The sequence below is a fragment of the Labrus bergylta genome, chromosome 9, assembly GCF_963930695.1.
Source record: "Labrus bergylta chromosome 9, fLabBer1.1, whole genome shotgun sequence".
In the NCBI taxonomy this organism is placed as follows: Eukaryota; Metazoa; Chordata; class Actinopteri; order Labriformes; family Labridae; genus Labrus; species Labrus bergylta.
In genome coordinates this window covers 25,996,207-26,140,385 of record NC_089203.1, presented here as the reverse complement: position 1 = coordinate 26,140,385, position 144,179 = coordinate 25,996,207, and the positions used below count along the sequence as shown (strand labels likewise).

Below are 144,179 nucleotides of genomic sequence, written 5' to 3'. Positions count from 1 at the left end.
TGAAAGCTCATATATGCTCAGACTAAGCAAAGATCAGCAGACTAAGAAGAGAATATGGTCCAAGACTCGATAGATTTATGAAAAAATTACAAATAAACTGCTTCTTATTGAGGATGCTTTAAACAATCCTTCATATGCTAAGTTTAGTCACTTTACAATAACTTCATAATCACAAGGCATACAGGTATGTGTAATCACACCTGAAATATTTAAACAGGTTGATGAAATTAAAGCTGTCTTTAGATGGCGGGCAAAGCACTGAATAAACAAACCTTTCTCTTATGAAGACATTTAAGACACGTGTTGACGGAGGACAGCAAACACTGAGGGGGCGGGGCTTCAAATGAGCACTAATAATGCTGCTGTGCATGTCAACACAGAAACTCTGCGGGTGCCAATCATTCGCAAATGAGCGTGCACACACACACACACATATAATTATCATCTTGATGTTTATGGATAGGTTTCATCATGTATCAATTGTGTCAGTTCATCAACTAATCAGTTTATCTGCGTCGGTCACAAAATATACCAACTTTACATCGTTATGTGATTGCGTCCTCCTGGAACGCCCTGCTGTGTCAGAGTGAAGGTTTAATAGTGAAAGATAAATAAAGGTTAGAAAGTCCCTGCTACGTCAACAGAAAGGCTTAACTCTGCCAGATACAGTAAGATAAGGTCTTTTTTTGGTCCTTCCAGCAAAAAGGGAAACTGTGGTTTCTGTTCTTCATATTCCACTGATATGAAACAGTACATCAACATCAAGACATTTATAGACATAATACAACTTGATACTGAAATATTATAGAAACTTAAAGCTTAAAAGAATCTTAAAAGCAACTATGAAGTGGTAGAAATACACTCTCTATACTCATTGAAAACAATTGAAAAACGACGCTGGCGCTAAGAAAAAAAAAAAAACACTAGGTAGACACGGGGCCTGAGTCTGCATAACACATCCATTTGAAACTGGATGCCAAAGAAAGGATTTTACAAATAGAAACACATTGTTTCTGCCAAGAAAGTTCACATTTCAGGGGCAACACAAAACATTTTACACCAAAAATAAACAACTTGTGCAGTAGCTGCAGATGTACAAAAACAAAGAGTGATGGAAGGAAACAGGCGAGAGCACACAGTGGAGCAGAGAGCTGAATGTTGAAACATGCAGAGAAACACCAAGCAGCTTTTCCAGTCTGAGGTCATGAGAGGGTGAGTGGCACCGCAGAGCTGCAACACAACAAACACACTATAATCACTGCAAGTAAGAACAACACTTCTTGCCCTACTTTATAATGTGGCATGACAGAGATGATACAGATAAGAGATAAAAACAACATAAACAAGAATTAGAGGAACAAAACAGGCAGACCAAATGGGGGAAAGAAAGCAGTGTTTTAAACCAGAATGAACTGTGAAGATGTTAGATATGGTTGAGGGGCCGAACCATCTACAATTTAATTATGTCTAAGTTTGCAATGCAATCACATTTTAAATCAGATCAGATAACTCTTGTGTCATGTTAGTGTCTCTCCCTCTAGTTGGCCATGGCCCGTTCAGTCGGTAGTGACAGTTACATTTGCATATTAGAATGATTGTAACCCAGCAGATACAGCTGCAGCACATTTCTGTCGTGTTTAGTTCAAGTTCATAAAAAAGTCCATTTGAACCTCTGTCCTTTCGTTTTTTACAATATATAACCCCCTTTTGCAAACTACATCTCTTACCTCCAGCAAGTATTTTTACATTCAGTTGACAAGCCTGAATAACTGCTGTTTTTAACCAGTAGGAATGTTAAGTTAAATCCTTAATGTATAAATCTCTTCTTATTCTTATATTTTTTTAAATATATTTTAAGTGCTTATTTACTATGTATCTATTCTTATATTGTTTTATTTGCTCTGATAACCTGCTGCTGTAACACCACAATTTCCCAGTTTGGGATCAATAAAGTCATTCTATTCTATTCTATTTTTTGTTGTGGTTTACACAGCTGTGACATTTGAACATGTATTCCATCCATCCATCCATTTTCTGCCGCTTTATCGGAGGTCGGGGTCGCGCTTCCAGCAGGTGCAGTAAGTCAACCCAGACTTCCCTCTCCCCAGCAATGTTTTTCTGCTGAGGCGTTCCAAGGCTAGTCGGGATCTATAATCCCTCCAGCAAAACTCTGGGTCAACCCCTGGGTCACCTCCTGCCCAGAAAACCTCCAAAGGGAGGCGTCCAGGAGGCCTCCTGATCAGAAACCCTAACCACCTCAACTGGCTCCTTTCTCGATGTGAAGGATAGCCGCTCTACTACACAAAATCCCCAGATATTTTACATGACCAATGTTCGATGGACGTGAGCTCTATTACCTTTACAATGGAGTTGCTGTGGAGTGTAACGGCCGGCAGGGATTTAACATAATTTTTTTCTTTCATCGATGATTTGAAAAACAACATATTTGCACCTTTTGAATAGTACATTTCTAGACTGAAAATTTGCTGAATAAGGATTTTTATTGAGTCTAGTGTTGTGTTGGATCAGTGATGGCCGCCTGCAGATACAGCAGTTTGTGAACTAAAAAATCTCTGAGGGTAGACAAATGAAAAGTGTTCAAGTGAAACCTGAGGCTGAAGAAAGGTGCACTGTAAGACGACTGAACAGTAACCTCTGCTCACAGCCCCTGCAGGCATATGATTACACACACACACACACGCACACACACAAAGCAGGGGCAGAGATACGGGTGTTTTTTTTTCTGTCCTGCTCACCTGCAGGTGTTCCTGGACTTCAGTGAGCGTCTGAACGCCTGATTCAACCGCCAAATTACTGCTGCCCTTAGAGACCGCTCGCTCAGGGTCTCTGGGACCACACAGCTTTGTTTACCACATTCCTCTGGCAGCTAGGGCGAGTTTGATTGACAACTGTGGCCAGTGAGTCACAGGGACAGGCCTGGTCTCACCCCCGCCAACCCCCCCCCCCGCCCCCCCACAACCAATTACCCCCAGCATACAGCCGCCCTCACAAAGAAAACTTCTGAGGGTGGTAAGATAATCCAACAACTCCAGCATTTCATCCTCCTCACTCCTCCTTCACTCTTCTTCCTTCTTCCTGCATTCTCTCTTCTCCTTTTCCATGCATACTTTCCTCCCATGCTCTCCTCTCCTATCCTCTGATCTCGTCTCCTCCCCTCTCCTCATGCGTCCATCTGCTTCTCTGCTCCATCCTCCCTTTCCTCGTCTCTTCTCCCTTCTCCCTTTTCCTTCTTCCTCTGATCCCACACTGCTCTCATCTTTTGCTTTCCATTTTTCTTTCCTTTCACCCATTGATCCATCCTTACATTCCTACTCCTTTACTCTCATCCTTAAATTCCCCTCATTTCCTCTCCTATGTTGGACTCCTATCCTTACCTCCTCTCCTCCTCATTCTCATGTCTCTTTGTCTTCCTTTTATCTTCTCTCACCCTTTAGTCACCTCTCCCTTTGTACCTTTCTGTCCTCATTGCCACCTTATTTGGGACTCCCTCCCTCCTATCTCTTATCCTTTTTGCTGTCTTCATTCATTTCTCGACTCCATCCCATCGCTGCGATCAGTGACGAGGTGACAAGGACACAAAATGTCCTCATCTTTGTGTGTTTCACATACCGTGTTCATGTCAAACATTCCTCCTCTGAACAGCGATTATCCTCACATAGCGAAACCTTGAGAAGGACGTTCGAGAACATCCAGTTCCCGAGTTATAAAATGTGTTGTTTTTCTTGACTTACTGAATGGTTGAAAAATAATTTCCTCTTTAACACAGAACAGGAAGAGGAGGAGGAGGAGGAGGTGGAGGTGTTAGGAGGAGGAAGAAGAGGGGAGGGGGAAGAGGGGGAAGAGGAGGAAGAGGAGAAAGAGGAGGAGGAGGAAATTGTACTTACCACTACAATTTGCTTCATCTTGAAAGTTAAACCCCTGAATGCAGCTCGCCAGAGCACAAATATGGAGGGTTGTTTTTTTGTTTTTTTTAGAGTTACACACAAACAAAGAAAGGTAGGCGAGGACCGGCATGTCAGCTCCACTTAGTCATCGCTCATCTGTCCACAACCATCATCATCCTGGGGGAGGTGGAGGTGGTAAAGGGGGTTGGCTGGTTGATGCAGGTGACTCGTCTTCCCACATGGTCCCTCGAGTCTCTGACACAGTGTGAAGACTTGGGGGGGGGGGGGGGGAGATCAAACACAAAGCCCCTGCTCATCATCGAGGCCTCTGTTCTCTACAATCTGATCGTATTTTTGTGTAAACAGCCTGAAAGAGTCTCCTTTAATTATATGTTTAAAAAAAAAACAGGAGATTAGTGCGCTGACAGATTCCTCAATGGAGCTAATTGTGAGTCATTTTACTGAGCAGCAGAGTTGAAAATGACTGCTGGCATGTGGCCCAAATGTGTCCATTAAAGACAGCTTTGAACCAGTCTTACTAATGAAGGAGGAATCCAGCAGTAATGTCAGGAAAATAACACTCAAACAATGATCCACATTCAGTTACAAAAAAAAATGTGGTTATGGCTTGCAGTTGATTTAAACACCACTTTAGGACATTATTTTATCAATGAAGCTTATTGTTTGCCCAACTGGGGATGCTAAAAGTTTATTGGATTAGAGAGGTGTTAGTCATAAAGGTTTTAGAGCTTGCCCTGAAGTCTTGTAGATTTGAGCCACTGTACAGGCCTTGAGGAAGTACAGGTAATCACAGTACGTAAGAAAAAAAAAACATATTTTTCAGGTGATTTCAGCACACATTTTCACATCCTCTCCCTCTACAACCATCTGTTCCTTTCTAATTATTCTGGCCTGGAGTCTGCACACTTAAGCACTTTTTTGTACAGCTGACACACAAGTTAGCATCTCTATCACTGCAAAGTTACTAATAGACCATATTCCAGCTGTGGCCATCTTCCTGTGACGTCACGCTAAGAGCTGGAGGCTCAAATGTATCCTGTCTTACTGTTATCATGTCTCAGGTTTAAAGGCTTTATATGCGATTTTTCATACTTAAATGTAGCAGAAATGAAGTATATCCTCTGTGAGTAATGACTGTCTACAATGGGTGTAACACCTAAGTGGACCCGTTGACCCGACGGCTGACTCCTCCCCTCGTGTATAAAAGTTGTTTAATTGAGGCACTAGAGAAAAGAAGAATAACATACTGTACTCACTGCTTAACTGTGTTTCTAGATCACGCTCATTTCAGGTAAATTTACATGCAGTGTGAAGATACGAGCATAATAAAGATCGCTAGCATTAGCATGCTAACACAACAATGCAGCCCGAGTTGTTTTGGTTTCACGCTGGTGCTCAAGGGCGACATCTGCTGGATCAAAAAAATCACATATAAAGCCTTTAAACATTGAAAGATCTGGAGAGACATTGGGCAACATTACAAAGAACAGATGGAGGCTGTGGCTCAGCTAGTGGAGTCGGCCGTCTCTCAACCTGAAGGTCAATGGTTCAATCCCCAACTCCTGCAGAGACATGTCCAATGTCTCCTTGGGCAAGACATGTAACCCCAAGTTGCTAGCTTTATTGCTGGCGTATAGATGGGCACTGTAAGAGGATGGCATAGCATAGCAACCTCTGTAATCAGTGTGTGAATGTGTAGGTGTGACCTGCTGTGTAAAAGCACTTTGAGTAGTCTACAAGCTCAAGTCCATTTACCGTTTACAAAATTAAAGCATACTAAATAACCAATTAGCTATCTTACATTAGCATTTAGCCGCTTCATAGTGAACATTTACGTACACTATATTCTAGATATTAACGCTCATCTAGAACACATTTATATAATCCTCAGGTAAAACTCATTGGAAGTTTGCACACACAACATAACATGAACTGTGTAGCTCGTGTGTTTGGCTTTAAATCAAAGCGTTTCTGAATGCTGATTTTCCACTTTACAGAGGTTTGAAATTGCATGAATCGGAGGTTGACAGGCCTGTCATAAAGCGTCCTAAAATGTTTTGAGTACACAGAAAGAAAAAGGTTTCTGAGCTGCAAAACATTTTATTCAAAAATTTTCAGAGCATTTCAATTGAGTTTCTCGTCTTCATGGAGTCTGACATGACGTATTATTTGTTTTTTTTTTCAGTAAATTGACTTATAATGGTGTGAACAGCTGCAATCATTCCACGTTTCCCAATTTTGTTTCCATCTTTTTGTCACGTTTTGTAATGGATTGAGCAATTTTTCTGTCTGAGGCACAGGAGGATATGACATCCCCATTCTTAATCCAGCGTTTAAAGCTCTGATTGGTCTTTGATTGATTCTTACTCCAGCTGAGCAAACAGCTGTCACCGTGCCAAAATCCAGACTTATTTTTTATCTCTGAAAAATCTCTGCGATGTGAGTAGTGATTCATATGTCTGGAGCCAGGCTACTTTATCTTTTCAAAGTCATTTTTGAATTGTTGATAATGTTGAATTTGTTCCGAGCACACTGCTTAGCAACCAATCCACGATGAAGTGAACTCTGCAGCAATCTTTTTGAACCATCGCATTAAACATCTTTTAACTCCACCGTAATATATAACAGTACAAGACAGATAAAACTGCTGGAAAACAAAGTATTTATGTTTCATAACCGACCTTATGCAGCCATCTGTGTCAACAATTATAGGCTAATGCATTTGTGCCATTTCAAAGTTATACTTACAGTCTGAACTTCTGATTGCTTTTAAAAAAAAACGTAAATGAATACAGACGCTGTCCTGATCGGTTCAAGGAGCACTTTTCAAACATAACCAAATTCACGAGCATACACCAGCAAAAGAAAAGGGGTCTTGTAACGTGTTCAACACAAAAGGTCTGCATAAAAACAAGAAATAACAGAAATATATATTGCACTTTTTGCAGTCATTGCATATTTAGTGCACTGAGACCGTCTCAGTCATAGATCATTTGCAGCGTTGACATCACAAACTCGAGTCCATCGTAAGAAGCTTGATAAACGGCCTGAGTTTGTGTGCAGGAAAAACACCAGACATTCTGACACAGCAGACATCAGGGCCGATATGATAAACACAGCATTTTCCTTCAGACCACTTCTTTTTTTTTTTTTGGTGTGCAATCTCAACAGCGACAGAGTGGAACCACAGAGCAATATCCAGTCTGATGAAAGCTGCAATACAGTGTGAGCTCGGCCAGTTTGAGGGGGGGGAATGTGTTTCACTTCCTGGCACACTCTGAAGAGTCATTTAGGCAGAAGGGAGCCACATGTAAGACCAGAAATAAGATCTTGGAAAGGCTGTAAGAATGTCAGCATCAGAACCAGGACTCAGTACAGGATTTTTTTTTCACTTAAACGTCATTTCCTAGATGTACTTTTATGGAGAAGCACTTTAAGGACATTGAGAATTATATGACAGAAACTAAAACGATTCGACACACTACACTTTATTGTCCTCTAGGGGAAATTTCTTGTTGACTGCAGTGCTGCACACATACAGCTGCCTCTTCAGGAGAATCAATAAATTAATTAAAAATAGAAACAAAGCAACAATCCATATGTACGATGGAGGATTAGGGCCGTGTTAAAAATGTTTGTTTTTTTTTAATTACGAGAATAAAGTCGTAAATATTTTAGATTAAACTCATAAATGTACGAGTTCGAGACCAGCCTGCGCAAAAAGGATGAAAGTAGAAAGTAGATGATGTGCCAAAAGCATGTGTAGTTTCGTATCTGCATAAGTAAAGCCCCAACACAACTATTTGTGTCTGTTATCGGTCTGCCTTGTTAAAGTGTCTCATGTGCAGAGACAGTTTGTGTCCTGTTCATCATTTTACAGATAAACAAGTTGAAGTGAAAACTTCTCTTGAACTAACTGTTTTTACCGACTACACAAGGAAGTAGCCAATTTTCTTATTAGTGAAACGTTTAGGACAAGATGCTCCATGTTTGTCATTTGAGAACAGGATGCTGCTGCTCTTCTGATATAGACTAAAATAACGACTTTATTCTTTAAAGACTTTAAGAGTTCTACTATCATCATTTTCGTGCAGGCTGGCCTCGAACTTGTTATATTACGAGATTAAACTCAATCTCACACTACAAACTGCAGACATTGTCTATCACCTGAATTGCACAAAATCTGCTTTAAAAACAGGAATACCGTGATTCTTTGACAACAACCAGTTGGTACCCGTGCACCAGTAAAGCATTTAGGACCAGTTTAAAACTGGCTGCTTCATGTGCTGTTAGAAAATAAAAATGTAATATGAGATAAAGACTCAGCCCCTCTGCACCAGATCACACAGATACTGTATGAGCAATGCATGCGATGGAGGAGATATCGTGGGTTAAGTGTTTGCACGGTGATACCTAATACTGCTTTGGAGAGGGGACATTTATCCCCAGGAATGCACAAGCGATAAAACTGGATTTATGACCAGCTTTGTGTGCTGGGGGGGCACTCTAAGGCACACATTGTTGAAATGTAATTTACGTTCATTGTTAAAACATGTAACACAAGTACAGCATTTCACATATTGTTCCAGGCTTGTAGACAAATGAACTATACTGTTTGAATAACTCATACGTTGGAAGGCTTGTGTGGGAAAGGATTTCTCTGTTGGACATCTGTACAGGCTTTTCTCATCCATTCAATATGTCTTGAACATAATGAAATGCATCTGTTGTGATGTCAAAGATGGGGAAAAAGAAATGAGAGATAAAATGGAAGACATTCAACTGGACTTACATCGAGACCTGAAGGACAAATTAGTTTGTCTTCAGACCAGTGAATGTTAAATGCAAGTCTATTTCATGCCTTAAAATGCATTTTCATTTTCAAATTTCTTATGAAGACTCAAAAAAATGATCTGGACATGGTCCATAAAGACCTGGTAATACCAGGCTTACTTGGCTCCAATCGTCCATTAATGTTGCCCCTTAATGAAAAGAAAATAAGGTGTGAAAACAAGAGAGAAATGAGAGGTCTTAAGTTTTAATTGAACAAACTGCCAAATAAAAGGGTAAGGGTTAGGGTTAACCTTTAAGAAAAGGACTAAATTATGCTCCTGGTTGGATAATTAAAAAAAAAGGGATTTCTCATAACATTTAGACTAGGGAGCTGGCTAATAGTATCCAAGAGAAAAAAACCCTCCGTCCTCATTACTTGTCGGTGTCAACGCAATCAACAGGAATAAAAATAGGAAAAAGGCATTAGGAACAAACAGTGCGACACGATCAGCCCCAAGTGTCTGCAGACGACGTGACGCATCACCCTGCAGGAGCTCAGACTCCAACTGGTCGCTCATTTCCTCATGGAGAGGCAGGATTTCCCAGCATGCATCAGCCATTGCACGCCCTTTATTCCCATTATTATAGGATTTTATAGCCGGCCCACACTCAAGTTTCTTGTATTTTACTGGTGTTTGTTTTCGCAAATTTTTACAATTCATGCACATTTAAATCAAATGGACCTTTAGGTTAACGTGCAACATTTGAAAGTTATTAAAGTGCTACATATTTGATTTAGGCCTGGCTGATGTTGGTTACAGAACATCTAGTTAGTCAGGGACCTACCACAAGATGGTTCAAGTTCACCTACAAATAACAAAACGCCCCTAGTGGACAGAGTGAGCTACAGCATTAAAAACAAAACTGACAGAAGAACATTTTTTAAAAGCAATAAATAACACAAGTATAAATACAACCAAGAGGAATAAATACAGCATAACTAAATGATTAACTCTGCTTCTAAACCAGCTAATCACATGCAGGGGTTGTTATAGTAATAAACCACATTAAGGACCATTAATTAAAGTGTGTCTGGAGCTTGAAATGAAGCATACTTGGCACATGAAAAAATCCTGCAGTAAAAATAGAAGCACCCCTCTTAATATTGTATTAAGAGGGGTGCTTTTCCTCAGAGTTGTATGAAAGGAGACGTCTGTTTGAGTCATTTAGTTAAGATCAGACAAGATTGTTCAGCTGCATAAAACAACTCATGTAGCCTCGCTGGTTGGAGCAGATTTTATTCTTAGCTGATAAAGAGATTAACTTTGCAAGCATTAGAATTCCCTGTTAAGTGTGTCTGGGGGTTTGTCACAATGCCGACAAACACAAACTAAAACTGCAGAGGACACAGAGAGAGACATATGCACGGGGGGGACACTTACAAAGCAGGCTTTTTATTACCCACAACCCCACTGTCTCCAAGGGAGCACATATTTAATTACAGACGTGATGAGGAAGACATGAGGGAGTTCAAATGCAGCGAATCTGTCATCCTCCCGCCCCGAGTGGAAATCGCACTCTCACCACACAGCATGCTGTACAGATTAGCTCGAGGTCGGAAATTACAGAACATCTTCCAACCTCAGAGGAACTCTCTGCAGGAGTAAGCCAACTTTCAGGACGAGCTTCCTGCTGTCTAACGAAGTTCTTCAATCTGTTTCAAGATGGCTAAACAGACCCATACTGATTCTAGCAAATCATACGGGAGCTGGACTTTATTTTCCTCATACCAGGCTGGGCTAATGCGATGTTATAAATAGATTTTATCCTGATTCAACTATTTTTTCTGAGCAGTAGCTCAAGGCCTGGGTATGAATGTGTCTTTTTTTTACTCATACTTGAAAAGTGTATCCCTGGGCACTTCACAGGCTGCGGTACATTTGATACCAGTGTAACTCAAGAAATGCCTACAATGTTAAATTTTTGCTTAATGGGGTGCCTCAGGGATCTGTCCTCACCCTTGTGCTTTTTCCCTTTCTATCTAGGATATGTGATCTCTGAATCAAGGGACACAAATCATGGGATCCCCTCTCCTTTGTGGGAGGTATACAGCATGAACTCGCCCCTCAGTCAGCACATTTTAACACAGCTTTTCTTTTTCATAATCTTTCATGGATGAACATAACACTTTCAAAGCTATTATTTTCTGCCTTGACAAACATGAAATCTATCCCCTGGTAATAATAGGACTGCAGGAGGCGTTTTTAAGAGGTGGCTCAATGTACAGTAAAAGATTTACACACTCCTCCTCAGACAGCTTCAGGCTTTTATCTGTGTGTGATACACAGCTCTCTCATGGCCACCGAGGATAGCATACTTGACTGTACAGAGCGGTATGCTTCACATCTGAGTAAATAGATAAGAACTGAATAATCTCAGCCTCATGAGGCTTTTGTTTCACAATATAAACCTGATCAAATGGTGAAGAAGAGTTCAGATCTGTAAGCTATAATGCAGCTGTTTTTTTCCAATCAAAAAATGAAGAAATAGTCATATGTGATAGTGGTTTGTTATTGTGGCTTTTCCGATGAGATGGTAAATTATCAATGTTGTGGTAAATTCTGCTCCCAAGTGGAACAAAAAAAATGAATAGATAAATATTGCTGTTAAAGTTCTTTAATTCTAGATAAAGAAAAAAAAAACATTAAAAAAAACCTTGAAAAGAAAAACAAGATTTGTTTATAAATAACTAGTAAGGTAACCTTGTGTTATGTAAAATGAGTGACTCATACTCACATAGCAGTGTTTTTTTCCTCTAAGACTTATGTTTATAAGCATCCAAAATAAAATGTCAGATAAAGAAGTCAGATCAGATTTATATGTAAAGCAACCCATGAAAACCAAGAAAGTTTAAGAAGTATGATAAGTGACATGAGCTGTTTTCACACATGCTCTCCTAAAAATGTCGAGAACATTTCAAGCAGGCTACCCCTTGTTCACAAATACAACTACAAGACGGAACATTTTTATAGTTCATTTAAATACTTGTAATTACTGCCGCAAGGTAGTTGGACGACAAAGTGCGCGGCGACAACATGCAGCAGAAAAACCCTTGTACTTTTTTCACACATGAATAACACACTGACTGTTAAAAGGAAGTAGGGTGCAAATTTCACCAGAAATTGTAACTTAACCAAACACAGGACAAAATCAGCATCCAGGTTTAGGAACCATTTGTCCCTAAGGAGGCACCAAAATCAATGTTTCCTCTCAGGAGCTTTAAACAGTGTTAAAAACGTTCTGAACAGCTTGAACATCGTACACATAAGAGGCAAAATGCCCTATGAGTAGCAAGCTTCATGTCATCAAATGAGATCAAATCTGTATGAGTAAAGTCCAAGAACAACAAAGATTTGTTCAAATTCAGTTCTTCAGTAAGTTTACTTTGTTACTCTTTACAACAAAGTAACAGCAGGAAGAGGTTACACACCCATAACCATTATCCTACATTAGCCTCTACAATGAAGCCCAATTCATGTAGTGTTGCCTTTAAATGCAGAAATTGCTTCTGTTCTATTTAGAGAACATCATTTCCTCAGTGAAATACTTTTGAGAAAGCAGTTTGAATGAGCCACTGTTTTATCCCACACCAAGGCAAAAGCATTGATTTTTCACTCGGCACGCAGCAATGCAATAGTCCTGAGGATGTTTCAAATATGAACTCATCCGAGAGGGCAATCAGGCCAGACTTGAGTGAATTACCGCAAGAGTTTTCAACAAGTACTTAACCCAAGATGCCATCAGTCTGACAACAAACGCAGTGTGCCGTTCAAGTCTCCTATTAGCCTGTGTCATTAAACCAACATCATAAACCCTCCTAAGTACAGTTTCCCGCGACTGGAATATTTTCATGGCTTTAGGAAATGGTGCCCCTGCCGATGTGGTACATTATACCTTCATTTCAGTTTTTTGCCAAGTCATTACCTTTATTTGTGATGAGGGAGCCAGTTGATGATGTGAGGTACATCTTTAACACCTTTGAAAAAGTAGAAGGAGGAACTCAAGGCTATAAAGGGGAAACTTTTTTCCATTTGCATATCTGAATATTCAAATTTAGTTAGAATAAGGGCTCACACAAAAAGAGTATTGTGATATATTAAAGTCGATACAACAGGGATGAAAAAAAGAATTAACTATTGGCGCTTACCACAGAAAAGAGAAGTTGTATTTAAACCAACCTTCATGGTGGACCCCAGCAATCAGTGTGAGAAGAGATTAAACATATGAGTCCAGGTCTATAATGTTAGGTTTCACACAGGGCACAGGGGTTATGGCTTTATGAGGGTAGAAATGATGAATTTTTTTTGCTATGGCTTTTCGCAGCCACCAGATTTCAACCCAGTGAACTCCAGAGGACGGTAAAGTTAGACAAAGAAAAGTAAAGCTTTTTAAAGACTGGTGTTGGGGCAGCAGTAGCTCAGTCTGTATGGGACTTGGGTTGGAAACTGGAGGGTCGCCGGTTCAAGTCCTATTGCAGACCAAATGTGGAGAGGTGCCAGTTCACTTCCTGAGCACTGCTGAGGTGCCCTTGAGCAAGACCCCGAACCCCACCCACCATGAAAGGAGCACTTGCCCCCTCACGATGACATCTCTCCATTAGTGCATGTCCAGAGGATCCTGTTTGATCCTGCATGTGTGTGTAACATGTTCAACAACATGAGTGTAAAATTGAATATTAATAAATTATATCTTCTTCTAATCCCTCGAACAGATTTCTACACACTTGCAAACTAAAGCCAGGGTACATTGACAACACTTTACTGTAGATCTTTTCCTTTATAGTTTGTCTCTTTTTAGAGTTTCAGATTTTTGTCACAACATTTTTTTTTGTATTTTGGCAGTATGAAATCAACTGCTGAGGAAACAAGACGTTGCATGTAACCTATGTGGACCAATCACAGATCCTTTGGTTCCTAGAGAATAAGACTCTAAAATGTATTTAGCTGCCATTGACCTAATCTCTATTTGCAGATACATAAAAAATCTGAATCTGCAGATGCAGGACCAGGAACGTTATTGGTTTTGTAATTGTAGTCCGATTATAATCATCTACAGGTTGGAAAACACTCCATGATGTGGAGAGCAAAAAGGGGCGGAACGCCACATAATTATGCATCCCTTTACCACGGGCAGTAATCTAACAATTATATATTTTTTAATTAAAGCTCTTGTGAGGAGTCTTTAGCTGGTTATGAAAAGGACTGAAATGAATACTTGTAACTCCTTATGACTATACAAAATCAAATGAGACCATGAGCGACAAGATTGATTATTTCTATATTGTTATTATTAATGCCTAAAACCACTGACAGGGGGTGGGGGGGAGTCAGATGACATCAAACTACCTGGACAGCCTTTGTTCACATTCTGAACGAGTGGTACGTTTGACAATTCAAACAGAGCAGGATGAGAATGTTTAAAAAAAAAAGACAAAATCAGTTAAGAGGTTTGTCCACAGGGAGGCGCCAAATTCACGCAAACTATTAATTTATAATCAATGTCTTTGTTGTTTTTGTCATCTACTCGTTTTAAGTATACTCTCCATCCTTGTAAATGCTTCCTCTCAACAGTTTTTCTAGAATAAATAAATGAAACCAAAAGTTCCTCACAGGAGCTTTAATGTTAATAAACAGACATCAGTGCAAAGTGCAGCTATCAATCTGTGCTCTGGTCTCTAAATTCAAACTGCACCTGCTTCTCAATTTGCAGCTCGTGGTTATAAGGAAGACTCGGCTGCAAGTGCTTTGAAGCTGATCGCAGGCTGCACAGGAAGACCCTTAGAAGTTAGCAGTTGCTCTCTCTCAGAGGTTAGAGCACTGCAAGATCATAGCCGATGGGTTCTGAGATTGTCATCGCCTTGATGCTACACTTGCTAGGCTTGCATGCTGTAACCCACTTCATGCACAACTTTTCAATGTGCTGGGTCAGATGTGACTTTCTATTCCAGGTGCAAATGGCATGTCATGCTTCTGTCAGTTTTCCCCTCAAACATTAATACTGTGAGAAAAGGGATGCAGATTTCCCATTTGTTTTGTGTCCTCCTCTGGCTCCTCAGGGTGTTTGAAGAAACTCAGACAAACTCTCAAACCTCAGGATGGTTCTTTGAAAGGGCAGTCAACAAAAAAAGAAAGTGTGTGGGGGGGGGGGGGGGGGGGGGGTAGTCCGGGGGGAGTCCGGTGCGGGTGTGAAATTGGATAAGGGGTCTAATGAACAGCAGCACACTCCACACTCCACTCACTGCTATTTGTCACTGTCCCTCCTCACTCCTCTGCAGCCTCAGCTCTGAGTTTCATATTAGTTTCAAAGGATTCAAAGAGCCAAGTCTTCTTCATTTCCTTATCTTGAATCGGGATCAACTGCTTGAGCGAAGCAATTTGCAGTGTGTGTATATGGAGGCTGCCCCGTGCTTGATCCCCCCGTCTGGATCCATCACAGGTCCGATTGTTATTGAAATGACTTCAGTTACTTCGGACGGTTTTCTTTGTGCATCAGAGGGTGTGAATTCCTCCTTGGAAGTATTTTATAATAATTGCACGGTGAAAATTAATTTGAAAACAGATACCCCATTCAATAAATCATGTGGTTAGGAGCCATCAAAGACTTCTTGAGACACCTTAGACTTCATTATAAGAACCCTTTTTTCTCTGGTTTGTGTTTGCTTAATCTTTCAGTCAGCTTCTGTCCAGTGTGTCTGTGTTCCCTGTGTAGCTTTTTATTCATGTTTAATAATGTGTGGCATCTTCAGTGATAGGCTGATATTTTCTTGCTAATATATGGCTACATGCTTCTGCAAAAAACAACAACACGGCACATGCAGTTTAAGAATAAAAGATATGAAGCACCAAACAAAAAAACAACAACTTTGAGTTCCATTTGTCCCTCGCTTATTAAAAAGGGATTAATTATTCATATTTGTTGTCCCTGTGCCTGCGGTGCAACGTATTGGTGTCACTTTTTAAAGAGTTTTGGGGCCATTTCCTTTTTTGAGTTTTGCAAAGAAGAGAAAACATGTTGTTTACCAGATTTCCATCAGCATGACTCTGTTGTGAACAGGCTGATGTCCAGAGGAATAAACAATGTAAGGGGGGAAATATTTTTTTTAAATTAAATTCTGCTTTGTAATGCTTGTGGAGTGCTGAGCATGCCAATTGTTTTGTAATGATACTACAGTGACACCTGTTGGTCAGATGGGGTACTGCATGTAAAGTGCCTGTGTTAGTGCATATGTTTCTTTAGTCACTGACTAATCCTTAACATTCATTTCCAGAAGATGATAAGAAGGAGCATATTTTACTTTAGGGATTTAAAATAAAAATTCAAGTCCCTCTACACTATAAAAGTACGGGTCTAAAAAAATGATGGCACACTGAGAGTCCCATTTGGAAGACCAGCAGCTGGTCTTGAGTCTTGTTTGTGATGAATCAGGATCTAAGTGCAGTGAAAGAAGGGCTGCACCTCAGATGGTAGTGACCGTTTAGTTAATTTTCAGCTTCTTTGATGAAATAAAACAGGTACTGGATGACATAAGAATTAATAACAGGATAAATGTGAATTATTCTTGGTTGGGTTGAAAACAAAGCTTGGTTGTTCCCGGAGTAGTTTTAAAAGGAGGGAAATATGAGATGAGATTCATTATTGAGATGATCTCAAAGTCAAAGTCATCTTTATTGTAAATTTTTCCATACGCATACTGGACATTCAGGAAAATCGGAAAAAAAAAAAAAAAAACCTTTCTCTCCGAACCACGGTGCAAGCTAAAGCATAAAAAAGTTTTTAAAATATGTGCAAAAATACAAAATATACATGATAAAAAAAAGATATACAAAAGTATACCATAATGTGCAAAGATGTGCTTTCAGAAAAACAACAACAACAACAAATGTCCATGGACCTAAAATTAACATGTAAATAAATATAAGGCACTGACTGTGTGAAACCTCTGTGAGCTGAGAGCAACATTTCATGTAGCAGCCATCTACTTAGTTTATTATTGTTTTTCTAATGTAGGTAAATAGTTGTTGTGTATTTTCACAGAGAAAGAAACACACTTTAACCACTAGATGGTGCTGTGAGCCTATGCTTTGAGGTAACACCTGTAAGGTATTACTAGTCAAGGTCAAAGGTTACCAGGAAGTTTCAACAGCATGGTGGGAAGCTCATGGTTCTCCACTTCTGCACGGCATCAAACACAAAATGGAACAAGAATCAGCAAATAATCCTCTGGATCCCCAACCTTCTGATGCATCTCATCATCACGGTAATCTTCTTCATCTCTGTATCCATTATCCTGCTGCAATGAAGGGGAACATCCCCCAGGGGTGTCTGATAGTCACATGATGTTGGAGTAACCAGATATTTACTGATAGTAACCACACTGAGCCTTGAAGTTTAAAAAACAGCTAGAAAAAACGGGAAACAAGTTCAGTACCTGAATTTCTGAGTGGGAGGATTTGACGTCACATTTTGAGAAACATGGTGTACCAAAGTACCCGTTGGACTGATGCTCAAAAAATATGTATTTATTCACACAGCATATCTTTTTATGTTGCTGTTTTTTAATGGAAGAGTAACTTAGATGAGTTCTTGGCAATGAAACTCAATCTTTGTAGAATCTTTTCTGTATAGGTCAGAGATAAACACAAATCACCACATTTCCATTTTGGAAAATTAAGATTACAAGCATCACATGAGTGCAGCAGCCTCCACTCACTGTTTGAGAGATCGGTTGCACATCAATGACTTTCTTTCCATACGCACAGGGTACGATTTTGGGAACATTTTAATCGAAACAATCACGGAAATGGCTACCGGTTAATTATGACTGTCAAAATATGTATCAGTGAAGCTGGAAATCCAAGTTTGGTAAGAAGCCTTAAGTTGTAGTCTGTATGTCAGTGTGTCACCCTCTCTGCCAGATCTTCATTTCAATGGGTTAAATAAAGGTTAAATAAAAAAAATCCAACTGATGCATGGTAACTATATCTATTTTTCCAGACTTATCTGCCTTGACTATAAAAAAGTAAAAAAATTACTATTACTACTAACATTATATTACCAGGAACACTTTTCGACAAGATGTTAAAACTCACAGTTCTGGCTTCTTCATTAGAGGTGGCTGGAAAAAAAGCTGCTGCAGAGACGCAGGGAGACAATTTAAAACCCAGAGGCGTGTCAAACAAATACAGACATGCGATAGATTCACTCTTGGTGTTAGTGCTCGGCCATTCACCCCCTCTTCTGACGTGCACTCACCTGTTGCATACAATAACCTTTTTGTGGCTCAGTTTAATTTAAAGGCTTTATATGCGATTTTTTGATCCAGCAGATGTCGCCCTTGAGCACCAGCATGAAACCAAAACAACTCGCGCTGCATTGTTGTGTTAGCATGTTAATGCTAGCGATCTTTATTATGCTCGTATCTTCACACTGCATGTAAATTTACCTGAAATGAGCGTGATCTAGAAACACAGTTAAGCAGTGAGTACAGTATGTTATTCTTCTTTTCTCTAGTCCCTCAATTAAACAACTTTTATACGTGAGGCGGCGGCCCTCCCGGCGATGTAAACAAACTGAAGATAGGACTCTGAAAACTCTGAAAGCATCACAGACAGTGGGACTCGGGTGTTACACCCATTGTAGACAGTCATGACTCACAGAGTTATTTTCAGAGGATATACTTGATTTATATTATATTTAAGTGTGAAATATCACATATAAACCTTTAAACGCTGTTCAATGAACTCCTTTTGCATTAATCACTTGGTAAAAACGAAGCATTCTACCCTCCTCTGCTTGTTGTTTCTCCATGACTCTCCATAAGGATGAGACAGGACTGGCCCTGAAAGCTGCATTCATGTGCCACAGGATGACATCATTATTATCTGCCCTCATACATCAAGTTCCAGTCCAAACCTGCATGACTGTCGTTTCTGCGTCATTGTGGTCCAATCAAATTTCCTTAGCCTTCACAAAAGACGGAACCCGGTGCATGAATGGGCGCTTTAGATTCCTGCAGCCCTTCATCTTCTCATTGACTCCTGCATTTGATCTTTATGACCGAGCTCTGACTTAACAACATGCTGATAGATTTCATGAGGATAGGCACTGTACTTGCACTGAGCTTTTTTTTGCAGAGTGATGGAAACAGCCTTTGATGGTCTGAACTAATCTTATTGAGCGGATTTCGCAATTCTCTCTAACATCTGTCTGCCCAGACCACTTTTGGATATCGACCGAGCCAAAGATAATTTCATTTCACTTTCATTTAACATCCTCATAAAGTTGTTTTGCCAGCGGCTTTCTGCGCAGCTTCAAAGTAACTTTTCCTGAATCATCAATAAAGATTGATTTATAAAAGAGTGTCCTGGTGTTTCACTCTCAGCTGAAAGCCCCACCGTTTTTTTATGTAACAGTCCAACTGTTTGATCAGCTGAAGACTGAAAGGAGTTGCAGCAGAGACATTTTTGAAGAGCAAAATTTGTGCACTGACTTTTCTCCTCTTGAATATGCAAGTTAAAAAAATGTGTAGTCTTGGCGGATGTCTGTCGTAGGGTCAAACCGTCTCCATTACAGAGGAAAGCATCTTGTTTTTTCTCCAGGAGTTGACTTATCAATTTGATATCTGTTGAGTCTCTTTTGTGTTGCATTCAGTGTCCTCTGATCTCAGAAAAACTGAAATCATAGATGGGACAGTGTTCTGTTTCGCGATGTATTGCAGCATATTTCCATTGGTTTCCTTATGTTTCATGAGATTAACTCATGATACAAAAATGACTAGAGCCAATTAATCAGGACGGCTGTTGTTGTGTCCGATGGTGGTGGCTGTGCGTCAAGCGGTGGTTCCAGGTATTTTTTGGCATATTCTACAATTCACTTAGCAGACGCTTTTATCCAAAGCGACGTACATCAGAGAGTAAGAACAACACAAGCAAGGATCTAGAAAAAAGGGAACAATGTCAGTAAGAGCAAACGATCAGCTTTGAGTCTGATTGGACACACAGGTGCTGACAGGAAGTGACCAGAGGCAAAGCACAACATTGAGGGCAGTTCTTGAGAGCTCTAATCAGTATAGAAACCATCTTATAAGTCGTCGTTATCAAACAAAAACCATCGTCATTACCATCATCATCATCAATAATATGGAGACCATCATCATTAAGTTAGTAGGTATTCATGAAACAGCTGGGTCTTTAGCTTTTTCTTAAAGGTGCAGAGGGTCTGGCTGTGGCATACTGCAGATCTCACATGTGCTGTATTCTGCATCCTGCATTTGGGCAAGGTGGTTTTGTAAAAAAAACAGTCACTTTATTTCAGTAATACAGCCTGAATTTACTTTGCTGCTGTGTTTTCATGGAGACCACCAGATGTGTTTCGTGTCACAATACGCGCTCTGAACAATTGACAGCATGTGAAACCATCAGTCAGCATAAAGGAGTTAAGTCAAACATGACAACAACTTGATATTTATATCAAAAGCATCCTGAGAGCTCCTGGCTTAGCCGCTGTAATCACGTTAGCTCAACGTCTCCTGTGGAGAAGTTAATCTACTTTGATGCTCGGTCTGCTACCAAAACATTGAATGTGTGTCAGGCTGTGAGCTACCAGCAGTCCAGCCCTGCTCTCTAATTCAATTACATTATTCGATGTCCTACTTAACATCCAGACAAGCCAACAGGCCTGATTACAGAAGCCACAAATTGTCAAATAGCAAACCTGAATAAACATTGGTGTCTGTCAAAAAGCAGCAGGGTTGTAATTATGCACTGTAATGTTATTTTACAGGACAGATGATGTGCGGCACAGGAGTTCACTTTCCAGATCGTCTACGTCAAACTGCAATTAGACTTTTCTCTGAACTCATATGACCTGGATCCAATCCCACACAGCATGGAGACAATCAAAAGTGCATTCATTTTAATTTATGTGTGGTTTATTTTTGGGGCTTTGTATGCCTTAACAGAGGACAGAACCAGAAATCAGGGAGAGAGTGAGTGGGGGAAAGGAGAAATAGGTCGGATTTGAACCTGAGCTGCCCGCTGCCAGGACTCCATCCTCTGCACATGAGGCTTGGTTGCGCACCAACCACTAGGCCACTGGCGCCACCCAGAAGGGCATTTATTTGGCGGTATAAATGGCTACTCTGTCAGTGCAGCTTAAAGCTAATACAGTTAATGCTCACATGCAAGCAGCTAATTTACAACATGTGTATTGAACCCTTTGTGGTAAAGTTGTAAATATTGTAGCGTGTGGTGTTACAGTATTAGAAGTTATGACGCGTAAATGTGCAACTGTCGTTTTTTTTGTAATATCACATATTTCAAAGTATGGAAGCTTTATATTGTAACATTGTGGATAGTATTCATCAACAATTTCATGTTCATCATGCAAAAACTTGAACTTGACTTAATCATTGCTTAGCTTTTAAGTGGATTTTTTGAAACTCAAGATTTGCACAATTAGACAAATTTTAAGCTCTTTTTTTTTGCTGAATAATATATTATTTATAATGGGTTGTAACTAGAATGGTTAAAATACAAATATAACAACTTTTAAAATCTAAAAATATACAGCGTCCAGTATTTTTCATGGTCAGTTGAAGTGTAAAACTTACTTTTTTTGTATGTTTTTGTGGAGAAAACAATGGGTCAAGTAGTTGTATCACTCTTTTATAATTTGTGATCGTCAGTGTTGTAGTTCTCCTTAAAGTTTGAGGTCTGTTAAAACCACATTGTTCATGTGTTGATTGGTCTTGTTCATGCTGTTACCTTTCATCACATGCAAGATGAACTTATTTATTTACATGTGTTTAGTTTACATCACATACTGCTCTTATTTAATAAGAACTGTCCTCTGTCTTTCCACAAGTTAAAGTGTTTATAGTATATGCCTAGTATTATTTTATCTCTATCTTTATCTCTCTCTGTAATTTCTTGCTTTATTTAATTAATGTATGTTTGTTTTTTAACTTTTTGCTATTAATTATATTACTGTTTTTGACCTGTTGTAACAAAGACATTTCATGAAGCTGATTCAAAAGTAGGCTAATCAAAAATTGACATGAACTTCATTAAAAAAAGAGGTGTCAGGGATACCAATGCAATCTAAATGTATGTATCAGCTCATTTAAACACTGTACTGAAGGTCTTTCAATTTGAGAGTACCAAGTTTAACCACTAGAGGGAGCCACTAAACCACGTTTATGAAGCCTTCTGCAACTACATGTCATGCAAACATCTCACCTTCTATAATGAATGCTTGAAATGACAATCAACATAGATGTTTATTGGCTCAATCTTTTTAATTGGTGAATGAGCCAGCTGAGCGTTCATAATTATACTTTATGATGATTGTTGGTAAAGTAGATTTCTACAAGATGCCTTAAGGTTGCTTTCTTCTACATTCAGCTACTGAGCAAACAATTTGAATGGTAAAAAGAAAAATGCCTTGGCATATAAAAAGAAAAACTGTAGCACCTACATATGTTTACTATGCAAACATATGTAAAGGTTTTAATGAAATACTCCCTGAACGTTATAGAAAGGACTTTATCTGGACTCAAATATTATTTAAAGTAACCTTTATTTCACATGTTAAGCCTACTTGTTAAAAATAGTTCACTCTTTGTGTTGTTATAAGCATCCTTTGACCTGTTTTAATGTATTTCTCTCAACATATCTGAATGTTTTTGTATGATTTCCTTGAGTTTCATGAGAAACTTTCGTATCCTGAACTCATTAACACCGTCATATCTTAACATGAATCTGTTACTGGGGTCATTAAGAGACGCTCAGGTCATCGTTACCTGTCTCATTTGATTGACATCTCCTTCAGCAGGCGGGGACAAGCGGGCTGCGCTGCACAATGGAGGGGGAAAGGAGGAGGGAGGGCGGGCAGGAGTGGCGCTATCCAATGGGATCAGTGATGGGAGGGAGTTTGAGGAACTCCAGCTTTGTCCTAAGTTACTGGGACTCCTAAGCACAATATGACTGGAGCGCCTGTACCGTTATTCCACGGGACGGTGCGTATAGGACCAGCCGCTTGCTCGCGCTCTGCGCCGTTTACTGCGCCCTAACTTGGGATAAACTTTTTTTTCCACGCATGTCCAAGGAGCCAGGGAACTTTTGCATTGTTTTTGCCTGTCATGGGATTGTTTTGAACATGCCTTTTGAGGAGTAGAAATGAAACCAGGAGGCATTCTCTCCATTCAGAGGATTTTGTTGCATTGAAACAGAGCGCTACGCGGAGGATAAAAACAACACTCCTGGAGTACTTTAGATCACTTAACACGTGTGGATAGTGTTCCCATTGAGTTTTCCTCTGCACATTCACTGGAATATAATGCTTTAGTGACTCGTTCAACCTCAGTAAAGTTGATGCATCAAGGGCATGGACTCTGTCTGAGAAAGGTGGACTGGTTAACTGACCATGGCGCTCTCAGGTAGGGGCCGGTTTCATTTGGTTTTACTGCTGTTATGGACTCTGTCTCAGTACTCAGCATCCAGCCAAGTCCGTCAAGAGTTTCAGGTCCTGGAGGAGCAGCCTGTCGGCACCTACGTGGGCACGATAGAGACCAAGCCCAGCTTCACCTACCGCTTCAGCGAGAGCCACAAACTTTTTGCAATTAACGGCACCACGGGGGTCATTTACACGTCCTCCGTGATTGACAGAGAAGTTTTGCAAAGTGATGTCATCAACGTCGTGGTGCTGTCCAGCCAACCCACCTACCCCACGGAGGTCAGGATAGTAGTTTTGGATATTAATGACAACTCCCCAGTGTTTCCAGACGCGTCCATTGTCGTGTCGTTTAAGGAGGACGCGAGCAGTGGCAGGCAGGTGATCCTGGACACTGCCACAGACTCAGACATTGGAAGTAACGGAGTCGATCACACCACGTACAGAATAGTGAAAGGCAACGAGCAGAGGAAATTCCGTTTGGATATTACAGTCAATCCTAGTGGAGAGGGGGCATTCTTGCACCTTGTTTCAACTGGAGGCTTGGACAGGGAAGTGACTCCCTTCTACCAGCTCCTGATTGAAGTGGAGGACAAAGGAGACCCGAAAAAGTTTGGCTACCTGCAAGTAAACGTCACAATACAAGACATAAATGACAACCCTCCTGTGTTTGATCAAGATCAATACCAAACCAGTGTTTTTGAGGATGCAGCAGTAGGTTCAAGTATTTTGCAGATCACAGCATCAGATCAGGATGAGGGAGCCAATGCTGAAATCAGGTACTTTTTAGATGAAGGGTCACCTTTCCAAATTGACCCCAAAGCTGGAACTATTATTATAAAGGAGGGTTTGAATTATGAGAGTAAAAAAGAGTACTCCCTGACTATTCATGCTGTAGATAACGGGGTGCCCTCTCTGTCAGGCAGAACAGAAGCCACAATCAAACTTTTAGATGTGAATGATAACGACCCGGTGGTGAAGTTTAGGTATTTTCCCACAACTTCCAAGTTTGCCTCTGTGGATGAAAACGCACAGATTGGCACAGTCGTAGCTCTGCTCACTGTTTCAGATTCAGACTCCCCTACTGCTAATGGTAACATATCTGTCTCGATCTTAGGAGGCAACGAGCAGAGACACTTTGAAGTGCACACGTCTCCGGTGCCCAATTTGAGTCTGATCAAAGTGGCCAGTGTGTTAGACAGAGAGAGAATTTCCTCATACAACCTGACTGTGTCTGTGTCAGACAATGGCAAGCCTGTTGCCAGGTCCTCCTATGCCAGTCTGGTTATTTTTGTGAATGATATCAATGATCACCCACCCATATTCCAGGAAACACTGTACAGAGTAGATATCAGTGAAGACATACCAAAAGGCAGCTACATTAAAGGGGTTTCTGCAACAGATGGTGACTCCGGGCAGAACGCCAACCTGCGCTACTCCCTGGTGTCTGGAAACGCTTTGGGCTGGTTCTCCATCAGTGAAAACAGTGGTCTGGTCACCAGCGCCGCTTTGCTGGATAGGGAAGTAGCGTCTGAAATTGTGCTCAACATTAGTGCCAAAGATCAGGGGCTGCAGCCCAAGATTTCCTACACTAAACTTATAGTCAACATCACTGATGTGAATGACCAAGTGCCCACGTTCACACAGAGCATGTTTCATGTTTCCGTGGTGGAGCACGCTCCAGCCGGGACTGAGCTGGTGGTGCTGTCGGCCTCGGATGACGACCTCGGGGCCAATGGAACTATCCGGTTCTCATTCGATGCGGAGACTCCAGCCACAGTCCGGGAGCTGTTTCGCCTGGATGCCGTGTCGGGGCGATTAAGCACAGCCGTGGAGCTAGACAGGGAGGATCAGGCCTCGTACTTACTCCACATCCAGGCTGCAGACGCTGGCAGCCCTCCTCTGCACTCTGTAGGAAAAGTCAACATCACCCTGAGGGATATCAATGACAACAGGCCAGTTTTCTACCCCGTGCAGTATTTTGCCAATGTTAAAGAGAATGAGCCCTCGGGTTCTTTTGTAACCACTGTTTCAGCCACAGACCCAGATTTGGGTCGAAATGGCACACTTAAATATATAATTACTGCTGGCGACTCTTCAAAATTTCGTATTAATAGCAACACAGGCAAAATTAGCACGCTTGTGCCCCTTGACAGAGAAGAGAAAACAGCTTACCAGCTGCAGGTGACAGCAGCAGATGGTGGCGGTTTGCGCTCGCACATCCAGGCGATAGTCACTGTAACTGTCATAGACACACAAGACAACCCACCAGTCTTTAGCCAGAGGGTTTACAGTTTTGTCATGTTTGAGAACGTGGGCATTGGGACAGTTATCGGGACGGTGTCGGCCACAAGTGTAGATTTGAACACAAACATTTCATACCTGATCACTTCAGGGGACCAGCGGGGGCTTTTCACTGTGAACAGCGCAGGTCAGATTGTAGCCTCGTCCCAGATAGACAGAGAGGAGCAGGGTTTTTATCAGCTCAAAGTTGTAGCCCGAGCAGGGGAGATCACAGGAGAGGCCTTTGTTAACGTCACTGTAAAGGACTTAAATGATAACGCCCCTCATTTTATCCACGCTGTGGAGCATGTGAGTGCAGTGGAGAACTGGAGTACAGGTCATGTCATTTTTCAGGCCAAAGCCTCGGATCCTGACGAGGGGACGAACGGAGTGGTGGTTTACAGCCTCAAACAGAACCCCAAAGGCCTGTTTCATATTCATGAGAAGCACGGCCTCATCACGCTGACCGGGCCGCTGGAGGTCACCACGAGCTCCTACGAGGTCGAGGTTGTCGCGTCAGACATGGGGGTCCCCAAGCACACCTCCAGCCTTGTCCTCATTGTCAGCGTTTACGACGTCAACGACAACTCGCCGGTGTTCGACCAGCTTTCATACGAGGTCATTATCCTGGAGTCTGAACCTGTCAACAGTCGCTTTTTCAAAGTGGAGGCCACTGACAAAGACTCTGGTCTAAATGGGGAGATCATGTATGACATCGCTGGTGGTAACACAGGTGATGTGTTTGGCATTTTCCCAGATGGGCAGCTGTACATTAAAGTAGAATTGGACAGAGAGATACAGGACAGATATAATTTAGTGGTTGTGGCTAAAGACCGGGCCGTGGAACCACTTAGCGCCACTGTGAATGTCACTGTGATCCTGGACGATGTAAACGACAACCGCCCCCTCTTTAACAGCACCAATTATGTGTTTCATTTTGAGGAGGAACAGAAGAGGGGCTCGCTGGTGGGCCGTGTTTTTGCAGAAGATAAGGACTTTGGCCCTAACAGCGACGTCAGGTACACATTTGAGGCTCCGCAGTCCAACTTCGAGCTGAACGCCATCACAGGGGAGCTGACCAGCACTCTGCAGTTTGACCGAGAGTCACTAATGAGACAGAGAGGCGCCGCCGTGTTCAGCTTCATTGTCGTCTCGTCGGACCAGGGTCTGCCCAAACCCCTCAGAGACCAGGCCAAAGTGCAAGTTTACATCCAAGACATCAACGACAACCCTCCGAAATTCACCAAAGACATTTACCAGGCCTCCATCTCTGAGTCGGCTCAGAACATGACACAACTGCTGCGGGTGTCGGCGTCAGACGTGGATGAAAACAAAAATGGGCAGGTTCATTATCACATCCCTGAGGGCAACGAGGAAGGACAGTTCGTTATCGACAACGCCTCTGGACAGGTTACTTTAGTGGGAAAGCTGGATTATGAATCTACATCCTCCTACTCATTGAAAATCATAGCTGTTGATGCCGGATCTGTGCCCTTGTCCTCTTCTTGCATGCTCAGTATAAGCATCCTGGATGAGAATGACAACTCTCCCTCCTTCCCTAAATCCTCGCTGTCTGTGGACGTGCTGGAGAACATGAGGATCGGGGAGCTTGTGGCCTCTGTGACGGCCACGGATGCAGATTCAGGTCAGAACGCTGACATAATGTACAGCATCACCGCCACAAATAACCACGGCACTTTCAGCATCAGCCCAAACACCGGCAGCATCTTTTTGGTAAAAAGGCTGGACTTTGAAACCCAGTCGTTTTACAAACTGAACATCACCGCAAAGGACAACGGCAGACCACCCCGCTCCTCGTCCATCCCTGTGGTCATTCACGTCAGAGATTTTAACGACAACCCTCCCATATTTACCCCCGGTGACATTTTTAAGTCCATCGCTGAAAATCTCCCCATCTCGGCCTCGGTCATGACGATAACGGCGCATGATACAGACGCGGACATAAACGGTCAGCTGGAGTACTCCATTGTTCAGCAGATTCCCCGGGGAAACCACTTCAGCATCGATCCGAGCTCGGGGCTCATCTACACCAACAAGGAAGTGGACAGAGAGTTTTCAAATCTGTTCGAGCTCACCATCAAAGCCACTGATCAGGCGTTCCCGGTTGAATTTCGTCGCTTTGCTCTGAAAAATGTCACAATATGGGTGACAGATGTGAACGATAATGTCCCCACCTTTGTCTCCCAGAACGCCCTTGTCGCTGAGCCCAACATTGTCATGGGTTCCATTCTGACAACAGTGGTGGCCTTTGACCCCGACGAGGGAGCAAACGGGGAAGTGGAATACGAGCTTTTGGAGGGAGACTCTAACACTTTCATCATGGACAGATACAGCGGAGATATTCGCCTCGCCACTCAGCTGGTGCCTTCCCGACTCATGTACACACTCTCTGTGTCGGCGACGGACCACGGCGCCGACCGTAAGACTTCCAGAACCGAGCTGACCATCATCCTCCAAGGCCTGGATGGGCCTGTGTTCTCTCAGCCCAAATACATTACTATCCTCAAGGAGGGCCAGCCGCCTGGCACAAACGTCATCTCCCTGGACGCCTCAAGTCCGCGCGGCTCTGCGTCAAAAGTGGAGTATTTCATTGTGGCGGTTCGCAGCGGCGGGAAAGCTGTGGGACGCCTTTTCACCATCGGCCGCCACACTGGAGTGATACAGACGGCCGCGGAGCTGGACCGGGAACAAGGCTCCGACCTCTACCTGGTGGATGTGTACGCCATCGAAACAGATGCGAGCCAGCCCAGAACACAGCGTGCTGAGGTGAGTACACCGCTGACTTTTTCTAGTCTCTACAGGAACTGGGAAAGCTACCGTGTATTTTGTTCTATTTTGTCTGTTTGGCAGGGAGAGGGCATGAACTCACCCACTGGCATTTGTTACAGACATTTGGATGGAACAAGTGTAATTAGATCAAGCTTTAAACAGGAAGAAACTGGATCGAGACTGTCCAAGTCACACATAAAACAGAGCACATTTTGCTTTCGCCTGCTCATTTATTAAATACCTTTTTTTTCAAACAGCTCTGCATTATATTAAAGTGTAATTTCAGGGACACAAGTTTTAAGGCCTTGTTCTCCGGCATGATAACTTTATTGTTCCCCTGTCCAAAATCATACTATAGCTATAACAATTCATCTTGAATATGCTTCCCCTAATATTTGAGCAGTCTGGGGAAGGGAAATGATTTCATGTGTGTCTGCGGAACAGGCGGCTCTCTTGCTCTCAGGAACTGAAAAAAATTCTTATCAGCGGATATGAAGTGCACAAATCAAAAGAGGACCTCTTTTTTAATTTCCCCCACTGTAGACATAAATCATTCAGGGCTGCTGTTTCAGGTTCATGGCCCATGATGGTTTCTGCAGTCTCCCAAAAACAAAATGAAAAAGAGAGTAAGTCGTAAGGTCCTCCAGGGCAGGTATGCATCATCAGTGCCAGTATTACTTTGAGCCTTTGAGCCTGAGGCTGTTTTGGCACTGGGGGTGGTCTTGAGGTACCTTTATACCACCGGGAACTGCTCCACAGGCAATAAGTGACCATTAAAATTGGGTGACCTCTTAAGTCTCTGTGAAAAGACGCTGAAGGCAAAGAGAGAGTGAAACTTAAGCTGTCCACTAAGTTTGCATGATGGGATGCACCTTTATCTGGCTTTCTTAAGAAAGGGGGTCTTAAGTGTAATGCAGGAACCCTAGACTTGGTTTTGGGTGACTAAGACTTAGCCACTTGTCAAATGAAAAACAAATGTTAGTCTATGCATGTTTTGGAAAATCGCATCCAGGATTTGAAATGCCATGTAATTACAGACTTGATGACACACGTGTTGCATACAGGTTGTAGTGCTTTGGTGCAAAGACAAAAGAAGTGAAAGCTTCTTCTCTCCTTTAAAATGTGTTTTGTGTTACTGCCTGATGTGAAATGATTGAAGAGTTTAGGATTTGCAGGATGCCTTTGACAGTTGAAATTGATGCCTTTTCGACCACTGCAAATATTGAGACTGAAATGCAATACAGCAATCTGATTATTTGGAGACAATCTCACATATTATTGAAATCAAGGATTACTTGGCAAAATCGTGTTAGCTAAGTTAACTTAAAGGGTTTGCACGGGCCAAATGGGAATATCAAATGTTCTCTCACTGTGCCTGCAGCGAAGATGGCAATCTGCTTTCCTGCACACTCTACTGTCAGGCTAATGAGACTTTAGTGCCTCACTGCTCCATTCCCAGACCTCAAACTTCAGATTGGTTTCATGCTAAGCCTGAACTTTCTCACCCCTTGGAGAGATGACTTTACCATACCACCTGGCTGAATAGTCATTCATTTTGAGAAGCGTGAGATCTAATAACTTGGGAGGAATTCAAATGACCTTCCACATTTGGGAAGTAAGCGGTGCTTTTTTTTTTTTTGCTGAAAAGAAATGGGCAGTCCTCTTTTTTATGGCTATTTCTTGAAATAGGAAAAACTGAAAAGGTCATTATTTGTATCAATAGGATCTCGAAGGACAGCGTGGCACAATAGTGTAAACCTTCAGACTTAGACTAATGTTTTTCCAGTGCAGTGTTTATACACCAGATACCCGGTAGCAACTGGGGAATTACTTCCACCCCTGAGGTTATGACCCGCTCACATTCTGCATTTCCCATTTTCCCCATTGATTGGATGCATGAGGGAAAAGCTGACGTTTTTTTTTTCTTTCACCGCATGCCATACACCATGTGTGATGTTTTGGAAACACTCAAACAAAAGAGAATTCAGATCGACATTCTGTATTAACGGTCATGATCTTAAACAACCGACGACCCTGCTGTGTCTGCAGTGTAAAGAGATTTTTTTTTTTTTTTCTGGCCCTCTCTTGGCATCTCAGAAAGTTCCATTGTCAGTGATTGTTGATTTGATCTGTCATTGCAGGACTGTATGTGCCTTTTGCCCTCACATCTGGGTCACTTATGATGTGTATTGGGGGTACTTGGGGGTATTTCTATAGCCAACAAGAGGTTGTGCAACGACGTAAAGACATTTTTTAATGATATTTGGTTGTTCTGCTTTGTCAATTTTGAAGATTCAGTTGTAAATTTGGTGCAAATGACTTCACTTCCTACATTTTTTTGTGGTGTTTCTTCCTCTTGGTAGCTTGTGCAGACAAAAGATGCTAAAATAAAATCTCTTGGCAGCAAAATTCATCCGTTGTTGATGGATCCAGATTCCTTCCATAGCGTTCAGGAGGATGTTTTTTTACTATCTTCTAAGTTTGGATTCATCACATCCTCAGTGTCCTCTGTCAGAGGTGAGGAGAAGCCCCTCCCCCCACCATATAAATCACACAGAGTAAACTCACACTGACTAAGACTGTGACAGGCCTCTCTCTAAGAGCTGAAACTTCCAAGTATCACTTCCACACTTGGCCGCAAATTAATCAGTAACGTGACAGCAGGTGTTTCCAATCAGCTTTCTGAAGACAAAACACCTGCACAGGAACGATCCGGGAGTGAGCAGAGGTGAAATATGCGGACGAGTTTCAGCTGTCGGAGAGAAGTGCATGGTTTAAACCTTTAAACAAACACAGTGAGAGAATAAAGCGAAACTTGCACCTTTTGTGTTACTTTATTATTTTGGTACTTTGACAGTTAAAACGTTGATTTCCTACAGAACATAACTTCCAATTTAGACAAATATTCACTCTCAGATCATGTGTGATGGACGATACTCAGAGTTTATGGTAGTGTTAGTCGGATGAAATAGACAGTTAAATATAGATCTTCTTTATCAGCCAATAAAAAAGTACCAACATGTCAGAAGAAACTTCTAAACAAAGTCCAGCAACAGACTTTCAACACTTATTTTCTTTGCAGAGAGAGGCACAAAACATTCCCTTTTATTCAGTTGTTTGGATCCTAATAGCAAGACCTTGATACAGTTAAAAAGCAGTTTGCTCCTTGTGTTGTCAGCTGTTTAAATGTGTAATTTGCTCCCAATGCTCAGTGAATGAAGAGGGAGTTGCAAATGTTGTAGAGACTGTTAGGTGAAGAAATTAATAATATAAAATAAAAAGCACAGTCTGCATCTCTCCATCATTGTCACCTTGACTATCTCTCTTTCTTGTCTTCTGTACTCTTTCCCTTCACCCAAACCCTGAGGCTCCTAGACGGGACTGTTACCACTGTTTTCTTAAACTCACTGTGAATCAAAATGAAGTGCTGTTTTTTTTATTTTTTTACTCAAGTGCCACATCAGTCCTTGCCCTCTCCTCTCAATGCCATTGTTCCCCCCTTGAAAGTAAACAAAGTCGGAGTGTTCAACAGGCCTTCCTTTGTTTTGCCTTCACAGATAAAGTGTTGCGCTATACCCCGGCCGCAGATCGGGAGTCTTTTGTTATTTTTTTTTGTCTGTGCCAGCGTCTCGCCTTGGCAGATTTAGGGAGTGTGTATGGATGCCCCCTGTCAGCCAGCTTTCCTCCCCTCTCCTCACCAGTGACAGGACTGTACGGGTATAGTTGTTTGGAGTTGTGGGGATTGAAGAAAGAAGTGTGTTTTGGGGAGGGTGCTGCACATGTCACATGGTGTTCATGGGAGCTTGTGGGAATGACGGAAGAGGTGGGGTGGGAGGGGAACATTTTTTTCGGAGGTTTCTGGAAGTTGCAGCAAAAATTGCAAGGAATCATGGGAAGGAAGCGGTGAGGGATAAGGCTCCCCGTCACATCCTAAGCAGGTGGGAGTATGAGCGCTCAATCTGCCCGGCCCGCCCCGAGCTTTGTGGACCTTATGGAATGCAGATATAGAAATGAGTGTTGATCTCTGATGCTATTCATAGTTTGAACTCTCTTAAACATCCCACTTTTTGGTGAGATAAATGACTAGAAGCTGTTGGTTGGATCCATAAATTAACTTTTATTTTTTTATTTAATCTAGTTCAAAAACAAAAAGCAGAAACATTTATATAAACTCAGTAAGATCATCCCTTTCCTTCCTTCCTTTTGTCTCCTTAAATCTTAGTTTGAAAGGTACTGGTTACTTTGGGTTGATTTATTAGCCTGCCCACTAACCATATATAGACTTACTATGAAACATTGATAGACTTAGTGATGTCATCCATTGGTTTCTGAATCTGCATTTTGAAGCACCTAACTTTTGATTAATCTAGAAACAGGCAGAGGTGGGAGTTGAGGCTGGCCTTAAAGGGGTCTTATTATGCTTCTTCTGGTTTTATCTGCTCTTTAGTGTGTTTTCTAAGTGTCCTGTGCATGTTTAGGAACATCTATGAGCAAAAATTCAAAGTCCGCAGAAACGTGGCTTCTCCTACGTCCTCCTGTTAGCTGCAGCATTAGCTGTATGTAACGCTCGGTTCTAGCCCCCCTTGAAATTTTTTTGCCAGTGTGACGTCTTGTCAGTGTGAGATCACTGATCTAAGCCCATTGGCTCGTTGTGGCGCCCAGCAGCTCATGTTGCACGCCAGTTAACTTCTGTAGCACGCCCATGATATGCCGTAGCCTGCGGTAGCACAGTAGTGCTAAGGTGCTAATGTTTATGCTCCCCTCGGAGCCAAAGTGGCTGCATACCCAATATGGTAAAAGGGGCGTGACATTTCCGAGAACCGTGCTGAGTGACTGACCGATTACGACAGAGCCAACAGGCCGACCAATCAGATCAGACTTGGCACACGTGGGGACTCTGAACGTGGGCACTTCAGAGCCTTAGAGAGAGAGTCAGAAGCGAGCCGGTGCATGGAGCGGCAGTTCATGAAAACAGACACTTTTTTAGAACTTTAGCTATTGTGAACATACTTTAGTAGGTACATAGATTAAATATATGAACCCCAAAAAGGGCAGAATATGAGCTCTTTAAACCTTTTGGCAAAAAGCTATTATGTGTCAGTGATCTCAGCCTTGTCCCCTATTATTATTATTATTATTATTATTATTATTATTATTATTATTTCAGTTTTATGTCCCTCTCAGTGTTTTGGATTTCTTTGATTCCTAAATCTCATTGGCAACAGGGCTTCAAAGTTCCCTTTCCATTTTTCCTTTCTGCTGCTTTTTCATTCCTCTTCTTGTGTCGGTCATGTTGAACCTCCTCCAACTTGAGTCAGAGAGGCTATATTGAGGTTGGAGAGAAGATAGATGAATAATAATAATAATAGAAAAAAAACTCTTTCTGTAAATCCTGCCAGGATGAGAAGGTCATGAATGGCTGAACAATTCGATACGGATGCTGGTTTTGTGTTTGTGTATATGTGTAAGTATTGCTAAATACTGAAGTATTGATGAGTTCAGTTTCCAGGAAAAAGGTCAAACAGTGATACTGATATCCCCCTTAGCGAAGCATTTAGCGCTCTTTGATTACAATGAAATCATTACATGTTTTTGAAGCATACATAAGCTTAGTGATAAAGTTTCATGTTCCCCAGAAGAGACATTTCACAACAACTGGAAGAGGAATGATGCAGAACAAACGGCCTCCCTGTGTGCTATAATTCATGGTCTAATTGTGATTTTCTTGTCTTTGCTAGCTGCACATGTGCATGAGAAAAGGGCGGTAACAGTCCAGTTCTGGGCCGTAATCGAGGTTGTAATTCACTCAGTAATTCAGCTGGACGTGCGTTGTTGAAATGGTCATCGGGGAGGGGGTGAACATGTGCTTGGCCCTCCTGGTAGGTGGTCGCTCTGGGTGAACCTGCAGGCGGGTGAACCGGTGCGGGACGCCGCGGGGTCGTCCCGGAGCGCCTGTCTGTTTTATGAGACAATCGCCATAAAAGTTGGATAAACATTCAGTCATGCATAGATGCGTGCAAGCTAAAGCTGCACACACACACACACACACACACACACACACACACACACACACACACACACACACACACACACACTGACCACAGCCTTTTCTCAACTGCAGGGGAACTTGAAATGGAAGCTGCGGCCAAAAAAAATTCAGCTCCATTTAGAGAATTGTGATTATGCTAATGTCAAATAAGATCACTGGGATACTTTTTTTAAACTTTTATTCTGCAGATTGTTCTGTAATGAGTCCAGCGGTTTAAAACCTACTTTATGACATGAGACTGTTTGTTAGTGTTTGTCTTGTTTCATTTATTTTGTGGCACAATGCAACTTTGTTTGGAGGAGTGTTGAGCGCTAACGGCTGCTCTCCAGCTCGACCCGACCACTTCAGATGAATTTAAAGTTGTTGTTTTTTTCTTCTTCTAGCTTTGAGTCTTAAAGTTGTGACTATGACAAACCCTCTTACATTTCGTTTCTTTTCTCAGCAGAGAGCGGAGACTGGCACATCTCACAGTGCATGTTTGTCAGATGAAGGGAGGAGGGGGGGGCTGAGCGGTCAGGAGAAAGGGGGGGGGGGGGTCATATTGTTCTGCTGTCCTGCGTTCTATAAAGTTAAGCCGAGCGTCATGTTAGCAATAAAATAGAAAAACTAACTTTCTTTTGGATAAGAGCCGTTAAGGCTGTAAAGTTCTCCCAACACGCCCGTCAGATTGAGTATTTTAGCAACAAAGCTGATTTTTAAGATCCTTACACACGGCTGGTTACCTGCTCAAGTGCCTGAAAAGTCACATGACATGAAGTTACAATCTTGTGTTGATAACTTTTTAGGCAAGCTCAAAGATGTCCAAGATTAGGGCTTATTGTGGTGTAACTGTGTCAGTGTAACTGAGTCTGTCATGACCTTTAATCAAACTGAATAATGTCAATACCATAACCATATCACGTCTCACTTTTACTGCTTTTACTAAAATAACTTTTCAGGAGGCTAGGGGTGAAAGGATTGATTGTAAATTGATGCAACTTTTTGAAGAGCAGTTTTAGTGTTTTCACCCGTTTCTAATTCAGCTAAGTTTCATTGTCTTGAATACTTTTCATTGAAAATACTTTTTGCCTCTCCACATCTCCACTTTTATCAACAGTGTCTACATTCCCTCGTCTTGTCACTCTGACTCTGCAATTGATAGCACCTTAGTCGTTATAGCGATACGAGTGTTAGCTATGAAAACGCATTGTGAGAAAAATGTTTACGTCAAAAAGTAATAGTTTCTTACTCGGTATGTGTTTATTTGACCCGTTGGACGGAGGCCTAAGTATGACGGTCATGCTTGAGCTCTCAGCTACCTGAAGATAAATTGGTGCCAGTTTGGAAGTGGGATTCAGGAGGGACATGTTGCAAACAGCTACAATTAAAGGTAATACCTATTTTTAGTTTATTTATCGCACTTTGTAACCAAACAGTATACTAATTTGTAAATCTTAAATATAGGCTATTAACAGACTTGGCTTTTTAAAACGGGAAAACATTGTCCCAGTTGGTTTAAATCTGGAGCAAAAATATCAAAAGATCAACCAAATGTGAAAATGTACCTGAAATCTGTTCAGATAAATGTTTAGATTTGGTTTCCAGCCCTGGATCTGGGTGAAGTTTCTCTGCAGCAGTGAACTCTTGATATCTTGAAAGCTGCGGTGAAAGTGAAGTAAGATACCTTTGGCATCGTCTCGACTTTGTAGCACTCATTTTGTTGTCTCCTGCGGCAAGCTGAATTGTCCTGGTGTGGTCGCTCCACCCTGCTGCTACTCTAAACAGGTTCAAACAAAAAAATTATTCACACGCTCTATCTTTACACTCGGTTTCGCCGCTCCAATCTTGTTTATAAAAGGAATGTGCATGTATATTAAAAGAAAACTCTCTCAAGTCTGCGGTCGAACTGTCCGCAGCCTCCTGTCTGCTTCATGCAAAGTCGATGCGAGACCTCGGGTTAGAATAATAAATGAATGTGGACAGAGCCGTGCATGCTCCGCAGAGTTTTGCATCATGGAGTTTATTTTCACATCAGGAGATACATTTCTTCATGCTCCGCAGAGTTTTGCATCATGGAGTTTATTTTCACATCAGGAGATACATTTCTTCTTGTTCTTTGACTTTGATTGTCACGCCTCATTTAGGGGAGGGGTCATTCCTCTGTCTCAAGCACACACATGCTCGGTGCAAAAATGTGCGACTGAAATAGTTTTTAATCTCCGCCGGGAATTCTTTTGTCTTTGCTCTGCAGAATCAGTCGTGATCAAAAGGGGAGCCGTTCACCGGGATTTCTTGCAATCAGAAAGAAAAAAATCTGAAGTTTCCGAGCTTTATTGTCACTCAACCGCAGCGAGGTTGATTGGGAGTAGTTGAAGTGGGGAACGATCAGGTATAGTGATGATTTGGCTCGTACATTTTCCCCCCAAACTTAAACAGTGCTACACGGGAAAATAAATCTTTGCTTGAGTATGACTACATGGCAGAGATGTCTTCATCATTTCTCTCTGTGAAGGGCTCGTAAAATACACCCAAGTCCGTCCAGATATAAAAAAGAAATGTTCCACTAGTTTCACTTGTAAAACGAAGGGGGAGTGAGAGAGAGAGAGAGAAAGAAGGAGAGCGGAGGAGTTGATTTTGGCACGTATTCCCTGCGGTAATAATGGATCCCAGCTACAGAGTGATTTGTTCTTGCACGTGACTTACCGAGCTCTCTAGCGTCAACAAACACTCGAACACATCCACATGAAGGGATCCATGCAGCAAATTTCCATTGTTTTCAGAGCTCAGACTTCACTGTGCTGCCTCATTGACCTGTCTCACTCTCCGCGTTCAGGGAGAAAAAAAAGAAAAGAAAAAAGAAAGAGCTCGCTCCTGTTCTCTTTGCACATCTCGCCTCCCGCTGGCCGTCCATCAGAATCAGAATCAGAATCTGGGTTTGTTGCCAAGTACATTTACACATACAAGGAATTTGACTTGGTGTGTTGGTGCTAAACAATTAACAAGGAAATAAAGCAGAACTAGAAACAACTTAAATAATACAGAATAAGAAGCTATTACAATATATAAAATAGAATTTAAAAATGTAAAATATTAAAAACACACAATGTACAAAAGGTGTAATGTAGGAGCTGTGCAGTGGACTATGAGAAAAAATCTTAGTGTGTGTAACTACTCAGAGTGCATGTAAGGAAGATACATTTTTAAAGTCCAGTGGGCGTTAATGTAAAGCATAGTATGATATTACGATAAGTATGATAAACTGAAAAGTGATGAACCAAAACTATGTTGGTCTGCTTCATTTTTCAACATTTTGAAACGACTGTCAGGTTATTGGACAAAAAAAGCTGACAGTAAGAGTCATCTGTGAGTAACTACTCAAAGAGTGCATGTAAGGAAAATACATTTTTAAAGTCCAGTGGGCGTTAATGTAACGCATCAACTGCACCTCCAGAGTGACATTTAGAGCCATCGCCTCCCTCACCGATTCCTCCCGCCTCCTGGGACATCAAACGAGAAGGTTACAGAGGATGTGTGTTTCTGCATCGTGTGCACTTTTCTCACATGCACAGAAACGTACACACACTACTCCTCTCCCAAGTTTGCGGTTAGGCAAAGCGACCTCGAGCAGGAAGGGGGGTATCTCCCGTAGCCCGGAGAGATAATTTAGGAACTAGATGGGCGATGGAGGGAGAGAGAAAAGAGGGAGGAAAGGAAAGGGGGGGAGGGCTGGAGTAGGGCTTTAGTGTCAGAGGCAGGAGACAAGCAAAGATAGACTGGCACCAGAGAGCCAGAGCCCATGTTATTGTTATCGCCTCTCTTATTTTATGAGTTTTCCATCAGGAGATCATCCTCCTGCAGCTCCTGCTCCGTCTGCAGCACACTTTATGAAGAGGTTAACCATGTTGTGATGTAGCATTTGTGCAAAACTTTATTTAGATGATATCTAGTTGTGTTGTTGTGATAATAGCACACTATTCTTTTTTCCTGCTTGCAAAAACAATCTCACATTTTGTCTTGCCTCTCTGTCTGCTGTGCAGGTCTCAACTCAGAAAAATACAAAAAAAAATAAAACGAGCCAAGCCACAGTGGATGTGCAGCTGTTTTCAATTTCAGAATTGAAATATTTCGGCTTTCAAAATGTCCCTGCATGACTTTTTTTTTTTCCCCGGCTCTTGATTTCTATGCAAAGTTGTTAGATTTTTTAAAAATCCTGCAGGAGACTGTTAGTCGTAATCCTGCTCCCGTTCTTCATTTGACATCTTGTTGGCCTCGACTCCAGACTAGAAAGTCCACAGACCTATCCAGTGTGATCTAATGGGGTCCCCCCCCCCGCCTCATTTAAGCACATTTTAAATCTTTTTGGTTTTTTGAATCCTTTATTCCCTTCTTTTGTAAAGAGGTCATTTAGAATTGTTTATTTCTAAATCCACATCCACACAGTGGTTGGCAAGTCATCTCAAAGTCATGCTGTGCAGCCAGACGTTGTTTTAAACCCACAGAACTGTGTGAAATTTCAGTTTGGAGCTCAAAGTTTTAATAAATCAGGCATGTAGTTTGGAGAAAAGTGTTAAAAGGATGTACGATCTATCCAGAGAAGTATCGGCCAACTTTTGTGTTTGAATCCACACAGTATATATTAATTAAAGAGCTGAAATAAGTTTAAAAAAAATCACATTTATGACACTTTATTATTAACTTAAACTCAATTTGAATGCATTTGAAGGACATATAACATTAAACAGTCAGTTCATGAAACTAGAAAAAGCATATTTTCTTCCCTGCAGATGGTTTTAGCCTTTCCCACGATTTCGACAAACTGCATTTTAAAATTTCAGTTTTGAGCTAAATCCCAAAAATGCCGCGGTGGTGCCGAACCTCCATTGTAAGTAAGACATTTGCATTTTTCGGTTCGTTTTTCTGACAGGTGCTTCTATCAGGTGTTTATGTTGTTGACTCAGAAGCACTTTACGAAACCTCCCTCAACACACGAGCTTCCCTCCTCCTTTGAATTGCTCGTCCACATCGGCCTCCCCCGGGTCTCTTTGCAGAGAGAGGCTGTGGTCGTTTGAGCACGTAGCCGGGTGGAACGTCCCGGGAAAAAAATGGCTTGTGGTCACTGAGACAATAACTGCAGAGCATGGGGGCCTCACTTTGGAGGATTATTATCTCATTCAAGGAGATTCTTGGATCAGAGAGGGTTCTCGATGTTGGCGCTCGCCGCTCTCTGTTTCCAAAGAAATAATCCTGAGGCATCTTAGAAATATCACAGAGCCATGGTATACTGTGTGGCTCTGCATGAAACAAAAACACTGTGTTTACACAAAAGTTTGAACAACCGATCTGCTGTCAGAAACACAGAGCAGAGAAAACTCCTGGCTTCAAATAGAAAAACCATTTTGGTGAAGGCGGCCTTGCTCTCCCCCGCTCCAATCGAGCCGGTTTTAATTGAAAGCATCTGGTGAAGGTCCAGTCAACGTGACTCAGGCTGTGTCTCCATGGTGGTACCTGAACAACCCTGTGTGGTTCTGTTGTCAGACAAAAAAAAAAAAGTTAATCAAATTGGTGATATCTTTGAGCTTGGGGATCCAACAGTTCTGAGCTGTTACTTGTAAAAAGAGAAAGCTGAGACTCTGGTTTTGATTTAATTCGTTGATCTATTTTTACTCTTTTTATGCCTCTCTCTTTTTTTGCCCACTCTGTGATTTTCTTATGCAAATGGATGAAGTGGCCCGATTTAACTGCAGAGGCTCTATTGTATGTGGTAGTCAAGGTGTAATTTTAAAAAAAAGAGCTGGTCTGAAAGTTGACTTTATGGTCTTGTCCTTTTAAACATGGGGTCATTTTCACTTTTGATTGCATTGATGGAGTTTGTGTGTGTGTGTGTGTGTGTGTGTGTGTGTGTGTGTGTGTGTGTGTGTGTGTGTGTGTGTGTGTGTGTGTGTGTGTGTGTGTGTGTGTGTGTGTGTGTGTGTGTGTGTGTGTGTGTGTGTGTGTGTGTGTGTGTGTGTGTGTGTGTGTGTGTGTGTGTGTGTGTGTGTGTGTGTGTGTGTGTACATATCCCCTTATAATGAGACAGCGTCGTTCTTGAACACTTTTTTGCACGTTCTAACAAATCTTGGCGCCCTCTCCTCATTTTTTTGTTCTGTAGTTTTCCTGCTCGGCGTCTCTGGCACTGACACGTAGCTCCTCGAGATGAAGAAGGAAAAAAAACCCACTGAAAATGAATCATCCAAAAGTTTGTCTAAACTTGGCTGGCCTGCTGTTGATGGACAGGTCGTAATGAAGTCTCCCCTCCCAGGACATTGTGTTCCTATGGTCTTACATGGAGGGTGATCAGATATTACATTATGCCTCTATCTCCTGCATGGGGGGGGGGGGGGGGGGGGGGGCTGCTGCTTTTGGGGGGGCTTCACTTCCACTGAGTTCAGCAGCAGACTGAATGCAGCAGAGGCCTGTGGGTTGGAGGGGTGTAATGCAACAACACAACACATATACTTAGCTTCCTCAAGGTCTGCCTGCAAATTCTTTTCACAAAGCAAAAAAAAAACCCTGATGGAATATCAACATCTCAATTCTCTTTAGAATTTAGGTCTTAAAATAAATATTAACAAAAACATTGGTTCCAATAGTTTCCAGAGTTTTTCAGAAGCATCTGTCAGTATCGTTGCGACAAGAAGGCTGAGTAGCTCCATTTGAATCTTGACTCAGAAATCGGGGTTGGTTTGGACTAAAGATGTGTTTATATATATTCCCACAGCACTGGCAGATGTCTTTCAGTCCTTTTTAAGAAAATTCAATTTTCAACCCGAATCCCACTGTTGGTACTCTTCACCCTCAGTTATGTCTGATGACATTATTCCATGTTCTCACAAGGAGCTTTGAATGCCTCATGGCTGCCTAATTCCTTTCATTCTATGTAATCAAATTCAAATTTCATGGATAAAGTCCAATAATGTCAGCACATGGGACAGCATTTTTTTTATTTTGAAGATTTATTTTTGTGCCTTTATTGCAGCATCAGGACAGTGGATGTCAGAAATCAGGGAGAGAGATAGTGAGGAATGAGGACCCTTCACAACAGAGTCCTAAGTCTCTGACTAGACTCTTCTCCTCTGTCGCCCCCTGGTGGTGGAATGAACTTCCAAATGCCATTGGATCTGCAGAGTCCCTCTGCTCCTTTAAGAAAAAGCCAAAGACCCAGCTCTTTCATGAATACCTACTAACTTAATGATGATGGTCTCCATATTATTGATGATGATGATGGTAATGACGATGGTTTTTGTTTGATAACGACGACTTATAAGATGGTTTCTATACTGATTAGAGCTCTCAAGAACTGCCCTCAATGTTGTGCTTTGCCTCTGGTCACTTCCTGTCAGCACCTGTGTGTCCAATCAGACTCAAAGCTGATCGTTTGCTCTTACTCACATTGTTCCCTTTTTTCTAGATCCTTGCTTGTGTTGTTCTTCCTCTCTGATGTACGTCGCTTTGGATAAAAGCGTCTGCTAAGTGAATAGTAGAATGATATATTCTGTGTACAGCGCTAAACAAGAGAAAAGATAAACTAGCAAGTGAAGCAGCCACACTTATTTCTATAGGCTAACCAATGGTAAAGGGTCATTCTGTGTTTTCTTAAATATTAGCAGCGATGTTTTCAGAATACTTTAGGGTCTATAAATCTGAAAAGTAAAATGAGTTTTGGAGTTGCTCCAGCAGATCAACACAGCAATCACATACATCTGTATCTTTTTTAAATATTAGAAGAAGTCAAAATGCTCCAGCAACACTTGTAGTAAGAAGATCAACTTTATTAACAATTTAGACCGACGCATTTCGGCTCGTGGCCTTCACCAGGGTCATCAAGAAACAGATTAACAAACATCATTTAAATAGGGTAGGTACACAATTGAAGGAAAGGTAAAAAAAAAAAAAAGGTAGGGACAACCAAACAATGCCCATGCAAGGTGGGCTGGTTTGTTGGCCTGGAGACATGGAGGTGAAGGGCATGTCTTTTTTTAAATATTGGAATTTTAGAGTGAAAGTAAGTAGCAGAAAAAAAATCTCCTGCAAGTGTGAGATGGAGAGAGCATGCATGTGTATGTGTTTGCGTCTAACGCTCAAACCACTGCAGCCATCCACTGCACGCCAGCTGCCTCTCTTCTAATCCCTCCTCCTGCACATTCACACATGATCCTGCAGAGGCTTCATTGCCATTTGTTTCAGTTATTTGATAACGAGTGAGTGATCCAGCGGACAGCGAAACACTCTCAGGACCTTCCCAGTGTGATCGTGTGATCTCTGACCTGCCTTGGCAAATCTCGAGCGGAAGCGCTGCCTCTCTCGCCTTGGCAGCGAGAACAACCAGCGATGTGTGTCTCTTAAGCGTGTGTCCGTGCATATAAAGTGTCTCATCAGGCCGATAGATGTTTTGCGTATATGTGTGAATGAGCATGTGCATATGTGTGACAGGGTCTGACGGCGCTGCAGACTGCCAGCCCCGGGTGTGAACTCTGCATGCTTCCTTTATTCTTCTGACGTCTGACAAGGCTGAGGCGCTGTTGGTAATGATGTGGTTATTACTTCCCATCATGCATCGCTCCAGGGCTGGGCAGTAAAACAGTGCGGTGTATTCACTTTGTCGGTGATCGGCTGCAGAGGGAGACCAGCACTTTGCTGCTTTTTTTTATGACACATTTTCACTCTACCAACACAATCATGGGAATATAACTCATCCTATTATTCTGTCAAACATCAGAATATAATCATAACATGCTTCTTCATGTCTGAGAACAGTGATACTGTTGTTAAGATCTAATAAGCGTTACTTCCATTGAAATATTTACAGATGTAAGGGGTCTCCTCAGTTTCCCTTGTTTGCAGAAAAAGAAAGTTGCATGTGGAAAGTTATTGGTATTGTCCTAATTCCTAATCTTTTCCAGAGTTTAGGAATTGTATTCCCTCTCTTCCAGAGTTTAGGAATTTGATTTTGAAAAACTTTGTTTCAACTGTTTTAAATGATCTCAGTGGTTTTTTCACAGATTCTGAGTGTTAGATGTGTTTTTGCTTGTTTTAATGTGCTTGTAATCTCGACGGCATTGGAAATGAGGGATAATAAATAAAGGTTTGAAATTAAATGAACATGATTGATGGCTAAATATTCAACATTTAGTAAAGACTCTAAACACTAAAGGAAGGCGGTCAAATTTCCACAGAGGCAATTAAAAGTGCAGTACAAGGTCAAAATAAAAAATAATGATATTGAAAACCAAGGAGATAAAAATGATAAAATAATGAAGACAGTATGGTTGTCACAAAACCAGCATTTTAAACTTCCATATGATACAAGTAAAGCCCTAATAGGAGTTTAAAAAGGACAAAAAACTCATGAGAGAAATAATCAAACAAAAAGATGGCAAGGATTAACCCAAGACTGGTTTAAAAATGTATACATCATGCCATCAGAAACTTTAAAGCATGCCATAATTCTATTCACAGTAAGTGTTATTGTTGGGAATGAAGTCTGTTTTTACAGTAAGAGGGTTTTCTTTTGAATTCTGACTATCCTCTTTGGGATTTAAAGTCTCCTCATGGAAATCAATCAGCAGAGGGGCATGGGCATCATATTTCCTAATGGTCTTTGAAACTCTAGATTTATTCTCCGGCTTTATACACAGCCCCCGCTGTTGAGTTTGCACGAGCCCTCTTTCTGTGGACTGTGAAGAAGCCGTGGTTTTGCCCCCAGGCCTGGAGTAATGCCAGCTGTGGTCATATGGAACCAGTTTGATCCCCCGACTGTCAAAATGCCCCGTCTGCCCCTCGGTGTGTGACTCCATATGGAGGCTGCGTGGACATGCTGCTGTTTGGTATTAACACAACAACGACTCCAGTCTCTCACAAGAGTCAGGATTGTATATCTGCCCCCTTCTTACCCCACTTGGGGGTACAGTGACCCAGAGGCCAAACGTTGGAATATGAAGTGGATTTGACATTGATGCCAAGTAAATATGTCTCTTAGTTAAAGGCTTTATATGCGATTTTTTTTGATCTAGCAGATGTCGCCCTTGAGCACCAGCATGAAACCAAAACAACTTGCGCTGCATTGTTGTGTTAGCATGCTAATGCTAGCGATCTTTATTATGCTGGTATCTTCACACTGCATGTAAATTTACCTGAAATGAGCGTGATCTAGAAACACAGTTAAGCAGTGAGTACAGTATGTTATTCTTCTTTTCTCTAGTCCATCAATTAAACAACTTTTATACACGAGGGGAGGAGTCAGCCGGCCGTCCAGGCGATGTAAACAAAGTGAAGATAGGACTCTGAAAACTCTGAAAGCATCACAGACAGTGGGACTCGGGTGTTACACCCATTGTAGACAGTCATGAGTTACTTTCAGAGGATATACTTGATTTCTACATTTAAGTGTGAAAAATCACATAAAGCCTTTAAAGTAGATGCCTGTTGGTGGTGCCACAGTCAAGAAAACATTCAAATGCAACGTGATAAAACATGAAAATATACCATGACATGGTGATATTCCTTCTCATAAGAAGTGTATTTGTTTTACTGTCAGTATTGCTTCTGGATGTTTTGCACGGCATGCCAAGAAGAAGAACTGGGCGCCAACATCACTTGCACAGCGATTGAAAACCTCTCATCTTCAAATAAGGCGTTTGTGTTTGTCTCATTAATCCTCCTCAGTTCATGAAATCAAATTCATATCATCATGACACAAATTAGCCCCCTGCTATCATCACCCCATTGTTGGGCTTGTTTACATTGTTGTTTTTTTCCGCTGCTCTGCATACATCAGTCCGCCCCTGTGTTAATTAATTCTTGCACCAAAATTAACTCGGGAGAAGTCCCAAGATGATTCATTCAGGGTGTATATGATTAGGACCAGCCTGGAAGATCAGAGGCTCTTTTTAATCCGTAGCACCGATGCTAATTCACCCCCCCCCCCCCCTGCCCCCCCAAAACCTCCCCCCATCTTTCTATCCCTTCCCGTCTTGTTGAGGTTTTTTATTCTTTCCTATCAGAAGACACCCGGCCCCTTCTCGCAGCATGTGTGGGATGGAAATGAGGTCCGTCCAGTTCTTTAGGGATGGGATTGATAGATCAATGGATGGATGGATGGAGGGGGATAGAGACCCCCAGTGTTGAGGCTCTCTCTCCAGGTCTCCATTGAGCCCAGATTACATCGCCGGTTGGTGGCTGTAAAATGCGGCTCTCCTCCTGGCAGACACCAAACAGGACTCACAGGAGTCTTTTAAAAACCTCACCATTGTTAGTGAGGGATTATTCTTTGGGTTGTTATCCCATTACGCTGTAATGGTAGCAATTTTCTGCTTTGGAATTTGGCTTTTTTCTGTGTGGAAACACATGCCAGAAAGTTTTTGAATCCACCATTTATCATCAGTAATTTGTAAAATGAGTTAGGTTACAGATGACTCTCTCAGTTATGATCCAATGGGGAAAACATTGGTTTCCATTGGAGCGCTGGTATCTTGTATCCTGCTTTACGTTGGCAAAAACATAAAATTACAAAACAAGACATGAAGTAGGTACTAAAGGATTGTTATTGCAACTCTACCAGCCTGACATAAGAATTCCTCCGCACAATACTTGAGTCAAATTCCTGGAATATTTTTCGGCATTAATTTTTCCCCCGACGTGAGCAATGGTCCCCTTTCTTCACTATGAAACGGGACATCAGCAAGGCTTTTCAAAGTAATGCTCTTAACAGGTCATTAAGCCTTTTTTTTCAGTTTTTTTTCTGTAAGTTTGCCCAAACACTAAAACCTTGTGTCTTTCAACGTCTGATTAGTGACACTTTAATAAAGTCGTTTAAAGTTCAGCGGACTGAATTTTCCACCTTTTCTAGTGTTTCTATGGTCACGGGGGGGAAACGACCCGCATTCAGGCCTGGACGCAATCTTTTAAATGCAAATCCTTTAAAAGTAACTGTGTAATTCTGTCTATGGGGACTCTCCCGACTTGGCTGCAAGAGAAAGTGTTTTTTTTTTGTTTTTTTTATATAAGGCAACCACGGCTGTTTTCCTTTCTGTCGTCTTGATCTGACAGCGATTGACTAAGCCAGTCCTTAAGGCGTGACAAAAGCTTGGCAAAATCTTTACATTTCTTTTCCTCCTTTCTCCCGCCTCCCTCCCTCCCTCCCTCCCTCCCTCCCTTTGGCGAACTTTTTCTTGGATGGGCCTTGGGGAGGACAAAGCCTGTCTTCTCTTCCACTTGATTGGGTCAGAAGGCTGAAGTTAAATGTTTTGGTTCAAAATTGTCTTAGCATTCCCGGCGTCATGTTTTTCCCTTTCTTTTGCTTTTATGGCGCTCGGGAAGCTCGGGAAAACTATGTCGAATCGTCCACAATCGAATCATTTACGGTGGGCTCACAGCGAAGGAATTAATGCATTTTATATGAGGATGCCGAGTCTGAGGCAGAGTCCCCTCAGCAACATGTGTGAAAAACTCACTCTCTCTCTTTCCATTACTCTCCTTGCTCTCTCTCTCTGCCTCTCTCTCTCTTTCTCCCTTCTGTTTTACTTATTGAAATTATAGCTGTCACCCACTTTACAAGGAGGAGAGCCAGGGGAAGCAGGTCATTGACTTGATTTTCATGGGAAGGCTGATTCGACCATTCAGGGGGCTGATAGGTCCAGTATTGACAGCCCCTTTGCAGGAGGGGAGGGGAGCACGCCGCCTTCATTGTACCCACGGTTTGCTGAGGGAAAAACAAGAGAGCGCCCGGGAGACAAAGAGCTCAATGGGAACAGTAGCCCCTGTGTCCCCCCCTTGCCTCTGACTGCTGCTGCTGGGAGGCTTGTGTCTTCCATTCTGGCCTCAAGTGCTGCTCCCACCCCTCGTCTCCCGCTCTTTTTTCATGCTGTCAAGTGGCTGCGGAGGTGTTTGCCGTTTCATTCCCTGACCCCTGACACCCCTCCCTCTGAGTCCCATCGCCCCTGAGTGCAGAGGTTGTTTGTCATCTCTATTTGCTGGAGGATGCTCTTCACTCCCCATCACACATATCAATCAGAGACGAGCACACTGGGAGACTTACTGGTGTGCTTGACAAATCATTTTGCCAATCATGGCCTTTCACTGGACTGCAAACTGTCCTATCAGGTCCCTTTTAATGGCTAGGAATGTGCTGCAATCCCTTTTCTTAAAGATCAGAATATTCTGAACTAGCAAAAGCGAGAAGAGAGGTTTTTTTTAAGTTTCAAGAGTTTGGTTGGTCAGAGTAGCATTTTGAAAATTGTGACTCTTGGCTATGAGAAATCCTGACAAGGATTTTTTATTTTGAAATGTTATAGATCAGTTTTTATTGATAGTGCAAAAACAGCTTGGCAGATTAAATATAATAAAAATAGTTGCTTATGGTAGCTTAAGTTACACTTCTGTACCTTCATGTATGGTCTCCATTATACGTTCAACCATGTCTACTTTTGTCAGAGGGTATGATTACTCACTATGACCAGGGAACAAAAATCTTCTAGAGGTCAAAAAGCTCCAGCAACACTTGTAGTATGAAGATCAACTTCATTAACAAATCAGACCGACGTGTTTCGGCATGTGGCCTTTATCGGGTCATTTGACCTCTTCAAGCGTTTTACTATTCATGCACTTTGGTAGTTGGTGAAGTTGTGCCAGAAAATCACAAATCAAATTACACAATGTTCAACCAACAGTTCCTTTGATTGGATGTGTCATTCTCTTCCTCATCCACTAATTTCTTGACTTCACTCCACTGTGAGCTAAAGTATTTTACTTGGCATGTCCAGTTTAAATCAAGCCCTTATGGTTCCTAAGCTCATTTATTTTTGTGATTTTTACTTCCAGTGCACAGCCCCACAAAAAAAGTTAATTTTCCCACGACTTGAGGGAGAACATCTCCAGCGACACCAATGACTGCAAAAGGAAGTATCCATATGAAATGTTAGTTCAATAAAATTTAGCTACAAGTATCGGCATTTCAGACGCTGTTGTCCAAAACATACAAGTCCAGTCCTGTTCAAGTCCAGCTCTCAAGACCTCGCTCTTGTTTTTACAATTTCATGTCAGCCCAGAGCTCCGGGCGCCCACCGCAGTGTGTAGCACACTAGTCGGAGTTTAAGGTTATCAGGTCAGTCTTATCAAGGCCTCTCTTTGAAGTAAGCCCATGGCTCTGTTTCCCTCCTGATAAATACTCCATGTGGGCTCAGCCTGGGCTGGCGTCCAGGATGTGTGAAGGATGGAAGGATTTCTTGTGGTTTGTGTTCCAAAATACTGACTAATATATTTGCAATGTTTGCCAAAAATAATGTAAAAAAACCTGATTTGAGGCTGAAGAATGTGTTGTTGGGTGCTAACTCGCTCCAGTTCTTGACCTCGGAGTGCCTTTTTCTCCAATGCAATGGGTGCAAAAGTCAAAGGAAAAATTACATAAAGCAAGAATCTGTAATCAGAATTTTAAAAAGCGACACTATTGGAGAAGATAATGTGGGACTAATTTTATCTGTTGGAAAAGAGGCGCTGTCTCCGGAGTCTTTATGAGCTGCAAAAAGAAATACAACCGCCAAAGACTGATCTTTTAACCCTTTGTGACTTTGCTTCCAGCCTCTCTGAGCACTTTCTGGCCTTTGACCTTCAAGCTCTCTTTGGCTAACCCAGGAAATTGCTCCGCCCCCCCCCCCCCCCCTGACATTCAGTCAATGCAGCGTCGTCTTTCCGACATTTGGTGAAAGAGTCGTAATGAGAACACAATGGTTGAGTGTAACGCTCAGAAATCATGCAGTGTTGACAGTGGGACGTCACAGACGAGATGAATTTTATTTTGAAGACATAAAAATGATGATAAGCCAACTGGTAACCATTAGACTGTTTGAAACTCCGGCCTGTATCCTTCAAAGAACGTCTCGCTTCCCTTTTGGATTTTTTTTTTTTTTTTTTTGCCTTTCCTTTCTTTTCTCTTGGTGACCACAGTGGATTGGCATGGCAGACTTTATAGAGCGACTCTATCCTCCTCATCTCCCCCCCTCCCTCCCTCCCTCCTCAATCTAATACCGCCCTCCTTTTGAAGTGTGGATTTTCTGGAGAAGTGCTTCGCAGCCCCCTCCCTGCCTACCCCACACCCAAATCTGTCTATTGATGCATCAGGGCCCCCGGCAGTCTTTCATAGGGGGATATGGTCTCCCTCGATTTTTGGGTTGTGAGCTCTTTATAGTAATTTACTGTATCAGGGAGTGCTTCTCTCCTGGTATGTGGGGATTGAAAAGGAACGGTCATGTGCTGAACTGATTAAGAAGTTGGTGGTGACCCGAGGTTAAACCCTTGGAGGGGGAGGGGGGGGTTTGCAGGAATACAAAGGCAGTCGGAGCGAGCCGAGTGGACGGAGAGAGGTGGTAAAAATGGGTCGCACAAGAGGTGAATAAAAACCTCTTGTGGCACTTGAGAAGAAGGGAAACTTTTGCAGAAACTGAGGTTTAAGGATTGCATCTCAGCCACTTCTTGCTGAACTCTGCACCATGAAAGAATCCATTAAAACCAACCTTTCGATTCTCAACTCAACTTGTTTTTGCAAAGACACTTTTTTCTTTCTTATCTTCTTCCATTAACTCGAGATTACCTCACTCCTGTCCCCTCCCCCCCCTCTCTCTGTCCCCTCACTCCTCATGATTCAAGGCACCAGCAGACTGTTTTTGTAGCTGGCTTGTCTCTTTGGAGGACTGGAGTAAACTGAACGGTGACAGCTTTGCCTGCCAGGCCGAGTTGTGTGGTGCAGCGTCTGTATTGAGTCTAGGCTTCAGTTTTCTCTCCCCCCCTCCCCCCCCGTCGGCGTTTGATGAGATTCAGACAGATTTAGCCGAGGTTTGAGCGAGCACAGAGGCCCGGCTGATTCCTCCACGCTGCTGCCTTTGCTAATAGTGGCACAGCCTGGGACCGCAGAGATTACCAGTGTTACCAGGCCGAGATGTCACAAGCCCAGGGGGGGCTTTTTGTTGCCTTCAAAGGGACGCCATGGTCAGTCTTTTCCAGCATTAGTTATCACACTGACTAAGATGAAACAATGCAGGGTGGAAATAGGGTAAAAGAGTCATGAACTGTGACACATCTGCTGCTCAGCCCAAATTTTGTCCTCCTTTCTTTTTCCATCCAAGTTCACAGCCTATCAACACGACTGTCCTAGATATTCTTATTGCAGGATTTCCGTTTTCCATTTTAAAAATTAATTGAGGGACGCTTTCCTTCCTGGCAACAAAGAAACATTAAAAAGCACTGACCCGTTTTGATGGTTAACTTAACCCAGCTGACTCCAGCTACAAACAGATGTAATGGCATATTGCATTCAGTTTGGAAAAAAAAAATGTGTTAAAGACTCTTTTCTTCAAGCCCAAGTTTGTTGTAAAGGGAAGGCGGATCGGAAACTCTCTCCCTGCCAAATTGGTGGTCAGAGTCTCATTTTTTTTCTGCTCCAGCAGCGTGACAGAAGCCTTATCAAACTCTCAAAGATTCCCCGCCACACAAGTGAAGATGTCTCAATGCTGCCTTTTGTAGCGAGCCCTGTCAGTCAATGCTTTGTGAAAACCGTGCAAAATCGAGCTAAGTGGAATTAATGAGTGAATTTTGCCCTCGAGACCTGAGCTGCCTCTGCCTTTGTTTGTTATGCTGAGTGTTTTCACTGCAGCCCCTTATTGCCCTGGCATGGGGGGGCTTGCCAAGATCTCTTGGGTCCAACAGGTAATTCCCAGGCATTTCCCCTTGTTTGGCTAAGGGGAAAAAAAAAATAGAGTCTACCCATTCTACCCAACCATGTATGTTAAAGTCATCAGCCGGGTTGGGGAAAAAAAAAAAAAAAACCTGACAAATTAAAGTTGATGTGTTCAAGAGCACCCCTTAATGTTCATTACTTCATTCAGGAAAGATGTGTCCCATCCCGGGGAAATGTTGTAAAACAGAGACATGAAGAAGAAGAAGCTTGTCATCTAAATGCTACATTCTTTTTAACTTCTGTCACGATGCATTTAGCTCCAAAGAAAGGGAATAAAGTTTACTCGAGGAGGAGACGTGTATGAGTTAATCGCCAGCTTTTCCATTTGGGTTCTGTGTACATCTGAAGAATAAACAGCACTTTTGATTCTGCTCCGATCACAGCTAAAAGATGACCTCTCTTAAAATGAAATGATGCCATTAATTTCAGCTGTCGTCCCTCGAGACGGATCAAAGTTTTGTTTGTATGAAGCGTCCACGGTTTGGCTTAGTGGAAAGTTCTGGATGTCTGTTGAAGTTATGTTCAGAACTAAACATGCCTATCCTGTTGCAGAATCTGAGAACAAGCTTCACCTAAATTCAACATCACATAGAGCAATATTGAGATTGTACTGGAGTACGGTCGTGCAACTGCTTGTACTTTATGCTCTTACTCTTTATCAATTTTTGTTGGAAAACAGACATTTTTTGCTTCTTTTTCTTTTGTAAATCAAAATGTCTGCAACTTTTTTTCCGGGATCTTCCTGGAGCTGTTTCATCTTTGTTTTTTGATGTCTTCATTTCCTTTGTTGTTTGCTTTGTCATGGAAAAGTTTCCATCGTCAATGCCCTCAAACATCAGGCAGAAATATAATCGATATGACATCTCTGGGTGTACTTTATTTTGTCTTTGTTTTTCCAGTGGTGATCATACTTAGGGCTGCAACTGAGCAGCCGAGTCCCACTGTCTGTGATGTTTTCAGAGTTCTATCTTCAGTTTGTTTACATCGCCCGGACGGCCGGCTGACTCCTCCACTCGTGTATAAAAGTTGTTTAAATGAGGGACTAGAGAAAAGAAGAATAACATACTGTACTCACTGCTTAACTGTGTTTCTAGATCACGCTCATTTCAGGTAAATTTACATGCAGTGTGAAGATACCAGCATAATAAAGATCACTAGCATTAGCATGCTAACACAACAATGCAGTGCGAGTTGTTTTGGTTTCATGCTGGTGCTCAAGGGCGACATCTGCTGGATCAAAAAATCTCATATAAAACCTTTAAGTCTGATATATGTCAGAGGTGAGGCAACCATGTTGAATGTCATCACAAATCATCGTGATAGCTTTAAAGGATAAAGCCGAGCAGCAAAATCCTCTAAAATGTTTTAGTTGCAATATGTAAATGTTTCGTGTTTTTCACAATAATTTCACTTAAGAAATCCAACTGGTCAACTTCTTAAATACCCGTTGTAGCTCTAAACACAAAATATACCCCCAAACTTTTGAAGAATTTACAAGTACGGATTTGTGACACATTAGCGCAAACATCAATAACAGTCACAGATCGTATACTGTAGTGTATTTACGAGTTCTTGTACTGAAGACTGCAGTTTATTTGGGAGAAAAGTCCACAAGTTTATGCGCGCTCACGAGGTCGGCGTGGTGCTTTGTGGGTCTTAGAGGGGGTCCTCCCGGGCCCCAGTGGGACAATGATAAAAAAGCCTTGTGTGACACTGAATCACTGGCCCTTTGGAGGATTTTCGCGGCCCTGAAAGGACACTGTGATAATTCAGGGACGACCCTTCCCCGGTGGTCTCCTCGTTGGCATCCCTTAATAACTGTATTAGCAATTAAGGGGACGAGGCCGAGCCACAATCGGAGCCTGCAGCCGGACCCTCTTCTCCCTCATCTCGTCCGCTTGAGGCCCGGGCTTAATAGGCTGTGAGAAGACATCATCCATGTACTCTTTAACCTTCATTCATTATGGTCTCACCGTAATAGATAACAGACTGGAGATAATGTCACTTGACGATATAAACCTCATATACGCTGTGTTTATTTTCAGTCACAGTCCCACGACGGTTGTGTAAGATAATAAATGAGTCGATCGCGGAACAGCTGAGGTTTCAGATACGGGAATGTAACCCCCCGATTTCAACACCTTCCGCATGTTGAGGGATGTGAGGCCCGGGGGAAGGATTTCCTGAAGGATTCTGGGTAACATTCCTTCAGACAGGCATTAACGCAATTTTAATTTTGACTAATTCACCGAGAGGATAACTCAGCTTTCATTCCATGATCAGGTTGAGTTACAAGCCTCCCTCACGGCCGCGACGATCTCTCAGCTCTCGTCCTCATGAGGCTTTCTCCAGGGGGGTTCTGAGCCTGTTTGTGTGGAGCTGGTGATGGACGAAATCCACATGTACCATTTATTCTTAGGCGTTATCATGATTTATTGTATAGTTCTGAAAAATATTGACATAAAAGTATAGGTATAATCTTTCAAATGAACGTCTGATTGCAGTCATGTAATTCTCCTGAGCTGTTTGTCTGTGAGTGATGTTCCTTTAAGACCCTCTGAGGCTGTTCCCGCTTAGTGAAAAAAGTTCAGTTTTTCACAAGACAGAATTTGAAAAGTTTTTTTTTTTTTACTTTAATATTTTGATATCAAACTAGAACTGCTGTATTCAGATCCAAAAGACTGTTTCCCTCCAATAAGTTGCACCTTTAATGCTTGTTTGAATTCAGCCTCACATGAACTTCATTTATTAATCTTCAAAGTGTGATTTATTCTGCATCATTATAAAGGCACATTCTCTACTTTTCACCCAAGCCTTATTATAAAGCTAATTGGACGAAAAATAACAATAACTGTCTGTCCCCCTGATCTCCTAAAAAAAAATGTCTGTGCCTTAATTTGTCAACTAGAAAATATCTCAGACTGAAAACTTTGAATTTTTGGAAAATGTTCGATTTACTTTTTAAATATATAGTTATGTGTGGATTCTTGACTCTCTGCATTTTCAGTCACAAAGTCATCTGCAGGTTGTCAAACCAGATGATATAATGTGCTCCAAAAAAATGCTTATTGTTGCATAACTAGAAGGGCATGCCTTTAGACCTTCATTTTAAAAAAGTTTTGCAGTATTTCATCAAAATTGTATTCTCTTTTCTGTTGATCTTTTGTAATTACGCAATTCATCTTGTCTCCCCCTTGAACAGTCCCGACCCTGAGGCTGGGAAATACAACCTATGGTACCAGTTTAACTTCAGTCTTAATTCTTTTATTTTCAGATGATTATTTTTCTCTCTGTCCTTTATCCGTCTCATAAAGTCTGGTTTTGTAACACTGTTGAATCACTACCAGGATGTTAGTTTCATCATATCAGGTCTCATGAATCTAAATCATATTAATGAACTTCACATTGAGTTGGAGTATTTGCATGCATTTTTTTTCTAAGCAGATGAATGCATGTGAGATATGATCGGCTCTATCTGTGAAGAATTGTCTAAAATGAGCTTGAGCTGCTGCAACTTTCACCACTGCTAATTTTCTTTTGGACAATGTTCTTGGTTTTTTCTTTATTGCTCCTGGAAGAGAACCCCCCCCCCCCCGAATCATACGGCCTCAACAACATAACAAAATGCGCCGCAAAAGTTTGGATGATTTTGCTTCTTTTTTCTTCTTGTTTTGGCACTTTTGGCCACCTCGACTCCTCCTCCCCTTCGTCCTCTTCCAGCGTCTCACAAACCCTGTGGTCAGCGAACGTTAACAAGTTATGGATGAGCATACTGATTCCTCTGATGAGTAAAGCCCCCCCCCCCCTCCTTTATCCTGTCCTAATAGGAAACAGTGGAGATTCATCCTCCAATCGGCCGTCCACCCCTGGAGGCCCATGATTGGGGATGTGTATGGTGGGGAGAAACCAGGGATGACAAATAAAGGCTGAACTCTTGAATGGCAAGGTTCTGCTTCCCGTGGCTCTGTTTGCAGCGTGGACCCCGGAGGCCATAGCCCCTCCGCCCGGGGGGTTGTCAGTTACTGATGGCACTGTTGTTGGTTCCAGTGTGAAGGGGGCCGAAGAAGCCCCACCACAATCCCGCTTGTTAAATAGCATGAATTAATGAAGTGGCGGGAGCTGGGAACTTCCTACCCCTGAGCGACTTGGGGAGAAAAAAAGAGGGCCACTTCCTTAGCATTTCTATGGGCCCCCAACTCCTTTTCATCCTGTCGGCTTTTTCTCCCCCACTACCCCACACCCCCACCCTTAAAAAAAAAAAAAAAAACGTCTTTTTTTTAAGTCCTTTAATCCTCAGGATTTATGCTGGGTTGGGAACAGCAACTGATAAGCGGCCTCAATAAGCAAAAAAATAAGATGGCTTTTGCAGAGTTTGTGTATGTAAATGCAAATGTGAACAGCGGTCATGGCTAACGGCAGAGAAAGTTGAGATGAAAGAAAGTTGCAGATGTTAATGTTTGTGTTTCTGCTTCTTTTTTTGTTGGCACATCCCAAAACTTATTTTTTTTTTCCTGGTAGCTCTCATTTAAAGCCTTTGGATATCTAGACTACTAAAAAGTAAAAATGTTTGATATCAAGGTTGATCGTCTCATTAAGCAGAAAAAAAACATCTGAGTGAAAATCAACCCCAATTCAAAGTGTTAAGACTATTTCTCTAAAGTTGTGCAGATGTATGTTAATTGGCATCTGCCCAGCTCTGCACACATTTATGTTACTAGTAACTGTGTTGTGCAAAACAAAGAAAACATGCTTTGCTATCTTTATCGAGCAGTTAGCAATGATTCAAAGGGCAATGGGAGCTGATAATCCCATTTACAAAGCAATGCTAAATGAAGGCTTTTGGCCAAATATAGTGAAATTGTGTGTTTTTCTCAAACAAAACATCCACTGATGTGATTCACAATGGCACTCCCTCATAAAGGTTAACAATTAGTACACCAGGAGGTCACTTGGTAAATGATGTCATCAAACGCTAACCAATTCTAAAAGTGTAATAGTTCATAATCATGTGACTGTTTCTTAGGATTTGTTTGCAGATTTGTATGTTCAATAACTTATCTTAATCATCTCAATTCAAAGCCAATAGCTTGAGGGCATACAGAGCGACCTCAACGTTTGAAAATAGGATTAAAACTAAATGTAAATAAATCAGAATCAGAATAAGAATCAGAAATACTTTATTAATCTACAGTTGCTCATAACACCAAAAGTCAGTAGGAAGTACAGATAAGTTCACAATATAAAATAAAATAAAAATAGTATAACAATAAAATAAGCATAAGTACCAAGTGAAAGCAATAATAAAGAAGTAATAAGCTATGTTCAAGCGCAGGTAATTAAGAATATAAACAGTATTTACAAATATGAATATACACTGATGGATTAACAGTGTAGATATTGTTTATTGTATTATAACACAAATATATTTGAGTATTGAAAGGCCACATGTGGATTTTGGTTTCTAGCGGCTTTAACAAATTATCTTGGAACTTTTTCCCGTCGCACACAAACTGCAAGACAAATGTCTGTGCTTTTGAATTTAACCGATATCTTAAAACATCTTCTCAGAGGACTCTACAGGGGAGACAAAAAAATTACCGCAGGAGCAGGAGCAGGATTCCCATGGTGAACCAGTCTCCATTTTTACCGCCTGCACCCTCCCTTCTTAATTTACGTTATTTATGAAACTCCTTCAGATCGAGTCGCTGCTTTATTAGTCTTATGTTACTTATGATGTCAGCCTTCTGCGCACCTGATTTACAGATAGGGCGCAGACACAGTAACACTTTTATAGAACTGTAAACCGCTCGGCTGATGCTGATGGATGGCAGCAGGAGTTCAGTACCTCTAGTGTTGCACATGAGCACAGGGAGGGGTCGATTTAAAAAAATAAAAAAAAACCCTTCAATACTAAAACCAGGACAACATTTATCAACCTCCAAAGTGAAACAGCTCAGAGACAAATGCCACCTGAGGCAACGGCAGGTCGTCTTTGGTCTCGCTGTTTCTGTAACGGTCCGTGAGGCTCATACTTGTTGATTTAATGCACACTTTAAAATGCAAAGTTCACCACATAGCAAGTTCAGGACTGCTTTGGGGAGAACATACACATGGATTCATACATGCTGACACCTTCTTTGTTCTCTCACTTTGGAGTGAACAAGTCTATTTAATGGAGACAGATTGGCCTTTAGACTTGCGGCTGCACCCAGACCTGGCTCATCTCAAAGTCCTCCGCAGCTGTCCTGAGTCATTCGGACGCAGACCGAAGCCGCTTTGCAGATAACACAGATCCCTTTTTTTGAAGTAAAGGCCTGGTTGGGCGCCAGTTCCCTAATGGGAGCGTGTTTATACTTTGAGTTTTTTATCTGCGGTGAAGGGCCCTATGCTGTACAAAGGCTGGAGTCACCTCTAGTAAAAGCTGGATAATGCAGCGCAAAATTGTGCATATAAATAAATGAAAGGAATAATCTGATGAGGTGAGTGGAAAGGTAGCAGATCAGCCGTCTCATGCAAGAAAAAAGGAGCTTTGATTTGTATCTGGACTTGGACCAGGAAATGCATGTACAGCCCACTCTGCCATGGAGGAGGGAGAGTAAACACGGACTCAGAGCTCGAGGCCTGCTTGCCTCATTTTAGGGGCAAAACACTTAAAAAGACTGTGATCGGAGCTTTGATAGAAAAGGTTTCCATAATGCCTTTTCTTCCAAAACAGCAGCATTCACATGGAGACTCCTGCCTGCAGAGTAACTGATGTAGACGTTTCAATGTCTGGCTGCACCAATTTTCGAAAAGCGGCCGTTTAATAATGTTATTATTATTACGTTTAAAGACGGCTGTTTTGTATGTCAACTCATGCTTCATTTATTGAGTGTTATTTCAAGCATATCAGATCTATTTGTCTGCTTTCTATAGAAGAAACAACTTCCCAGTTTGGTTGGAAAACAAACACTTACATGTTTGTTCATAATGACGCTCTTGAGTGAAATGACATAGCTTGGTTGAAATGGAAATCTAAATGAACCAGGCTGTTGATTTGCACTGTCCAACACATGCGATTAAGAGGCAGAACATGGTAATTTGGTTTTAACCCAAGTTTTTGTTTTAATGAGAGTGTGGAGCAACTGTCTTTCAAAATAGTCAAATACACTTTGCAACTTCTTTATTCATTTAGCTGTATTATATTCATGGCATATTCAATTTATACTGTTATCTTGTGGATTTTGTGCGCTCAACATGACGCAACTCTCTCTTGAGGCCTGATTTACTAAGATCCCAATTACAGAGTACTAAATTGCGTGTTCATTTCAACAAATTGCATGTTTGGTTAGTGGGAGATTTGCGGGTGATCTACTAAGAAAATTTGCGTGAATGACACCAGGTGCAAATCTTGTGGAGGCGGTACTATTTAAGTTAGGTTTTTGCGTGTTCTACTAGTTTAAGTCATGGAGAGTGTGGACAGAAAGCAGGATGACTGCAAGCGCAAAATAGGTATCAGTGGAAGAGGCATTAAACATACAGTATTTTATTACAAAAAGAAAATTACAAGAAAACCCATATTGCATATTCATTAATTCAAACATAATAATTGGACAACGGGTGTTGTTTTGCTCATATGAAAGAAGCAATCCTCACTGCGCGCCGTTAGTTGATCAGATTTTTTGCTGGTGGTATCAAGTTTGCACACGATTTAAGACACGCAAACCTTTAGTAAATCTGGCCTTTGGTGTTCAACCTGGGGTCTGTGGCACCAACGTTCTCAGTGTGGTGCAACTCAACATATTCATCACTTTATCACTTAGGCTACAATTCAGTAATGCAATGAGACTTAGCATGCATGCATCATATTCCAAAACGTTGCTTCAAAGCCCCTAATGAGACGCCACACCTGCTTTTTCCCTGACCAGCTTGTTAGCTATGATATCACGGCAGCTACACCAGAATGAAATAATGAGCAGGTCATAGTCTCTTCCCATGGACAAAACACTGGGAAGTGACCAGCTTCATCCCAGGCGCAGAGTCCCCCTCCCCGTCTGGCCCCCCGAGCGATGTTACCCATTATCTCCCCTCTGTAGTCCACTGAGAAGGAAACCCCCCGCAGTCGCCCGTCTGACTCTCATCCCTCTCTGCAACAAAGACCAGAGGAGCTGCAGGTAGCGATGCTAAACCGAGGCGTGGGAGGGCTGCAGTGAGAAACCCCCTTTGAGAGGTTTATGAAATTAACCAATTATGACCTGCAGGGTAGTGAGATAGAGACAAGAAAGGGGAAGAAAGACCCCTCTCTTTTTCTCTCACACACACACACACACACACACACACATTGCACACTCTCCTTAAAGCCCAGCATGGATTAATCACTCTGTCTGGGGCGAATGAATGGTCGTTCACATGGCCGAGGCCTGTTATTTACAATTAAGTAGTTAGACAATAAAACTCACGCCGTCGAGTCTGCTCGGTCCTTCACGGCTGGCTCTCACTGCAACACTTTGTCCCTGGTTCCATTTGTTTCCATGCTTTCTTTTCTCATTTCTTCTCTTTGTCAACTCTGTTTTTTTTTCTGCTCTTTTCCCATTCACACTCCCGTCCTGTGCATATGTTTTTCTCTTTTGCACTTTGATATTTTTGTCCATCTTTCTTCCCTCTCTTACTGTGTGTCCTGTGTCTCTTTCTCTTTTTTCCTTCTTTCTCTCTTATTCTCGTGAGAAGAAGCAGAACCAGATAATGAGGCGGTTAAAAAGTCCCGGCCCATTGGCCTTAGATGGAGGGTTAGCAGCACATTTTGTAGCACTCTGGTTATTTGGTGTTTAGTCAGTTAGTGAGTCAAATCACAGACTAGCATAAATATTGATATGCCGACTGGATTTCAGGTCAGATCGACGGCCTGTTTGCGCCCCTTATATGCTCTCTTTATATTCTACCTGTAACACTTTTCCAACTGTGCTTGGTTCTGTGACAGCAGCAGCACCAAGACAGAAAATGAAATCGGTCGAGTCACAGCAATAAATAATAAGCAAAAACCCCCTGCAGCATACAACCAAAGTTGACCTATGAAGCTTTAGCAGTGTTAGTCCAGGACTGTTTAATGTCAGCAGGGTGTCTGTCAGCTTTGTAGTTCTGTTTCCACCTTTGTTACAAGTTTGATTTAAAACAATTAAAGGTGCTACAGGAACAAAGCAAGCTGAACCCCTGAGGTTGTCAGAATTTAAGCTATTGGAAATTCTTTCCAATTTTAGGGTTTGCTTCCTTATGTGTTGTCCTTAACCACCCAGTATGGGGTTCAAAGTGTAGCTAATACACATAGACTGTATGAGGGCTACAAGGAAGACATCTCATTATGATTTGAAATCACTAAAACTTTCAAGGTACACGTTGGACCAAAATAAGAAGTACCTCCACCAACCCAAAATGTACTTGCACATGCTGTAGTTCGATTTCAACTTTGTTATTTTTGGAAAGTAGTGTAGAGACTTTTTTCCAGACTACCTGTTTTTTTCTGACTTCAGGGTGTTTTACAAGTTTTCTTCCAATTGCAAACTTTCTTTCCCCCGTTTATTCCAACACCTAGGATGTAACTTTAGTTAGCTTAAAGGCCAAGGCACAAGTTGAAGCCAGTCAATTCCAGAAAAATCAATCCAGCGAGTGGGAAGTTCAGACTGCATTACGCTGATAACCTTTTATTGTGCACATATTATACTTTAGGAGGATTTTGAAACGTGAAGCAGAGCTGAGTATTCACCTCTTCAGTGTCTTGATTGAGATTGAGGTTAAAATGACAGAATCCGATCACTGTTGGTCTTTGTTCAGGTTGACCTTGGTTGGGGGAAAACACAATACTCACAAACATGACTCCAAAAACATGAAATACGTCCACACACGTAATAAAATTAACACTTGCACAATCACATTCATTGCCTTGCAGTCACGCTCAGACACCGAGCCCTGCAGACAGCAGCGGTCAGAGGACAATCGGCGACTTGTGTCCGGCATTACGGCCGCTCATTTCCCCCCTGAGAGTCAGCATTTACTACAAAACAAATAACAGGAAGCTGTGTTGGCTGCGCTGTGAGAATTCCAACAATCCCCACCCTTGTGTCCCCGCTCCTTCCCTTCTCTTGCGCTGACTTAACTTTACGACCTCCTTCAGCCTCGTGTCGCCTCGGTCAGATCTGGCCTGAAGTGGTTTGACACAGAGCAGGGCCGCTGGGTATTGTTTCGCATCACATTGTGACACAGAGGCTGTTTGTTTGTGCAGTTTTTTGCCTAATATAGAAGAAACGACCAGGAAGGAAAAGCAGCCGGAGGGGGGTCAGCTTACCAGGTTCTTGATACAAAAGACAATAAAATGAGTGCTGCAGAGTGTTGCAAAGTATGTGGTTTTCGAACAGTTTTCTAACCTCAGCAGCTCTTTCTCAGGGTATTTTCTTCCCTGTGCTCTTTATTCTTATTGCAGAAGTGCTGTAGAAAATTTGGAAACTCTTGGTTGCCATCTCAGATCTCCCTTACTTGGGTCACAAGCATAGTTTTTTCCATTTAGAGTTCTTCCAAGTCATTTGTAAAAGTGGTCTGCTAAAAGCTTTTTCTCCTTTGAAGCAGCTTGTTTTTGAAATGGAGTAAGTTGCCATTTGAAAGCATTTCCTCCGACTGTATCAACCCCTTCAAATCTCGGTAAAATGAAGAGGTATAGGGGCGTCTAAAAAACGAGTTTGTTGATTGTTAAAGAAGCTAATAGTTGCCTTCAAACTTTCAAATTATTCAAATATAATTTGCTTAAAAAATGTATGGTGCCAGTGCAGTATTAAACCTTTTATTCTATGCTGTTAATCATTACACATATAGCTATGTTTCATATTTAGCTTCCAGTAGTGTTTGGTAGTAAATCCCACATTCTGGTTGTAAAGCTGATTTACAGACACGATGGCCACAGTCCATTACAGTTTGAACTAAATCTGGCTCAGCTCTGTTTGTCTTCCAAATCTGGATTTTGGAGAACGTTTAATTAGTGTCAATAGTGGTTTAATTATCCCATTCGTTTTCATGTCATAGGTTATGGGGTTGCATGCTGCGCTGCATAAACACACATGTGGAATGCGTGGAAAACGGCCGTGATGTGGTGCTCTTAAATTTGACAACCCCAGACTGAGTGAATACATCTTGATCATGCAAAGAGAGAAGGTTGATTCTGGCCTCTGTGTTATTCTGCTGCATCTTGACTAAAAGGTGGCCTTTAAGAAGATTATTTTTATCAAAAATACTGCAACATGGATTTGGAAATCCTGTTGTCTCACAGTAAAGCGTGAAGCAGCTTTGGACAATGTCATCGAGATAGAAAATAAACAGCCTGGCCAAGAAGGGAAGGCGGAGAGGTTTTTGGGGAAACTGATTACAGGCCTTCGATTTTGAAGCCCACACTTGACCAAAGAATCAACATATTTACTGTATAACATTTCAGGAATAGATGAGAAGAGAGAGACCAAACAAGAAAAAAAAAAAAGGAGACAGAAAGAGTGGAGTGTTTAACAGAAAATAGCATCACTCTTTTTCGATTGCCAGCTCCAGGGAGTTTGCCAATAACAACATCGAGGGGAGTCTGCTGCAGAGAGGAGTGCTCTCCTCTTTGGATGGATTACATTTACAACCTTTGTTTAACTCCGCCCAAGAAAAAGAAAAACGTGAACACTGTCACTCGCCTGGAAGCCATGGCAGCAACATGCAAAAACACTCACCCCTGTATCCCATCTTTCAGTATCTCCCTTAAAAGCAGACTTTCAGGGTATTTGGGGCAATGTTTTTATCCTCTGTGTATAAACTTTTTCCCTGCCCTCAGTTTGACTTTTAGAGGATAAATTGCATCTGTAAGCTGTGTTTGTTTTCATACGACTGTGTGTCTTGAGAGTGTGTGCGTGCTGAGTGTAGGTGAGATAATGCAGAATACGTCAGACGGGGCTTAGATTAGGTTTAGACCATGTTGAGTGATTCACTCTTGGGTTATCTTAATTCCATGAGATAAGGCAGACAGTTCTCAGACTCCTACACGCTCACTTTTTTCACTGGATTCTCTGCCTGGGATCCTACCTGTAGTCTACAAACATTTGAATGTCAGTGATGTTGCTGTGTGGATAACTCAACAAGAGTACTTGAAGCAGTAATGAAACTATAATGCATATAACAATGTACATGCACACCAAATGTCCATTTTTGCAACAGTATGCACCAATGTCCAAGTATCAGTTTCAATGTTTAGTTTGTTTTGTTGCCTGACTGCAGCAGGAGAGCCTTCTGCTAGTCAGTTGACATTGTTTAAAGATGCAAAAAGGCTGTTGTGTTGGTCAGGTACAGTCAGATTGGTCAATTGAACATCTGCGTCCAGGAGATCAGAGTCCCAGCCCAGTGCAAACCTAAAAAATCAAAGTTGAATTATTTAAGGTGATTGCATATTCAACACTCCTTAACTCCCCCCTGGATAGTTTTATTTATATATTGTATTACAATTGAAAGTGTTAACAACCAACTTTATTGACAGAACACTACCAAAATGTGACAGACACAAGGTCTTGATATGGGCTAATACCAACAAGGGTTGCCTGGGCAAAAGATGACAAACCATTCTGCAAAAAAAGCCCTGAAACTGTCGTCACATAATTCACTAGATCATCACATTGTGTGGCTGTGGTGACTGACAAGAAAAGCTTTTTGGGTTGCAGGCATGAAATACGGTTCTAATTGAGCACATTAGTTTGAAATTTGTGCTGACTGACCCAAATAAAAAAAAGGACATTCATGTCAACGTGCATGATTATTATTAGTCAGTTCATAAACTACTGAGGGACAAGGTTGGATAATTGGGCTTAGGAGTATTTTGAGTAGCCACACAGTTGATTTTCAGTTGATCCATTCAGTGACGTAAACTCTCCAAAACTAGCCTGAAAGCGCACAAAGTACTCAGCAGTCACCAAGCAAACATGAAGCTCACATTTTGAGTTTGATTGCCTTGCATACTCTACAATGGTTTCAGCCAATAATCTGTTCTCCAAAGACAGATGACAATACTGTTAAACCACTTATTTTCTTAACCCTGGCCAAAGTGTAATGAACATCTGCAGAACTTATACATCTCAATAAGATTTTCCAAAAAAAGGTTCTCCACAGTTTGTTTCACATTTTCCTTACATTTGTGCCCCAGAGCTCACATTGTGCCCCTTGAAGAACTTTCCCTGGCTTGTCCTGTCTCCCAGTGACAGACACCATTCATTAGTGTCTCGTATTTGTCCGTTTTGTTTGGTCTTTTCCAAATAAAGGAGATGAAGAAAACACCCAGGAGTGTCTAATGGTCTCCCCAGCTGTTGATACACTAATTGCTGAGGCCTCATTGCGTATGTCTTCTAGGCTGTGATGGATCTCTGAGAACAGTTGCAGACCAGGCCGTTTGCAGACGAGACGACACGCAGAGCTAGCTCAGAGAAGTTAGCATATATCACTCCCTGTTTTTTGATGAATAGTTTCCTTTTCCAAACACAGCTGCAAGGTCAAATTTGTGTCCCGCCATCTTTACTGCTGCCCCCCCCCCCAAAAAAAAAACAAAAAAACGAGGACATCAAGGATAAATGTTAGGTTCCAATCCTACCAGAAAGCACTCACTGATGAATGGAGAAATGGTGTACAGACTACACTGCTGGATGCATTAACTATGTCCACCTCTCGACCACCATTTTTACATTGTTAACTGCAAATCATCTAACAGTAGTTGGCATCCCTACTAGTTTTAAAAATCATTATCTTAGAGACTCAGAAAACATGTAGAAATCTCAAAAAACATATTGTGGGAACAGTTAAAGCTTTGATTTGAATGGACCAAAAGTACCATTCTAACTGCCTTAAAAAGTTATATTCAAAGGACCACATTCAGCATAGGTTCCCTTTCATGTAGATTTACCTCCACACACTTTTATTGGCCCCCGTTGGTATGCAGTTTAAGCAGCAGAATGTAAAACACAGCACTTCACACCATTTGTCATTGTTCAAAAGACTTGCCACGTAAGGTTTTTAAACCTGGCAGTTTGCATGATATTCTCTAATTACTGTACAACAATGGACCACAGTGATATGATTGAACATTAATTACCGGTAATCCTATTCAGTTCGGCCCCTTCATCCTATAGAAGTACTGCTTAGTAGCCATTTATTTAAGGACACTGTGTTTTCACTACAGGGTAAGGAGCTTGAATTAGCAGAAACAAATGAGAAACTAGTCACTAAAGCCTATTACTGCTGAGACAAACTCTTGAAGATCATGCAACTCCGTTGAGAGGCCCTGAAGAAGATACAACGTTGAGCTTTGTGAGGCTGTTTCCACGGTGAGGAGTGATCTTTCTACTGAAGGCCAAGTCATTTTCATATTTAAATATTACATAGCCAGCAACATCTGAGTGGGCTATATAAGCCCACGACATTTGTTTTCAAGGTTTTTCATCCAAGTGGAGTGCATCACATTGTCAGTGACTCAGTTGAACTGTCTGCCATTATTCTACAATTCACTTAGCAGACGCTTTTATCCAAAGTGACGTACATCAGAGAGTAAGTACAACACAAGCAAGTATCTAGAAAAAAGGGAATAATGTCAGTAAGCGCAAACGATCAGCTTTGAGTCCGATTGGACACACAGGTGCTGACAGGAAGTGACCAGAGGCAAAGCACAACATTGAGGGCAGTTCTTGAGAGCTCTAATCAGTATAGAAACCATCTTATAAGTCGTCGTTATCAAACAAAAACCATCGTCATTACCATCATCATCATCAATAATATGGAGACCATCATCATTAAGTTAGTAGGTATTCATGAAAGAGCTGAGTCTTTGCCTTTTTCTTAAAGGTGCAGAGGGACTCTGCAGATCCAATGGATAAATTGAAACGATAATTCAGAGCAGCACATTGGCTTCTTTTTTTCATTCCTATATTTGATAGGACAGTGGATAGAGTAGGAAATCAGGAGACAGTGGGGAATGGCATGCGGTGAAGGAGCCACAGGTCGACTTGACTTGAACGTAGGCCACCTGCTTGGATGACTATAGCCTCCATACACGGGGCAAAACCTAACCCGCTAGGCCATCTGCATCCCAGCATTTTAAATTTAAGGGAAATGAAGGGGTGCTTCCAAATTAAATCTTAAAAATCTGAATTTTAAAGCAGTCTCTGATTGAACCTGCAATGTTTATTGGGGGGAAAAATGTACTTTAGGAGTATCAACATTTGTTGTCAACACATAAAGCCTCTAACTAACACTCCTCCAAGGGCCTCCAAGGACAAACGAATGATGTTGTTTAGAAAAGATATTGGATGATTGTAATGAAACAAATGACATCAAAAATGTAACAAATCATAAATACCATAAATTTCACAAAACCACCATTCAAAGCCATTCATTAGTCTATGAATGCTTTGATGGGTTCACCTTCTGTTTTCTCTCACTCTATCTTTGTTCAGTGAACATTGTATGAGTTGACCGAATGCCCCGCTGTTACATTGATATGATGAATGTAATGAAACGATATATTCTTGCAATTTTTCTTGCGAGTGGGATTATCACCAGAGCAACAGAGAACTATTTACTTTTTTTTTTTCCTTCAACACCGCGCTCACAAAGATATGCTTGTTGGCCCAGGCTTTCCACAGCCAGAAAAAGATAAGTAGGACGGTGAAAGATTGGTGAAATGAAAAGTACTGAGTGAGAAATTATGCTTGCCGTCTCGCAAAAAGATAAGAAAGTGAATCAGTTGCTGTGTCTTAAGTGCCAACTTCATCTGCTAACGCTATCGAGTAAGCCTCTGTCTGCTCACCTCTCACACCTCACAGCTCTCTTGATAAAATTCCCTTCATGGATCAGTCTGTTCACACGTTTCTCACCCTGATCTCTCTTGGTTTAGATCCGTAGTTTAGCAGAAAACAAACAAACTGTGTCATTCTGGTGAGATTACGGCAAAATCTTCTCACGGCCAGACAAAAACCCTGCCAGTCCGTTTGGTGTTTGTTTCACGTCAGCATGTTTGCCTTTCTAGTAATGAGTCCGATCTCTAAAGGTACCCAGCAGGGCCAGGGAGTGCATTTGACAATTCCATTCCCCGTCTGGCCGACCTTAATCTGGATTAGTTGATTTTCTTTCCCTGGTTAAACAGCTTGTGGCTCAATTAAAAATCTCGCAGACCAATGAGTTTGAATCATGGTGTTACACAGTTTTGCATGAAGCTCGGAGCGTGACTGAAAAAAAGCTCTAACTCCAGTGCTTCCTCTGTGGACAGCATTCACTCTTTAGCCAAACCATCTGGCCTGAGGAGATTTTTTTTTTTTAGCCTACCAAGTCTTAGGGCTACCGTGCAATGCAAAGACATTCCTAGACAATGTGGAGACATACAGAGAGGCTGTAGCTAAAGGGTTAGAAGGCGTCTCTCTGAAAGGCCGTTTAGAGCCTTAACTATGAAAACATTCCTTGATTTAAAGCTTTATATATAGAGACAAAGCACCAGTTATACTGCATAAGTCATATTACACGGGATAAAAAGTGGAGAGAGGAAGCTAGCACTGTTTTTAGCTTGATAAACTAGCTTGATATCCTGCTAATGTTCAAACAAGCCGTACTAGCCCACGGTTTTCAGGGTTAATTTGATAGCCTGTTTGCATTTTAATCCAAAATCCGGAATCACTTCTAAGTGACCTAAGTGCCTTGATATTCACATCTTGAGAGGTTGTTTACAAATCCAGCTAACAGCGTGACTATCCCCTAAAACCCACGGCATCCATGTGCGCCGCTTTTCTGTTGCGCTAACTCATATGATCCTTTTCTTAGGAGGCAGGACACGATCCAAAGATAATGACGCTGAAGTTGTGGGTGAAGCAACAGAGACTGATGGATTTGGTTTTGTATCAATGCTACGTGATCATCATTATACAGTCTATGGTTGTGTGCCAATAGCAGGTCAACCTGCAATCAAATCTCTTGCGGGGAATGTTTTGTAAATATTTTCTGCTGTGTTCTCACATCAGCTCAACCCACAACTTTATGCATAAAATGTACTGAAGTCAGGGTAAAAAAATTTGCCACTTAGCAGCTCACACTGAAAATGTTGTGACGTTTTCAGGAGTTTTGGGAAAGTTTGTAGGACTAAGCTTTTAGTTGGCTTCTTGAATTTGGATTAGGCCTCCAGACATTTCTAGCTTAATTTTTGTGTTGGTTTTTTTTGTTCTGTTCTTTTCTTTTTGTGGGTGGGTTTTTTTCCCAAAATTGAGCTGCAGGATCAGGAAAAACCCATCCATATTTTTCACCGTAATTTTCATTTTTAATTGTATCAGAAAATATTGTTCATAAAGAAATTACTTTCAGCTCACCTGATGACATAACCAATGCTACCAGAAAAACTAAAAGCTGTGCAAAATGGTGAATGAACACGTGAATGAGAAGACACTTCTCAATAAAAATAAAAAACAACTTTCCTTCTCATTCCTCCTCACCCAAAGCCTCTTATTGCTAACAGTAGTTGGCTGTGTTTGCACTGATCTGCTCCCAGGTGTGAACATGTGTAACTTAATAAAATGCCGAGCAGACTACTTGACTGTCTGCTCAGCAAATCCCCTCCCGAGGTTGAAAGATGAGAATTCAATGGTCCGCTGACAAACCGTGCTTCGCGTCAGATGGAAGTTATACCACCGTAATGGAAAATAAACCTCTCGCTGTGTGACAGTCTGCTGTGCTAAACTTGACGGATGGAAGCATACAGTAGCGTTTATTTAGTTTGAAATATCTCAGTATTTGTATTAACTCCAGCTATTGTTTAAACAGGAAGAAAGAAATAATAATTTCAAATGAAAAAGAAGCTCTAGTAAGCAGAATAAAGACCTGCAGAGTGAGTTTTGTTAAGGCAGTGAAGGGATTGAAGGACCCTAGTTTGAGTGTTTGTGGATATTGCATTGTGAATTAATCAGTCACATGACGGAAAAGCAATGAGAAGATGGGTTAGAAAGATGTGCCAGTGGTCCGATTGGTTGGGGTTACTCATTGGCCAGCCCATTAATTTCTTCCAAACTGATCAATCTTGACAATTACAGTAGCCTACATGATGGATTACTTTAAATACTGTACACCCATTCAAACCTAGTGACTTTCTCATTAGCCTCAGCTTCACTTTGTTTTTAGTGGTAAAATAAAAGTTTTGTAAGCGTCAAACCAAGATTGTAACCATGTGAGCCGTACCCCTGCCAGACATCAAACATGTTAGCATGTCAGTGTTAGCATGTTATGCAAGAAGTCGACGTATAGCCACCAAGTCACCATTTATAGTTGGCGACTGTTTTTAGGCCTCATGTTTTAGCAATTTTGCCACTTTCCTTACCCATAGTTGATATTTGCAGTGGAAAATGGATACCCTTTACTAAGCCTGTATGCTGCTTGACAGGTCATTGTTGTTGCTGCATGTTTTATAAATGGCTAAATCAGGGACCTAATGATTATTTCAATCAATATAACAAAGCACCTAAAAAAAGGTGTTGTAGCAATTCCTTTCTCGTTATTGCATTTCACATTTGGAGTCCCTGGATTGTGGATCCCTTTTTTTGTTTTGTTTTTTCCATGAAAACCCACAAAATGTTTGATTTGCTTTGGATTAAGAGCTACCTGTCATCACTCTTTTTTTTTTTTCCTTGAGCTGTGGATTCTTTGAGATTTCAAAGTTATTTTAGCAGAAGCAGATTTGAGTTTAGTTGATCTTATTTTCCACTAGCTTAAGCTCAGACACTAATATCTGCAGCTACAGTTGACAGTAAATCTGTCATAGCAGGGCTATTCAGTAAAAAAAGCAAGTATAAACTCAGCATATCAGCCTAACACTTTTGGGCAGTTCTGAACAAAACCTGCAGGACAGCGGAGAAAGGGTCTCAGAAAAAGTGTGGTGGGGGGCTTCACAACAAGAAGAAATTGAGGATAAGAGGAGGCGAGAAACAAAAAGAAAGGGAGCAGAGACAAGCGGCCCAATTGACTTTAGGGCCTCACTTGTCTTTTTTTTTTGTCTCTCAATTGCTGCCCTCATTCCCCTTTTCCACACTCCCACCCCCGCCCCTTCTCTCTCTGTACCGCCGAGCCAAGTGGTTGGTTTCGTCCATGCATACTGCAGGGGGGGGGGGTGTCAGACTGGTAGAGGTAGAGGTGGTGACTGTTCCTGTCGTTGACTAGATCATATGTGACACTGTAAGCCCTTTTTACCCCGGCGCAGCCCTTCTTAAATCCTCTTCTCTGCACTGACTGACAGCAGCCAGACGTCCTCCAGCTCAGACATTCAAAACTGTCCCCCCCCCCCGACCACCACCACCACCCCACCACCCCTTGCGTGGGTTTGACGTGCAACTGTCAAAGCAATGTTTTGATTTTTTGACATAGTTTTCAAGACTTGTGGTCATAAGGAGGGGAAACACAAAGCATGAAAGGGGGGACTGACTGCTCTCGGGTGAATATTGTTTTTGTTCCAAAGATTCATCGATGACATCGTGTTAAAAATGCCCCAAACACTAAGGGCCAACTAAAAGCAGATTTGTTTTTTCTATAGTACAAGCTGAGGACGAGACGTTGCCCCCTTTGCTTGTTGTCTGATTAAGATGTTTGTGGTGTTCAGAGCTGTAAACATATTTCAAACACAATTCACATTTCACTTTGAAACATATTGTTTAAAAAGTGGTAGAAATGTTGAATTAATATGTCACTTGTTTTTGGCCCTGTTTGTGGGTTTGCCTCGGGGTGGAGTGACTTTAGAATACATCCTGTGTTTGATAACCACGTTTGCAACAGATATTGATTTTTCTTTTTTTTTATGTTGCTGCGAGACTAAACAATTCCTCCAGAGTAAACACCAACATTTGTCGGACTTCAGTGCTGAATGTTTTAAGATGTTCCCTTTTGTTTGAGTATTGTTGTTTTCACGTCAGAGAGGAGAAGGACAGCGTTGCTCTTTTGTTGTCTCAGTATTTTCTTTTTTGTCAAACTCCCAAATGCCCACGAGTCTTGTTGTCTGGGCAGTCTTTCTTTCTCTTGTTATTGGTGAAAGTCTGGTAGATTTATTCAAACAAAAAGTGGTAGAAATGAAGTACAGAAGTTGTCCCACGTTGCTCCTTTTCTTCCCCTGATCCACAAAATACATGTCAGAGCTGCAGGAAAAAGGTCAAGTAACAAATGACACCCTTGTGCTAAAGTGCAGGATTTGACCCCAGCGTAACCATGGGGCTCCCACAATGCAACTGCTCTGAGGAATTAATCATCACCTTCTGACCTCGCACGCTGACCCCTTTCAACCCTGGAGGAAACCTAAAGGTGTTATGGATGATAGTGGAAACCAACAATAAAAAGGAGGAGGAGAGTGAGAAAAAAAAGTCTTAGAATCTGAGCTGCTTCCTACCTCGTGGGGCGTCTGCGGAGCCTTTTATGAGTTGACAATTAATAGTCTCTTTTGGTTTCCTAAACAGGGGAATTGAGACGAATTGTCTCTTGGCTATTCAGCTGCGTTCAAGCGTGCCGCCAGACAAAAAGAAAAAAAGAAAGAAAGAGCGATTGGCTGTGGAAGATTTTACCCATACGGCTGTTTTTGAAACATTTCTCCCCCTTTGTTCTGCAGACACAGGCCCTATAGGACGACCCCCCCGCCCCACACACACACACACACACCACCCGGTGAAGTGACCATTTCACAAGCCAGAAATCTGCCAAAACAGAGCCGCTTTAAAACAGTGATCTCTCAACAGCTCTTCTTATAGTTGGCGTTTCAGTTAGCATTTCAGTGTTAGCAAGAAGTCAACGTAGCCACCAAGTCACCATTTATAGTTGCCGACTGTTTTTAGTTTTAATTTTGCCACTTTCCTTACCCATATTTGATATTTGCAGAGGAAAATGGATACCCTTTACTAAGCCTGTATGCTGCTTGACAGGTCATTGTTGTTGCTGCATGTTTTATAAATGGCTAAATCAGGGACCTAGTGATTATTTCAATCAATATAACAAAGCACCTAAAAAAGGTGTTGCAGCAATTCCTTTCTCGTTATTGCATTTTCACATTTGGAGTCCCTGGATTGTATTTTAGATTTAGGCAATCTTGTCTTTTCCTTGTTTTTTTCCCATGAAAACCCACAAAATGTTTGTTCTGCAGGCACAGGCCCTATGGGGACGACCCCCCCCACACACACCACTCTGTTGAAGTGACCATTTCACAAGCCAGAAATCTGCCAAAACAGAGCCGCTTTAAAACAGTGACCTCTCAACAGCTCTTCTTAGCGCGAGCTGTTTAGCTGTTTGGGACTGGTGAGAGAAAACAGATCATATCGAGGCTGACATTTGTTTGTTCGGGCTTGACATCTGAAGGCAGAAATTACATTCACTCATTTCGGTAGCCGCTGAACAACACGTTATACGTCAGTCGCTTTATGGTTTGCAGACAGTGAGGCATTGATGTTACAGCCGGGGCCATGAATCAAGAGGAGAGTGCCTCAAATTATGTGGAACTCTAAAGGAATGGGAATGGAGAGAAAGTTCTGGATCGAGTCCATATAATGCAAAGGATGAGGCTGGGAATTGTCGTGAACAGTGGGAGATAATGAAAAGTGCAGGCAACATGGGAAGGCCATTGATGTTTTTTTTTTATCCGCTAATGATGTCTTAGAGTTCCAGAATTCGTCTTTGGCCACAGGATTTCTTCCCATGCTATTTTGTCTTGGAGGCTGAAGAGCATACAAATGGCTTGTTAATTAAGATGGATGGTACTTGTAGAGGACCCATCTTCATGATAATAAGAGAGGGTGAAACATGAGGACTTGTAAAGACGTCCTTGTAGTATGTTAGTGGAGTTACTTGAGCCAGGGGGGAGGGGTGTCTTTACCGTCACACATGTATGAATGAGCATGTCATAGCCGACCGTGTGATTGGTGCACGGTTTTGCATTTTCATCCATTTGTATCTGTGTGAGGGGGAAAAGAAAAGAGAGGCAGAGCTATCACAAGGCCCTTCAGTCTGTTTCCATGAATGGCCTCAGCAGGGGGAAACTGTCCCTCATTGTCAAGTTATTTGGCAGAAGACTTTTTTTTACACCACCTCATGTTAAATTCATCAACATTTTCTCCGTCATTTTTGTTCTTTGCCCTACAGAAGTTTTCTTTAGATCAGGTTGGTTTTCTTGCCAAAGCTGGTTCCTGCTGAGGCCCAAATGACTGAGGCAGATGTATGGTACGCAAAATAAAAATAAAAAAGCTTTCATGACCACTAAGCAAAAAAAGTTATTTCTTGGATCAGAAATAACCAAGTTGGCGTGAAGCAGTTTTTTTAAGTGCTTGATTAGGCGGGCCACTGTAGGAGCAAAAGAAGGCGGTGGAAGGCGGGCTGACTGCTGCCATATAGGAAATAGTTAGGGCTAACTTTTTAGCAAATGCTACTAACACAGTGCAACATTAAAAATCGCATGTATTTATCTCCATTTTAAATGTCAATCAATCAATCAAACTTTATTTGTGTAGCACTTTTCATACAACAAATGTATCCCAAAGTGCTTTACATCAATACATAAATGAAACAGCAACAACATGACCCCCTCCCCCACTCCTATCCCATAATCCAAAAACTAAGGTAAAAATAACTAGATAAGAACAGGTACTGAGGAAACACTATCATTTTTTTCTAAATGAGGAAACACAGGAGGTTCAAAATGTAATAAAACTAGATGAAATGAGATTCAGTTAAAAGGTCTACTAAAAAGGTAGGTCTTCAGTTTGCTTTTAAAAATGTTTGTATAGTGCTTATTCATAACAAATGTTTTCTCAAGACTCTTTATTATGTTATTCACAGATTGATGATGATGATGGTAATGATGATGGTTTTTGTTTGATAACGACGACTTATAAGATGGTTTCTATACTGATTAGAGCTCTCAAGAACTGCCCTCAATGTTGTGCTTTGCCTCTGGTCACTTCCTGTCAGCACCTGTGTGTCCAATCAGACTCAAAGGTGATCGTTTGCTCTTACTGTGTTGTACTTACTCTCTGATGTACGTCGCTTTGGATAAAAGCGTCTGCTAAGTCAATTGTAGAATTGTTGAGAGGGTAGAGGTAGACGCAGGAAGAAAGTGATGGATAAAGACAAACAGAGAAACAACATCAACTCTGAATAGAACAGATTTATGGCTCCAACAGCAGGAACAATGAAAAAAAGTATTTGTGCAATTAGCAGGAACATCAAAGTATTATCATAGACTGATCAGTCTAAAATTAACACTATTTTGAAAATAAAATGGGAATGACTTCACTTTTTTTTCCAAAATCAGAATTTCTTTCTGTAAATAAATTCTGCGGTTGGGAAATCTCAACTTTAGTCCACTTTTAAGGTTACTATCTTTTTTGTCTGCTCAGCAGAAGCTGAAGTTGGCAGTCAGGGGCCACAGGTCAGCCACAAGTTTGACTACTGGGTTACCCCCCCTTTCTCACACTCAAACACACACACACACACACACACACACACACACACACACACACACACACACACACACACACACACACACACACACACACACACATATACCCACCCCCATTCTGTTTCTCCTCCCTACATGAATGTGTGTAGGGGTCTTTCACATAAACAGGCGGCTACATGGGGTACCGTGGAGCTTTTCTCACAACAGTCCCAGTCCTGTTTTGGATTAAAGCTGGTTTTCTATACCCACCCATCATATAAACACAAACACGCGCACACAACCATACATGCTCACATTCCTGACTTGCAGTCCGCTGCTCCTTTTACTCATGATTGTTTGAATGTAGTAAACAGCAGTTAGGTATCATCTTTTTCCAATTTTCAACTCTGTTTTGTTCCCCAGGAACTCTGCCAACCAGTGATGTATTCAGTTCAACTTCAGTTCACGAGTTAACGGCAAAACTGATTTTTATGACATAGATGGAATCTGGCATTCTTTGGTGACCTGCAGTGCGGTCTCTTGTGCTAATATACAACTCGCAAAAAGCCAAGATTTTTTTGTTTCTTTCCTTTTCTAGAACGAAAAACAAATGGATCTCAAAAACCCTGACCCTGTCATCAACTAAGGCAGTCGGGAAAGACTGGGAACAACATTTCCCTTGATGCTATCCCAACTCCAAAACATTGTGGAGTGGGGGGAAAGCAGATCTAATGACGTGATAATCAAATCTTTTCCAAACATCATTACAGTAGGCTAATTATTTAACCTAGATTTCGTGGTTAAGGAATTAGCCTTCTGCATTGGGGGTTGTCATCACAGATGAGAATTATTTTCTAATTTGGGTAAAATCCAGACAGACATCATTCTCTGAAGCATGGATTTGTTGGTTTGGATTATGTTAATCTTACACATTTATCACTCCTAGACAGCAACATGAAATGGATACCATAATGGTATTTAAAGCCCTTTGCAGATCTTTCTGAAGTCTTGGAAAACCAACGTAGCTTCACAGAAAGGTTACCCGAAATCTGCTGTATATTACTCAGTCTTTATCTGTTAAAACCCCATCGATGAAAAGCTTGACATTACATATTTGGCCATTTGTGGGGTGGCTGTGGCTGAGTTGGTGGAGTCAGTTTTCTCTCAACTGGAATGTTGGGGGTTCGATCCCCAGCTCCTGCAGGAACATGTCCGATGTGTCCTTGGGCAAGACACTTAACCCCAAGTTGCTTCCACTGCTTCATCGGTGGCATATGCATGTGTATGAATGGGATTAGTTACTTCTGATGGACTCTTTACACAGCAGCCTCTACCATCAGTGTGTGAATGTGTAGGTGTGACATGCGGTGTAAAAACACTTTGAGTAGTCAGAAGACTAGAAAAGCACATAATAAGCTCAAGTCCATTTACCATTTGAAACCATTTTCTTCATCTTCTCATACATTTGCAAAGGCTCCAGACAAATCAAATCCAATTAAGATCAGAGAAAGACAAAAGTCCTTTTTTGGATTTATAGACATTGCTTTACTACTTTGGAAAACACCCCATTAGAAGTCATGTCTAACAGAGAAATAAATCCTTGTATCTACAGTACGAGTTGTTTTGAGGAGTGGTCCGTTTTTTGGTGTGTGAAATCATTGATTTATGAAACATTCAGCCATAAATTCCAGGTTGAGAAAGGTCCAGGTGGCACTAACTCTAAGTATTTCATTATACTCTCAGTGTTCACTGTACACTTCAGCTGTCGTATAAAAAAATGAAGCTTTTATTTCAAATTTTGGGGGATTTTTCATTTCTGTCTCTGAAGTTGAAGGATTACATGCTTGTCTTCTGGCTTGAAAATATTGTCTTTCCTCTCATCCTTTGCTTAAATATTGTGTTATCAGCACTTTAACACAGGACAGTTCTTGGAAAATGTACATTTTTAACAAAAAAAAACTGGAGCTGAGATTGTTTTTTGTTGGATTTACTGTAAAATGAGTTTCAGCAAAGGGGGTGGAAACTCCTGAAGTCAGAAGTAAAAAAAAAAAGTCTGATTGAAAGAAAGAAAATATTTAGGTCTGAAATGCATAGGAGCGAGTACACAATGTCTCCAATAAATGGTAATACCCTTGAGAATTGTGATAAAATACTTTAGCAGTTGAGGTCATTGTCTGTATCAGCTGTTGTTTGTTTCAGCTTTTTTTTTCCGTACTTGGAATGGTTTAAATCAGAAAACCTTTGTGTTTTGATCTATTTTGAGGTCTTTCATGAGCAATTTCAAAGTGCTGTGCTTCTCAGTTTCTCTTCTTTCCATGGTCTGCGTGGTATGAATGCCCTAATTGGAAAGTAATTATGAAGAAAGCCGAGTGATAAGGCCGTAGACTCATGCAGAGCCAGTGGCACCAACATGGACGCTGATAGACAGCTGATTCCAGTTAGGGTCTCCTTCCCCTTTCTTAAGAAGTCCTTTTAAAGAAGACAGACAACTTGATAAAAAAAAGAAGAAAATACAGTTCTTTCCTTACCTCTTCAAAGCATACTTTTCACAAACAGGCTAATGATTTTGTTATTTGCCTTTCATCTCAACAGAAGGAGAAAATTTTCTGGTTTTGATGTTCTTCTAACCTTATAATCCAGGGATACAGAACACGCTGCGTTTAATAGGCTATGGTAATTTCCATGATGGCTTTGAATTGCGTTCCGGCTTTCAAGGAGAGCTAAATCTAAGTCTCGGCTCCGTTGGCTCTGCTCTGATCTTGCACAAGGTCTAATTAAACTCTCCCATCTAACTCACCCAGGTATGAATAATAGGGAACGAGTGATGGCTGTTTGTAGTGAAGAAAAACCTCCGTTTGCATCGCTCATGGCCGGGATATGGGAACATTAAAAATGACAATCCATCATGATTCATTTCCACTCTCTCTCTCTCCTGTGTGTAGAGATGTTAGAAGAGCCCAGAACCTCAGTGAAACAATACACGAGTCCAGATGACCTGGTGGGTTATGAATCCCAACAGAGGAAGCCCTCCTTGGCAAGAGGTTTTTCAGGGGGGGGCTTGAAGGGGCCGGCTGTAGACAAACAATCTTTTAACAGTTGGTGAAGTGGTCCACCGAGAGGACAGCGATCCGTCTTGATTGAAACCACTTGTCCGACATTGTCTTTCCCCTTTTCTCTCCCTTTGCTGGTTACATAAGGCCAAGGTGCTTTTTGATGGTTTGCAGACTCTCCTGTTGTGTTTTGTTTTGTCTGTCTCGTTCTCGTACTCACTTTTCCATGGGACTGCAGAATATTTAGGGTAGGGGGGGTTGCTTGAGGGGGATATGATCACATCCTGACTTCTCTCTCGCACTGTGCGTTGAGGTCTGGCTGACATCCAGCTTTGTCTGTCTTTTTTTTCAACCGGGCACATTCCCATCTACCGGCACGCTCAAATTCCTGTTCCTCCGGAGCGCGCTTGCATTTTGCCGCCGAGCTTGATGACTGCGGTTGGAAGATGAATTACTCTGCAGGCATTTGTTTGACAGATCGAGCCGGTTTGAATTGTACATGTGTTAAAGAAGCCGTAAGGAAGAGATCAGTTTGACCTCGTCTTAATTATTTAGTTTTGCTTCCTCCTATTGCTAAAAAGACAGAGCCAAGTTGGCACATCTATGAGTGTCCTTGACCTACAGGACCTTGTTGGTTCTTGAATTCTTTCATAAATCTGGAGCCAAGAGTCCATGATGTGGATCTACTTAAAACAGTTAAAATGACCACAAGAAGAAGTGAAGATGAAGTGCAATAATCATGGACTTTGTCCGCACATCTCCGGAGTTGCAGGAAATTAATAATGTCCGATGTGGTATTTTATCACCCTGGTCTCACTTTACAATCCGTCTTACATAGCAGAGCATTCATCAGATAGGGGGTTCGTCGTACCATAAGGTTTTCAGATTAAGTCAAGGCAAACGCAGACACAGTTGCTGGGCTTTTTCTAAATGGTCTGCAATCCATTTTCAAAGTCGAGTGGTTGACAGGCTCCTCCACACAATATAGTGGATCCTAGATAGTGCGGGAGCTTATGACTTTCCAATGTGGATGGACTTGGTTAGAAGGCCCGGGAGTTTAATACTTTATTAAAGCAGTTTAGGGATAAGACTTGAAGAAGGCGTCCATGCTGACCTGCATGGTTAGTTTTTTTTGTTGGTTTTGCTGTCAGTCAGTTAAAAGGGATATAAAGATAAAGATAAAGATAAACTTTATTGATCCCCCATGGGGGATTTTTTTTGTCACAACAGCTCAAGAAACAGGAATATAATTATCAAAAATAACAAGAAGTTAAAAATCAAACATATGTACATCAGTTAAATAAAGGGAGAAAAAATACAATAATAGAATAATACAAGGTCTGTACACTTCCACTTGTGGAAAGAGTTATTGTTATTAAAAACACACACAGTGTGTAGCATTATCGATATGATTAAAGAGTCTGATTAAACAGTCTGACGGCAGATGGGATGAACGACCTGCGGTAGTGCTCTGTCTTGCAGGGCGGGTGTAGATATAGATCAGAAACCTTCTAAATATACCGGAAAACTTTAATTTTCCAATGTGGAGAATGTTCATTAGAAACTCTGGAGTTTGATGCTTTCTTGAGATTCCTTCGTACCCACTGTACTGCGGCTCCTACACTGAGCACAAACTACCTAACCAGTATCATTTCTGTCAGGATGTCCTTACTGAACTCCACATGTGCTGTTCTTTTGAAGGTGTCTCAGTCAGTTAGTTTGTTCTATGGTATGTAACCTCCACGCCAGGACGAGTTTCCTCCATACAGTACAGCGCCACCTGAATAGAGCTGGAAAAAAATGAGTTTCTACTTTAAAGCGAGTTCATTTTGAAACCCCTTAGACTTGAAGGCTTTTGTTGAAGCACTTGTGGGAATTCAGCGAGGACGTCCTTACTGACCTGCATGGGTGCGGTTGTTCGAAGGTTTCACAGTTAGCGGTTGGAAGCGATGTAACCTCTCTGTCTGAATACGAGAAGGCTACAGTTATGACTCTTTTGCTCCTTTTTTGAAAGACATAGAAATTGGAGCCTTTTGTATTTTCCTGCTCCTGTTGGAACACTCTGCTAAGCAGCCCAAGCTGTACTAACCTTCAACTCGACGCAGACTCAAAGAGATGTCCTCACATTACACGAGGCCCCGACAGAGGCATCAGACCAACGTAACCTAAGATAACCATCATGTCAGTGTATACAAATAGTGCATTATAACCTCAAATTGAATTTAGCATGGACTGTTTATTTATTATATGTCAGTGGGATTAGCATGTTTTAAAGGCTTTTAGTGTTGACTTTTCCGTTATGGCATTTGCAAAAATTCCTTTGTGCCATTTAACTGTTTATACTGCGCCAAAAGCCTGAGTAATTTCTTTTTAACAGCATATGATTCTGGCTCTTTTGCGCTATGATGAAGTGTTATATTTGGAATGGCTTTGTGATCCTAGTTTGTAGTCATCAGCAAAAAAATGGATGATGCAAAGTGGAATCATTCAATCTCCGAGGCCAAGCATAATGAGAGCTGGAAGTCAATGCTTCCCCCCCAACCCTTGACCCCGACTCGTCAACAGCGTCTAATCATATGTTCAATCATTTCGAAATGATTATTTCCTGCAGGAGGCGCACCCTGCTCCAGTTTTTACGATCAGATGAGCTCAACATTTACTTTACAGGCCAACTGTTGCATCAGTTGCAGTCAGTAAAGTTCCTTTTTTTGCGGCTTTGGATGAATTGTTTTACTAATGATGTGAATTCTAACCTTTTGATTAAGAAATGATCAATGGAGTTAGCATACATCGTATTACTCATGTGTAACGCAAACCAGCGGTCGCTTAATTAATCAGGCACGCCGCTGGTTATTACACATAACTGAATGGATAAATTACAAAATATATGTCAGCCTACATGGGATTGTAGCTGCTGCAGTGACTTTTCTCCCCTGTCTGTCTGCCTGCAGAGAACTTGGCAGGATTGTTGTTAAGTGGGAAACACATGAAAACCTGTGCTACTTCCACTTTTTAAGATGTGGGGGAAAAGGCAAAGGTTGTCTGCTCTAGGGGACACAGGTGATGCTTTTACCTTCAGCTGCACCAGAGCTGTTTCTTCTCACGTTGGATAGTACAAGGCAGTTTGGGAGGGAGGATTATTTTTGGTGTATTCTTTTTCTGTTCAAGAAAATGTCTGAGCTTTGATGTCTGCTGTCTGCTTGGCTTGCGGGAGCATATTTATGAATATGTCTGGATGTGCAGTTTCAGAGTATCGGATGAGTGATGGTGTTTAATGGTCATTTCATCCACAACACTGATTATATTATTTTCTCAAGAAGCCTCATAGATTATATTTTTGTGTGTGCCAAGACCTTTTAAAAATTCAGCTTGAACTCGAATACAGTGGAGGTTAATCAGATTTTATCTGAACTAATTATGACATACATTTGGAAATCTAAACAGCAATTCTCTTTCCTTCAAATATCAATGTTTCAATGTTTCATCAAAGTCTCATCCAACAGCTTTCTTCGAAAAAATGTGTTTGTTTTTAAGAAATTCCAGTGAGATCTGCAAAATATTGTAAAACTATAAGGGCAATTTTACTGGGAAGACAAGTTGTTGCACATTTTTCCATTTTTTTTTTATTGTGCTCTGAGTTCAGCACAGTTAAAAATCAATTCAGCACATGCAGTTAAAAAAAACCTTAAAACCAAGTGACAATTTCTGGTAATGCAAAATCAAATCAATTGTGAAGTTCCCAAAACTGCAGTTCCTCTAGTGTCCCCTTGAAGCTGCCTGTCTCAAAGTAAAAGTTTTGGTCTCTATTGTTCACATCTTTATTGGTAAAAACTGTCCAGGGGTTGAATTCTGTTTGCAACTTATCTGTTTAAATGATATTAAGCTTAAGATGTATGCATAGGTTAGCATAATTAGGGGAGTGGCTGAGTTGACTGACAGGTGCATGTTTGCCAGGAGGCTTAAGGCCTGCATCAGCTACACCTCTTTGTTTCTAGATTTTCTGAAAATTAGTACAAGACCTTATTTCCAATATGGTGACTGCCATTGTTGGGCTTCATAACGCCTCTTCAGAAACCAATTTGTAACGACACTGAGACTACGTCCATTTTTTATACAATCAATGCTCAAAACTCAAGCAAATGGGAAAAAAAAAAAAAAAAAACTTTCACCATGTCTAGATACTACCAGAGGTTGATGGAAAAAAAAAAAGTATTTTTGTAATATGGAAAGACTTGTGCTTTGAATTTAACTTCTATGTGTGAAAAAAAGGATACCGGATTATGTAACATAAGCTCAGACATCTAAATTATCCCACCTGTCATTGCTGCAGCTAAGCTCTGGGAATTTTTTTTGAGAAAGATTAATTCATCACTTTCTGAGTATGAGCTCAAGCCTCAACCTCTTGGACAAGTATACCTTCCATCACTCACGGTCTCATAATAGACAGCGCTCAGGCACCCTCTTGACGCGTGAATCATTCATACTGCACCCATAAATAATAAAACCCTGGCAGACCGTTAGCAGCACCTGCAACTTGAAACAGTAGTTCCTGAAACACAATCTTTTACCGTGTAAAGTAATGTGTTTCACCTGCCTCTGCTGTGGTGTCTGGGTCCAGGTAGAGGGAACAAAAACCTCTCCTCCTGCTCCTCTTCGCCTCCCCCCCCCGCCTTACTGACCTCGCTTCCTCTTCCTCCACTGAATTTTTCCACCAAAGCTCTTTGATATCTCCCCGTCCCGTTGGGAGCCTGGGTAATGCAAAACTGGAAGCGTGAGGCGTAATTATTTCTCAAAAACTGCACTTCTACCCTAATTAGTTCACTCCTCAGAAGTGGGCCTTGCATTATTTACACATCAAGGGGGACACACAGGGCGGTGGAGATAAATATTCATTGTTTGTTGACTTTGCCCCGGTCCCTCGGCTCAGGCGCAAGTTGAGTCAAGAGCCGCTGCCATTGTGGCTTGTTTGTGCGCCCTTCTGCATCGTCGATGCCCGGGACATTAATTGTCTTGTTCTGCTGTAATTATCTCCAACTCATGCAGACACACTGACACCAACACATCGTTTTAGTGGACAACATTCTCATCTTGGCAGGAAGTAGATCAGAAGAATGAGGCTTCATTGATGAGATGTGTTGTAATTGCGGCTTGCGCAGACTTGCCCCTTTGCTCGCGGTGGAGTCTCGTATGGTAGTAAACAGCGAGCAGAAAATATTTTATTCAGCCCAGACTGTGACACCGTTTCAGCCACTTCTCCCTCAAGCTTTTTTTGTTCTGGGTCGTCTTTAATGAACTCCAAAGGAATCCCTGGCAGCTGCTATACCAAGAGTTTCCTGCTACTGTTAGTTCCAGAGCAGATTTATGGGATGTCTGCTTTTCCTGTCAATACTCGGGTATGAATAGGCCTCTATATCTGACCCCCCCCCCCCCCCCCCCCAACCTTGGTGGTTGTACAACCTTGAGGCCTCTATTGTCTGTTGTGTAAATGCCTGCTGGGAAACTCTTGTTGCCTGCACTCATTGTAGACTTTTGACAACTGTTCTTTCTCCATTTCCTATTTAATCTCACTAGCTTAATCTGTGTTTGTAGCAGGGGGAGGGGGTTGTGAAAAAAAAAAAAGATACGGGGGCACATTGTGATTGCCTGGCATACGTATTACCATAATCACTGTCAACATTAATGGAGATCCTATCACTGGAGAATTTAAACACGGCTTTTCCATATTTATAGAGGCAATAAACAGAGAATGTGCAGGAAAAATGTCTGTTATGATTCAGAAGCAAGAGCCATGTTTACTGGCTTTGAAATGCATATTTTGGTTAGTGGATGAGGCAGAGGGGGGGATCTCAGTTTAAGTTGTGGGATACGAGTGGAGATGTAATATAGTCACATGAGACAGAGAGTATCTTGAAACTATAACTGTATCACTCTCACCGTCTCCAGGGTTTCACATTTGATCAGCTGTTAACTGCTCGTTTAACTGATCATCTGTTTCTACCAGGATGGTTGATTGGTTTGATTTTTACTGGAACTGCACCAACAAACTATTGTTCAAATATCCTTCTAGTTCTGGTATTTTTCTAGTTGGTTAGATTTAATGTGAGGTTATGGCTTGGAGCCTGCGTCCATGTTATTCCAAAAGGTGTGCGATGGGGTAAAGAGGTCAAGGTTTCTTTGCAGGCCGGTCAAATTCTTCCCCTGCAAAAATGTGAAAGTCATTTCTTTATTGGCTTTGTGCAAGAGGGCATTGTCATGTTTAAAGCAGGAAACTGCCTTACCCTAATGCGCACTATTGTCTGGAATATTGTTGTAGCATTAAGATTTCCCTGAATTGAAAGCTAGAAAACCTGCCCAAAGTTATGAAAACAGAAGCAGAAGAAAATGAAAAAGCACCCTCCACATACTTACGGCCATGTAGTAATAACCGCTATCTAGGACTGTGAAGGATAAGTGTGTAGAGAGAACTGTTGGGGGTCCTTCAGAAGTCTTTTGAAAAAATTCAAGTTAAATATGTGATTTTGATTTACCTTGATTGGCATAATTTATCCAAACAATTCATCTAATCATGGGTTTCACTGTTAACACTGCTGTGTGTGTATGAAATGTATATTATCAGAGCAAGACAACGTTTATCCACATGGGGGGTCTGTGGTCTACAGAAATGTGATTATTCTGGTTACTAAGACATAAAAGTGAAAATCCAGAAGCTGCAGTTAGTGTGCTCCTCTTTCTCACTTTAGCAACAGTGGGCTAATGAAGCTACCATGGACACACAATGCAGGTCTTTGACTTTGGTGATATTGTATCTGCAGCATTAAAACTCTTTATTTTCACACATTGGTAACATTTATTCTACTATTAGCATCGTTTTCCTCTCTGTGTTTTTTGATTTCAAAATCTGGGATTTACACATTCAGCCTATAGGTAGAGTTTGAAGTGACTGCTGCACCACTGAGCTCAGCCAGTGTGTGATGCTCGACGTATAACAAACCCAATGAATCACACGGTGCAAGGACGTTGATCACTTAATTACAAGTAACAATTAAAAAAAAAAGGTGAATAGATAAACGTAAGTCCCAGAGTTCAATTATATCAGTTTTTGCCTGTTTTGCAAATTTGAGATGTTTTCTTCCCCATATTTGCACTTGTTAAGACCAGTAGCAGCTGAGGCGGCCGTATGTGACTACAGCTAATGTATCTGTCTTAGCTTTGTAACCCATTGAACACATTTAGAAAATAATTATTTCATTGAATAAATTAAAATACATACTTTAAAGGTGGTTTCACTGCATGCATTCATTTGAAAGGACCTAAGGTCGGATTTGTTACATTTTACCAATGAGGTATTTATTTATGTGGTATTGAGGTATTAAGAATATTTTTTCTGTACCAGGAAATAACTCAACTCAACTTTATTTGTATAGCACTGTACACACAACACAGTTGATCCAAAGTGCTGAAAAGCACAGAAAACAAGAAAGTAACAGACAAGACAAGAATAATTTTAATTAAAATTAAAATTAAAATTAAAGAACAGGTTATGTACAGTGTAACTTAAAACTTACAAAGCTATGGATCTCTGAGCATGACACGTTATTCAAAATTGAAGGCCACTGAGTAGAAATATGTTTTAACCATCAGGAGTAGGTGAGAGATGGATGTTGGGAGGTAAAGAGTTCCACAAGTTTGGTCCAGCAATAGAAAAGTCCTGAAATAAGAAACATATTCACAATAAACAGTAGACCAGACCACAACCAAAGTCATGTAGGTTTAACTTCTGTTTTCTAGTTCTGGCTGCTCTTTTGAGTGATTTCTGTGAAGTTAAAAAATGAGTCTCAGGATGTCTTTATAACGTTGCTGTAGTTTTGGATGAATGTGGATTAAAATGACAGATTTATTCCACTACTACATGGAATGGTCTTTTGGATAAAACATTATTTCAGTCTGCTTGCTGTGTGACCTTACAGTCTATATATACTACACTTCATAATTTCACAGCTCTTCCTCTCTAACCTCTCTGGAGTGAACGATAAGTTTCCTCTGCCTTTGCAGCTTCTTCATCATCTGAAATCTAAGAAAATTGACTTCCCTCCCTCCCCCCCCCCTCTTTCCAGTGATGTTAACAGCTGTAGCAGGCGCTCTTGACGGAAACTCTGCTGTTTATTCTTCCTCTGCAGGTGGAGATCACGCTGCAGGACGTCAATGACAACCCGCCTGTTTTCCCTAATGACATTCTTGATGTGACCATCGAGGAGAACGTCGCAGATGGCTTCAGGATAATGCAGCTAACAGCCACGGATGCAGACGAGGTAATCGCTCCCAAAGTTTCTATTCTGTCTGACGGTGGTTTTTTTGTACTTTTCTCTGCCCGTTTTCCACTCCGCTGCTTTCAGAATCCATATCCCTGGGAGTGATTGGAATAAAATATGATCACAATTTCTCTTCCCACAGTGTAGAATCCAAGATTGATGAAATTAGTTTTGAGGCCAAATCAGCTGTCAATATTGAAGAGAAGTGAAGCTGACATGAGCGGCCAGTTTTCATGCCAGAACATTGATGATATAAGAGCTGAGATATTCAGGGCAGAAAAGGCCATGGAAACAACATTAGGACCGTGGAAAGTGGAAACTTTTATTATAAATTGTAAAAGTAAGGGTGGTCGCACATTCATCATAACTCTAAATAAAGCAAAGAAGTGATTTTACAATATTTTTCTACACTGTGATTCAAAATGAAAACAGTTACTCAAACATAAACAGACGCTCTATTTAAAGAAACAGCACACAACTTTATTGAAACCCATCAACTAAGCAAGGGATTAAAAAAAAAGAAAGAAAAGAAAAAGACTTAACATGTTTAATCAGTCACCTAAGAAGTAACTTCTCCAGAAGTGTAGAGGTAAAGAAAGCAAACTTTAAAGTCTTCAGGTCCTTTCTAGAATTTGGACTCAAAAGTTTGATGTTGCCTCCTGAGCTTCACTGTGAAGTTATACTGGCTTCAACTATATGCACCTTTAAGAAAAAGCTAAAGACACACTCTTTCATGGACGCCTGGAGGCTACATTTAATGATATTAATGATGACGATGACAGTGATGGTTTTGGTTGAAAATGACAATATTAAGGATGGTTTTGATGCTGATTAGAAACTCTAATGAACAGTTGTCGATGTTGTGCTTTGCCTCTGTGCACTTCCTGGCAGCACGTGTGTGTCTGATCAGACTGAAAGCTGTTCACCGTCTCCCTGCTCGTTCTTTACCTCTTGCATGCAAAAGCACACACTCAAAGTGTGTCACCGATGACAGAGTTTATACTGTGAGTTTGTCGTTGGCTGTTGTGAGTAGTTAAATAGTCAGATTCTTTTTGTATTATGATAAAGTTCAGTGTTTACTTACCGCTGAATGAGACATGAGACGACGTAGTTTCTTCCATGTTAGAGATGAGCTGAGGTCCACTTCTGGAGCTACGTCGCTCGTGCATGTAAGCGTGGCTTTAGAGGGAGCACAGAGGGGAAGGGGTGGGGGATGTCCCAAAATGACCAACCCCGCCTTTAGTATTAAGGTCACAATATTCAACATTAAAGGCTTTATATGTGATTTCTTGATCCAGCAGATGTCGCCCTTGAGCACCAGCATGAAACCAAAACAACTCGCGCTGCATTGTTGTGTTAGCATGCTAATAAGTAACAAGTAAATGGTGAATGTTGTGATCTTAATTTAAAGTGTTACCACTTTCAGTTAGACTTTTCTCAGCTATTTAAAACAAGAAAAGAACATGACCTGACATCAGTGAATCGTCTTCCTCGGAGCTTTGAACAATCAGTTTAACCCTGTGCACTACTCACACACACAGTGACACAAAGTGGCCAAGACAGATTACGCTCCCTTCACCCTCACACAGTAACATAAACACACTGGCTACCAGTTTGTTTCAATCCGTCTTCTTTCTGTTTTTTTTTTCTTTTCCCTCTTAGACAAATAGAATCGTCTTTTCCTCTCTCACGTGCTGAGTTATCTGAGACGTGTCACAGAGCACTGAAGGAGAGCGACCAGCGATTGATTATACGGCCTCGCTGCTCCCGATAGTCCCTCTGCTGTTCCCATAGTTCACATTACATCACAGGCATCGTTCTCAATTAGTTAAAGGCTCCATCTTTAGTCGCTTTAGGCAGGATATGGATATTGAATCCCGCAGAGAGCGAGACGCAGGCCGGGTCTGCGGTCCCTCACCCAAAGCCAAAGGACACAGAAAAAGTTGAGCTGGAGAGAAAAGAAAGATTAGACGGGCCGAGTTTGGACTCCGAATGAACGATAACTTATGAAGCCACACATATTTTATTGCACAGCTGTTCTCCTCCACCTCTTTTGCATTTGCTCTGAATGTGAGAAAAGTGGTACAGAGTCTCACTCCTGGATGTTTTTTTGTAAATCTAAGACCTGGAGGCAGGTCAACCTTTTCAGTGGAGGGATTTTAAGGACATGGTTTATTCACAGCTCTGATCTGGGAAGGGGTAGCGTATGGTATTGAAATCACACTGTGCATTTTTTCACTTTTTCCTCATATCTGAATTTAAGAGGAGAGTCTGCCTGAGCTGCTTTTCATAAAATCAAACTTATGGCTTTTTGGAGAAAATGAAGCATGCTCATACTTCCCCACAAGTCTTGCAGAATGATCAATTTTAGGTACTTTCTTTCAAACATAAGCTACATTTTGTTTCGAGCCAGCGATTCAAATAAAAAAATAAAACACAGAGACACTTAAAGAGAATATAGACGAGCCTTTTAAGGAATTAAAGATTCAAGAGATGTTTACTCCAAACTCCAGCGCTGCTGCCATGAATAGGTTTTTGCTAAATAGAAGCCTGTACTTCATTCCAGCTCTCACTCGGAGCCAGATACAAGGCCAGCCAAGTCTTTTGCCCACATCCTTACGCAGGAAACTTAAGTTGCGCTGACACTAAGCGCACTGAACGCATTTGGAGCCCTCGTTGAAAAAGCCACATGTGTGAGTGAGCCACTGCGGAGTAGCCAAGAGTGCAAGCTGTTGGCCAGCTGACGAGGCTGAATTCAGACATCGTAATGATCCCGTCCAATTTAACAGTGTTCATGTGGGATTCATGTGTGAGGGAATTAAAAGTGCTGCTTCTACGCATCCGTTCTTTACTACACCCCAGAAAAAAAGAAGGAAGAGGTTGTATAAGAGGAGTTGAAAGAAAATCAATATGAGACTTTTGCTCTTTTGTCTAATGCCGGCTTAGGCCTCTCTGAAAAAAGGACTCTCACTTCATTTAAATGAAATAAGCTGCCTGATGTGCCTTTTTTTTAAAAAAGCCTGTGAACATTTTATTAGACGTCTGACCTGATGTGGAAAATATGTCACAGGTAAAAAACCTTTTTTTTTAATGATGAAAAGTGCAGCGCAGTGTGTTTGAAACCAACAGTAATGTGTTCCAGAAGCCGACTGGTTTTTTGGGGGTTTTTTTTAAGATTTATTGTTGGGGCTTTTTGTGCCTTTATTGTAGAGATAGGTAAGGGATAGAGTTGGAAATCAGGGAGAGAGAGTCGGGAAGAATATATGTAATTTTGAATGTGTTCAAAACAGATTCAGGCAGCAGCAGCTCTTCTTCTCTACCATTAAAAAATCCTGTTTCTTGGAGGTCACAGTGACAACACGTTGCCTGTTTTTGAAGAAGTCTGTGTTGTGATTGGCTTTCTTGCTTTTCGCTGTTGCATACAGGAAGCTCGCTATCCCCGACGGCGCTGTCTGCCTCCTCGCACTTCTCACTTCTCATAGGAACTGCGTGCTCCCAAAAAACCACTCATCTGCTAAATGAGTTTCCTTCTGCTCCCGTCTGGTACGCTTTGCTGCCTGGAACGCCACTGTTTAATTGGCCCCCCTTCCTCCTCCCAACAACCCCTCGGTGTCTTTGGAGGGCTGTAAAGTAGTCCCACTCTTGAGTGAAGGTCAAAAGGTCAAGCAGTGTGTGAGTGTGTTTTGTGTGAGAGATCTTAATTACTCATGTTAGTTTAGTAAATAGAGTGAGGTGAGACTAGTCAAGAAGTACTGAAGGTTCTGTTGTGTGTGTGTTCTTATAACCTGCCTCAGTGTGTGTGTGTGTCTGTGTGCATGTGTGTGTGTGTGTGTGTGTTGGATTGTAGCCTGGATGGACCCCCACCTGCTCGGCCTCTCCCACCTCCCTTGCTCTGCCTTTGAACCCTATCAAAAAAATTAATTGGCAAACGGCGGGTGTTGGGTTCCGGCCTGCAGCCCAGGTGGCTGATGGGATTGCCAGATTTGGAGCCACTGATTGATGACAGCAGGGTCCTTAGATGAGCAGAGTCTAAACTATACGTTCCTCCTGGTCTCCTTCATTTTTTTTTTTTTTCTGTTTTACTGGGCCTGGATCTCTGACCGGCTCGCTTCTGGTAATGCAATGAGAGTCAAGGTCAAGGAAGACGGAGGATTTATCCGTCATAAAAACAAGCCACGGGAAAAGAGATAAGAGCCCGTCATGAACTTGGCCTCGTGTTATTGAGTATGTCTGAAACTTATGGCAAATCGCTGCTAAGTACAGATCTATGCAGCCATAAACATTTATGCACAACGTCTGTTAAAGAAGAAGAGACTGAAATATTTACTTCAGCACTTTGACTAGCAGTGTGCAACAACGTCGACGTACTGCAAACATTAACACTTACAGAAACCTGCAATAGTGATTATGGTCATCTTTTAATTTGGCAAGACGAATACATGCACTATTCAAAACACACTTTCTCAATGTAAATCACAATGAGTCCCAATGTCTTAACAAGAGGTCTCCATCTCATAGGTGATGTTCATTTAACCAGCCGTTTCTAAATCTTTGAATGTGGAACATGTGGAACACAAAATCTATATTCAGTGCTCAGCAATGTGCAACTTAAACCTTGATAATATAGATCCTCCTGGCGGTGTGTGTACGTGGGTCATATCTATGTAATGGTCATGGAGAGGCCACAAGGCCACCGGCACCCCGACATTAAAAAATGTTTTAAGCAAGTTTGTTGTCAACAAAAATGCTATCAAGAAATACATGATCTCCTTACAGTCAGCAGAGAGTTGATTATTTGAACATTCATTACACACATAGAAGTTCAATATTCCTTCACTCCGTTAGCTGCTACATTTGAGTATTTTCATTACCAAATGGTATTTGTTTTGTTTATTAGGATCCCCATATTTCCTGGGGTCCGCAACAACCATTACATTGTGACTGTGTCGTCTTACAACTTAAAAACCAACATAACGCTCATTAACATACACAACATACAGCTTACATCCTAACACATAACATTGCAGTACTAACAGACGTGACAAAACATGAACACACTGAACACAGTGACTATGGTGGTTAGCAAAACTAGCTAAAGCTAACTGTGTCAGCGTTTTGTAACTTTACATAAGATGTTTATGTGTCCTTCCTTTTTTTAGAAAACGGCTGATTGCTATAACTGGAGAATATACTAATGAGAGCTGAGTGTTGACCCCAATAATGAACTTTGAACACTCAAAGACTCACTTAATCCAAGGGTCTAAGGGGTGAGGTTGTGATATGATGCACAGGTTGTTAATCCCCCCCTGAAGCATCTGTGACATCCCGACTTTAAGCTTTTCAGGACTGACTCGATTTGACGTGAAGCGAGACAAAACCAGGTCATCATAATCTGTGGGATTTTCACGACTGTGTATCACTACATCAGTAAACAAGATTATGTTGCCCTGTGCTGGCGTAGAGCAGTTTTAAACACGGAGCAGCAAATGCACAAAAAAAAAAGCCGAGGGATGCCAGTCATTTTCCCCTGAAAACTCTTTTTCAAAGGAGGGCATGCTGTCATAGGGGCAAAGATGCTAAGCAGCTCCGAGCAGCTCGACAACAGGGGAGTTTAACTTTATGCAAATGTCCTTAAAAATAGCGCTATGTGTTCCACAGAAGGCTGAGAAAAATGCTGAGGAGAGGTGGAATAAGTCACTGATGTGCTAAGAAGATATTTCTTAAAGCTACGGATGAATGCAATACTCATTCGATTCTTATCTTTCAACACTCCTGCATGGATACAGTGTGTGTAAAATATAGTTTGTCATGTAAGCCCCATTGTTCCCCAATGCAGTAAACGTGTCAATATGCAGAAACAGCGACAGCTTAATGCAACTCCTCTTTCCGTAAGCCGTACCATTGTCCTGTGAGATCAAAAAAGCATCCCACAAACATCAGACATAGCTGAAAGAGTCTCTTGTAGCTTTAGCTCTTAACCAGCTGTAACCAGAGCTGCATCTTTTCTGAACAGCACTATCTTTTTGATGTTGCTTTTTTCTCTTTGGCAGAAGACAGCGAGTGAGACAGTCGCCTGATCTCTTATTGTCCCTCGCACAAACATAAATGTCAAGCTCTGTCATCGGCTTCTTTCACTTGTCATATCACATTCAGTCGTCCTCTCCTATTCCAAAAGACTCGCTATAGCTATCACCATGTGTTATGGCGCTTGTACTTGTCTGAGGTAACAGGGGATCTATTAGTTGCATTTATAGAGGAACACTATAGCCCGCAAAAAGTTCAAAGAGTGAGAGCGAGTCCGACTAGTGCATCACCATTTGTCCCCCTGCTGTGAATGGTGAATGGTGTGACCACCTGACCCCTTCTTAACAGCTAAACAAATCATATTATTTTATCACAGATTAAGTGATTTAGAGGCATTTTAAAATACACTGAGTGCTCTAAGGAAGTGCTTAAATCTCTATTATACCATGTGTTTTCTAAATTTTCTAAATTTGTCAAAACATGTGAAATAATGACCGATAAGTGCCATTTATCTTTACTTCAGTCCAATGCAATCTGAGTTTTTTAAAGTACATTTTGAGAGTTTAGCGTTGTGTTAAGATATATTTGTGTTCAAAATATTTTCTTATATTTTCTTCTTTCAAGATGCTGACAATACTTTTATCAAATTCTGCAAACAAATGTATTCTATTCTGAAAGCAGATTTAAATAATGTTACTGAACATTTACTAATTTAAAGAAGACAAAAAATGTAAACCTTAATAACAAACATAAATGACTTAATAAATGCAAATTCTTTTGCAGTGTGTTTAATATAATTGATGAGGTTTTCTCTCTGTTTTTTTTCCATCTGGTCCATTGGTTGTAACCCTTGTACATATTTTTTTCTTCTTCCAAGCTTGATCCAAAGGCAGCTGGACTTGGTTGAAGATCTTGTAGAAGTTTCACCTCTCCTCCTCCTCTGAGAAATCCTTTCGGAGATCTTCATCCAAGTCCAGCTGTCTTTGGATCAAGCTTTGAATTTACCATGACCTGGATGATTGAAAACCTCGTACACAGATTTGAATGAATGAATGAATGAAAGAAATATATATAGACATATAATGAAACATATATATCCCTACCTCTTTCTTCTTCCTCCTCTTCTTGATTTGTGACCTACTGCATGGTGTTTTTGAATCCACAAGCCTTTCCTTCATTGAGTGTCTCCGTGGATAAGTCACCATGAAAGGGTTTCCTTCATGCTGGACGACTAGGTTGTTTGATCTGGATAAATGTCCTGCCATGTGATCGACAATCGGATTTCCTGTCCAATAAGGCTGCTTTGATGCTTGTTGTCAGGATGCTCTGTCTGAGAACTTGACTTGATTTCAGTTCAGCGAGTTCAGCAAATCACATTCAACCCACTAGTTAGTTCTTTTTTTTACTTCGAGTCATTAGAGCCAGAACCCATTGGAATAATCTTTCAGGAAAAATAAATTAAGTTTGGTTTTCTGCCGAGAAACTCAATCAATTTGAAACAGTAAACGCCGATGTTGACTCCACAATTGTCTTCTTCCCCTCAGGGCCCCAATGCTCTGGTGACGTACACCATCATCAGCGGGGCAGACGACAGCTTTCGGATCGACCCTGAATCCGGGGATCTGATCGCCACCAAGAAGCTGGACCGCGAGCGCCGTTCAAAATATTCCCTCCTGGTGCGAGCAGACGACGGAAAACAGTCGTCTGACATGAGACTCAACATCACTGTCAAGGACATCAACGACCACACGCCCAAGTTCTCCCGTGTGACGTATTCCTTCGACATCCCAGAAGACATGGCGTCGGGTAAGGACTCAAACTGAAACCATGGACTGTTTGGAAAAGTACATGAAGCCACAAGTGTCTGAAAAGTGTAGAAATGGCCTAAACTTGCATTTTCTCTAATTGTCAGCAGAGGGCATTTCCAAAAAGATGTTTGCAAAAAGAAATCTGCCTGTGTAAAAAAATTACCCTCCTTCTTATTTGATTTTTTTGTCTCATGAATATTTTATCTTATATTTTATGACCTCTGCTAGTTTCCCCTCCTCTTCAGTACAACACAATGTTTATTACTTAAAGGCTTTATAAGCGATTTTTTGATCCAGCAGATGTCGCCCTTAAGCTCCAGCGTGAAACCAAAACAACTTGCACTGTATTGTTGTGTTAGCATGCTAATGCTAGTGATCTTTATTATGCTGGTATCTTCACACTGCATGTAAATTTACCTGAAATGAGCGTGATCTAGAAACACAGTTAAGCAGTGAGTACAGTATGTTATTCTTCTTTTCTCTAGTCCCTCAATTAAACAACTTTTATACGTGAGGGGAGGAGTCAGCCGGCCGTCCCGGCGATGTAAACAAAGTGAAGATAGGACTCTGAAAACTCTGAAAGCATCACAGACAGTGGGACTCGGGTGTTACACCCATTGTAGACAGTCATGACTCACAGAGTTATTTTCAGAGGATATACTTGATTTATATTATATTTAAGTGTGAAAAATCACATATAAAGCCTTTAAGTTACATTTAGAGTAAAACAGGCAATAAAGCAGGGTCTGTTTTATGTCTTGTTTAGCATTTGCAAGCAACAAAAATAAAGTGGGCTGTTGCCAACCAAAAGTGACATCTTATTTAACAATACAGTTCCCACGAGTCACTGATGCATTTTGTTAACCAAGCTAGCATAGTGTCTCCTAAAATCTGACCTAAAAACCAAGATGGCGACAGTCAAAAGGCCAAACTCCATGATAGAAAACAGCGGTCCAAAACCAAGTGATGGCTTTCCTGTAGCTACGTCCACTTCTTATAAGCAGTCTGCAGCTGATACACACTGAATTGCATTGAATTTGGACATAAGGTCGATGATTTTCGACTCAGGCAGGCAGTATTTCATTTTCTGCCAAAAGTCGTAGACTGAACGTAGACGTCTTCTGTTCAGGTCATTTAAAACCTCAAATTATTAGGAGACATTTTCTTGAAAGCATATATTTTCTTACTTTCGTAGTTCTCCAAAATCCTCTGTATCTTCCTTAAGGGGAACATTTTAGCTCTTAAAAGGTCAGAAGGACCGTAACTGATATGTGATTTATATGGAAATCTATCAGCACCTTCAGAATTTACAACTGTACTGACAGCTGTCTGGCTCAGCTGCTTTCTCTTTGAACCACAAAGAAAAGAGTCGGATAAGTTTGTGAGAAAAAAAGAAGAGGATGTTGTTATGATCGTGTCAAAACAAACAACTATGAGATGTTTTCTCAGTTCTAGTGAAATATTTATTGATTGTTTAATAGTTAACACACCAATGATTGAAGCAGTTGTGGTTCCAAAACAATACAGGCCTCTTGTTTTTTTTAGTAACTGGAGGAGTGATCATTGGCTCACTGGTATTAATGAACAGCCATAATAACCCCCTGCAGATATATTAAAGTCATTTTCTTCAATAGGGCTGTAAAATCTAACTTCTCGCCTCTTTCTTACGACCTGTTTGACTCTCACAGGCTCCATCGTGGCGGCAATCCTGGCCAGCGACTCTGACTCAGGGGTGAACGGAGAGGTAACTTATTCACTGGAGGAGGACGACGAGGACGAGACGTTCCTCCTGAACCCGGTGACGGGAGTCTTCAACGTGACGCGCCCGCTGGACTACGAAACCCAACGGTACTATATCCTGACGGCGAGGGCCCAGGATGGAGGGGGGCAGGCCAGCACAGTCAGAGTGTATTTCAACGTCCTGGATGTGAACGACAACGCCCCGGTTTTCAACACCAGCGTGTACAGCACGTCGGTCTCCGAGAGCCTGCCACCTGGATCCAGTGTTGTCACTGTGGAAGCCAGCGATGCTGATGATGGTACGTTCATGTGTTAGAAAATAGAAAATAAGAACTTGAACCAAACTAATTCAAGGTCAATAATAAAACTGATGATGATGAAATTCACCATGCTTAACCCTCATGCATCATTATGGACATTTTTGTCCATTTGGTTGAATGTTTCCTCTTCATCTGGTCATCATTTTGTCCGTGTTAGTGCATATGTCACCATTTTTTGTAAGAAAGTCTCTCTTGACAAATTTGGAATGCACATTTTTTTTTTTTTTAATAGATCAATAGAACACTGTGACACATGTTTACTACCCTCTTGAGTCACTAAGGACAAAAATGTTCACTTACAAAAAATTGTTATAAAAATAGAACAGATTGATATTTTTTTCTACTTTTTTCTGCATACATCTCTTAAACAACTTCAGCCCTGCTCAAAACTACCAAACATTCAATCATTTTCTAGGAATTGAACCCTTTAAATGCCAGAATCTTGTAATCAAACTGGCATTTAAAGGGTTAAATTCCTGATAATTACTCAATATTTTATATTTTTGAGCCGGGCTGAAGTTGTCTAAGAGATTTATGCACAAAAAAAGAAAAGAAAATATCAATCTGTTCTATTTTTATAGCAGTTTTTTGGCATGGACATTTTTGTCCTTAGTGACTTAAGAGGGTAGTATATGAAACTGATGCCTGAGGGTTAATAAAAATTACATAATTAAATATTTAAATATTTATTTTAATAATAATTTGTCGAACAAAGTCACAAAACAACATACATCGACTCCATACAAGATATGCGATGACCTCATCTAAACCATTGATAAAACATCAAGTATATTAGGTAACGTTTGGCGAGACTGACAGCTCCAGTTTAGATTTAATACTGCAAGAAAAACATGTCAGGAGACTAATTCAATATAAAGATGTGGTTAAATCCAGGTTAACCCTTGTCAACTCTCTTACAGATGTCTGTTTATTTAATGAAAACTGCTCTGTAAGAATGTTTGAAGCAGTGCTGTTTTTTTTTTTAAATGCTCTATAAATCAAATGTGAGTCAGCCGTAGTAGCTTAATTTAAGGTAGCCCTGTCATTTTGTTATGATTCTGTTGGTTTCATGGAGGCTCCCAAACCTACATTTTATTTTCATTTCTATCTCGCGTCATGTATGCATGACTGGATGAAATCTTCACCGTGTGAATAAGTGGGCTTGAGTTATTTCTGCGTCCTCAGGTGGTTGGTTTCATGTTTTTTGAAGTGCCGTGTGGTATTTGAAAAACGGTCGCCGTTACTCTCCTCCGCTGTAATTACCGTTTCAGGCAGGCCTAATGTGGTTATTGTGACCTACATTCCTGGGAAAATACGCTGCCTCGTTCTCAACCCCCGAGTCTGGCTTCTTTCTCCACCGTCCACATAATCTGGCCGCGTCATCCTCTCAGATATAAAGTTGCCGCTCTCCACTGTCAAAACAAAACACAGCCATTGTTAGCACTTCCCAAGCCCTGACCCCCGACCCCCAAGACTTTGTCTCCAGACGGCCTGGCCCAAACTGGGATGGAAGTAGCACTCAAGCTTTTGATAAGGGATTACTTGTGTACTGTAAATACACGCTGGAGTGTGGGAAGGTGCAGGCGCTTTCCACATGAATACCCCGTTGAGTTGAATTACAGACGCTCAATTTAAGCTCATTTGAACCCCCAGTTCCAGCGGAGTGCTTGCAGATTAGGCCAGATTTCAAGGTTAGATAGTTTACTGCATCCATCCAGCCTGTCACACTGTAGTTATCTCATTCAAATAAATGTTTTTAACCCTGAGGGATTTTCCACAGTGGCACCAAGCACTATCAGTTTAGGAAGTGGTTTGCAGTGCTGATAACAATCAGTCATGTTGCATGAATAGATCGTCAACTTGGAGGACGAGAGCAGCGGCCCTGCGCTCTCACTGTTGCACATGCACAATTTGTGGAAATGGATGCTGATAACTCATATACATGCCCAATTCAAACACGTACAGAACATTTAACAATCACATCTTGAACAATGGGTGCTAACATTCAACCTCTAGTGTCTGTAAGTTATCTTTTGTAATTCAAGGTCGTTTGGAGCAGATTCATTTATTTTTGGAAAAAAACTCAAGATAAAATATATCCTAAGCCACAGCCCATGTGTACCAAATAGAAGATGTAACAAAAGAGAGCCTTCAGCTGAATCCTACTCCACCACCACCATCAGATTCCTACTATTTATTTTCCTTACTCAAAGTTTGGTACTAGGTTTTGTAGCCTTTCCATTTGGGGAAAAAAGCACATCTAACATGGGAGACTAATTGCATGTAATGTGTTGTATAGTACCTTTTTGTATGAATCACAATGGACTGACTTTATTGGTGACAATACTATGTTTACATTCCTCAATCAATGAAATTACATTTGTACTATCTCTTTGACATTTGGAACTTACCAAGAGGTGTAGTTGCCCAGCATGGCTTTAAAAGGACACCTCAAAAGAAATTGAACCCTAGATGTTGTTATTCTGATTCCCTCTATGTGTGTCTTTCAGGCCCAAATGCCCAGCTCCTGTACAGGATTGCATCTGGTGATCCCCAGGGTCACTTTGTAATCACCGAGGAAGGAAAGCTCCAAACAAAGAAGGCATTGGACAGGGAAACTCAATCCTTCTACAACCTGGTGATAACAGTGAATGACCTGGCGCCTCCTCCCATGACCCGCTTCACCAGCACGGCCCAAGTGTCGGTCATCCTGCTGGACGTCAACGACTGTCCGCCGACCTTCACCTCTCAGAAGATGACCTACATCCAAGAAAACACCCCGGTAGACACTGTCATATTCAACGCCAAGGCCGCGGACGCCGACAGTGGACCCAACAGCTACGTCGAGTACTCCCTCAGAGGACCTTTTGGGAACAAATTCAGCATCGGGACGATCGATGGAGACGTCAGGCTGGTCGGGGAACTCGACCGCGAGGAGCTTTCCAACTACACCCTCACAGTCGTCGCTACGGACAAAGGTGAACCGCCTCTGTCTTCAACAATGGACGTGACCATGATGGTCCTGGACGTCAACGACAACACCCCAAGCTTTTCGCAGAACATCTACGACATCGAGATTGAGGAGAACACCTTGACTGGAACGGATATCATCCAGGTGTACGCCAGCGACGCAGACGTGGGAACCAACGGGCAGATTCGGTTTTCCATCTCCGGAGGCAACACAAATTCTGATTTCCGGATCGATTTGGTCACGGGGGTGATTTCAGTGGCCAAGCAGCTGGACCGCGAGGCCCGCTCGTCCTACTCTCTGGTGGTCCAAGCTGCCGATCGAGGCAGCAGCCCGAGGGTGGACCAGGCAACGGTCAACATCGTTCTGCTGGACGTAAACGACCGCTCGCCGGAGTTCGAGCTCTCTCCCTACACGGTTAACGTTCGGGAGAACATGGAGAACTTACCCAAAAACATTCTGCAGGTCAGTGTGTTTGTTTTTTCTCTCTTGTCAACACATTCAATGAAATTTAAAGCACTTTGAACGACATTAACATTCACAGACAGACAAGGACTTCCTGAGTGAAAAGAAGGCAGTGTTTTTGAATGACAGTTCTAAGAGCTTCAATAAGCTAATGCCTTAACAGAATTTGTAGCACTAACTTAATAAGTGCAGGTACGTGAGCTGTGTCAGGGAACTAAACTGTTCACGGTGGTCTTATTTTAGTTAAATGCCATGAAAAATAGCTGACTTAAATTATACAGAAATGATATATGACTGCAATTTGCTCTGCACAATTAAGCCTTTATAGGTTTCCAATGAAATATGAAACTTAGCTAAATTGCATGACGAGGCAATTAACATCCAAAACCACCCTGATGAGTAAATGACCCATATAAAGCTAAATGGATGGAGAATGACTTATTTTAAGTGACAGCTCAATTTCTTTAGCTGGTGTACCTTCTGAGGAAATGAGGGTACAGTTTAGTGGTGGGAAGGGGTCCAGACGTTGGTGCCACTCAAGAGAACACATCTGTACACTAGCCTGGCCTCGGCTGTCTGCGGAATGCACGGCAGGAAAGGTTTTCGGGAGTCACCAGTTAAGTGTGGTTGTGTATTGCTGCAGCATGAGGGGGGAAAGCAGGCAGGGTTGATAGTTTCATGCTAAGAAACCATTAAATGAACGTCAGTCTTTAATCTCCACAAGAGTTGAGAGAGTAGTAGAGGACACATTTTTTTTGGTTCTGGTTTTCTTTGAGTGGATTTCCTGGGAAAAAGTGATTGGACAAAGTGAATAAGTAATGATCTTCCTTCCCTTGACAATTACCTTCATGGTGCTGCTCTGCACCGTGATGGTGATTAAACCTCAGCTGCTTCAGTGGAAAGACTCAGAGAGGACGGTGGTTGCACTGGTTAACTCAAAGCTATATTTGGTCGTGTCATTCAAGGAACATATTCTTGGAAAAAAAAAGCACAATTTGAAAAGAACCAGGGATAGAAGCAAACTGTAAAATGATGAAATTGTTTGATTTAGCCAACATGGCTCTCAGGGTATCTCACTAGTGTTCCAGCACTGCTCATTCCAGAGATCAACTTTCTAATCAATTCAGTCAATGCACTCATATGTTGGTGGACGATTATGAAGCTCAAAGCACACGTTTGGTGATGAAGATAACTCAGTATATTGACTCAAGATCTGTACTTACACATACTTTTGAGATTAAGTTGTAATGTTTAGTTTGCCAAGATAGTGTTTTATGGCGGTCAAGAAAATTCTCAATCTTTTCACTATCTGGCGAAAACAAATGAACTCTAAATCAAGGGAAACCAGCATTGTTATCGTGAGAAAACTAGATTATCTCCCGAGATAACTAGATTAAATAGTTGAGATCTTGAAAAAACAACCCAAATGTACCTGTTAACGCCGGAAAAAGGTGTAAAATAAAAATATATGCATGCATGTCCTCTTAGGGTTTCTGTGATATTGATAAAATAGTTTATTACTACATTATTATTACCACCAATGCATGAACGCATCAGCACTAATTAAATTATGTAACTGGCTGCCATTTTGAATAATTGTAATTGGTTTAATTTATTTTTTTGCATTGTATTTTTATACTCAACACCAACTGTTGTTCTGTGTCTGAAGAGTGAATACCATACAGTACAATAATGTTTGATAAGAGGAAGTTCAACTCCAAGTTTCTCTTTAAAAACCTTGTTCCTGTGCTTTCCAGGTTGTCGCCAGAGACGACGACCAAGGTGCCAATGGGCAGCTGAGCTACATGCTCAGTGGTGGGAACGATGAGGGCGCGTTCAGCCTGTCGTCCAGCGGTCAGCTCAGCCTGACCCAGACTCTGGATCGCGAGGCTCGGGGGAAATACATCCTGCTGATTACAGCCACCGACTCAGGTGAGACCGCAGAGGAAGCTGTGAGGGCGTCTGATAACACCATGAAATGAATGATGATTTTAATGAAAGCCTTGCATCTAAATTTAGATGTTTATGCCTCACACAACATAGAACTTGTATAACTTTATTATCCATGATTCTTTTTATCGGCTGAAGTCTGTCAAATATTTCCTTACACAGACATTGTTGAATTTCAGCAAAGCTAGAAAGATATTTCACAATCAGCCCACCAAAACAAAGCCCAAAACGAATATTGTTCATAAACCAACAGCAATGTCAACAAACAGCATTTTTGATTTCTGAGAGTGCACATTTCCTTGTTTTTGTGGCACAGTAACCTAAACACTCAGGCAGTTTTTAGCTTGCAAAATAGTGGGTGTTTTTTTTTTTGACCTGTTACCCAGAAGTCATGTCAGCGGGTTCAATTGAACAGCATCCTCTGTTTATTTGGACATGGTGGTAGTGCTTGTTATAGCCAGATAAAAGGTTAACTTGTTATTGCATGGAGGCCGGTTAATGTGCAGTTTAAAGGAGTACATGCGTATCCCCGTTGCAGCCAAATCACATGGTATCCCAGTTAAGTATATGTTTCCCCGAGCTGCTCTGGCACGGCCGTCATGGTCTGAGGGTGGTTCTGTTTCATTCCTACGCTGACCATGTGAGCGTTCATAATGCTGTGTATTTTAAACTGTGCACAGGCAATGGTGAGAATTGGGACAATGTTGCATCTTGTTTTTGACAATGTTGGATGCTTCCACAAAAACACACTTTTGAGGGAATCATTTGCACATTTGTTGGAGAGATTGTACCATTTCTGGTAACTCCATCTTTTGACAATTCAAGTCTAAAAGTAAGCAACAAGATGAATGCATATGTTTTCTTCATGGCTGATTATCTTGCGTCATATAGTTCTCAGAAGTTGGTGCCACATGGACAAAAGTTGCCCACCAAGCGAACATACTAATTAAGATACAATCCCTTTTTGTTCATTTCACAAGGACTCCATATTTAGATCCCTGACAACAACTCCAAAATATTTTGACAGGACAGTTTCAGAACATTGTTGAAGAGAGACAGAAAGAAGGGATTTGGTGGAGGATATCAAAATATCAAAAACCCCATAATCATAGTTCAGGCCAAATTACCCAGAAGCATTTTCTCACATTTTTGAGGCCTCGGCCGAGACGGTGGGGGGAAATGGTTCTCCAATGCGCTCCAATCTGGCAGGAAATGGTGAAGGTGGATGGTGCAGACATGTCTCCGAGGCTGCCGTCTACCATGACCCGCGTGCAACCGCAGACATCCATCTTTAACATGTTGCAGTCTGCCTTTATCTTCTGCAGGCTGCCACATTCGAGTAGCTCTTCTCCAAAACACTGAAGAGTAAAAAAGAAAGTCAGGAGGATTCATCACTGTAAGCCTTCCGTCTGTAAAATAATTATTCTGCCAGACAAGGACTTAAGCTATCTGTTCTTTCTTACTTTCTGGTAACATATGGAAGCCAACTCAAAGTCCTGCAGAAGCCACTGTGCTCTTCAGACACTTCATCATGAGCACAAGAGATAGTGTTGTGTCTTGACAAAAGTGACTTACGATGAGGCAACCTAGCTACTCTTAGAATGACAAATGGATTGATCTCTTCTTATTCAGGCCGTGTATCTGATTGTTGTGTTTTACTGTTCTATTCATTTTCAGTCATTTCTCTGAAGGTAAACTCTTTAATCCCAGCCTGAGATGAGCTTCAGGAGCCTCTCTGCTGCTGCTGTGCAAACTTAAATCTGTCCCTGAAATTAGTGGAAACAAAAGAGCTCACAGGGTGCTGCTGGTTTCTATAATGTCTCTTGGCTCTTGTGAACAGCAGAATTTGGCAAAACTCTCCCCATTATTCTGAAAATCTGAGCACAGCTTTCCCCCCCTTTGAAATGTGGCATCCATACAAGATGCTTAAAGGTGTTTTACAAGGCGTCTCGTTGAGAGCAAAACTCGCAGATCAGACCTGGGATATTTCTCTCTCTCTCTTTTTTTTCCTGCATGTGGAAAGTTGTTTTCAGCCTTTTCTGAGTTAACTAGTTGTGCAGATAGCAGGAGATATTGGCAGCTGCAGGGACGCAGACTGATCTCTATGCCGGGCCAACATCTGGGATCAGCTGCAGGCAAATCAGATTTGTAAAGCCTCTGCTTAGAAATGTTCAAGTTGTGCACACATACGGAAGAATGTGAAACAATTAGATTACCAACAGAACCACACTGTAACACTTTTGCCACTCAGTGTTTATGGAAAAGCTTTAAAAGGGCATCTGTGGTTGAAGAATGTGCTTTTTTATGAATCTGGCAGCTGTTCAGGTGTGGGTTTTTTTTTTTTTTTTTTTTTTTTTTTTTTTTTTTACAGCTGATTAGCATTTAGTATGTGCCAAAAAAGTTTGATAGCATGCTTTCCATTCTCCACACAATCCTCTGATTGTCAGTGTTCAAAAACTAAATGACTATGCATCGTATGGACGTAGAGATTTCATATTTTTTTTTGGTGTCCACTTTACTTTCAAAATAAAATACTGCTGCCAGTTTCAACACGATGGAGGTGTCTTCAGTTAAATGTATTTTTTTCAAAAGCAAAAGCAAATCAAAATGACAAAATTAGACTGGCACATAATCATTATAATAATGGTCTGTAGATAAAAACTACAAGTTCTTTTGGGGTGAAATTTACCCAAAGTGCCCCCAATAAAAGTGCTTATTTTTTACCACTGGCTTGTTAAAGAAGTTTCTTCACAAAAATGCAGGAAAGATCCCTGCAGAAATATACCTTTTTACGTTAAGGTAAGATCCTTTCTTTCAAACTAGAAGCAGCTGTTGTGTACATAAGCAAAAAGCAGTCTTTATGCATCCCAGACAATAGGAGTTTTTAATCTACTACTGCCTTGATTTGTTCTTTTGTTTTTGTGGCTCTCAGCTCATGCTTTAAAAGACTGAAATCAAATCAGCCATACAAAAAAAACAACTAACCAGTCGAGACAGTAGGAGACCAGCAACACCCTGTTGTGGGAGCTGAAATTACTGGGGAGGGGGGGGGGGGGGGGTTTCCACTGAAGCCTGGTGCACTTAAAGTTAATAAGGGCTGTCTTTTCTAATAAAGAATCTCACACCTTCTCAAACATCTCTCTCGATAGAGATCATTTCCCTAGGTTTTATCTACTACAAAGTACTTAGTGGACGTACTTTGGTTGGGCACATGTAACCAGAGGAATTGCTTTGCAGCCTCTTACAGCTCTGCTTCAACTTGGAGTAAGTTCTAAACTCTTTGTACCATTGGTTCCCAACCTGGGGTCCATCCCCCACTGGGTGGGTGCGCCAAAGATCTCAGGGGGTGCACAAGGCTTTGTGTGCTCTGAGGTTGTTAAAATAAGATTTGCACATATTAACAAAAATTATGACAACATGCTAAGTGGAAAGTTTATTCAAAGGACTGTAGATAAAGCTCTAAAATACTCTTTAAAAAAAAGTCAGCCACACTTTTAATTCAGTTTTTTTTATAAAATCAGTGTATCACTTTGTTTTCCTGGTGGTTATTTAGATACACATAGGCCCAGGTTTCAAAGATGTCAGAATCACCCTTTAAGTTAAGGCGATAAACTAGTTGGTCCAACATTTCATGTTCTGTGTTTGAGGTTGTGTCTTTGCGATTGTGTCTGCATCTCTTAGTGTTTTTCAGAGTGTGAGTTTGAGCATTTGGTTGCCTCTGTGTTTGTGTTTGTGTTTGTGTTTGTGTTTGTGTGAGTGTGCGTGTGGGGGTGAGAGCTTCCTCGAGGCACATTGACATGCACTGTGTTTTGGTCACATTTATTAAAGAGAAGGCACAGTAAATCCCTTGGTCCATGCCTATTATGGCAGATACAGACCGCACAGAAATCCCACGTCTTTCACATGGCTCCAGCCCCATCGCTCCATAGCGCTACACAGTGTTTGTATATGGCCTTTTGGCTGGGGGGGGGGGGGGGGGGGCTAAACGACGGCTTAACAGATAAAGAATTTTAATGACCCTGCCTATTTAAAAGCAGGATCTTTTATTCTCTTAAATGGCTCCCATGAATCTGGAGTATAAAGTCTTCTTGAGTTTTCCTCCCATTGACTTGATTGGTTAAATGAGGATCTGTCAATCTCCTGACTGTTGCAGGTTTTGAACAAGAATAAAAAAAACTCTAAGCATATATCTGTCCATTTGTGGCACAAAGAGGAAAAACAGAAATGAAAAGAGCAAAATAAGTCGTGACAAACACTGATAAGGTGGTGTTAGAACCTGACGAGCCATTGCTTGATCACTGTCCAACACTTTGCTCACTAAATCTTTAATGGGGTCCATTGCTCGGAGGTTTCAGCCAGTATGCAGTCTAGTGGCAACACAAGTCTCGGCCAAATAAAATATCAGGTTCCTCAAATGAACTTTAACAGAGCAGTAACATTCTGGATCAGCTCTTAAAAAACTTTGCAGTAACAATGCGGTCTCATGGAGTTTTTTTTTTAGTTTTTTTTTTTTTTTTTTTTACTTATCGCCCATTTTTCTCCTTTTCCACTCTCTGCCTGGCACACTTTAACAACTGCTGGATGTGAGTGTTTGTGTAAATAGCTTCGGTAAGTCGTGTGTTTAAAAAAAAAAAAAACATTTTTGTTTTTTGTGTGGGTTGGAAGATTAGTGCTTTAGCCTGGCATCATCAGCATTTTAAATGCTTATTCGCTCTGATTCCCCTGGTTAGCAAAAGTAAACACTCTTAGATTTGATCACAACTAGCTGTTTCTGTTCATGGCTTTACTCACTGCATGAGCATTGTGTGTGTGTGTGTGTGTGTGTGTGTGTGTGTGTGTGTGTGTGTGTGTGTGTGTGTGTGTGTGTGTGTGTGTGTGTGTGTGTGTGTGTGTGTGTGTGTGTGTGTGTGTGTGTGTGTGTGTGTGTGTGTGAATAAATCCACATTTGGACTCCTACACACATTTTTTAAACGTATTCTCAAATTGGCACATCCCGTGTATGACTATTAGAGAGCTGTATTATTAGAAAGGTACACTGCCAGTGTGTGTTTTTTCTAGATTTAACTCTGGTTATGATCTGTTGGTGCAGCTGTGACACCATAAAATTGGTTTTAAAAAAAAAGGCCCAAAACAGGCCGCAGATGCACTGCTAAAGATTTTCAACACAACAGCAACTAACAGCATCATTGCAATAAAAAGACAAAAGATAAATCAATTAAAGGGGAAATCCACTTGTACAGTGTTTTTGAACATTTATTTGGGTAACCTGAGTCTACTGACCCACAAAATGTGAAATAAACCCATCCAGTCGTTTGTTTGTGGTCTGCATAAGTCTTACAAACAACACAGAGAAAAATGCTCTGTTTCAAAATTTCTCTCCTTGTGATGTCACAGTGGGATTCTGGTAAAAAAAAAAAAAAAAAAATCGCCTCTCCTCACCTTGTATGTAAATTTTTGAGCAGGTCGGCCATTTTTATTCTCTCTACAGAGGAGTGATGTCTACGGGGAAAACTCAGGAGGGGGCTCATTGCATTTAAAGAGACACACACACCAAAACGGAGCGTTCTGAGAGAGCTGGTTTATACAGGGTCACAAACCTCCTCTGGTGCATGACTCATGTTATATTTTGACCAACACAGCACAGATGTTTCATTTAGACCACAGGGGGACTGTTTGAAAAGGTGGAGAAGGGGGATAATATGTCCTCTTTAAATTGAATGTGTATTCACTCTGTTTCTCTAAGTCAGCACATTTGAATATAATGCATGTGTATTTAAGTTTCATTCACTCCCAAACACTTCTCCAAAGTCGTATTTCAAAATGAATGCAGTGAGTGTATGAACATTATAGAGCTGTATTATGAGGACCTTACACTGCCAATGTGTGTTTTCCAACTTTAACTCTGGTTATGATCTGTCGGTGCTGCTGTGACACCATCGAATGGAAAACAGTCCCCAAATGGTCCACAGATGCACCGCTAAATAGAGATTTCCAAATATTCAACACAACAGCAAATAAAAAGCACCATTGTAATAAAAACACAAAAGGCAAATCACTTTATTAAATTTCACCACAGGCCCTAAAAATTTGAGAAAAAGCAGCACTTTGCATCTGTCTGATGTGCTTTCCTGCCTGCATGCAGACCGCAAACCCTATCCGTTAACATATGGGGAAGAAATTATGCGAAAAGCATTCAGACGCGGCACTCCATAAATAACCGACGAGCTGTGTAACATTTGAGGTCTAATTTGACAAATGCCTGTGAGATTTTTCAGTATTATTAGGAATATTCTTTTCCCCCTTTGCACTGGCTGCAGTGTTCTGCAGAGATATCTCTTTCACTCTCCCGCTTGTTAACTGTGAGAAAAACCTGTGTTTACTCTGTTATGTTTGGCACACTGTGTAGAGGGGGACAGCTCGCACACCCTGCACTCGGCTCCTCCGACACCATTCATGGGTGCTGGACGGGGTCGCATTAAAAGAAGCTTTGTCGCAAAGCAACAGGTTCTCAGAGGCGGAAAAATGTCAATTTTGCCTCGATGGCGGCCAACTCTCTCTCTCTCCCTCTCTTGAGTAATGATGTGTTTTATTTACGCTGTCCCTTAAGAGCACAATCTCAGCACAGTCTATAAAGTGTAATTAAGCATTTAGCGCTTAAGCTTCAGGCTACATACGGGGCTTGTCTCATAAATTTACACATTCATCCGTCTTCTCTAAATCAACCTGTCCTGGAACATCACACTTTAATGAACCTGCTTGTTTGGACATCCCAGCGCTGTTCTTCTCTGCCCCTGAATATTGATAAAAAAACATCAGTGAATATATACCAAAGGAAGAGATTATCTCTTGTGCCAGCAGAGACACTCAAACCAGCTTCTTAGCGCAGCTTAGGCTGTGAAACTCAGGGCAACTCACACAGCCTTTTCCCAGGAGGAGGGTGCTAGTGGTCCCCCCCCCCCCCCGTGCGCCTCGCTCTCCCAGCAGTGTGCACCCTGCAACGATCAAACAACAGATAACCTAATCGTCATTAACATATGTATTTGTTTCCCACTCCGGTTCAGGAAGTTCAGGGAAGTACGGCTGCTGCACCTTCTTGGAGGTTAATGTGATTTTGTCTGCTGGTAATGTACACTAATAAGGTGCTTAGACCCTGCCATATGCTAATGCTAGACAATACTTTCTGGGGCTGAGAGGCTTATAGAGGACACTGTCTGCAGGGTGGAGGAAGAGGCAACAGATGGTCAGCAGGTCTGTTTTAGTCTCCGGGTACCTGAAAAGCTTGTTATTTTGGACACCACTTCTTCTTCTTCAGGTTTACTTCGATCACGATCCAAACCCCCGCAACGAAGATCTGAGCTTTCGATTCTGCAATGACATATTAGCAGAGAGAGAGAGAGAGTTGAATGTCACTCCCGCCGCCGCAGCTTTAACATGCACTTTAAAGTTCTCCAGGATTAATGTGAAATATCAAAACACACCGCTCTGTTTTGCTTGTCACTGCCCCAGCTGGGTCATTCCCAGATTTTGAAGGGGGGGGGGGGGGGGGGGGGGGAATGTGCTGCATTTAATTAAATGGTAATGGAAGTTTCTAGATTCAATTAAAGCCGGGGGGAGGAATCCTCATGTGGGCCTTGAGCACTTTGAGCCCCCCCCCCCCCCCGACCGATTCAGTTGCTTCGTGTGAAACGGAGATGCACTGACGCCAGCGACTTTTGTAATGACTGCTCAGAGGATGAAAAAAAAAAACAGTTATCTGAATACCATCAGTCTGATGTGATCCCATCGAGAGTACTCCCAGTCTTTGAGTCTTGGAGACAGAGATATGACCAGGACTTAGATCGGACTTATCCCTTACAGCAGTCTTTCCCAAACTTAAGACTGCCGCGGCCCGCTTTGAAATACAAAATTACTCCGGGGCCCGTTATAAAAAAAAATGTATGACTACATCTATAACTTTCAGTTAGGGTAAATTATCAGACATGACAACATGATATTATGGCAAGATAGACACAAAAGTTTAATAAACATTATGTCCATGAATCATGACACTCCTTAATAATCACTTAAAGGGTTGACTCATGGTAAATCACCATTATTGTGATATTTCTTTTATTTTTAAAATTGGTGGAGGGCTTTTCGCAGCCCACCAGGGGGCCGTGGCCCACACTTTGGGAAGCACTGCCTTACAGTATTCATACCTCTTCATAGCTCAGCGACTCCACTTCAGCTCTCTGAGGCTAAACCTCCTCATGGAAACACAGAACCGCAATGTCCACTATTTTCTTTACTGATTGAGGGAGCATGCTTCTCACAATCCAACACACCCCCCTCCCCCCCATTCCTCATGTGCAATAATAACCCAAATGAATCAAATACACACACACATACACTGCTGGACCTTCAGCACTGAGTGGCATGTTCTTCCAAAACAATTTTCTAGCCACAGTAAAATTGCAAAAGCAGTTCATCTTGATTTTCAGGGGGATGATGTTGATGTGTTCACAGCAGGAAGTACATTTGAACGATGCGAGGTTGTAATCACAAGGAGAGTTACGTCAGGTCATGGCGGTTTGCTTTTCCTGAGTGACTGAAGGTTAACCCTTTGAAATAAGATTATGCTCACAGCAGCAAACTTTGGACAGAGGTGAGGTAGTGCCTTGGTTGCTTTAGCCTGCCAGTAAGTGATCTTTAAAGTAGAGTTAAATATATAACAACAAATGTATACACTTATGTTAAATATACACAAGTAGAGTCCGGGGTTTGTTTTTGTTTCTTCAATGAATTGTTTGACTGTAAATCAATCAATCAATCAATTTTTATTTGTATAGCGTCAACTCCTAACAAGTGTTATCTCGAGACACTTTACAAAAAGCAGGTAAAAGACCTTACTCATTGCTAAATGAACATTTAGTTGTGTAGAACAATTCAATCATGTTAAACAATCTTTGCAGGGCTGGCAGTTTTTCCAAAACTGTCTGCAAGAAACGGTTTAAATTTGCATATTTCACCCATTAATATGAAAATATATACCAAAAAATGTGTCAGTTGTTTTGGGCACCTCCAGGGACAATTGGGATCCCCAGTTTTTAGCACCGTTGTATTGGGGGTCGCAGGCAGAAAAGTTTGGCATCAATTTGAATTGTGTAATGCCTTAGAATGAATTCAAATTGCTTTTCCCTTGTCTGAAAACAGCCTTAATTTGTAAGATACTTTACCATCTGCTGTGTAGACCCTGCACCTCAGAGGCTCTGGTTTCTAGTTTCATTCAGTTTAATAGGAAATAACATGTCATTAGTTTGCTGATAGGTCAAAGGCATATATAAGATGTCAAGTGGATTGTGATTTTTCAAAAGGAACTTTTTGGACCGCAAAGGGAAACAATCGCTCTTGTTGGGCTTAAAGACTGTCAATATTAAACTGAAACAGGCTATTACATTTTAAATAAAAACTTTTCTACCCACACGGCAGGTGAAATGTCCAGTAAAAAAATAAAATGACCGCCACAAACATTAAGTCCTGTAACTGCAAATGTCAGCCTATACAACATGCAAATTAATGTAGTCTCTGGCTTCATGCAGTCTTATGAAAAAAAGTTTAAGATCTGCAAAACCGCTGTAGAAAGAAGAAAAAAAGAATAAAGGGGTCTGGGAAGTGGATCTGCCAATGGAAAAAATACTTTTCTAACCGCAGTGCATGGCAGCAAACGGTAGGCAGCTGACTTCCCGCTGCACATTTCCAACCAGCTCTCTTTTCCATGGCACAATGATGTCATTCGTCATATAGAGCTGGGGCCAGATTGAGCGATGCCAGATTTAGGCATATTTCCTCGCCATATCCACCCCTCCCCACCACCACCACCGCTCGAGGTTTGAGCGTGAGGCTGTAGTCGTCTGAATCATTGACCCTGACACTCTTCCCCTGCACTTTGCCAGAAACCAGCAAAGACCGTGTGGAGGAGATGCTGGCATTTCTCAGCACTCTTGGAGAGCATTCCTCTGTTGTTGAGTCACTCCCTCCAGAAACAAGAAGAAGAAGAAGAAGAAGAAGAAGCTAATGGAGGTTATTTTGTGCAAAAAGAAGTGTTCTGGGTTTGCTTATCTTATTATTGCAGCTACAGTATTCACAGGAAATTTAAGAATCGGAAGCAGACGACATACTCAGCTGCGATCTTGACCCCCCTCTCATTAAGCAGCCGCCGTCTTATGAATCTTGAGAATGTCTCGCCCTCACCTTAACTATTTGAAACAACTGTCATTTACATACATTTGCATACCTGCTAAGATATAGTGTTCCTTGATGACTAAATCTGTCAGCCCACACGATGTAACAAGATAGAGCAGAACTATTATCACGTTGGACAGCAGGTTTGGTTTTGGGGGGGGGGTTTGGGGACAGCTGCCAGGGGGTTATGTGATATCAGTGAGCCCCGGGAGGCAGAAGAAGGCACGTCCTAAAGTTTGAACAGAGCTGTGAGAAGTGATCCACCAAAAAAAAAAGATGTGAGAAACGCTCTGTTTGAACCCACGCTTGTCTGGTAAGGCAGGGTCAGCTCAGGTTCAAAAGCATCAGGGGGGGCGGGCTTGGGAGTACTTTTAGCTCTTCACCGAAGGGGGGGTTGGGGTGTCTTTGCTGTGTGCTTACCAAGGATTAAGTGGGAAATGGTGTCCTGTGATGGTGACAATGGAGGCAATGCAGGTCAATGGTCAAACAATTGGTGGCAGAATACTTTTTTTTGGGTTCTTCCTGAGGCTGTAAACAGGTTGTGACATCACATCCTGTGTGCTCAACACACACACAGAGAGAGAGAGGTCCAGGTCTGTCCTGCTTTCCGCTCTTAGTGAGGAAACAATACGATAGATCTGCAGCTCCAACTGTGCCACAGAGCTCAGTTTGAGATCAGAGAAAAAAGTACAGCGGCTGGCTTGATTTTTCAAAAACTAAATATTTTCTTCACCACTCAGTCGCTTGGTACGAAACCAAATGCGTGTGTGTGTGTTTGCAAAGCCACTTACCTCCCAGCAGAGCCACTTATCAGCCCGCGCAGAAACTTCTTTGATAAACAAAAGTCTTAGCGAGTTGTTGACTTGTCAAACATGCTTTAACCTGGCAAGCGCCGGCGGCTTACAGTGATACAGACACCTGGCTGACTTGGAACGCTCTCACAATTAAGAGGATTGGATAAGAGCTGCACTTATTTGTTGCCATGACAACCCCCCCACCCCCCAAATGATGACTCACTTCGACGTATGACAACCGTGCAGGGCTCAGGCGCAGGGGGAGGGGTTAGAAAGCCGCAAATCAAGTATGATGTTGATTGAGTAATCCTGTGTTGCAGTGTCGTTTGTTTGGGCACTCAGCCACATGTTATGGTGCTTTGATTACATAATCGCCCTGTGATGATACACCATAGACTACATGCTACGTCGACCCGAAACCACCATTTACATGTTCTGCCTGGATTGTGTTTCTGCTGCTGTTAAGACTTTGCATTGGACACCAAATTTGTCCCTGCATGAATCGCCACAGAATTTTTTGAGGGTTTTGTTTGGAAACCGTATTCTCAATGACAAATATTTGTAAAAGGTGGAAATACATGATCACCTCAATCTTCAACAGTGCCTATATTTGGTTGTAAACACAATTTTGTAGAGAAGCCGCTAAAGTCTATCGAGGACATGACTCATTTTGGTAATGAGTCAGTGGAGATCGGTGTCGTTTGCTCTCCGGGCCTCTTTTGGGATAAAACGTTGTTTACCCCGTTACCTCTGTTTGTATCATTTATTTCCCTCCTGGAATTCAACTCTTGTTTATTCTAAAATGTTAGCCACTTCTGTTCTGACCAGAAAAACCTGGACGCATGACAAGCCTCAGGTCAAATATCTTGTTTATTATCATAGAGCCAGGCAGTGAAGTGATGTTACAGTAAACTGTCTCCCTGCCCTCCCCAAAGAAGCTGCGGTGGTCTCTCAACCCCCACAATCAAGTTCAAATTTGTTGATGTTTTTAAGGACATTTCTGTGCCCTCAGCGATGTCACAGTTTGGTGGCAACAACTCCACGGCAGCTGCAAGCGCTGGAAGGGAATATATTCTGTTATGTTCTCCATGACAGTCTGTCAAAGCTAAGGGTGTTCCCAACTACGGATTTGATTTGTCTTTTTTTTTTGCCCTTAATTGATCCATAATATCATGTAATCAAACTGGCATTTAAAGGGTTAAATTCCTGATAATTACTCAATATTTGATCGTTTTGAGCAGGGCTGGAGTTGTTTAAGAGATTTATGCAAAAAAAAGTAGAAAGAAATATTAATCTGTTCTATTTTTATAACAGTTTTTTGTAATTGGACATTCTTGTCCTTAGTGACTTAAGAGGAACCAGCTCTAAAACCAAAACAAACTCATGTTTGACGACACCTCCGCTATTCTGAAGCGTCCGCTCTCCTCCAGCGACACACCTCCAACCCCCCCTCTACTGGCTTTCCCATGAAGGAGTTATGAGTTAGAACGCACCATAATTAAGCACCATTAAGCGCAAGCGGCGGACAAAATCGTCCTGTGCTCAAGCTGCAATTGACTGTGGCCTGCATTGTTGTGTTAGCATGCTAATCTTAGCGCGCTTTGGTTATCTCGTAGCTTCATACTGAACATAAATTGAGCGATCTAAAGACACTTATGTGACATTCAAATAAGCAGTGAGTAAGCTATGTTATTCTTTTCTCTAGTCCTGGACTAAACCAGCTCTATACACAAGGCCGTCTCGTCCATGAAAACATGATGTAAACACGGCTCTGACAACAACACAGCTGGCAGGACTCACTCTTCCCACTCATTGCACACCATCTTTGATACAGTCATTCTTATATTATTGGGGTAATAAGCATATATATAAGCAATACCTAAGTGGTAGATGGAGGATCATTCACTGGATCCCCCAGTCAAAAGGATCCATATTAAATATTTCAGTTACCAGTTTCAGTTATATTAAGATCCTGGACAGAAGTTCCCAGTGCCAGTTAGCTTCTTGTTTCCCTGTAAATACAGTGCGACAGAAAGCAGTCATTTTATCAGCCGTGCTTCATCTCAAGAGGCAGCTGAGGGAAAAGATAAAATCATCTTACTTTCAAATGAGAAGAATTGGCATGAAATATAATGAGCATGTTGGCCTGATTTGATCATATTTAGAAGATAATCCCCGCTGGCTCAGCATATCGTCCCTTCGGCTTCTTTTCTGACCCTCGGCCCCCTCAACACCCTCGTTTCTCAGATTCTCATGTTTTGATTTTTGCTCAGCTCCGCATTAAGAGAGAGTTTTGGTGGCCACCGTCCAAATGTTTTTTATTATCTTTTATTAATCCCGGCCCCCACGGTACGCATTAAGTTCAAGCATCTGATGTTTTCAACAGCTGAGTACACAGGCACAGGAGACACAAGCTCAGGATCGTGTATGTACTCATGTGCTTGTGTTGTGGTCGACACTTTCACATAGATTCCTGCAGAAGGGAACAATGCATGTTAAAGGTGGGAAGAATCCCTCAGCATTTATAAGTCCTTAGGTGTTTTCAGTGTGAGCATATGCAAATGTTTTACATCTCAAAATCATCCAAGCCTTGTTTTTATGTCGGAAATAAAAACCCAAGCAGTTCAGAGCTCCGTTTAAGGAAGGATTATAAAAGGCCAGCTCATGTCTGAACCTTTCTTTCTCTTCAGGTTTTTCTGCATTGCAGCTCGTTTTCATCTGCTATTGATTTAAATCCGTCCCCCCCCCCCCCGCCGGGGCCGCAGCAAGCCCCGTTTCGTCACCCGCTCTTGGAGAAAAAAACAGTCAGATTTTTGCTGAAAATAGCACTTCTCCTCGCTCAAATTCCACAGACTAACTCTCTCAGTGCCGCGCACCTTAAAATAGATACCTCGCTGTGGAAATTAAATCTGTGAGTGTCCCAAGAACCCCAGGAAGGACGCCTGAAAGATTTGGTTTCAGAGACATTGAGCCCTTTTGATGTGTTCTGTACTGGTGTGTGTGTGTGTGTGTGTTGATGGAAACCCAAACTGATGGTCAGAGAAATTAGCTTGACTGAAATGCAGCAGGAATATTATGGCTGAGCTGTCACAGGAGTATAAATTGGTTCAGTGTGGATATGCTGCAAATGGCAAGTCATGTACAATAACTGAAATAACACAGAAAAGCTGCTGGGTCCCCTTCACCAGCTCACCGTGGAACAATGACGAGTTGAGTCATGTGAATGGAAAATCTAATAAGTCTCTTTGGCCACTGAGGAAGCCTCTCCTTCACACCGCAAACAGCTTCTGACACTCACACTTTTTTTTCTTTTCTGTGTCCTCTTTTTGATCCGCAGGTTCTCCGTCGCTGAGCGGAACAGGAACAGTCACGGTTCTGGTGAACGATGTGAACGATAACATCCCGGTTTTCACCTCCTCCACCTTCCACACCACCATCACGGAGGACGCTCCGACAGGGACGGATGTTCTGTTGGTCAGCAGCTCGGACGCAGATGTGGGCGTCAATGGTGTTATAAGGTAAGAATGTGCCTTGATGCTACGGTTTTGCTTCGCTTATGATTAATTCCATCTTTTTGATTTTAAAATTTGAGAAACAAAGTTATCCAAAAGTTACTCATGTTTGACGATTTGTCATCACTTGGTTTAACCAACTTAAATGTCTTTTTTTGTTGTTGTTTTTGTGGAGGGGCCTAGTATTAAACTTACATAAAATAAATGATCCCGGCCGTAGTGAAACTTGGGACATTGTAGTTTATAACCCCCCGGCCTCCATGCTGTCTGCATCCAAAGGAGAATAAAAACCCTCGACTTGAGTCTTTCTTTTTGATTTATTTTGGGCTTTTCATGCCTTCATTTTAGAGACAGGACAGTGGACATAGTCAGAAACCAGGAAGACAGAGAGAGAGAGAGAGAGAGAGCTGGTAATGACATGCGGAAAAAAACGAGCCACAGGTCGGGCTTGAACCTGGGCCAAAGCCTCCGCACATGGGGCATGCCGAGTAAACGCTGGGCCATCTAATCTTGTTTTTTAAATGATCCTTTTTAAAAAAGAGACTTGTTTGATATACCGGGGCCTCATCTTAAAAATCATTTAAAAACACAAATATTTATTCAGATTGCTTGTGCGGAAAACACCAAAGATAAACATTTTGGAATACATTAAGTATTTTTTTCATACTGCAATTAAATCAAATTTCACATTCATGACAAAAGTTAAAGAGTCGCTGTAGAAAAGAAAGAAAAAGCTAAACAAAAACAAATGACTGAAATGACCAAAATTTTAATTATTTTCTTTCAGAAATAAAAGATCATTTGCAATGAAAATGCATTTGATTTTTTTAATTTTCTATAAAATCAAAGTAATGCAGGGACAAAATCATTTGTGTGCAGAATCATAAAACAGGTTATTCTTTAGGATCCAAAACACCTCCATGATGCTCAGTACACTTCCTGTAACCTCTGTGAGTAATCAGGTCAGTTTGAAGTTTGCCTTGATTCCCTGATGTGAATGAAACCCTGTCAGAGCCGGACAGGACTGGGTCTTGGCTTTCTTCTTCACGCCTTTAGTGAAACGTTTTACCTCATCACCAGCTCTGTGAAATTCCAGGCCGATGTTGCAATTGTAAACAGAAGTTTAGGAGTGATTACCAAGTTTTAGTCTACACTCAGAGTCATTGTTTGGGCTCTAATTCTCAAACTGGACAACAGCCTTTTCACACTCACAGCCCCCCTCCTCCTCATTCTCCTCCATGGGGGAGCTTGTAAGAACTTCTGGTCGGTCTCTCTCAAGCTTGGACCCTGACTCAAGTCCGACCCCTCCTCTCTCCTCACAACCCCACTGGGTGCACATTGGGGGGGTACCCCAGCGTGCTCCAGTTTCCCAAAACACTGTAATGAGGATGTTAATTATCTATGACAGTACGAGTTGTGCCCATCAGGGGTTCTAGGGGAGGGGGTTTGAGGTCCTTAATGGAGTCCAGCACCAGTTACCTTTGCTCATTAGTTTTTTGGTTTCCCCTCATCCTTAGCTCGTCCCTGGACTAGACCACGAGCATCTGTGGACAGTTTGTGTTGTTTAGTGATGTCGGAATGAGCTTTGCATCCTCCGCGTTTTCACACATTGTTGTTGTAATTTGTCGTCCCATCTCTGGGGGGCGGGGGGGCTTTTTCTGAAGCCTTTTCAAAATATGCACTGGTGTGTATATGTACGTGTCAGTTTACATTTATGTCTGAGTCCTACTGGAGACTGGTGAGATACAGAGTGAAACGTGATATAAGACTGCGGCCCCCTCAGTTGCTGAATAGATTTATGTTTTTGAGATGTTATTATTTCTTCTGCCTACTTCATTTTTATGTGTTGTATATGACTGAGTTTTTATATTTATTTTGGTTTATTTTTCCCTTTATAAACATCATGCACCACAGTAATGTTATTTTTTTTATTTTTTTATTTATTTAACTAGGACAACCTCATTGAGATTAAGAATCTCATTTACAAGTGTCTCCTGGCCAAGAGGGGCAGCAGCACAACAAAGAGTTACAGACATAAAACAGAGAGTAATTACAAACACAGTTTAACATGTCCTGAGTCACAGAGCAGAAAGTCATCAGTCAAAGCATCTACAACCTGAAGCATCTTCCTCACACAACTTCAATCTACTTCCTTACAAATCTAAAAGATTTAAAGAGACCAGCTCCCGCCGGAGCAGCGTACCTGAAACTCCTTTTCCCCATTTCAAGACGCACTTTGGGAACAGATAACAACAACAAGTTTAGTGACTGGGTTGCAGAGCGTCTATGTAACTGTGTCTATGTAAATTAAACTAAATGAGATAAATGACACAGTGGAATCCAGAGTTCTCCATCTTCAGCCTGAACCACAGGGCCTCTGTGTAGGCAGGGAGGAAGAAAACAGTGGCTGTATTTGATAGAATAAGAAGCTGCATGCCCCAATCAGCAAACTAACTGATTTAGACGTCACACTGGTACAATGTGCTGACAAACTGTTTTTTTTCTATAAGATGTGCTCTTTTGGGAGCTTGAAACATTGCCCTCTATGGATCACATTGTGACACAGTGCTGAATCAGATGCTCACTTGAAGTGCAGCTAACAGTTTGCAGAACCAGTCTTGGGGGAATGACTCATGTCACACCTGGCAGTCTGTATTTACATTAGAAACATCTGTAATAACACATTAGCCTCACTGAGACATACGACGTGCTCATAATGCAGAACAGAAGTGGCTTCATGTGTCCGTTGAGTGGCAGTTACTGTGAGGATTTTTATCTACATAAAGGAGATTATGAATAATTCAATTCCTTTTGTACTGTTTGGAACACCAGAAAAATTCAAATTTATAGAAATGTAAATGATAAAAGAAATAGTTAGAAAAACAGTAAAAAAAAAGAGTTAGAATCACAAAATACTTTGTTCATCTCCCGGAGGACATTCGGCATACAGTTGCTCATATAAAAGCATTGGCGGAGATAAAATCATGAAAATAGAAAAATCCTCCGCACATCTGTTTCACAGGACAGGTGTGTATGAGAGCAATGTGTCCATCAAAAACATCAAAGTAATCTCATGCACACTGTTAAAGTTGTAAATTAACATTAATTGGCAAACAGTACCAAACGTTGCTAATAAATGTAAATGTGTGTTTGCAAATTAGACAGTGTGCAGGACTTTAGCCCTGAGTTAGAGATATATTAATATAAACAACAAAAAAGTATAAACATTAATAAGTATAAGTAGAAATCACAGTAACAAACACCAATAACTTTAATAAATCTAAACTACAAGTTGTATAAACGTCGACAAGAAAGATAAAAAACAGTTGAGGGAGTTACACCTTCATATTCAAAAGAGTGTGTGTTCTTCAGATCAACGAGTCAGGAGTTGATGCAATAGAAGGTGTAAATAACTTTTTCTAATACCCACACTTAGGTTCAGAAATGAATTGATATCTGTGATATTTCGAACATTTCACAAAGCTTTCCCTGAAACTTGTCCTTCTTTATCCGTCCTGCAGCTACAGTCTGACTGGAGGACACGGCCAGTTCTCCATCAACCCAGCCACGGGACAGATTATCACCAGCTCCCTGCTGGACCGAGAAGAGAGGGCCTTTTACCAGCTGCTGGTTGTAGCGACAGACGGAGGGCAGCCTGAGGGCTTGTCCAGCTCTGCCACTGTGTCTGTGACAGTGGCTGACATCAATGATAACCCTCCTCGGTTCCACCACCACCCCTACGTCACTCATATACCGGCCTCTACAACAGCAGGTGAGTGCATGCATCAAAAAGGTTCTGAAATAATAATATGGTTGTACCTTTTTTTTTTTTACTGTTATAGTGCTGGTAGACAGGGTTAGTTGATGTGTGAAGGAAGCTTTGTTCAAACACTGCTTTATAAAATATGTGCAGCTTTTGCTTCAAACTAATTTAAACCAAAAAAGAAGAAAAATTTCTGAAACTAATTATTGATAACACTCATTTTTATCTGTAATTTACCCTTAAGAATTATTTTTATTTAATTTTTATTTAACCTTTATTTAACCAGGAAAAAAACTCATTGAGATTAAAAATCTCTTTTTCAAGAGTGTCCTGGCCAAGACAGGCAGCAAAACATTTAGAGAGTTCCACACGGACAACGAGCAGCCAATCTTTCAAATACAAAATACACTAGACATTAAAAGACACAAATAACAAATCCGAATGGCAAAATGTTTGTCAAAAATCATCCACAAATACATCAGGAAGAACATCTACAGCCAGATGTAAAAAAACAGATACAGGATCATATTTTCAACCTAAAGCTGCTGCAAACTGAGAGTGAGAGAGAAACAGGTGAGGTAACGAAACAGGTATCGTTATCGTTTGATGTTAATCTCGTGTTGAAACAAAAATTTTTGGTATTTTGACCTTTGACCTCCCCAGACCTTTACACGCTGCAAAACCTGTCCACTATGACAGAGTCTACTATGAATATTTCATCCATATGTATGTATTTTAAGTACACACAATTCAACATAAAGAAACCTGACCAGAAAAAATGAATCTCTGTTTTTAGGGTCCCTGGTCTTTGCCGTTACTGTCACCGATGAGGACTCTGGCTCCAATTCCCAGCTGCACTACTCCTTGGTTGGACGCAACTCTGAAAAGTTCAAGATCGACCCCGTCAGAGGAGCCATCACTGCCAACGAGAAGCTAACCGGAAGCTCGGAAGTTACCCTCACAGTCAGAGTGAAAGACGGCGGAGCTAGCCCTAAATCTGATATGACCACAGTGACCGTCCGCTTTGTGACCGGAGGAAACTTCCCTGTCATCAGACTGAAGGAGCATGCATTCACTTTCCCCGAGAGCCAACCGACCAATCACATCGTTACAACGGTGACTGGGTCTTCTATGAGGGGTGGACCGTTGTCGTATTACATCGCAAGTGGCAACCTGGACAATGCCTTCCATGTTGACCAGCTATCAGGAGAATTGTCTATTAGACATCCATTGGATTATGAACACATTCAGAAGTATGTCCTCTGGATTGAGGCCAGAGATCAGGGCTTCCCACCTTATTCCTCTTATGAGAAAGTTGAAGTAACAGTACTAGACGTGAATGATAATCACCCAGTGTTTGATAAGGATCCTTTCCATGCTGAGATACTGGAGAACCTTTCACCTCAGAGGGTGCTGATGGTCTCTGCTGTCGATCTGGACAGCGGGCCGAATGGACAACTTGAATACGCCATTGTCGACGGCAACAAGGAGAACAGCTTCAGCATTAACAGAGGAACTGGTGAAATACGAACCACCAGGCCACTGGACCGGGAGAAAGTTGCCCAGTACTCTTTGAAAGTCAAAGCAACAGACCGGGGGTTGCCACCTAAAAACACTGCAGTGAAAGTGCTAATAAATGTCCTGGATGTGAATGACAATGCACCAAGATTTTCCAAGATATTCAGTGCTACAGTGGCTGAAAATGCCCCAGTTGGTTACACGGTCACCAGAGTGACCACCACAGATGAGGATGCAGGTTCAAATGCCATTAGCAGATATTCAATTACAGATACCAGCCTTCCATTCAATATCAATCCAAACACGGGAGACATAACAATAAGTAGGCCTTTGAATAGAGAAGACACAGATCATTACATTGTCAAAGTGTCTGCCCATGACTCTGGTTGGACTGTAAGTACAGATGTCACCATCTTCATAACGGATATAAATGATAATGCACCAAGATTCAGCCGTCCCTCTTACTATCTCGACTACCCGGAACTCACGGAAGTGGGCTCCCTCGTCAAGCAGGTGTCTGCCACAGATCCCGATGAGGGCATCAATGGCAAAATTTTCTATTTCATTCGATCTCAGTCGGAGTATTTCAGAATAAACGCCAGCTCTGGGGAGATATTTGTGAAACAGCAGTTAAAGTATCAGAACTCAACTGGTAGCATTAATATAAATCGCCACAGTTTCATTGTCACAGCCTCGGACCGGGCAGTTAAGCCTTTGATGAGTGAGACGACAGTAATTGTAAACATTGTAGACAGCAATGATAATCCCCCCGAGTTTGATTCACCTGGCTACTTTACTCCTGTCACCAAGAGTGTCAAAGTTGGCACCAGACTGATTAGGATTGTAGCTCATGACAAAAAAGACTTTGGCCTTAATTCTGAGGTTGAGTATCTAATAACGGGTGGAAACAGCTCCAGTAAATTTAAACTAGACAAAACAAGTGGATGGATTACTGTTGCTTCCTCCCTTACATCAGATACAAATAAAATGTTCCTCATTGACACCACAGCGACTGACAGAGGAAATCCCCCTTTGTCAGCGCGAACATCAGTGCGAATTGCCGTCACAGAAGAAAACCACCACACTCCTGAGTTCTCACAAAGCCAAATCTCAGCCACTGTAACTGAAAGCCTCGCTGTGGGAACAGCAATAAGGACCCTCTCTGCTAGAGACAAAGATAAAGAAATGAACGGCCTTATCACATACAATATTACATCAGGAAATGACAAGGGTCTGTTTTCACTCAATGCTAAAACTGGAGTTTTATCCCTTGCTCAGCCCCTGGACTTTGAAGAGAAACAGCATCACGAGCTGAGAGTTTCTGCGACCGATGGCGGTTGGATCGCAAAAACAAGTTATGTCTCCGTGGCGATACATGTGACTGATGTGAATGACAACCCTCCTGTGTTTGAACCTGATGAGTATTTCCCCATTGTGCAGGAGAACGTACCTAGTGGCACCACTGTAGTCAAAATGAACGCCACAGACCGTGATTCGGGCGCCAATGCAGTCATGGCTTATGTGATACAGTCTTCAGACAGTGACCTCTTTGTTATTGACCCGAACTCAGGCACAATCACCACCCAGGGCTTCTTGGATTATGAGGCCAAGCAAGTCTACCATTTGACAGTGAAGGCCTTCAATGTCCCAGACGAGGAGCGCTGCAGCTTCGCCAATGTCAACATTCAGCTCAAGGGAGCCAATGAATACGTACCCCGCTTTGTCTCCAAACAGTACTACTTTGAAATCTCTGAAGCTGCTCCAAAAGGCACAGTGGTCGGGGAAGTGTTTGCCAGCGATCGAGACCAAGGAGACGATGGAGTGGTTTACTACCTCATTTTTGGGAAGAGCAGAAAGAAGGGCTTCAGTATCAACGAGAAAACAGGCCAAATTTATGTCACAGGTACTCTGGACCGTGAGAAGGAGGAAAAGATTTCATTAAAGGTGTTGGCAAAGAACGCTGGAAGTATCCGTGGAGCAGATATCGACGAAGTCTTTGTTAACATCACAATTCTCGATGCCAACGATCCTCCCGTTTTTACCCAAGAACTGTACGATGTGCAGGTCAGTGAAGGTCTCTCACCTGGTGGTCTTGTTACTTTTGTGAGCGCTGAGGACTCAGATTCTGTCCCAAGCTGGAGCAGATTCTCATACACCATTGCTCCTGAGTTTGATAAAAAGATTTTCACCATCAACCCAAAAACTGGCCAAATATCTGTGGCTGCAGAGCTAGACAGAGAAACGACTCCGGTGTATAATCTAACAGTTCTCGCTGTGGATACTGGTACACCTCCTTCCACTGGAAGCACCACTGTGATTGTCAATCTGGAAGATATCAATGATAACGGCCCAACGTTGAAAACCACCTATGCTGAGGTTATGGAGAACCAAAGACCTGGCACTGCGGTTGCAACGCTAACAGCATCTGATCCAGATTTACCACCCAACCAAGGCCCTTTCTTATTCAGCCTTCTCGGTTCTGGATCTGCAAACAGCTACTTCAGCCTCAGTCCAGCCGGAGTGTTGGCCACCAGCCGTGAGATTGACAGAGAACAGATCGGTGACTTCTACCTCTCTGTTGTGATCAAAGACTCTGGTGTTCCTCAAATGTCCTCCACTGGAACAATTCATGTCAAAATAAATGATCAGAACGATAATCCCTCTGAGTCGAGGTCTGTTGAAATCTTTGTTCACTACTTCGGGAACATGTTTCCTGGAGGTTCTTTGGGAGATGTCAAACCACAAGACCCTGACATTCAGGACAGATTCCACTGCTCCCTTATTCCTCCTTCCTCCAATCTGTTTAGTATTCCAACTGGAACGTGCAACCTCAACTCTAAAGCTCGCTCAACAGACGGAACCTTTGAACTCACCGTCCGTAGCAGTGATGGTGTCCATGGTTCTGTCAGCAACACAGCCAGAGTCCTCTTCATGGGCTTCACAAATGCCACAGTGGACAACAGCATACTCATCCGACTCCAATCTCAGGGAGTCAAGAGCTTCCTTACCAACCACTACCTCAGTTTCCTACGCATTGCCAACTCTCAGCTTGCAGGACTAGGGACCGGGGTGCTGCTGTACGGAGCATTTGAACTCAACAATCAAACTTTCCTCATGGCAGCTGTGAAACGGGGCCATGGACAATATGTCAACCCCAGTGGTGTGGCGACATTCTTCCAAAGTATCAAAGACGTTTTATATAGACAGAGCGGGGTGCAAATAGATGCAGTGGACCATGATCCTTGCACCCGTAACCCGTGCCAGAATGGCGGCAGCTGCAAGCGGCGTCTCAGTGTCGGGCCTGATATGAAGACAGAAGAAAGTGTCCCCGTCATCCTCGTCTCCAACCACCCCCTGCAGCCCTACGCCTGCAGCTGCAGGCCTGGATACACAGGAGCTCTGTGTGAGACGGACATCGACGAGTGCCAGCCATCACCCTGCCACAATGGCGGCACCTGCCACAATCTGGTGGGGGGTTTCTCCTGCACCTGTCCTGAGGGTTTCACCGGCATGGCCTGTGAGAGGGATATCAACGAATGCCTTTCCAATCCCTGCAAGAATGGAGCGCTGTGCCAGAACTTCCCCGGCGGCTTTAACTGCCTCTGCAAATCCGGCTTCGCAGGTACTATTCGCGTAGGAGTTGCATTTTTATGTCCGACCACAAAGTCACTCATGTTTTTTTCTGGGGGGAAAAGGCATGTTGGGACACATAAACTCACAGACACACACAGAATTATGTAGTCACACACATGGCTGAGGGTCCAAGGAAAATATTTGTCTCTGAATGTTTCCAAGAGGTGTCGTAGCCATAGCATACAAGCATGGCTGCCAAAAACATTTTGGTTTTTCTTATTACTAGTTGGGGGGTATCAGCTGTGATGCATATCAGCCTGCCATGTTTGCTTTAATAAATAGGATGATGCTAAGCTGACCCTAGTAAGGGGCTTGAGTGCAGACTCCACACACAGCTCAAACAGTATCACATTTCCTTGTGTTCCTCCATGTGCACACAGCTCTGACCACACACAGATACATTTGTGTACACAGAAGGATTTTTTTTAATCAAGGATTTCTCATTTGGCCCTGATTTGAGATGTAAGACAAATGAGCAACACTATAAAAAGATCCAATCAGGCTTTTCATTTTGAAGTGTAATGAATACACCGTGTTATTAGCCTTGATAAACGGGGAGTGGATTTTAAGTGGAATTACTGAGAACAGTAATTTAAATACTTCATGTTGTCCAGCTGCTGATTCCATCCAGCATCTGAAAGACATTTTCAAAGTGGGGCCGTAGCAGGCGATTTGCCTCAAGTCAGGTCATTACTGTCCCTTTTTATTTTGACGATAAAAAATGACCCTAAATCTTGAGGTTTTAGCAAGATAAATGACCCCCCTGTAGAAATGCACCTATTGACTTACAGTAGTTTGCATGCCCTCACAGTGAACTCTCGACTTCCTGTTTTCCACGGCTGTTTTTTGGCAGCAGAATCCATCTCCATTAAGGCAACTTGTCGCAGGATTTACAGCCTTAAATAAATTTGCAGAGGTTCATTGTCAGTCTTTTTTGTTTTGTACCATGCCTGAATCATACATGTCTTTTCCCCAGCTCATTGTTTTAATATAAGTTACATAGCCTGTTGTTATGGTAAACATTTCAACTCATTTGGACACTCACCTATCGCTGTATGTTAAAGTGATCCACATATGTTGTTGCAACTGTTTGTCTTTCTGCACTGCAAAAAAATAGCCTCACTAAAACATAATTTGATCATAAAACAAGTTTGAAAACCTGATCATTATTTGTGGGAAGAATCGGCCAATTGAGTGAGATCATGTCTTTTCTTCAGATGAAAGTTTCAAGATGTTGTTTTGGATAAAATGATGTCATCTTAGACAAGTGATTTTGATTCCAAAATAGCATTAAAAAAAAACGAATACAGGTGAAATTAAATCGTTCAATGGCGTATTTTATTGTTTCAAAGAAAATGAGATTCTTCTGGCTTACTACACTCAAACGATTTGGTGGATCCCAGACTTTTTTGCTTTGCAGTGCATTTGTCAGCTGTGAGGTGATGAAAGGCCTGCATGACTTGGCCTGTGGGGGAAAGTGAACTCTGTTCCCCTTGGGGTTTTTTCCTGTGTTGTCTGCCACCCCATCCATTTTAATTTGTGTTGTTCTGTGAACCCAGGCAGAACGTGTGATTCCATCATCAATCACTGTGAATGTAACCCTTGTTTTAATGGCGGCTCCTGTCAGAATCGAGTGGATGGATATTACTGTCATTGTCCGTTTGGTAAGTAATAGTAGGAAACTTTTTTTTAGGATATAAGCGGAGGCCTAGTAACTTGAAAAGAAAGTTGCACAATTGCAGACATGCAGTTCTCCTAAAGAAAAGACAGTGATGCCATTATTGATTCATGTTTTTCAAACAAATGTGGAAACTGTCTTTCCATCCTGTGTCTCCATCTGTCATACATTGTATTTCTGCTTTGAGTTTTTGTTGGAAAAAAAAAAAAAAGTTTGTGACTTTTTAAAAATACAAGATTATCAAACGGCCGTGATATCTGCTTTGTTACTAAATACAGAACATGTTATTCTGCTAGATTAAGATTCTGTTTTATCTGTAGATATTTTTATCAGAGCTGCAGCGTGAATCATTCATTGGCTTCCTCTTTTGGTCTGTTTTTTGTCCTCAGGGGTTTTCGGCAAACACTGTGAACTGAACAGCTACGGCTTTGAGGAGCTCTCCTACATGGAGTTTCCGTCTTTGGATCCCAACAATAACTACATATATATCAAGTTTGCCACTCTGCAGAGCAATGCCCTTCTCATGTACAACCACGACAACCAGACCGGAGACAAGGCGGAGTTCCTGGCCCTCGAAATCTTTGAGGGACGGATGCGCTTCTCCTTCAACTTAGGGAGTGGAACTTATAAACTGATGACCATGATAAGAGTTTCAGACGGCCAGTTCCACACAGTCATCGCCAGGAGAGCTGGCATGGTAAGAATTACTCTTTTTTTATGGTGAAAATTAGCTTTTTATCATGCATTCTCGAAAAACTTTACAACAGTTGGCTTTATGGTTCGTTTAGGTCTTGTTGGGAAAAAAACAACCTTACAGATCATCTTGCACATTGTACGTGTTTAAAATGCTGCTGCACTATCAATAGCATTTATATCCTGGGCTTTTAAAGTTAAAACCTGCATCTAAATTAGGCCTTTTATTCTATTTTGCACAATCCGATGATAATTTAGCTTCAGAAAACCCATGGGTAGCTCGGCTTATGGTTTCATGGTTTGTAATTATATTTTACTGCTCGTTGTGATTTACAATGCGAGGATCAAAAAATGTCCATGAAGTTTGAAACTCTGTCTCCTGCGCTCTGAATGAGAGGCTTCTCCCTGCCAGCAAATGCAGTGGCAAGGAAAAGGGAGGGGAAAAAAAAAATCCAAGAAGGCCTCTGTCAAACTTTCTATAAAGTAGCTCTCCTGATGGACTTCAAATCTGTCATTTCCCACAGTGCACCGAGAGTTTGGAAGGAAGCTGGTAAAATCGTTAAATCGTCAGCTTTGAGATGGTGCAGAATGACGGCATGGAAATGAATACTACACACTTTTCGAACTGCGTTCCGTCTTCGTATATAGTGCTAAATGAAAAGTATGAGAAGGTGGCCGTGCGAGGGGAAGGAGAATGACAGCATTGTGCATGTCATTGCCTCCAGTCGCTGTGGGTCATTTTGGTGGTCAGGTTTCAGGTCTTTTCTCCATTCCACCTCCCTCTAAACCAGGGGTTCTCAAACTTTTTTTAGTCTATGGTCCCCTTTCAGATGAGAAGATTTTTCCTAGGACCCCCTCATTATCATAACGTTGATGAGCATAATATTAATACTATGCAATAATGTACTATGTAGTACTTTGCAACAATAGAATTAGGCTACATTTATACTTTACAAGTAATTCATTTTATAAACTTTGAGAAAATGTTGGCTCCAAGGTGTTTTTTGTTTTGAGTTTGTTTTTTTATCGTTGCGCACTATGACGTGATCAACATGTCACGATCATATCAGAATTGATCTAATGGCACAAAACTAAAGTGGGCGGGAGTATCGGACAAAATAGCTGATTTTATTGGTGCGAGAGTTCCCAGTTTGTAGATATGCTTTTTCAATGATAAAGCACACTTTTACAATTGTTTGTAATTATTACCCCCTGGGGTCCGCGAACCATAGCTTGGGGGTCCGCGGACCACTTTGAGAATCACTGCTCTAAACGAATGTAAAAATCACAGACAGAAAGTATGGACAACATCAGGCACTTCTTCATCATGATGGCTCCAAGTAATCAGAGTATGTTTTAAGTCCAAACAAACAACTAAAAACCTCCTGTGCATGAGGTTTGCAAATGTAGTTTGACAGATCGCGACCCATTGAAGCTAGCAGCAGCGGGCTAATCTTCATTTTTTTCTGATTAGCTGAATTGTTTCATCCTAGAAACAAACTCATAACAAATGTGTAACAACAGTTCCTGCACCACAACAGAGAGCGATGCCGTGATCCCGTCTTTACATTAGTCATGGGGGGGAAACAATGGGTCTCCTGTGGTGCTTTGCTTCACATTTCCTTCTATGTTAGCCAAAACATGAAAAAAAACCACTCCCCTCATCTTTTTCCTGTTACATTCGGCATTCATATCCAAGGAGGGTTTTCTCAAGATGGATATTTACTCCACCACAGTGTGAGGCACTTGACAGTTAAGTGCAGTGTATGGTATTTAAGACACTAGAGGCTTTGATCACAGGAAAAGACATTAATAAAATGTTCATGTGGTTCTGACGTTCTTTACGGCGCCTGAGAGAGTCACCAAAGTGTTGTTCCTCGCCTCGCTGTTGTCACCCTGTTTGCGTGTGTGTGTGTTCATGTGTCTGATTCCAATGTGCTTAAAGTAAGAGAAAAAAAATTAGTGTGTGTGTTTGTGTGTGTGTGAGTGTGTGTGTGTTTGTTTGTGTGCTTGGTGGGGTCTCCTGGATGATTTGTGTCAGAGATCCGGGGGCCAGTGTGGTCCGTGTTTACTTAAGATCCAGGAGAGGTGGAGCACGATTGCCCCGGTTTTTCAACACTTTCACACACTTTTCCGGGTAGTTTCCTCCACCAGCCCATTTCTTTTCTTCCTCGTGTGGGCCGTTCCCTCTCAAAAGAGCACAGAGAATAACCCACATCTGGTCGAAAGCTTTTGCACGGGTTAACGGGAAACAGGGAATATTAGCTGTAATGTATGGCATTTTATGCCACTCTTCAGTCAACCGCCGTGATGAATCGATGTTAAATAATTGGTCTGGATGCCATTTGCAGAATAAGAGCTCAAGCTCCTGAACAGGACTTTTTCACATTACAACTCATAAGGAGGAAATGTTCGCAGTCCTAAATATGTGCACACAAGAAAGTGATGTTTAGGCTACAAATCAGACTGCAAACACGATGTTCTCTGATCAGTTTAAAGCTCTAAGAACTATACTGTCCTTGCAATGAGTTGCTTATCTTCAGTGCTAGACAGTTAGCTAACAAGTGTAAGTCCTCCAAAAAATTACAAGGCGTAACTTTTCTTGTTATTTATTGAAGAATCCACAGTATTTCCGTTCTTATTTACTTTCTTTCTTTCTTGTAAAACTGTAATAAAGCACAAATTGCAAAGTCCATTAGAGAATAACAAACTGAAAATAGGGCACAAGAAACAATTAGCTAACCTAACATGCTTAGTCATGCTGCTAGCTTACTGCTCTGCTAACTACCAATTTATTAAAATCCAATCGTCTAAAGAAACAACTTAAAAACTTACATTCTGTCTCTGTACACCAAAGAACAGAAAATAATAAATACTTAAGGACAATTAGTGTCCAAGGCAGCAATGTGGAAGATCATTTTGCAGGAGGTGAAGAAACTGCTGTCTGCTCTCTCCACAGCACTTAAAGGTCTGCCGGTAATTAACACCTCACATGCTCATACTACTCGGTTAATTTAAACAACCAGGAGGGGGCAGTGTAAAAAAACAATACTAAATGTCCTTCACAAAGGGCACAACAAGAACCATTAAGGTGTAACATATATGTAAATATACATTTATGTTACACCTTGATTAAATAGCTGCTTTAGTGACAGACATGCAGTTTCTTATTGCTGTTGTTGATCTGTTAGAGTTAGATAGATGATGATACCTCTCTAATGCTGTTAAGATAATTATCAAGCTTCCTGCAGTTAGCCTCTGAGCACAGAGACTGGAAACATGGGGAAGTTAGCCTGGCTCTGTCCCACAAGTGAAAAGACCACCTACCAGCACTGTTTCTTTTGTGTGTTGTTCTCTGCTTTTTCAATAACCATGCTTGCGTTCCACATAATGGTTCTGAATCATAATTCCTTAAGAATTTGAAGCTACAACCTGTATTGAGGGTTGCCGACCGTTTCAAATACAGAACCATACGTTGGAAACCATTGGAACCATTGGAAACAGAAAAACGTTTTCCACATTGAACTGATAAGGAGCGCACTTTGTTCCATATTTTGGTCTCTCTCTCTCTCTCTCTCTCTGGCTGGTATGCGATTTGCGCTGACCAATGAGAAAGCTCTGTGTTAGTGATGACGTTACATTCTCACTGACCAATGAGAAAGCGCTGTCAGTGATGGCGTTTTTTGACCAATGGCACTATATTTACTGGTCTAAAAATCTACTCAGGTAAAAGTAATTCATTTGAAGATTTCTTAGAGAACAGAATAGTAACTTTTGAGTTGTTGAGGTTGAAAAGTAAAACATGATCTTTCCGTTATGTTAAGTGCAAAAAAAAGTGAAAGAATATTGAATCTCATACCATTTTGTTTAAATAAAGGACCATGCTTTATAATAAAGTGCTATGAAACAGCTAATTTAAGATGTAATATGAAATCATTCTCTTGCTTTGTGCTACTGTCCGCTTTGTGTTAGCATTAGCCAAACAACTGGCAAATATCAAGAAGATGAAGGGAAGCTTGGACCTCATCTTTTTGCCATTTATGTTGATTTATTTACTCAGTAACAGATGTTTTGTCAAATGTAGCGAAGTACAATACTTCCCCAAAAATATGCTCTAGGAAAAGTAAAATTACAGATTATAAAAGTTCACAAAAAACCTTCTCAATGACAGTAACATGAGTAAATGTAATTTGTGACTTCCACATCAACTCAAGGCTACTTTTACTTTTTCCAATTAACTGAACATCTTTGGCAACATTAAAGACATTGAATCAAAGTCATGAGATATAGCATGTGTTTAATACAAATTTAGCAACTTAGACTGATCAACTTATCTACGATAAGCTGAGCTTCATGAGGAAGAGACGGCAACAATGGCGGCATTCATACTGAAACCAGTGCTGGTGAAGCACTCACTTCCACATGTCACAGATTATAAAGAGGCAGCAGCAGACTGACTGTTATTAATTGAGTGTTTGATGAGTGACCTCAGAGCAGCACTGACTGACTGACACAGCTTGTTCCTGTTTGCAACCAACTATGTCAACCCACAGTCTACCATTCAAAAACTGAGAGTCTCCTGCAGGAACAATAACTGAGTGAAGCAGAGTGACTTTGCAGCTGTAAGTCTTAGAAACAAGCACATGTGACATGCATATGTGTGTGTGTGTTTCTACCATCATGTAGGCTGCGTCCCTGACTGTTGACCTGTGTGGTGAGGACCAGGAACCAGGCTATTGTGCTGTTAGCAATGTGGCAGTGCACACCGACTGGTAAGTAAATCACACACACACACACACACACAGACACACACACACACACACACACACACACACACACACACACACACACACACAGCACCACAGATGTTCTGTTTCTATGATCTAACTGTATACATTCAATTAGTGTTGACAGTTTCCGTTCCAGGTCTTGGAAAACTAAATGCGTAATGAAGTTTCTCATGCCTGTTGAAAGGATGGAAATCAAACAGAGGCAGTCGTTTTTTCTGCGCCTGGATTTAATATCTTCACTGACTACTTTGCTGTTTTACCTTTTACATTATGTAGACGCAAAAACCAGCTGTCTTCATTTTTAAATGACAACTTAGCCTGGCATTTAGTCATGTAAACCTCTGAAAAAAAGAAGAAGCTAAACAGGGGCGCCAGGTGGCCCAGCGGTTAGTTTGTGTGACACATGTACGCAGGCTATCGTCCTATAAACGGGTCCTCTCCTACATGTCATTCCCCATTTCCTTCTCAAGTCCTTCCAAAATAAATGCAGGAAAGCCCAAAATTGATCTTAAAAATGTGGTAGATCTCTTCAGATTTCTACTAATCTTAAAAAAGTCTACTGAACGATGGTCAACCGAAGATTTTTAAACTTTAATTTTGTCACTCTGGTTGTCCATACTTTACTTTATTGGCATATTTTGGACAGAGTATATCTTTCTTCAATTTTTCGACCTGTTTAAGTTTTCCTGAACTTCAGATGTTTATTGTGTGCCTTGTGAGCTTTACAGATATAGCCAAAACTTCTAAAATGAAATTTAGAATAAAATTGACCTTGTACTGTTCTATAGAGAGAAAAAAAACTACAATTCTGGCACAGCCTCTTGGATAGTCTCAGCTTTTGTATTTCAGTTCAGGATTTTGTTTTGCCGTCCTGACTGTCAAAGTTTCAGAAAGGAAGTGAATTGCTCAACAAGTGATTCTCACACATTTTTAGGCAATGATAACACAAAAAATTACTCAAAGTTAGAATGAGGTCGTCTGTTGTTAACACGAGATGATGTAAACCCTCGATAAATTACTGGATGATCGTTGACTTTACACAGAGACAGCTCTGAGCCAGGCCTTGTGGGGGCCAAAACATGTGTTTTTTATGTGTGTGTGTGTGTGTGTGTTTGTGTGTGTGTGTGGAAGACAGAAAGAATAAAATTAGAAAGGGAAAGATTTGGAACATGAGGAAGGGCCACATAGGTCTGCAGGAGGTTGATTCTGTAAGGGTCTCAGGACCATTTTGTGAAACGTGTTGACCTGCAGTTTCTATTTGTGCAAGTAAATGTGTGTGTGTGTGTGTGTGTGTGCGTGTGCGCATACCACTTATTTCTTCAATGCATTTTTGTAAGCTTTCAAATTTCTGTGAGGATGTACTATTCTTTCTGTGTGCATTCACCTTTGTGTGTTCCTGCTCATTTGTGTGTGTGTGTGTGTGCAGGATCCTGGACGTGCAGCCCAACAGGCTCTCAGTGGGGGGCGTCAGGTCAATAGAAGCCGTCCTTCATCGCCGCGGTCAGGTCGCCACCCACGACTTTGTCGGCTGCATCATGGAGTTCGCCGTCAACGGCCGCCCGCTGGAGCCCAGTCAGGCGCTGGCATCGCGTGGCATCCTTGACAGGTCTGCACAACTCAACCTGAAACCCCTCCTGCGCCCTCCGTTTCTCCCGCTTTCACCCTCTTCCCATCATCTGCCTCTTCTTCCCATCTGTCCGTCTTCTCTAACCTCGTTGACTCTCGCTGTGGGACATCTGTTCACACTTCTCAAACCCTCCAGAGACATTATAAAAAGATGTTTTTCTTTGAATACAGATTTTTTTGATGGAGGAAACCAATTGCAGAATTCCGAAAGGATCTTTTTTTTTCTTCTTCTCCTCTGTGCTTGTGAATAGTGAGGCGTGGACAGATCTTTTAATATGCTAATTCTCTTGGGGTTCTTTATTGTTTTTTTGTTTTTTTGTATTAAAGTTTGAGGAGAACAAATCACAGCTCATCTGCCCCCCCGAGTTTCTTTTTGCAGCCCCCCCCCCACCCCCCTTTCTGGCTGCCGACTGTGCAGCTGACTTGTCAAACTGACCGTCTGATTGTTGATTTGTGTGTCTGTAGATGTCCAAGACTGGAAGGAGCCTGCACTGCCAACCCCTGCAGACACGGGGGAACCTGTTTGGACCACTGGTCCTGGCAGCAGTGCCAGTGCGTCGAAGGCTTCACTGGCAAATTCTGTGAGAAATGTGAGTTCAGGTTTCTGAAATGTGCTTTTATCGCTGAGTCTGCACTAACTTAGGAATATTCTATCATGACTATTTATGATTCTTCCCTCATGAGTCATTGAACTGCAGCGTGCAGCTTTAATGTAGGCCACATCACTGCATCATGAGCTTCATTTCAAAGCTTTTGTGTGTTTCATTGTATAAAAGCTCAGACTCAACATTAGAAAACTAAGAGACCTTTGAGGCCAACAGCTACTGTAAAAGGTGCTCCAGTGTGTTGAGCAACAGTACCAATAATCATTGCCACATTTATTCAGACTGTTATATTCTTCCTGGGAACGACTGAGACCATGGCTTGAGAAGTCTGGAAGTGCCACTCTGGACTGTTCTCTGTCATTTGGTTTGATTTTTGTGGAAAAGCTGCGGGTTTGTTTCATGGCAAGAATCACTAAAAAGCTCTTTTTAATACAAACAGAGAAAACTTTCTCAGAGTCATGTGCTTTTTCAGAGAAGAGAAAAATACCACACAGTACAAAAAAAATGAAGAGAAGAAACAACCTGACATAAGTAGTGCGATTATATGAAACACAAATCCTTAAGCGGCTAGCAGCATTCAATCAAAATGTTTTCTTTTTTCTTTTAATCCAAATTGGTCTAAAAGTTTAAATCTAAAAAAAAGTTTTCACTGATCCAAAATAATGGTGCCAGTACTGTTCATAACTGAGGTATGCACGTTGATGTTGGTTTGATAGTTTGTATAGTTAGTACTAGCTTTGTTACCACAATGACACAAGATTTCATTTATACTCGTAAAGTAAGGGGCAGCCATCTTTGCTGTAGTCTTAAGTATTTCATACATTTTTTAAATGTTGTTCGCTGGTGGTGTATCAAATGTTTCCTTGTGTTCTGTCTAAATAGTGGCTGCTAGAAGCTGGATTATTGTAATGACTTCTCAGATGGCTGGATGGAGTTTCAAAGACAGATTTGTAACATGAACCTCCATCTCTAAGTGGTTAACAAGTCATGCCTCCTCGTTGCATCAATGTTCGCTCCAACAGAGCAGAACTTTTTACCATGTTAAGTACAACGAAGCTGTTGAGCTACGATAGATTTCTAAACGCTCTCTTAGTCTCCTAACTTGTTTTGTTTAGTTTGAAAGCAAAAATTCACACAAAGTTCACTGAAGTTCAACATAGTGTGAATAATGTGCAAGGACAAAGTTGACCTATGGTGAATTCCTGAAACACTGATTGAAATAAACGGATTTTGCGACAGTGATGCATCTTCCTAAACACAGTCTCTATGTTGAATCATTAGACCTTCCAGTAAAGGAAAGGAGAAAACTGCACAAACACAAAATATTCTTTTATGTATGCAGTCATTATACAAAAAAACTTCTACAGTAATTCCCCTAATTTACCATTTTACAGTGGTACCTATAATAAAATGTGTTTCTTTTAACTGAGTTTTAATCCAACTTTAAGGTGGAAACAACATTGTTAATGGCCTGTTAGATGAGACCGTACAAGGTTTGTGGAAAATGTTATCAGTTTTAATTATTATCTATAATTTGTATTGCTTCACAAAGTATGTGAAAGTATAGATAATTATACCCTTACTATTAATTGAAAGTCATTATTGTGGTATTTTCTGAAGGGCACTTAGATTCATCTTTACTTATGCTAAGGTATTTGTGACAACTAGTGAGAAACTAAGAACCAATTTGCGGTTATGGCAGTGGGATTAGGAAAATAATTTAACCCCTGAGTGTTTGCCAGTTTCCCAGTGGAAATAAAAGTTTTACAGGCGCCTGTGAATAATGTGAATTCTCAAAGTTCTGACCATATTCTGCACCGTTCTCCACAGATATGACCGCAGACACCGCCCTGTCCCTGGACGGTACCGGTCGTCTGGACTACTCGATGAAGCAGGGCCCCAAACGTGACATCCTTCTGAGACAGTCACTGCAGGGCGTCTCTGAACCCGTCAGTCCCAGCAGCTTGGAGATCAAGTTCAGGACACGCAGCAAGAGCGGCACCCTGCTGCATGTGCAGGAGAGCAGCAACTACACCACTGTTAAGGTACAGACTCAGACTCAGAATCAGAAATACTTTATTAATCCCAGGGGGAAATGTGTTTGCTACAGTTGCTCATAACACCAAAAATCAGTAGGAAGTACAAATTCACAATTTAAAATAAAATAAAAATAGTATAACAATATAATAAGCATAAGTACCAAGTGAAAGCAATAATGAAGTAGTATAAGTAATAAGCTATGTTCAAGCGCAGGTAATTGAAAATATAAACAATATTTACAAATATGAACGAATATGAATATACACTGACAGGATGTAAAGACAGGATGTAAGGAGGGAAAGATGTATGTTTCAATGTAAACGTCAAGGTCACCACTCACACACTCACCTTCAGTCGAACTACGAGTCTTTCTCAGCCACTTTCTTTTTCTTTTCTCATCCTGTTCAGCACCTTCTTTTTCTGTCTGATCCCTGCCAGCTGCCTAAAGAAGCCTGAGCGCTCATTTATCCTCTTCAAATTTTCCATTTAGATCCCTCTCCACCCTCAACACCAACAGCCCTTCCTTTTTTTTTTCTTTTTTTTTACCTGGATTTAACCAGGGAGGTCATTAATAACAGATTCTTATTTACAACGACGGCCTGGCAAAAGACAGAAGCCTTTCGAGGGGAGGGTGGGGCTTCCTTACTATATCAGTAATCAGTATCTGTATGAGTCCTTCTCTCCTGTGATTTTGTTTTCCGGCTCCGAGCAGCTCCTGGTGCTCATCGAAGCACCATCACAGTCTCACAAAGTATCATAAGTACCCTGACACTCGGAAAAAAAAAAGGAGAGCAGCAGGGGAATACATGCTGTACATATGTTGAGAATCAGAACTCTATATACTGAGATGTTAAAAAAAACACAAGATGTTTAATAGATAAACTTCATGATTGGTTTTCCAGGTTTAGAGCACTCTGTGTTCTTTGGCTGGGGCGACTTTCCGCTTCTCCTATTTTAAATCAATTCTTCCGGAAGCCACTTATCATTGCTGACTTTTGAGGTCTTTGAAAAAGGGAGGGTAGCGGGGATTACTTTTCCATCGAAGTGGGGAGTACAAATATGAGATTACCATGCACGGTGGAAGCCGCAAAATTTGCTGTCCATGCCAAAGTGAGCATGATTAATTTCTTTTAAAAGACACACTCTGTCCTCTTTTAATCTGGAAAAGATCCTTCACAAGTGGGCGTTTTGAATGATGGTGTTTTCTCTGTATTTTGTTGTCAGCAAGCTTTCTGATCATCATCTGGTTGAATAACATAAGCCTCAAACACAAGTCCTGAGAACATGATTTACTGTAGCGTGTCCCGGCGGGAGAAAGATTTATGAGCTTGAAGCTGCACTTTTTGTTTTCAAGTTCTGACCAAGAGTTTTGGTTTTCTAGAAAAAAAAAAAAAAAAAAAGCATAGTGTTGGTAATTTTGTGTAAGACAGAGGGAAGTCTTCCTCTCTCATGGCTCATGATTGATGCTGAAATGATAAATCACTGCGTAAGTCTGAAAAACTTCATTTTTTAACCCAACTTAATGCAACTGCCTTCAGCAACCCTAATTTATCACATGCTTGATATTAAGAATTACAACAGCATCCATCATGGATTGGACAATTTATCAGGAATCTTATCCGGTCTGTCAACTAATTTGTGATGCATGGTGTCCTGGATAATGTTGATAGACTTCTTACTAACTGTACTCACTTCACTTTTGGATTAATTGCCATGGACGTTTGTACACTCAGACATATGACAAAGATACATGTTGTATTAATCATACATACATCATCAGCTTGGTTGTGCACATCTTTTGGCATTAACAAGAAGCAGTATGCAGTTTAGAAAATATAGTTTCAATGTGCTGTGATTCAGTAACCCAATGAAAAACCACTAATCTGTAAATGATTCCCAAAATATGTCACCGCGTTGGATACTTGACCTTTGACCAAATATTTGCTGGAATGAATTAAGATTTCAATTTATCAATGCAATCATAATATATGTGTTATCAATTGTTTTTCTGTCTGTTTTCATTCTTTTTCCAACTCACTCTGAGCACAGTGTGTGTTACCTTCCAATTAAACCTCCATCTTTCTTCCTCTTTCAGCTGAGGAACGGCAACATCCACTACGTCTCAGATGCTGGCGTTGGCGGGAAGGTGGAGCGGACCATTGGAGAGGCAGTTTTGTCAGACGGCCAGTGGCACACGTTGCAGCTGGTTAAAAACAGCTCAGCCACGGTGCTCCAGGTGGACGGCAGCCACCCAAAAGTCATCCAGCATGCCACCCAGGACTTTGGAGGACTCAGCGTTTTAACCTTTTCCCTCGGAGGGATTCCACCTGGACCTGCTCAGCAGAAAACTGCAGCAGGTGAGACTCCAAACTGTATTTATGACTTTTTTTTTGTTTTGGTTGGCAGGAATCAGACTCTTTGTCATTAGATCAGATTTTTCTGTTCCAATTAGATGCTAAAAACTTTACATTTTGTCTTGTGTCCAAGTGAAAGAACATTTTTAACCACAACTTATAGGTAGAATGTGCAACATTTTATACATGTTTGTTGGAGGAACTTTTTAGGATTCTTATAGGAACCGCTAGCTGCTGGGTTTCAAAGATCTAATTATCTTTTAAAGACCCAAATACTTCCTTAAAGGCTTTTTCTTACCTCCAAAGACAACATTTTATGGAATACACCGTTTCGCTTTTAAATATTATGAGAAGCAAATTTGACATGTTCAAAGTCTTGAAATATCAGTATGGATAACGCCCTAAAGGAGCGCGCTATCTTGGTCAAACTCTTGTTGAATGTGCACTATTTTTACACAAATGTGTGTATGTGCATGTGTATTTATGTGCTGTGTCAAACACATGTGCTAAAGTTTGCAAAAGCTGGCGATTGACCAAGACACTCACCCACTCTTTACCCACTGTAAGTTACATGTTTTGGAAAACTCTACATTCTCTAAGTGTGTGCACGTGCACATACTGTCCTGTACATGTGTTTAACAGAGTGTTTGTGAGCTTGTGAGCCCTTATAAATCCAGTACAAACTTTTTTTCCCCCAAAACAAATTAATGGTCTGCTGTGCAAGTCTGCTGACCATATTTGGTGGCCATCCAAGAGGACTCTGTGAAACTGGCCTGTAGTCTGTTTCTACTGAGATTTTCCTGATATGAATTTACTGCTGTTGAATAAATGTTTCTTTATCAGAGTATCGTTGATGTACAAGATAACTAATATTGATATAATCTGACTTCGTCTTGGAGCGGATGCCTCTAAGGGCTCTTGGTGTTTTCCTCTCATTTTCATGGCCCCTCTCCTTGGCTTAAACTTAAATCACAGAAACTCCTGTCCACAGTTTGAGTTAGGAAGGGTTTGGAAAAGGTGAAAGAGAGGGTGTCCAAGGGGAGGTAATGTAGTAAATTAAAGACTTTCAAGGGAGGAAGAAATCTGACCTAATACTATGGACTAATATGGTAAAAATGAGCAATTGGAAGGATTTGCTGACCTTTTTTTAACCAGAGCATTCATTTGAAAAAACAAGCATATATTCACAGCATGCAGATCTGTGGCAGGCTGCCTGTTAACCAACTCTTTTTTTTGAATATGTATCAGAGGAGTCTTTTCTGTTGCTTACTCCCTTTTTTTTCAAGAGCTAATGAAAAGACATGAATGGATTTCATCTGCACAGGGATAAATTCAATAAAAATCTATTTACCTCGGTGAGGCAGTGCTGTTAGGCAACACACGAAGCAAAAGATTGAATTAGACACAGAGACATTCATCCAACACAGATGTATGTCTTGAAGCTATAATGTCTCAGACCATGGACTCTCTGTTCGAAAATATTTCATATATCTGTCATATTAGCCAGAGTTATATTCAACCCATTTTTAAAATATTATGTTTTTAAGGATGTTCTTTCCACAAGGAATTTGACTTTTTTTAATGTTGTCCTAAGATTGAACCAATTACCCATCCAAACAAAATTCCTCTTAGCTCTGATTATCCTAGTTCCTGTTATTCACAAGGAAGCGATCCAGCCAAGGCAGACATTCTGAAAAGCCATCATTCTGGTGGTTTCATAAATTATTTTCCTCCAGGCCACTGTTAGTGTCCTTGTTTACAGCTGATGACTGTTTCATTTTATCTGAAGAAGTTTTCTCTTTCTGTTCATTTACAGGTTTCGATGGCTGTTTGGCCTTTGTGAAATACAACAGGGAGAACCTGCCATTTACTGGAGAACACAACCTTGTCACTCTAACAAAGACCAGTTCATCAGTCAAGATTGGATGCAGGGGTCCCAACCTGTGCGAGAGTAGCCCATGCTGGGAAGGCTTGATGTGTGTCAACCAGTGGTACACACACCAGTGTGTCCCACCCGGTGATTGCGCCTCTAATCCCTGCCAGAACCATGGAAGCTGTGTGCCAGACCCACGATCAGGTTTCACCTGCGTCTGCTCTGAGTTCTACACAGGAAACACTTGTGAGACCTTGGTGGCCTGTCTTGGAGTCCAGTGCCCCCAGGATACTGTTTGTAAGACAGCCAACAATGGTGGGTATGTCTGCAGCCCCAGCCCCACTGCAGAGACAATGGTCCTCCCAATCTGGGCGGTACCCGCTATTGTTGGCAGCTGCGCCACTGTCCTCGCCTTGGTGGTGCTCAGTCTGATCCTGTGCAACCACTGCAAGGACCGCAACAAAACCAAAGTGCCAAAAGAACCCAAGGAGAAGAAACCCAAGGAGAAGAAGAAGAAAAAGAAGAAGGGTAGTGAAAATGTTGCCTTTGATGACCCTGATAACATCCCTCCATACGGTGATGATATGACGGTACGGAAACAGCCAGAAGGAAACCCCAAACCAGACATCATTGAGAGGGAGAACCCATACCTGATCTATGATGAAACAGACATTCCCCACAATAATGAGACCGTCCCCAGTGCTCCGTGTGCCCCCTGTAATGGCCCGGAGGCAGATATTGAACACTATGACATAGACAATGCAAGCAGTATCGCCCCTTCAGATGCAGACATCATTCAACACTACAAGCAATTCCGCAGCCACACACCCAAGTTCTCCATCCAGAGACACAGCCCGCTGGGCTTCGCTAGGCAGTCCCCGCTTCCCCTTGGAGCCACGAGCTACACCTACCAGCCTCAGTACACACAAGCACTGAGGTCCACTCCCCTTAGCCACTCTCACTCAGCCTGCCCCACCCCAAACCCTCTTTCCAGACACTCCCCAGCCCCGTTCACCAAACCCTCCTCCTTTTACAGAAACACCCCAACAAGAGAACTCAACCTGGCTCGTCGTGACGGCAGCCCACTGGACCTGCACAATGACATGTGCCAGCCGCCGCCCATGTTCAACTACGCCACCCGGCTGGGGAGGCGCAGCAAGAGTCCGCAGACCATGGCCAGCCACGGCCACACCTCAAGGCCCGGAAGTCGACTCAAGCAGCCAATCGAGCAGATCCCTCTGGAGACGGGGCCTCCGGTGGGGCTGTCCATCGAGGAAGTGGAGCGGCTGAACACTCCACGCCCGCGCAATCCCAGCATCTGCAGCGCCGATCACGGGCGCTCTAGCTCGGAAGAGGACTGTCGTAGGCCGCTGTCCAGGGTTCGCAATCCTGCCGATGGCATCCCTGCCCCAGAGTCCTCTTCAGAAAGTGACTCACATGACTCCTTCACCTGCTCGGAGATGGAGTATGACCGGGAGAAGCCGGTATCTTACAGCTCTAGAGTTCCCAAGCTCTCCCAAGTCAACGAGTCAGACGCTGACGATGAGGATTATGGCGGGAGGCTCAAGCAGAGGAGGTACTCGAGCCGGAGGGCAGAAGGTGGGCCTGGCATTCCCCAGATGCCCCCTACTGACCAGCACTACACCCTGCCCCACAAGATGGGCCAGCAAGCCGGGGGCTTCAACTGGGACAATCTGTTGAACTGGGGCCCTGGCTTTGGACATTATGTTGATGTGTTCAAGGACTTAGCCTTGCTTCCGGAGAATGCGGCAGCAAAAGACATTGAAATGAACAGTGGAGATGGCTCAGTGACCATTCTTAACGAAGGAGAAGCTGAGCAATATGTATGAGACTATTTATTACAAAGTTGTAGAATATGGTGATGTTCTCCAAATTCATTAAAAAAAAAGAAGGAATACTGTATATTTGAAGAGAACATTGGACTACATGTTTTTTTACATTATTCAAATTACATGACGACTTTCAATGCAGTAAGGCAGAAAAATGGCACCTGTACGACGACATATTTAGCCAACTTGGAATAGTTTACCAGTCTTTTCCATGTCCAACCTCAACTGTACAATTGTGCATTCATCTCTCTGTGGCCTCATTACGGCATATCCATTGACAGCATATGGCTCAGAAATATAGAAATAGGTAATCCATGTCTGAATTCCATTTAGTGACTGCAAAGCTCCTTTGACTTTATCTTGATCAAACATTTCTGCTTTTTATTACCAATATTGCCTCTCCTTTCCCAAAACTTCTACAACTTCACAGCTGAGAGATGAGACGGCAGATAGTATTAACACTCACAGGAAGAGAATTCCAACGAGCCGTGGAGCAAAAAGGAAACTCCTGGTCGCTTGTCTTTTTAGGGGTCAATTTTTAATTTACTTAAAAGGAAGCATGTGTGTTTGATCTGAGTGCACCTGTAGGTGACAGGACACAGCCCTCAGTGTGAGGGTAAGGGCAGCATTTTCTTTGCACGGTATAGTAGACCCCACCTAGTTATGATCCCTTTTTTTCTCTGTCTATCTACTTTGGTGTGTTTTCTCACAGAAGACTGGCTAAACTCTCCAAGAGTGAGGATTAATCAAGTCCCCCTGCCTTACAGACATTTGAGGATCTCAGTACGGGGGAGGAAATTTCCTCCTCTTCTGTTTTTCTGGCCTGGGTTCAGTAGTAGAGTACGTTTTTGGCGGAATAGTGTTATTTGTCACAAAAATTGCAATTTCTGACCAGCCAAGCATTTCTCGGGCAACTACAATGGTGATGATGTTGATTATACTAAGGATGGAACCCAACTAAAACACTTTGAACTTGTGTACATTTTTTTAATTCATGAGAAATCATGGAGTCATTTGTTGTTGGTGTCTTCGTCCATTATTTTGTCATGTATGGTTTCTACATTTTTGTACTGTTTATTAACTTAAATTACTTAAACTGTGTTTTTATGGATATTTTCATATGCTGAAATGTATGTTCTTACTTTCGGGGAAAGTAAGATTGAAGACTTATTTTTTACATTTGTTACAAATGTAACATCAGTATTTTCCACTTTTGATAAAACTATAACATGCTGTATGCTTTGTACTTGTAAAAAGCCAATAACAGAATAAAAAAAGTATTTATTTAAAAGCTGATTCAGATACTTTTCTCTCCTGCAGTGGCATCACGCTAGTTTGGATCAGAGTTGTCCAAAACCAACTTCAAGGACTGCTTACTGCCAAAAAATCAGGTATCAGGTAGTGCCTCTGTCAATCTATCCAATCCATTACCTTCATTTATTAACCCAACAAATGAAGTACCCGTTTCTTACTTTCCAAGATAGTAGCCTTACCAGCAATATTTTATGACAATAGCAGCTACTTTTTAAGTGCAGCAAAGAAAAGTTGGAATTGTGAAAAGTATTATATTGCTTTAGCAAATTACAACAGAGTGTTGAATAAAGAAAAGCTAACATAGTTTTCATAAACCAACGTTTTCCAATCACACATTTCAAAGTTTTATCATTTCAATTTAAAGTGAACTATTTAAACTTCTGTTCTACTTTTTTTTGGTCCTGCACAAAATTCTTAGAAATCATGGGACCGAGGCGCTGAATCAATCAGGTCATGCCCATTTGTACGGAGGCTATACTGCGCCAAGCAGGCAGCCTGGGTTCATTATCTGTATCCACAGGGAAGAAGTACTATCATATACACTTCTATTTGAATGCATGTAAGCAGAGATTAGCTCCCATTCTTAATCATATGGATGGTAAGGTGTTCTGGATTCAAAGCTCGCTCTGTTGAGTCTTTAAATAAAACTAAGTCTGAGCAAAATATTTCAAAAGAGGCATTTCAGGACCTCAATGAAACTGAGCCACCTCTCTTACAGCCAAGCAAAACATCAAGCTGACTCCAAAACGCTGCGTC

General features: G+C 41.6%; 1 protein-coding gene across 1 annotated transcript; it reads left to right on the top strand.

Annotated features, from left to right (window-relative positions):
* Positions 1–22,799: 22,799 nt before the first annotated feature.
* fat4 (FAT atypical cadherin 4) lies at positions 22,800–143,405 on the top strand. Its single transcript, XM_020652844.3, has 17 exons — positions 22,800–28,280; positions 85,753–85,884; positions 93,453–93,714; positions 95,405–95,755; positions 98,287–99,209; positions 100,967–101,141; positions 115,512–115,692; positions 119,208–119,458; positions 120,246–124,589; positions 126,160–126,264; positions 126,668–126,975; positions 131,658–131,743; positions 133,188–133,367; positions 133,853–133,977; positions 135,823–136,037; positions 138,128–138,389; positions 140,203–143,405. The coding sequence occupies exons 1-17, from the start codon at positions 23,184–23,186 to the stop codon at positions 142,107–142,109; spliced, it is 14,904 nt and encodes a 4,967-aa protein (XP_020508500.2). The 5' UTR covers positions 22,800–23,183; the 3' UTR covers positions 142,110–143,405.
* Positions 143,406–144,179: the final 774 nt, after the last annotated feature.

Excerpts from the sequence above, each read along its gene's own strand:
- fat4 (XM_020652844.3), top strand. The coding sequence starts at position 23,184 with ATGGCGCTCTCAGGTAGGGGCCGGTTTCATTTGGTTTTACTGCTGTTA. Across the intron at positions 126,265-126,667 it reads TTACTGTCATTGTCCGTTTG|GGGTTTTCGGCAAACACTGT; the intron begins GTAAGTAATAGT and ends TTTTGTCCTCAG. Across the intron at positions 133,978-135,822 it reads TGGCAAATTCTGTGAGAAAT|ATATGACCGCAGACACCGCC; the intron begins GTGAGTTCAGGT and ends CGTTCTCCACAG.